This window comes from Aotus nancymaae, unplaced genomic scaffold, assembly GCF_030222135.1.
Source record: "Aotus nancymaae isolate 86718 unplaced genomic scaffold, 86718_ANA_hifiasm-v0.15.2.pri h1tg000062l, whole genome shotgun sequence".
Lineage (NCBI taxonomy): Eukaryota > Metazoa > Chordata > Mammalia > Primates > Aotidae > Aotus > Aotus nancymaae.
The window spans coordinates 44,379,253-44,501,148 of record NW_026988476.1 but is presented as its reverse complement, the minus strand read 5'-3'; the positions used below and the strand labels follow the sequence as shown (position 1 = coordinate 44,501,148).

Genomic DNA, 121,896 nt, shown 5'->3' with positions numbered 1-121,896 from the left:
GAGATAATTTGCACTTATTTTTCTCCCATGTCATTTCCAGGAATCCCGAACTTTCCCTGGCCCGGAAAGGCAGTGCCCAGGCCGACCTGAGCCAGGAGCCGCAGGGGCGGGAAGCCGGGGGCAGGGCAGGGCCGGGCCGGGGGCGCAGCCTCAGGAACCGCGCGACCTCGGGAACCCCGGGCGGGGCAGTCGTGCAGGCTCCCGGCACCTCCGGCTGCTACGGTGGCGACCGCGATCTGATGCCCTGGAAAACAACTTTAGAACAGGGTTTTTTGGGGAGGAGAATTGGAGAGAGTCCCCAAACGACACTTCGCCGTGCAGCGGTCCTTGGAGCAGTTTGTAAACGTCCCTCCTGTGTCTCAAAACGAAAACACCCCTTTATCGTCTCGCGCCTTCCAGAACGGGGCAGTGGAGACTAGTTTGGGGACAAAGGAGGCGAGCGGGGACTTTTCGGGGTTCACAGGAGGACCCCCTAGGAGGCGCGGCCACCGGGGAGCGCGCGACAGCCCCTCCCCCACGCCAGCCGGGCGGGGGCCGCTCCCGAGGTAACAGGAGGAGGCGGGAGGTGGAGAGAAGGTCCCGCCCCACCTCGCTCCCCTTTACGGGAAGTGATGTGGGGCCAGACGGAAAATACCCGCCGACGACCCAAAAAGGCCGGCGGCGGGTGGACGCGGCGCGCGGGGACCGGAGCCGGGCGGGGACAGGACGGCGGGGCGAGCCAGGTGAGGGGCCTGAGGAGCGGGAGGCGCGCGGCGGGTCTGGTCCCTCCGGGAGGGCTGAGCGGGTGTCCCCGCGGGGCCGCCCTGGGGCTGGGGTCGTAGGCTGCGACGCCCTTTCTCTCCTCCTCCTGGCGCCCGGGCCCGCCGGAAAAGTGGCTTCTCTCCCAGTACCTCAGCTCAGACCCCGTGGATGACAACCTCCCGGTGCTGGTCAGGTGCGGTCCCAGCTTCTGCCAGGGTCTCAGGTCGCCTCGGGGTGGCATCCAGGTGCGAGGGTGCCCATCAGGGGTAGGACACGTCCCTGGAGGGAGAGGAGGAAGGGCGCCGACCTCCCGCACGCTCCCCAGTTCATTCCTCCCTCTTTTGCCTTCAGTTTAGCCATTTATCCTGATTGCTCTGCCGTTGGTGAGGGTCTGGACTGCAGACTAGCTGCGAGGGAGGGGCTCTCCCTTGTGTCAGTCAGACAGAAAGCTCTACCTGGCAGCCAGGCCCTCCGGTCGGACTGGTGCTGGGGCTGATGTGATGACAGGCTTTGTTAACTATTGTCAAAGCCTGTTTCTGTCCCAGTAGATCACCAGTTCATCAAAGTCAGGCCTGAAGTGAAGGGAATCTTGTGAGCCCTGGACTGAGGAGCCTTCACAGTCTTTTAGCTCCTGCTGGCCACCTGGGCACACATGGCCTCAGCGTCTTCTGCCACAGGGTCCTCTTCCTCACCCCTACAGCTAACAGCTGTTCTTTCCTTCTGGATGACTTCTCAGTTTCTATGGTTGGTTGATCAGTCGGATGTTAGGGTTGGGGGTGGAGGTATTACAGAGTTGTGCTGTGTAAGTTTTCTGTAATCATTGCTGATTAAATTTGTAGATTCTCCACTGTTCTTGTTCTTTTTTTTTTTTTTTCCCTTCAGCCTTCCAAAAGCTTTAGAGGGAAAACACAATCTGGAAAGCAGTTTCTGCAGATGGTTAGAAGTGAAGAAAGGTTAATGTAACACTGAAAGACCTTGACTGGGGATCATTTCGTTTCTGTATTTTATGTTAGTTTACGTTGTTTTAAGTTTTCTTTCCTACTTTTTTTCTTCCTTTTCTGCCCTTCACTCTCCCTCCCTTCCTCCTTCCTGTTTTTCCTTTCTTTCTTAATTTTCATGACCTGCCTTGATTTTTAATTTTATTGAAGTATATTTAATCTATTTTTCCTTTTTTTTTTGAGACTGAGTCTCACTCCGTTGTAGTGGCATGATCTCGGCTCACTGCAACCTCCTTCCCGGGTTCAAGTGATTCTTTTGCTTCAGCCTCCAGAGTAGCTGGATTTACAGGCATGCACCACCATACTTGGCTAATTTTTGTATTTTTAGTAGAGACAGGGTTTTGCTATGTTGGCCAGGCTGGTCTTGAACTCCTGAGCTCAAGTGATCCACCAGCCGTGGCCTCCCAAAGTGCTGGGATTACAGGCTTGAGCCATGGAACCCAGCCCATTTTTCCTTTTGTTGTTTGTGCTTTTGATGTCAAATTTAAGAAAACATTGCCAAATTCAAGGTTATGAAGATTTATACTTATGTTTTCTTCTAAAAGTTTTATAGTTTTTGCTCTCACATTTCATTCTTTGATTCATTTAAAGTTAATTTTTAAATATGATGTGAGACGGGAGGTCCAGCTTCAACCTTTTGCATGTGGATATCCAGTTCTTTTAGCAGCGTTTGTTGAAAAGACTGTTCCCCTTTTAATGATTTTAGCACTTCTGTTGAAATAAATGGACCAGAATGTAAAGGTTTGTTTCTGGACTCTCATTTCTATTCCATTGATCTATATGTGTCTCCTCAGGACAGTATCATCCTACTACCTCGATTATCATAGCTACATAGTAAGTTTTGAAATCAGGATATGTGAGTCCTCCAGTTTTGTTCTTTTTCAAGATCGTTTTGACTCTGCAAGCCCCTTGAATTTCCATATGAAATTTAAAGTCAGCTTCTCAATTTCTGTTGCTTTGGTTCTAGAATAGATATGAGGGTTTTGAAGTGGGCAACAATCTCTAGGAACCAGACTTTTGAGTTTTCTCTCCCAAAGCTGCTTTCCCTAGTCTTCTCCATCTTAGTGAATGGCAACTTCACTCTTCCAGATGCTCACACCAGACACCCTGAAATCAACTTTGATTCTTTCTCTTATACCTCACATTAAATTCCTCAGCAGGCCAGGCATGGTGGCTCACGCCTGTAATCCCAGCACTTTGGGAGGCTGAGGTGGGTGGATCAGGAGGTCAGGAGATCGAGACCATCCTGGCCAACACAGTGAAACCCTGTCTCTACTAAAAATACAAAAAATTAGCCTGGCATGGTGGCACATGCCTGTAGTTCCAGCTACTCGGGAGGCTGGATTTTGTCTTTTTAGTAGAGGTGGGGTTTCGCTATGTTGGCCAGGCTGGTCAGGAGGCTGAGGCAGGAGAATCGCTTGAACCTGGGAGGTGGAGGTTGCAGTGAGCCAAGATTGCATCCCTGCACTCTAGCCTTGGCGACAAAGTGAGACTCTGTTAAAAAAAAAAAATTTCCTCAGCAAATCTCACTGATTCTACTTTAAGAATACATCTGGCTGGGTGCAGTGGCTCACGCCTATAATTCCAGCACTTTGGGAGGTAGAGGCAGGTGGATCACCTGAGGTCAGGAGTTCAAGACCAGCCTGGCCAACATGGTGAAACCCCATCTCTACTAAAAATGCAAAAATTAGCTGGGCGTGGTGGTGGGCGCCTGTAATCCCAGCTACTCAGGAGTAGCTTATACATACATACATACATATATATAAAGAATACCATCTAGGATGATAACCATTTCTCACCACTTTTGCTGCTCCCCTCAAGTTCCTATCATCTCTGTCATCTGGATTACAGCAAAAACCTCCTAAAGGGCTTCCCTGCTTTCACCCTCACTGCTCCACACTCTATTCTTAACACAGCAGCCGGAATCTATTATGGCAGTCTGCTTGAAACTCTCCAATGGCTTTTTATGTCAGAAGAAGAGATCGAGTCCTCACCATGATCTGTAGCGCCCTTGCATGGTGTGTGGCTTCATCTGCTATCACTCTTTACTTTGTTGACTCTGCTCCATACCTCAGGACCTTTGCACTTGTTTCTCTGCCTAGAATGCTCTTCCCCTCGGATGTCTGCATGGCTTTCTTATTTATTTCATTCAGGTGAAAAGTCATTTTTCTAGAGAGGCCGTCTTTGATCACCTCACCTAAAATAGTGCCCCTCATCCATCCCATCATTTTCTGCCCTGTTACCTTGCCTTATTTTCTTTAGGGTATTTATAGAACTGTCATACACACACGGGCGCGCGCACGCACACACACACACACAATATTTGTCTTTCACTGGTAGAAGAAGAGCTCCATGATGGTCAGGAATCTGCCTTGTTCACTGTGATGTCCATAGTACATAGAATGGTTTCTGACATATATTAAGCACTCAAAAAAATACATGTTGAACTGGTGAAAAAGGGAAGGAAGACGGAGCAATAGGGACCATTCCGCTATTTCTCCCATCCAGGTACTAACCAGGCCCAACTCTGCTTAGCTTCAAAGATCAGAGGAGATCAGGCACGTTCAGGATGGTATGGGTGTAGACCATTCTGCTATTTCTTTCCCACAATTTCATCCATTTTTTCTTGAGAGAAGCAATGTCTACAGATACACCAACATCTCCTAAGTCTCTCCTCTCCTGTCCTACTTTCCCAAAGATAATAGTCTTATCTTCCTTAAAAAGGGAAAGGGGTCAAATAAGTAGAAACGTGAGGCTTCTGGTCCTTCCCACAGTGGCAGATGGGAGCCCTCTGCTCTGTATCCTGGGCAAACTGGGCAGGACCACTCAGCGCCTCTCTCCAGGGTGTTGGCCTCCTGTGCTGATTTAGCAAAAGTGAGGTTTCTTGGAAATTTAAGAAAATGGAAGTTCATTTCTTGTTTATTTCATCATTTATTTATTTAATAGAAACGGGGTTTCACAATGTTGACCAGGCCCCTAAGAGGCAAAATTGTCTTGCCATTACTAAAACGAGATTGGTTCTCGAAGTAATTTTTCCCTTCTATAACCTTCCCTTTTTATGCCACATGCAGATTTTTGCTTGGGCCGTATTTGTTCGTCTGCCTCTTGGACAGGAAGTTTGAGTTTATGATTTGGTTTGCCTTAAGCTGATTACCTTGGGTGTGGACGTGAGCACTGCACTGGAGGGAGAGATAAAGGGTTTGTAATTTACGTATATTGGTAGGGTAAGTTGTGTGAAGTAGAGAGCATTCAGCTCCTTTGGGACTCTCTGTGCAGGTACTTACATGATTGAGGTCTAGTAACACTCGTATTGTATTTACTGTCAAGTAAGATCAGATGCCTCTCTTACTCAAGAGGAATGCTGAAAGTTTTGTTCCTCCTTTCCTGTTGTTTTTTTCCTCTCCTCTGTATATGCTGCCCTTAAACGGGTTTACCGTTTAGTGGTTTAGTCAGCCAACCTCCCATGTGTGTGGAGTGAGACTTTTGATTTTAATGTGGGGATGGAGGTGGGGTGCCAGATTTAGCAAACTCAAAAAAAGTTAAATTTGTATTTCAGATAAACACTGACTAATTTTTTCCCTATATCTTATGCATTATTTGGGACATACTTTTACTAAAAAATTGTTGTTTATCCAAAATGCAAACTGGGTGTCTTGTTTTGTATCTGGCAGCCCTGGTTGGAGGTTATGTTTATGCATGGGAAATACATCGATTGTGAAAACGTTCAAAGAATCCAGCCGTGGCTCATTTTGGTGACTGTGCACGTGTCCATCTAAAAGAAAGAGAGGATTTGTAAACCTAAGGAGTATTAGAATTAGAAGGAAGTTAGAGAACATTTCATTTTGCTCTAGTCTTTTATAGTTAAGGGAATTTACTCCAGAGAGGTAAGTCACTTTGTCAAAGTCACATAGAATTAGTGGCAGAGCTGGGATTCGGGGACCAGTGATTGTTCTGCTGCATAATCCCTTCCTTAAGAGGTCATGAAAAAGTTGCTTATGTTTTCATGTTGACCTTTAATCACATTTCTAGTCATCCTCTCAGGATCACCTCATTATCATTCTGTCCTTCAGTCCCCAGATCCAACATGTGGCAGCCAAAGCCATTGTCATGAGACACCTTGACTTTTCTGAGAGCCCCATGACTATGGAAAGCCCCATATGGGTCTCTTCCCAGCTATTATGCCAGAAAGCCTGTAGTTTAATATTTTTATTTATTCCTTTTGTGGTTTTGTTGACCCTTTTGACCTTCTTGAGTATTTATTGTAAAGTGCTTTAAGGTGGTCTTACTAAGTATAATTCCACAACAACTAAGTGTTATCTTCTGGAAAGCCTGCTTGCTTCGAGTGACCTATTCCCACAAACTCCTCACCCCTTTGTATTTTGGTAGAATAAATATGGAAGATATACATATGACAAGGAGCAAGGCAGACAGACAGGTATATGTGACTTGTTCATTAGAGATCTTTTTAAACAGGATTTCATTATTATTCTTTTACAATAATTTGTACCTATTTAAGAAAGCAGCCTTGAAAATGAACATGCTTCCTCTAACTGCTAGTTGAATACCATATTTCAGAACCACTAATCTTGTTTTTTTGTAGCCTCATTGGTTAATTCATATAAAGTCTTCCCAGCTGCCAGGTCAAAGCATAATAATACAATTAGTTGCCAAGAGACTGAAAAATCTGTTCACTCTTATTTGCTACAGTTTATCTACCTCGGCCTGATCCCACCACATGTGTGGCCGGTCACGTCCTATCAGGGTATGGCTGAATGCTAATCTCCTGTGTATTTGTGTCATTAAAAGCAAAGACAAGGTCCCAATCAGCAAATTAAACTTGATAATAGGGTACTTTTTTCCTTGCTGTACCAGCCCTAATAAAGGCGGAAATGAAACATACAGAAATGGGTCACAACTTAAATGTTTATTTGCAATAGCAAAGAATTTTAAACTATAACCCATGATTGTGGTCAGGATTTCTTTGTTTCTTGCTAAGAAATCATTATGAATATAGTGATTTTCACAACGAATCTCGTCATTACAAGGAAACCACTTCAAGAATGAGTGAAGAGGTCTAGCAGTCCTTGAAAAGATAAGGTATTGTCCTCACAGTCAAATACTGAAGACCTAATGTGGCTTTTCTCATTAGGGACAAGGTCAGCTCTCCCAGGCCCCACCTCTGCTCTAGGCACAGAGGGCCGTGTAGTGAAGTGGGTTGTGGTATTTCCTCAGGCAGTGAGTGGCTCATTCCTGTGTTCCAGAGTTCCTGCTTGAATGTGGAAGAATCAACACAGTCAGGAATCAGTAGGCTGGTTTTTAGTCTCCATACTGCTGATTATTAACTATGTGATATCACACCAGTGGCTCTCAGTTGGGGGTGATTTTCTCCCCTGCCCCACCCCACATGGGACATTTAGCAATGCCTGGAGACATTTTTGACTGTCAGAACTGGGGAGTTCCTACTGGCATTTAGTGGGTAGAGGCCAGGGATGCCACAAAACATTCTCAGTTCATAGGACAGCCCCCAACAAAGGATTATCCTGCCTAAAACGTCAACAGTGGCCAACGCTAAGAAACCCTGCATTAGACAACTCATTGAACTTCTTTCTCTTGCAATTTCCCAAGCTACACATTCTTTCCATCGTATAAAGCTAAGTAAGCCTAATTCTACCACTGCTGTCTTTCTAACCTCTCCCTTACCCCAATTCTAAGTCAGTAAATGTGGGGAAGGGCTCAGGCTGTTATTGATTGATTGTCCCCACAATGGATTCTGATCAGCAGTTGCAGTTGAGGCTGAGAACCACTGCCCCCAGGGATCATGCGAAATGGGCTTCTCATGGAGGTGCCAGGTTGGCCATAGGAGAGGAGTGGACCCTGTGGGAACAGCCTATGAGCAGGAGGAAGTGAGAGGCTGGTCTCAGTGCCTGCCTATTGTGTGCTTCCACACAAGCAGAGGACCACAGAGAACATGTACCTGAAGGGTTACACAGGGATTTGGGCTCTCGGCCTCTGCACGATAAGCTCTCAGCTGCTAGGAATGTCTACTTCCCAGATTTCCAGCTGACCACCATACCCTGGAAAGAAGATAATAAAACTGGACAGTTTGTTTATTAACACCCTGATTCTAGCTTAACTAGAGCTTTGAGAGATTGAAAATCAGTAACGAAAAACCTCACCCTGAGTCATCAGCCCATTTTGCCACCCAGATAAGGAAACCACATTTGTTACACTTACAGAATTGTATAATTTAAGAGCTATTAGGGACCTTGGAAATTATAGCCCAGGCTCCCCTCCCAGAAGTCCAGAGCTGTGCCTCAGGTCACAACTGATGGCAGGGATGGTTCCAGAAGCCTAATCTGCTGGCTCCCTGGTGTGTTCTTTTTATGCTCTTACTTTAAAACTTCTTGATTGGAGTCAGTTGTACTGTGACAATCCAAAATTGTGTGTGTTGTTCAAAGGAAGTGACTTCTAGATAGAACTTTGCTAACACCCAGAGTCTCTTCCTTGAACTCTTCTGAAATAGGATAAGAAGTGAAACAAATGTATTACGATTTCCCTATTAAAGCAGTGCAGGAATTTCCAAGTGCCTGCCCTGTGCCAGCTGCTAGTTAAAGGCCTGTACTGCTGCTTTTCTGTTCCAATTCTTGCCCCTCCCTGCCATAGCCCATTCTTCACACATAGCCAGTGATGTCCAAAAAAAGGAATTCACACTCTTGAGGGAGCTGAAATAATTTTTTTTTTTTGAGTCTTGCTCGGTCACCAGGCTGGAGTGCAGTGGTGCGATCTCTGCTCACTGCAACCTCCGCCTCCTGAGTTCAAGCGATTTCCCAGCCTCAGCCTCCCAAGTAGGTGGGACTACGGGCAATGCACCACCACGCCCGGCTAACTTTTTGAATTTACTGGAGAGAGGGTTTCACCATGTTGGCCAGGATGGTCTTGATTTCCTGACCTTGTGATCTGCTTGCCTCGGCTTCCCAAAGTGCTGGGATTATAGGCGTGAGCTACCGCACACAGCCTAATTTTTAAAAAATTAAAGGAATTCTGGTCATATCCTTCTGCTTATAATCCCCTAGTTGCTTTCATTGTAGTAAGTATAAGATCCAAATATGTAGCTGTGGTCTGTAAGGGCCTCTGGTTTCTTTTTTTTTTTTCTTTTCCCTTCCTTTCCTACCTTTCCTTCTCCCTTGTGTTCCCCCTTCCCTTCTCCCTTCCTTTCCTTCCATTCTCTTCTTCCTTCCCTTCCCTTCTTTCTTGTCTTTGTCATCCGGCTCACTGCAGCCTCGACATCCTGGGCTCATGTGGATCCTCCCACCTCAGCCTCCCAAGTAACTAGGACCAAGGAAGTGTGTCACCGTGCTGTGCTAACTTTTGTATTTTTAGTAGAGATGGGGTTTTACTGTGTTGGCCAGGGTGGTCTCAAACTCCTGACCTCAAGTGATCTGCCTGCCTTGGCCTTCCAAAGTGTTGGGATTACAGGCATGAGCCACTATGCCCATCCTGGACTTTGTCTTTTAAATGAAACCAGAATGCCAGTTTATTGGTAGATGAGAAATGGAACTGCTAAGCAGATTATTTTCTTTGAGGAAAGTGTATGCTTCCTGTAGGAAGAATATCCATGTGAAGCAAATGTAAAAGAAGAAGGCTACTTGGTAAGCATAGGCTCAGAACCCAGTGAACTGGAAATCAAAAAGACCCAAGAACTTCAATGCTGGAGAAAGATTACCATGATAATGGTTCCTCAAAACTGACTATACATGAAAATTGCACAGGGAGCTTTTGTTTAAAACATACCCACAAAATCAACAACACATTTTTCACTCTCTCCTTTGGAGATTCTAATTTATTAGGTTTGTGGCTAAGGCTGGGGAATCCATGTTTTCTTTAAAATACTGCCCTAGTGATTGATGGTGGACAACCTGGTTTGGGAACCAGTGCCTAGCTCACCTTTACTCCCAGCCTGAGTATACTCAGGCCCAAAGAGATCATATGTTTCATGCAGAGTGGCACAGCAAGTGAGTTGGAAGGTGGAACTCAGATCTCCCTGTCCTCTCTATGCATTGTTCAAAAAACATAGTAAGATTCTCAGCGACAGAGGCGGCACAGCCTCGGAAATTGTTGGTTTCTTAGTTTTTCTCTATTTACATGTAACTAACCAGTCTGGTGTCAAACAGGAAATATACACAGCATAGTTTTTTTTTTTTATTTTTATTTTTTATCACCAAGTGTCAGATTAGGACCAGTAACATCAGCACCACCTGGGAAATTAGAAATGCAGAATTTCAGCCCCACTCCAGACCTACTGAATCTGAAACTCTGGTGGGGCCTAGAGTCTGTGTTTTAAAGCCATCTAGGTGACTGATGCACACTGAAGTTTGAGAACCACTGTCTACAGCTACGTTTCATGACTCAACCACTGGTTAAAGCTGCTGACCTTGGCCTTTGTAGCTGATGAGTCATTAGCATTGAGGCCTTAACTTAAGCTAGCCATCTGCTTTCCTTGGAGATATTTATTCAAAACAGGAACGATTGTTGTAAATCTTCATTAGAATGCCATAGACAAGTGAGGGAATGGACTAGTATTTATTGAGCACCTGCTGTATGTGAGGCACTGTGTGTGAGGCTGCTATTTATTTCATTTAATTCTCACAACCACATTGCTAGGTCATCAGTGTTATTATCCCTATTTTACAGATTTGGTATCTGAGGCTGGTAGAGGTTAATATGATCTTGACCTGCAGGTTATTTGCATAACTATAGTTGCGCATTTTTGCCATCTGTTTATCTCTCTAGAACAGGGACTTACAAACTTTATTATGTATAACCAGATAGCCCCTGGGAAGCTTGTTACAAATGCAAATTCCCTTGGCCTCCCTCACAGAGATCCTAATTCAGAGGCCTGGATGGAACCCAAAATTTTGGATTCTCATCAAATACCCTAGGTGATTCTGCTGCCAGTCCTGGGTCCATTTTCACTTGCCCTAATTGGTTGACCAGTTGCCCCTCAAGGCTTCTCTGAGGTTCTGTGTTCTCCTGTGTTTTGTGCTCACAGGCCTTAGACACTGGATGGAGAAGAAATTTGAGTATGGGAGGAGAGGCTTTCGGAGCCTTCATTAAGAGTCTTACCTGCCTGGCTCTTTCTGCTCTCTCTACTGCCTCGTAGAGGGTTCCTAGGCCATATTTTGGCTTTGCGTAACTTGTGATCCTTTTCATTATCTATCCCAAAGTTTGTAACTGTTCTCATAGCAACTTTGCCCTTGTGTGTGTGGGGTGCATAGATGTGAGCAATTTCCTTCAGGCTGTGATTAGTAACTGTGGAGTAGTGAGTTGCTTCAGGTTTTGAGGTCAGAAACGGTATTTCATCTGTTTGGTGATAAAAGGCCTTATTTTTCCGGAGATAGAATTGACATATTTAAAAGTGAATCAGAAGACTGAATAATTTGGTGCCATTATGAAGGAAAAAAGGGAAATGAAAATTAAAAACAAATTTCAGATATAATGCCTGATGTCCTTCTTTCTGAGGTGACAGGCTGATTTCTGCCCACAAGTTTAGAAGTGGCCACTCCCATAGTGTAAGAGTCATGTCTGTGAGAAGATAGTGGAAACCTGCCAGGCTTTTGTCCAGGAGAGAACTCAGAAATGTTGAACTATTAAATTTCTTCAATATGTCTTAGTCCCTGAAACAAAATGTGTATTACAACATGGGAAGGAAATTCACAAAAGCAAACATTGCAGCTTCCTGAAGTCCACTATATATAAAGCAAATTACAGGTTACGTTTCTAAGACTACTTTCTTTCTCTACCTGATATTAGAGTTGATAATAACAATATGCAGTGAGTGTAATAGCTACAGCCACCATATGTGTCAAGAATCATACAAACGTTTTCTCACTTAATCCTCAACAGTCTTTCAAAGCAGATATTACCCTTCATTTTACAGATGATGAAACAAGTTCAAGAGGATTAAGTAATTTGCCCGATGCTGGGATGTGGTCTTCAGGGATGCAGGACTTTGAGTGCTATAACTCAGACAGTCCCCACTAAACGATGATGGTTGGTTCCACTGTCACCCAGCCTACTGATCCACAATCGATAGTGAGGCCAAAGGGTTCTGAGTTGGTCAGATGGTTAATATATTGAAAATTGCCAACCTTCCTTACAAGGCAACTTTCAGAACATTTTTTGGTGCCAATTTTCCTTCATTTTACACACAGTTCTAATAACCTTGGTTATTTGGTTTCCAGGTGCCTTGTCAATTAAAAATAGCACATCGGAAAGGCTAGGGGTTGTCCCAGGAAGGTATTACTGTGGTGAAGGGTAGCTGCCTGATTGACAGCAAAGGTGAGCGGGGGGAAGAAGGAAATACAAATTAACAGAAGACACGAAATCAATACAGTTGTCAGGAGCCATTTATTGTGGGGACAAACATACCTTAAAAAGAATAGCTATTATTGAAAATTTTCTTTGTGTCAAACACAGTTTTAGGTACTTTATAGGTATACATAATTCAATCCATACAAAACAATCTTTTTTTCTTTTTTTTTGAGATGGAGTTTCGCTCTTATTGCCCAGGTTGGAATGCAGTGGTGCGATCTCAGCTCACTGCATCCTCTGCTTCCTGGGTTCAAGCGATTCTCCTGCCTCAGGCTGCCGAGTAGCTGGGATTATAAGCACCCGCCACTATGACCAGCTAATTATTTAGTATTTTTAGTAGAGATGGGGTTTTACCCTGTTGGCCAGACTGGTCTCAAACTCCTGGCCTCAAGCAATCTGCCCACCTCGGCCTCCCAAAGTGCTGGGATTACGGGTGTGAGCCACCGCGCCTGGCCAAATTTAACAAGGTTGTACGTGGACATTGTTCTACAAGGCCTGTTACAAAAACCCAGTAGACGCCTCTCCTGCAGCCCATTTCCTGCTCCCCAGAGTTAACCACTGAACTCTTGCAGTTAGCTGACTTTGCTAATAGTTTACACACCTAGTGTTTAAATGACACATTTATATTTCTATGGTCAATTTTTCAGTAATTTTTTTAGCTGCATTATCTATTGATACTTTATTACAGAAGAAGAGAATTTAGCTTATTCTTCCATCTACCCCTGCCACAAGTGTACCATTTTCATCTCCTCTTTCTCCCCAAATAATTATAATTTTAGTTAAATCAATATGTCATGGGGCTGGGCGTGGTGGCTCACGCCTGTAATCCCAGCACTTTGGGAGGCCGAGGGGAGTGGATCACATGAGGTCAGGAGTTCAAGACCAGCCTGGCCAACAAGGTGAAACCCCATCTCCACCAAAAACACAAAAATTAGCCGAGTGTGTTGGTGGGTGCCTGTAATCCCAGGTGAGGCTGAGGCAGGAGAATCACTTGAACCAGGGGCTGGAGGTTGCAGTAAGCTGAGATTGTGCCACTACACTCCAGCCTGGGTGACAGAGCAAGACTCCTTCTCAAAAAAATAAGAGTATGTCATGGGCTCATCATTTTTATTTTTAAGCCTTCCCTCATGGGTTGGGCCGAATCCCCAGAGAAGACCACTTTAGCCACCTGCCTGTGGAGTATGCCTGCATTTTGGGAGTCCAGTTACGCTGGTGAGAAGTTGGGGGTAGTGGGGTGTCTCAGTATTTACTATGTGATGTCTCACTGCCTACCCCTGTCTCCACCGAAGTTGGTGTGCCTCAGAGACCCTCTGAGGGTTTTGCCCTCTTCAGAGGATAAATTTTTGACTTCAGGCAGAGATAGAGAAGTCACAAGGCTGGCAAGGGTGGGGACTGGGATCTAGGGGCTGAGTTTGTTCATTTGTTCCTTTGCTTTCTCGTTCGTTCTTTCCTCCCCCTACTTAATAATTTATCTTTAAAAAACTACTTTATGGAGGTATTATAGACATATAAAAGGCTGTACATATTTAATATGTACATCTTGATGAATTTGGGGATAATTATTCACCCCTAAAACCATAAGGTCATAACATATCCATCACCCCAAAGTTTTCTCCTGCCTCCTTTATTATTATTGGATTTTTGTGTGTGTGGTAAGAACAGTTAACATGGGATATATCTTCTTAACAGATTTTCAGTTTATAATACAGTGTTATTAGCTATAGACACTATACTATATTAATAGTTTTTCAGAACTTATTTATTTTGCATAACTGAAACTTGTTTTCCTAACTATGACCTTCCCATTTTCCCCTCCTCCCAGTCCCTGGCAACCATCATTCTGCTCTCTGCTTCTGTGACTTTGAGTACTTTCTTTTAATTAAAAAAAGATTCCTTTTTAAGAAACAAGATCTTGTTCTGCTGCCCAGGCTGGACTGTAGTGACGTGATCATAGCTCACTGCAGCGTCGAAATCATGGGGTCAAGCAACTGTCACACCTCAGCCTCTTGAGTAGCTGGGGCTATAGGAGCAGCCACCGTGCTTGGAGAGTTTGACATTTTAGAAGAAGAAATGAAATAATAAAGATCAAAATGAAATCCCAACTACTCGGGAGCCTGAGGCAGGAGAATTGCTTGAAGCTGGGAGGTGGAGGTTGCAGTGAGCTGAGATCATGCCACTGCACTCCAGCCTGGGAGACAGAGTAAGACTCCATCTCAAAAAAAAAAAAAAAAAAAAAAAAATTAGCCATTCTGGCAAATGTGAAGTAATCAAAATCAATGTGGTTTTGATTTGCATTTCTCTGATGATTAGTGATGTTGAGCACTTTTTCACTCACTTGTTGGCCATATTTTATGTCTTCTTTGAAAAAATGTCTATTCAGGTCTTTTGCCCATTAACATTTTTATTTTCTTTTGGGGGATATTTTTTTGATATTAAGTTGTATGAGTTTCTTGTATATTTTGGATATTAACCCCTTATCAGATGTACATTTTTCCCCCCTTCTATAGGTTGCCTTTTCTTTTCTGTTTTTGGTTTTTTGTATTTTTTTTGAGGTGGAGTGTCACTCTGTCACCTGGCTGGAGTTCAGTGGCATGACTTCTGCTCATTGTAGCCTCTGCCTCAGCCTCCTGAGTAGCTGGGATTACAGGTGCCTACCACCGTGCCTGGCTAATTTTTGTATTTTGAATAGAGACAGGGTTTTGCCGTGTTTATCAGTCTGGTCTCGAACTCCTGACCTCAGGTGATCCACCTGCTTCGGCCTCCCAAAGCGCTGGGATTACAGGCCTGAGCCACCATGCTCAGCCAGTTTTGTCAATTTTATTTTTTCAAAAAACAGCCTCAGTTTTATTGATCTTTTCCATTTTTTTAAAGTCTCTATTTCATTTTGATCTTTATTATTTCATTCCTTCTTCTAACTTTGGGCTTAGTTTGCTCCCTTTCTTCTAGTTTGTTGCGGTATAAACTTAGGTTGTTTACTTGAGATCTTTCTTTTTTCTTAATGTAGGCATTTATCACTATGAAATTCTCTCTTAAAACTACTTTTGCTGAATCCCATGAAATTTTAATGTGTGGTATTCTATTTTCATGTATCTCAAGATTTAAAAAAGTTCCTTTTGATTTTATTTGGCCCGTTGGCTGTTCAGGAGTGTGTTACTGAATTTCCATATATTTGTGAAATTTTCAATTCTCCTCTTGTTATTGATTTCCAGTTGCATATCATTGTGGTCAGAAAAGATATTTAATATGACTTCAGTCTCTTAAATTTGTTGAGACTTGTTTTGTGGCCTACTGAATACTCCATGTACACTTGAGAAGAATGTATATTCTCCTATAGTTGGATAGAAAGTTCTGTATATGTCTGTTAAATCCATTTGTTCTCTAATATTGTTCAGACTGCTGTTTCCTTATTGATTTTCTGTCAGGATGATCTGTTCATTGTTGAAATCAGGGTATTCAAATCCCCTACTATTATTATATGGTTATCTATTTCTCCTTTCAGTTTGGTGAATATTTGCTTTATATATTTGGGTACTTTGATGTTGGGTGCCTACATGTTTACAACTGTTACATCTGCTTGATGAATTCACTCCCTTGTCACCACACAACTAGCTTCTTGGTCTCTTGTGACTGTTTTTCACTGGAAACCTGTTCTGAAAGAAGTATAATCACCCCTGCTCTCTTTTGGTTTACATTTGCATGAAATATTTTTTTCCATCCCTTCACTTCCAGTCTGTCTGCCCTTAAATCTAAAGTGACTCTCTTTCAGGCAGCAAATAATTGTATCTTATTTTTTTATATAGATTCTGTCATTCTATGTCTTTTATTTATTTTTATTTTTGAGATGGAGTCTTGCTCTGTCGCTCAGGCTGGAGTGCAGTGGCGCCATCTCGGCTCACTGCAACCTCCGCCTCCGGGGTTTAAGCAATTCTTATGCTTCAGCCTCCTGAGTAGCTGTGGTTACAGGTGTCTGCCACCTTGCCCAGCTAATTTTTTTTTTTTTTTTTTTTTTTTTGTATTTTCAGTAGAGACAGGGCTTCACCATGTTGGCTAGGCCTGACCTCAAGTGATTTACCTGCCTTGGCTTCCCAAAGTGCCAGGATTACAGGTGTGAGCCACTGTGCCCAGCCTCTATGTCTTTTAATTGAAGAATTTAATACATTTACATTTAAAGTAATTATTGATAGATAGAGACTATGCCATTTTGTTCATTATTTTCTATTTGGTAATTCTTTTATTCTTTTCTACTTCTCTTGGTGTGCTGAGCTGCTTTTTAAGCAGATGACCACCATTGAGTCTGTTTTGAGTCTGAAATTTTCTGTCCCCCAAATTCCAGAAGTTTGGGGTTCTGAATACTTGAGACTTTCTGGAGCTTCTGTGATGAGTTGCTTCTTAGATTTCCCTACTGGCAGATAAAGAATCAGCTTTCTCGGTCTGTTAAGCCGTTACCTCTAGTCCATCTACTTTCTAGCTTCTACCTTTTTGTTGATTCCATTACCTAATCTTTGTCCTTGTGAGTTTATGTCTAAAAGAAATAAAACATTCTTTGTTATTAGTGAGATTTTGGGAGGCAGCAGAACTGCATGTACACGTTGGGCATGCCATCTTTATTCTGCGGCGGAAAGACATTTTAGAAAGCTTTCAATGCAAAAGCATCCAAAAAAGGTTTTGTTGCTTTAAGCAGACTGTGAAAAATGGTATTGTCCTAATTTCACTTGCTATTCAAAGTGTAGTTCCAGAATTAGGAATGTCAGTATTACCTGGGTGCTTACTAGAAATGTAGACTCCTGGTCCCCCCCTACAGGAATATTGAATCAGAACTGGCATTTTGAAAGATCCCCAGGAGATTCCTATGTATGCTAAGGGTTGAGAATTGCTAATATGAACTTGTAATTAAAGGAAGTTAAGTCTAATGAATTTTAATCTAGGATTTAAAAATCTTGGTACATTTTCTTACTAAATTATTCTCAAAATTCTAGAGGTTGCTGTGAGATATAAAAGAGAAAGGGGTGCATTTTCGTGAGTTTTCATCAGGTATGAAACAAAAATTCCATTTTGTTCAGCGTGAGAAGAGGTATCAGACTGGTTGTGCTCAGACTTTTCTTAGTTGCCCACTGTTCTTGAGGCTGGTGGTGGTATTTTTAGATTGAACAGATTGAGTCTTCAGTCACACTTTGAGCTTCCAGAATGAAAGTGTAGCTTCTCTTAGAGGCAAGGGATAGATTGATTAGTTATATGTCCAACATTTTACCTAATAATTAGTAAGTGCTCAATAAGTGATTGTGGGGTGAATGAATAAAAAACAAGATACAACCCCTGTCTTCAAGATTGTCACATACCAACAATAAAGATCAAGAAATAAAATGAATAATTAGCATACAAGGGTGACCAGTTCTAGAAATAGGAAGCATAGGGAAGGTGCATTTGGTTCTGCATTGCTGGCACAAGGAGCCAAGGAGCTGAGTCTCTTGGTGAACAGAGCCTGGTGGATTTAGAGCAGCAGCTCTCACACTTTAGTGTGTAGCAGAATCACCTGGAGTGCTTGTTGAACCAGAGACAGCTGTGCCCTATCCTCAGAATTTCTGATTCAATGGGGTGGGCCCAAGAATGTGCAATTCTAATAAGTTCCTAGAAGATGCTGATAATACTGGTCTTGGAACCACAGTTTGAGAACCACTTAACTTAGAGAATTACAATGTGTTCTGGTGGCTGCACTCTAGCAGCTTATAGGCAGGAGGCAGGTGATACTGAAGGCAGAAGCCTAAGAAGTAGGGATTTTATTGTGGAGATTGTGGGGATCCATTGACAGGAGAGTGATGGACTCTCATTTGCCTTTTGGAAAGATCACTTTGGGTGTCGCGTGGAGGAGAGATCAGAGGCAAGAATACGTGGGGACCAGAAAACCAAATAAGTAGTTTAATTACAGCCATCCAAGAAATAATACAAACTTGGAGTGAGGGCGAGACGATGAATATCCTTAGGACTTGTTGGCCAATTAGAAGTGGGAGGGGCAGAGAGGGAGGAGTTAATGAGAACCATCGGATTTCTGGCTGTGTGTTTTGGGATTGTGTGATTCAAGACAAAGGAAGAGAAGTGGGTTTGAAGCAAGGTTATGGAGAAAAGCAAAGTAGGTAAGTTGAGTATAGGACATGTTGAATTTGAGGTGCCAGCAAGATATCTGGGTGGACTCCATTTTAGGCAGTTTTACTTACGGAATTGGAGGCCAGCTGCAAGGTCTGGTAAGTAATCTAACCCCATCCCTCCTGCCACTTCCATTTGATCTTCCATATTGTTTGTTTGGATCAGGCATTGGATTTGTAAGCAACAATGTGAATATAACCTTTAAGGGCCTTGAGAACACAATACTTTTCAAAATGTTTTCTCAAGAAAACAGGTGTTCTACTTTTTTGATTCATGGCATAAGTGGGAGGAAGAAAGAGTTGAAGTACTGGTCTTCTAACACCAGAAGTTAATAAAGCCTCCCTCTGTCTGAGAGGCCAGGCGAATTGGAACCTGGTAAGCTTGAAAGGGGCAAAAATCACTTGACTGGTCTGCAGTGCCATATGACGAACAGCTGAGACTAATTAGCTGGATTGTGGGTTTTTACAGCGATGCCTGTTTCGAAAGTTGATGGAGCGAACCGCTTTTCAAAAGGCTCTTTTGAAAAACTTTTGTAAGTAGGCCATTCTGACTTTAATGTTTTTCTTTGTCTTAACGTTAGATAAAAAGTAACCTTCCTGAAGAGGACATGTGATTGGAAGTTGTCGATTGTTGAAGTCTTGGTAACTCCAGTCTCTAACATTTTAGAAAATCACAACAAGCGTTTCTCTACCCTCTCAAGGTATGGTTTTGTAGTTATCTTTTTTTTTCTTTTGGTAGTGGTTTTGAGCTCTGTCATGTCAATTTTCATGTGCTTAAATTACGTGCAATGTAACATAAAATACCATTGCATATATTATTTTTAAACTAAAGACTTCACGATGTCTGCTGAATTTCTTGGGATTAGTTTGAAAAGTGCATTTTCGGTGACCAACAAGTGAGTATGCATACTGACTGCATTCTTCCTTTCTTTTCTGTACTTGAATAAAGTAACATAAGTTTTTACTTTCAGGTAATACGTTGAATATGAGAGCTAATTAAGACATTGAATTATTTCTGAGTCTTGCTTATCCTCTGAGGGTTGTTTGACAAAAATTCAAGCTTATTGGTGTTTTGTTTTTGATGGTGTTAATAGCTTTTTTTTTTTTTTTGAGACAGAGTCTCACTCTGTCACCCAGGCTGGAGTGCAGTGGCACAATCTCGGGTTACTGCAACCTCTGCCTCCCAGGATCAAGAGATTCTCCTTCTTCAGCGTCCTGAGTAGCTAGGACCCCGCGCTATCATGCCTGGCTGAATTTTGTATTTTTAGTAGAGACAAGGTTTCACCATGTTGGCCAGGGTGGTCTAGAACTCCTGACTTCAAGTGATTCACCTGCCTTGGCCTCCCAAAGTGCTGGGATTACAGGCATGAGCCACTGCACCTGGCCTAATAGTGTTAATAGTTTTAGTGGAGGACTGTAAGTGTGTATTTTAGTATAAGGTTTATTTCTTCTAGAAATTAAATCTGCTTTAAAATTAGTGTTAATTCTGTTAGGTTTGATAAGGGTATTGTTGTTATGCAAGGACATGTCCGTATATTTTAGAGATGCAAAGTGAAGTATGCCGGAGTGAAAGATCTGGTTGGTGAGTGTGATGGGAGGTTTCATTATAGAATTCTCTCTACTTCTGAATATTGTATTAGTTTACTAGAGATACCATAACAAAGTACCGTAAACTGGATGGCTTTAAAACTATGTGATTTTAAAACCAGAAATTTATTGCCTCACAGTTCTGGAGCCTGAAATTCCAAGGTTAAGATGTCATTGGGTTTGGTTCCTTTTGAGGACTGTGAGGGAGAATCTGTTCCAGGCCTTTCTGCTTAGCTGCGGATGTCTGTCTTTTCATGTCATTCTCCTTGTGTTCATCCTCCTTGACTTTTCATGTCATCCTCAACTGTGTTCACAGTTCCTCTGCTTGTAAAGAGACCATTGGGATGGATTAGGACCTACCCTAATGAACTCTTTTTAACTTGATCACCTTTATAAAGGTCCTAGCTCCAAAAAACATTGTATTCTGAGGTAGTGGGAATTAGGGCTTCAACATGTGAATTTTAGGGGAATACAATTCAATCCATAACTGGCATGTTTGAAAAGTTTCATAATACGACGTTTTAAAGATTTGACTCAAAATGCATGCAGTAAACATTTGTTAAGCCCAGTGCCTGGACTGTGCTGGATATTGAGTGTGTGAAGATGCATAAGACATGATTCCTGCCCACTAACCCATGGTTTAATCAAATACAGGGATCTAACTTTGTGAATGTGCATGTATTTACATATTGCTTCCATTGAGTTGTGTGTCCCTGGAGGCACAATCAGGGTCCTGACACATGGACAGCTTAATGTCCTACAAGAGACACCTGGAGGCTGGGCACGGTGGCTCAAGCCTGTAATCCTAGCACTTTGGGAGGTGGAGGGGCTTGGATCACGGAGGTGAAGAGTTCAAGACCAGCCTGGCCAACACAGTGAAACCCCGACTCTACTGAAAACAGAAAACTTAGCTGGGCATGGTGGCGTGCACCTCTAATCACAGTGACTCAGGAGGCTGAGGCTGGAGAATTGCTTGAACCCGGGATGCAGAGGTTGCAGAGCTTAGATCGTGCCACTGCATTCCAGCCTGGGTGACAGAGTAAGACCTTGTCTTAAAAAAAAAAAAAAAGACATGTGGAAGGGCTCCCTTCCCCTGAGCTCCCATAAGCATAGGTTAAGAGAATGGAAGGACTTAATGTTCACCTAGTCCATTCTCCTCATTTCCCAGATGAAGCAACTGAGGCTCAGAAGTGCCAAAGTCATTTGCTGATTTGTATTAGTGCCAAGACATCCTTCAGGGTGGCTTCCATTCCAGCCTGCTGACCAAACAGTACATTATTTTGTGTTCTTTGCCACAGACTCATGCTTTTCACCTGGGAAGGAACCCCCAAGCCCCATTATCAGAAGTCACTGTGGGAAAGAGCCTTGATAAAAAACTGACATTCTCTGTCAAGATACTTGGATCATAAATACAAAAAAAAAAAAAGGATGTTTTGGGGATGAGTGTTTACTCATGAGGACATTTATCCATAGAATGAAGTTGGATTTAATACATTCCAAAGGAGTTTATCCTCTTCTTGGCTGCTCTCTCTGTCTCGTACCACTTTCTCTTTGTCCCTTCTAGAAATAGAGTTAGGTCGTAGAGATATGACCCTGCAGCCATAAGAATACAAACAACCATTTTTTCTTTCTCGGTGCTTCTGCTGCCCACAAGACAGGAACTGTAGCAGAAAGGGACGCTCTGATGAAACCTTGCTGGCTGGCAGGTTGGCGCCATGGCAACTAGGCTGCCTCTCTCTGCGGCTGTTTCCACTTCCTCTCTCTCTGGACCCGTTGTACCTACGTGCTCAAACTGGAAACTGTCTTCTCCCTGCCTCCATTTCTGTTTTTACTCCTTAGAACTAAGGCTTCTTGAGATATCTGTTCATCTTTTGCTATTATTCCTTTCTTCCTCCCTTTGAACCTGTTTGATTTAGAGCCAGAGCTCAGGCTATGGCATACATGATAGCTGATGAGTCATATGAAGCCCATTAAAAACAAAAGCTGATTATCTCAGGAGGGGAGCCATTATTTATTTGCACTGTCTATGCAACAGCACGTTTTCTTGTACACTTCTGGTGTTACTGCAGCGTGGCTGGGGCCCTGACCTCTTAGCAGAGGACCCATGGTGTAGGCTGGGGGGCAGGTAGGGGAAATGGGTGATGAACGACATGGGGCACTGCTTGAGAGATGAGCTAGCTTTGCTGCTGCTTCTCTGGAGGCAGAAGCTGCTTTGCTCAAACACGGGTATAAATCATCCTTTCAACAGCTGAGAGCATCCATTTTTTTGGTTGTTTTTCTTGTTTTTCCTGTTTTATACTCTATCTGGCTTCCTTTCTTGATGACATAATCTAAGCTGGAGTCCTTTAGCTATCCTTTAGCTAGATGGTAAATCCAGCAAATAGCTAGATGGTAAATCTTTTCATCCAGCAAATAGTGAATGGATCCACCATTTTCATACGCAGAAGGTCCAGACCACTTCAAGTGTGACCTCTGTGCTGTGGCAACTGAGCCAGCTTGTGGACCATCACTGCTTGAAAAAACTCCTTCCTAGTGTTTTTCTTGGATCTCTTGCTGCTGCTTATATTTTTGCTCTCTCTTCACTCTAAATGCCCATCTCTTTTTTCCCATGGCCTCAGGAAATACAATCATGTTGATGACACTAGAATTCATAGCTATCTTCTTCTTAACTATCATTCTAGTGTCGTCAACATGGTCTGTTTTCCAAATGCCAGTTAAACACAACTTACTTGATGTCCCTCAGACATGAGAGACATTTAACTGGTTGTGTACCATACAGTGTAATGTGATCGTTGAGAGTGTGTCTGAGTTCAGATCTCGGTTCTGCCACTTCTGGCTATCTGACCTTGGGCAAACTTATTAACCTTTCTGTGCATTGTTTTTTTTCATCTGTATATTAGGGACCTTATATGGTTGTCGTGAAGAGTAAATGAGTTGGTACTTGAAAGGATTTAAAAAAGTGCTCAGTGGTAGTCACGATAATTATCATCTTCTCAAACCATCTTTTTCTTTTTCAGTTAATGACACACCATTTATTTACCAAACCAAAAGTTTTGGTTATCTTTAATTTCTGTACTAGTCTGTTAAGAAGTTATGTTGATTTCCACCTCCTAAGTGTATCTCAAATTAATCCCTTCTTCTTCATCGCTACTGTCACTGACACAATTCAAACCCTCAAAATCTCTCTCCATATGTCCTAGCCAGTTCAAACTGTTATATCAAAGTACCATAGACTGGGTAGCTTACAAACAACAGAAACTTATTTCTCACTGTTCTAGAGGCTGAAAGTCTGAGATCAGGGTGGCAGCATGCTAGGATTTTGGTGAGAGCTCTCTTCCAGGTTGCAGACACTGGACTTTGCACTGTATTCTCACAAGGCAGAAAGACAGCTCGCTGGCCTCTTCTTAGAGGCGCAGTAATGCCCTTCATGAAGGATCTATCCTCCAAACCTAGTTACTTCCCACGGACCTACCTCCTTAAACCATCACATTGGGCATTAGATTTCAACATACAAGTTTTGGGAAGACACAAACATTCAGTTGGTAACATTAGAGCCTCCCGTTGCTCTATGTCCGTTCTCCATGTGGCTGCCATAGAGATCTTTCTAAGGCACACATCCCATGCTCCTCTCCTGCATAAAAAGCCTGTGGTGGCCTTCCCTTGCCCGGAGGGTAACACACAAACTTTTTAGTGCCATGTCACAGTCCTTTTAGGCCTAGGTCCCAAACACTTTCCCAGGTTTTCAGTCTGGGTTCTAGACACATTCTCCCTGACCTCCATGCACCCCTTCAGCCGTGTCCACTGCTGAGGTCCTTTAATGCATTGTAAGTAACCTTAGTCTCTTAAACCGTTGCAAGTGCAAACCCTCAAATCCTTACCCACTTGCATCAGTCAGCCCAAGACATGTTCCTTTCTGATGGATTTAAACCTGGTCTATTATTATTATTATTTTTGAGATGGAATCTTGCTCTCTCGTCAGGCTGGAGTGCAGTGGCGCAATCAGCTCACTGCAACCTCCGCCTCCCGGGTTCAAGTGATTCTCCTGCCTCAGCCTCCTGAGTAGCTGGGACTACAGATGCGTGCCACCATGCCCAGCTAATTTTTGTATTTTTTTTTTTTTCTTGAGATGGAGTTTCACTGTTGTTACCCAGACTGGAGTGCAATGGCACGATCTTGGCTCACCACAACCTCCGCCTCCTGGGTTCAAGCAATTCTCCTGCCTCAGCCTCCCGAGTAACTGGGATTACGGGCACGCACCACCATGCCCAGCTAATTTTTGTATTTTTAGTAGAGACGGGGTGTCACCTTGTTGACCAGGATGGTCTCGATCTCTTGACCTCGTGATCCACCCGCCTTGGCCTCCCAAAGTGCTGGGATTATAGGCGTGAGCCACCGTGCCCAGCCAATTTTTGTATTTTTAATAGAGACAAGATTTCACCATGTTGGCCGGGATGGTTTCGATCTCTTAAGCTCATGATTCACCCCTCTTGGCCTCCCAAAGTACTGGGATTACAGGTGTGAGCCATCGTGTCCAGCCATTTTTTTAAAAAAAAATTTGAACATCGGGTATTCCTTACCAAATTCCATCAAAAATCAGTTATGTGTTTTGGACTGGCATCAAGAATTATTTGCTTGTAGTTTCTGTTATCTTTAAAGGATAATGCTTATTTGGCTGACATGTGAGGTAAAGTCCTTCCCCACATTATCCTGTGCACTGTGTAATTTTAGTCCATTCACAGTTGTCACTTGTCCCTCTGTGTGCCTGGTCAGTCACACTCTGACTTGAGTCCTTGGCTCACATGCCCCTACGTGAAGTTTTTCTGATTCCCTCTTTAGGCATCGTGGGTTCCTTCTCCCTCTGGTGCTGTCTCCCCAGCCTCCCATCTCACTGACGGCTTGTGCATACTTCCGTCATAGTTCTCCTTTCACTGCATTTTCTTTGGGCATTTCCACAAACAGCTCACCTATTAGACTGTTGCTCTTTTAGAGCCACATTCTTGGTTCTTAATGTAGTGGCATATCCACAATGCTTGTTTGTTAGATGTTTAAGTGATATGCTCATAAACTGCTCCCCAAATTTCAGTCATTCAAACCAGGCTCTCACCCTCCTCAATGGCATGAAGCTTCACTAGTGTATCTTTGGATCATTGGTGGAGGCCAATTTACTTATCAAACCTCATTTAAAATTATTAACAGCCTTGGATAGGTATGTGTATGCTGTTGTGCATTTAACTTTGGTTATATTTGAAGGACATTTAATATATATTTTTTGGGAAAGACTGTCATATGTGTTGTGAACACTACAACCCTTTCCCACATCCTCCTATCCTTTGTAATTTAATTTCACATTTGTCATTTGAGCCAAGTTTATTTTTCTCTAAACAACTGAAAATTTCTGTTAAAAAACAGATGCCCATCTATTCTAGCTTGTAGAGGTTGGAAAATGTTTAAAATCTAAAAGTGATTAAACGTTTGTAGAAATCACCAAATAAAGATTTTTGTCTGGGTGTACTGACTCAAGCCTGTAATTCCAGTAGTTTGGGAGGCCGAGACAAGCCGATCACCTGAGGTCAGGAGTTTGAGACCAGCCTGGCCAACATGGCAAAACATGTCTCTACTGAAAATAGAAAAATTAGCTGGGTATGGTGGTGTATACCTGTACTTCCAGCTACTTGCGAGGCTGAGGCAGGAGAATCACTTGAATCCAGGAGACGGAGGTTGCAGTTGGCTGGGATTGTACCACTGCACTCTAGCCTAGGCAACAGAACGAGACTCCGTCTCAAAAAAAAAAAAAAAAAAAAAGAAACAAAAACAAATGCTGGCTATTGTTGAGGGACTCTTTAGAGTCAGGTGTGAACTAAATGTTGTATTCTCTTATGATGTTTAATGTGGTTTTTTGTAAGACTAAAGACTCCAGAATTCTGTTACAGAGTTGTTTTCTGATTTGTTTGTTTGAATAAGTGCTCCTTTTCATTTCTAGGTGATGGTTACTGTAACATCTTTCCTCAAATATATGCATTTCTTAGAGCTAAATAAAATACAGAGTTTAGGACAGTTCATTTTAGACTAATGAAAAAAGTTGGCAAAGTTTTTTTAAGTGGGTCCTAAATTATTTAAAGACTGATTTTGGGTAAGGTCACCTCAAGGACCTGGCACCTAGTAGGTATTTCACTTTTTAGCCATTCAAATATGTATATATTTATATTTTTGAGACGGAGTCTCGCTTTGTTGCTCGGGCTGGAGTGTAGTGGTGCGATCTCAGCTCACTGCAACCTCTGCCTCCCAGGTTCAAGCAATTCTCTTGTCTCAGCCTCCTCAGTAGCTGGGGCTACAGGCACACACCACCATACCTGGCTAATTTTTTGTATTTTTAGTAGGATGGGGTTTCATCGTATTGGTCAAGCTGGTCTTGAACTCCTGACCTCAGGTGATCCACCCACCTTGGCCTCCCAAACTGCTGGGATTATAGGCGTGGGCTACCACACCCAGCCTCAAATATTTATTAATTACCCTGAGAACTACCTCCCTTCCCTCTCTCCTACCCTCTGGTGAATGCAAAAGGAAGAAACAGAATGACTTTGAAAAAGAAATTCTAGGTAGAAAGTATGAGAAAAGAGAAGAAACCAGGAAAGTGAGAGAAGAAACTAGAAATAAAAATATCAAAGGCAGAATAAATATAAAAGCTGGTAAATTAACAGATTAAGGGAAAAAGTAGCAATCTCCTTGATACATGCAGAAACAAAATGTGATAAAGTTGACACCCATTCATAATGCTCATACTTAGCAAACTAGGATAGATGAACTTCCTTGACCTGATAAAAATACGTACCAAAAATCTACAGCAAATGTTATTTATTCTTAACAGTGTAACATTAGAATCGAGACAAGACTGGGCTGGGTGCAGTGGCTCACACCTGTAATCCTAGCACTTTGGTCGGCTGAGGCGGGTGTGTCAGTTGATGTTAGGAGTTCCAGACCAGCCTGGGCAAGGGAGGCTGGGGCAGGACAATCCCCTGAGCCTGGGAGGTCGAGGCTGCAGTGAGCTGATTGTGCTATTGCACTCCAGCCTGGACAACAGAGTGAGATCTTATCTCTCAAAAAAAAAAAATTAAGATGTTTTTTGTATTTTTAGTAGAGATGGAGTTTCACAATGTTGGCCAGCCTGGTCTCAAATTCCTGACCTCATAATCTGCCCACCTCGGCCTCCCAAAGTGCTAGGATTACAGATGTGAGCCACCGTACACAAAAGATTATTTTTTCAGAGTTTATTTTTTAGAGTAGTGTTAGGTTCACAGTAATACTGAATGGAAAGTACAGTTTCCATATATTCCCTTCCTCCCTAACACCCCACATACATGCACAGCCTTCCCCGTTATCAACATCGCATACCAGCATGGTACGTGTGTTACACGTAATGAACCTGCATTGACACATTGTCATCCGAAGTCCATAGTTTAGATTTGAGTTCACTGTTGGTGTCATAGTATTTTCTATGGTTATGTATACAAATATATAATGACATCTATCTATGTTATAGTACCACACAAAATAGTTTCACTGCCCCAGAAATTCTCTGTTCCCCGCTTATTCATCTCTCTCACTTCCTTCACTCCAACCCCTAGTAACCATGGATCTTTGTACTATCTCCATAGTTTTGCCTTTTCTAGAATGCCACGTAGTTGGAATCATACAGATTGGCTTTTTTCCCATAGCAGTATGCATTTAAGATTCTTCCATGTTTTTTCATGGTTTGATAGCTCATTTCTTTTTAGCGCTAAATAATTTGACTTGTCTGAATGTGCCACAGTTTATTTATTTATTCACCTACTGAAGAACATCTCGTTGCTTCTGAGTTCTGGGAATTGGGAATAAGGCTGCTATCATACATATCTGTGTGCAGCTTTTTGTGTGGACGTGAGTTCTCCCTTCATTTGGGTAAGCGCCACAGAGTGTGATTGGATTATATGGTGAGAGTAAGTTTAGCTTTGTAAACAACTGCTTATAACTGTCTATAACAAAGGGGTTGTACCATTTTGCATTCCTACCAGCAGTGAAGGCGAGTTCCTGTTCTTCCACATCGTCACCAGCATTTGATGTTATCAGTATTTTGGATTTTGGTCATTCTGATAGGTATATAGAAATATCTCATTCTTATTTTAATTGGCATTTCTCTAATAGCATATGATGTTGAACACCTTCTCATATGCTTATTTGGCATTTGTATATCTTCTTTTGTGATATTTGAGAATATTTTTGAAGGCACTAAAAATACATAAATAGATGGTGAAATATACATGTACATGGGTAGGTAAATTAAACATCATAAACATGTCAATCTTCTCAATTTGATCTATAGATTTAAGCAATCCCAGTAAAAATCCCCGTATGGTTTTTGAGGAACTCAGATGGAAGTGTGAAGGGGCAAGTATGCCCATGGTAAGGTGGCTGCCAGTCCTACCAGATATGAAGTTACATGTTAGTGTCATAGTAATTAAGGCATTGATGGCATTGGCCCAGGGATGGTCAAAATGACCAGTGGAACCAAATGGAAAGCCCTGAAACAGGTCCATTCATTTATTGCGTATCACTGGGGAAAGGATAATTTTACTCAATAAATGGTAAATAAATGCATACCAGCCTGGGCAATGGAACGAGACTCTGTCTTAAAGAAAAGGAACCCAGTAGAAAAATAGAAAGAATACAAATGTGCCATTTTAATAAGAGGAAACTAAATGGCCAAGAAATTAATGAAAGATGCTCACAGGCATTAGCACTCAGAGAAATGTGAATTTAGATCACAATGTGTTACCATTTTGAGACGTCTGACAACAAACACCACATGTTGGTGAAGATATGAAGTTGGGAGTATAAAACAACTATATTGGACAGCAATTTGACATTATCTTGTATACTGAGCATGTGTGCATAGATATAGCCAGGAATTTCATGCTGTGACACCTGCCCTAGAGGAGATGATCTCCCCCTGGTGTGCAATGAATTGGTTCAGATGTGTTGAGATGTTGAACTGCTCGTCCCTCAGGGTGCCTGGGCAGGGCCTGGCCTTTCTGGGGCCCTCAGACCTGTTGCCTTTGATCAAAAGCGTGTGCCCTAGTAGGGCATACAAATATAATGAACAAGGTTGGAAAGCAATTTTCTAGAGAAACTCTTGCTGGTGTGCATTAGGAGACATGCATATACATATAGCAGTGTGAAGTGAGAACAAAAACACTGTAGACTTGGTATAGTTAGTGAATTCTCCTTCTCAGAAAACCCAGATACATTATGTACAGAAGGGTTCTAACCTATTATTTCTTAGTGTCAGTGAAACATTAACAGTGAAACATTAGAATGAGTGAATCATTAGAAACATTAGAGGGCCAGAGAAGGAGCAGAGGAAAATGATACTACTATTCCTCTCAACTGTGTGTTTTCTTTTCTTTTCTTTTTTTTTTTTTTGAGACTGAATCTCACTGTATCGCCCAGGCTGGAGTGCAGTGGCATGATCTTAGCTCACTGCAACCTCCGCCTCCCCAGTTCAAGTGATTCTCGTGCCTCAGTCTCCTGAGTAGCTGGGATTACAGGCGCCCGCCTGCACGCCTGGCTAATCTTTGTATTTTTAGTAGACAGGGTTTCACCACGTTGGCCAGGCTGGTCTTGATCTCCTGACCTCAAGTGATCTACTGCTCTTGGCCCCCGCAAAATGCGGGGATTACAGGCATGAGCCACCACGCCTGGCCAGTGTGTGTTTTCAATGACATACACGCAGATGGGTGGTAGATGATGATGGGCAAGGCCTAAGTTTCAAATCTGAGGTGGTGACTATTGCAGGCTCCTAAGAGGAGTGAATGCCGTGTGGGTACAGGACATCTAGCTGTCTTCCCTGACATTTCCTTTTTACTCACTGCCAGATAAAGAACTTTACAACAGAGAGATAGTATCTGGAAACCAAGTTTAATCAGAACAGCAGGGACTGCCCATCATGTCCTGTGTAATTTAGTTTGGCTGAGAGCGTCCTGCTGTTATCCTTGGTTTTGTTCATCCTGAATTAACAGCGTGTTCCCTCTTCTGTGGCTTGTACAGTCATGGCCTTGTTTTTGGAACTTTCACTGTTGGTACTCTGCATCTGTCTCAAGGACAGAGGTAAATGTGGGCCACAGGAAATGGGGATGATTTTCAGGCATTTCTCAGTGATGCGGCTTTGAGGATCTCTCACACTGAACCTGCCCTAATCCAATCTCATCATCTTTGTCTTCCAAAGATCTGATACCACTCACAAACAGCTTATGCCCACTCCAACTCTTTCCTTCCCCCACTTCAAATGTCCTGCTTCTGTCTGCAACATTATTTTGGTCTCCTGGCCACTTAGATTGTATTCTTTGGTGTTGTCTTTGCTGTGTCCTTTTCCACCCACTGTGGAACTCTGTTCCTTAAAATTAGTGTCTCTTGGATCCCCGTCTTCCCATTCCTATGCGGCTGTCTTCATCTAGGCTCTCATCTGCAAGGAGTGAGAGGGACAAGGGACAGCTGTCACCATGACCCCACTTAAATTTTCTCATGACTAAGTTTTGAACTTTGAATGTAGAATCATACAGCATAGAATGTCTCTGTTGGAGAGAGACCATTGAGGTCAAACCTCTTATTTCATGTTTGAGAAAACAAGGCCTGCAGAGGGATGGTGACCTATGCTGGGTCTACGCAGATGGTGGCAGAGGAACCCCATATACCAATGGATTAGTTGTCCTGCTCTCCTCAACTTGCCACATTACCTCATGAGCATTCTTTTGAGTTTACAGCCAGTTTTCTCCTTAGAGGATTACGTCTTACTCACATTGTATCCTTCGAAATGATTAGCAAGCCACCTCATTACTTGTTAAATTGAAGTCAAAACATGCCCTTGCATGAAACATGCTGTGTATCCTAGTCCTCATTATCTAGGTGAATCCTGCCTGGCTAAGGTGCTTAGCTCAGGTCCTGGCTCTTGCTTTGAGTCATGGTCATATTGCTCCCTCTTTCTTTCTTTTTTTGAGACAGGGTCTCACTCTCACCAGACTGGAGTTCAGTGACACAATCATGGCTCACTGCAGCCTTGAACTCTTGGGCTCAAGTGATCCTCCTACCTCAGCCTTCTGAGTAGCTGGGACTGCTGGCACAGGCCACCTCAACTTGCTAATTAAAAAAATTTTGGTGGGAGGGACAGAGTCTCGCTTTGTCACCCAGGCTGGAGTGCAGTGGCGTGATCTAACAGCCTCTCATTATGTTGGCCAGGTTGGTTTGGATCTCTTGGGCTCAAGGGATCCTCCCACCTCAATCTCTTGAATAGGTGGGATTACAGGTGTGAGCCTCCATGCTGGACAGATTGCTCCCCTTTTCTGACCTCCCAGGCTGTACTTGACTTGTAAAACAACCATCTTACATGTACCAAGGAGTTTACAGTTTACAAAATGCATTTCATGTAATGTACCCTTTAATCCTTCCAATAATCTTGTTAGATAAATATTCCCATATTGAGGAAACGGTTGGGGGAAGCTGTCTGGCTCACCACAGTTGACATAGCTAGGAAGGAAGTAAGCAGAGTTCAGGTCTTTTGACTTCAGGCCCCTTTCACTTTTGATACCTTGTGCTGGCCGATCTACGTGGTGTACCAGATGTTTTTCTCCCTGATAATACTGTCTTATCTGTCCTTTTTTGTAAATGAGTACATCATTCTACCTCACCCTGGTTACCAACTTCTCGAAGAGAGTGGCTGGATCGTATGTTTCTTGGCCATTCATAGTTGCTAGTGAGGGAATGTGTTCTCTTCTCAGGTCCATGAGGGGGCGTAGTTTTAAGGGCAAGAATTTCCCAGCGGCATGCTCCCCTCCCATCTCTCTCCATCCAGGAGATTTAACGGTTTATGTTTGAATTTCGTGGACGCAGGAAGAAACTAAAAGTCAGTCACCCCAGCGGAAGTTTAAAGGAACTCCTTTCATTGGCCAGAGGAACTTGGGAAGGTGGGAATTTCTCCCAGGATAAATTCCCCTGCTCCTTCACCCACGCAGAATTTCCAGCTTTCTGAAATCCCCTCCCACACGGTGGGAGCGCCCTTTCCCATTTGGGATTTTCCCCTCTGGAATCCCCTTCCACACTCTGTTGAAGTCTTTATCTTCTTCTCCTTTCCTTCTCTTTTCTCTACCTAAATAAAATCATCGTTCTACAACACTTCTTGGGTCCAATATTTACTTTTACAAGCATAACGGTGAACCTGCAGTGGTCCCATCGCTTATTATTTTAAAAATTGAAGACCAAGAACCCACAGCATTCTCTTGGGGAAACTGTGCCTCATCAGCACCCCCCAAAAAACCCGGTTACACTAGTACAGTACTGGATAGGTAGTAATTGCTTACCAAATACTGTTGAATTGGATGCAAATATGGTTTAATTATCAAAAAAACACAGCTATCATTGGAGTCCTCAAACACTTTTTGAGTGACTCCTAAATAAAATTGGCAGGAAACAGAGGGAACCAGTGAAAGGAAAAGGCTATTAGAGGAAGCAGATGGTAGAAAAAAATGAGCATTTGAGTGACAGCTGGCCAGTTGTCTGTCCAGTGGTAAGGGATAGTGGACAAGCAATACACAAAATGAGACTCTTCAGGAAATATGCAACTGGACCTGAGAGATGAGACACACCCATGAGGTGGGAATGGGGTAGTTAAAAGTGGCATATGATATGTACAAGTTAGCCAAAGCATTCGTTCAAATGAAGAAACACTGATTAAAGGAATACCCCGAGGAGGCTGGATGTATGAGAACAGGCTTCCAGGGTGAGAGTGAAGTGGATAGATACGTAGTTTGGTTTCAGTTTTTGATTGTTCTGTTAATTACTGGAGCCATGAGGAAAGGGATACAAGTAGGTGAGGATGTTGCTGTTGAAGCAACTTCTCTTCCCTTTCTTCTACTATGCACCATCAGTAGGACCTCAGCCCTGAGCCAGGGCAGTCAGAAGTGAAGGAAAGAAAAATAATTACTCATGTCATCTGTGCACGGAGGTGTATAGTGATGAGCAACTCGCCGGATTTTCTGGTACTCCTTCCTTTAGCATATTCTTGTGCATTTTCCCCGTCAATCAAAGAGATGCTTTAGAAGTTCTAATACTTGGACAGCTAAATTGTTCCAACTCTGCCTTTTCCCAAAAGGGTCCCCAAAATCCATAGACATAAGCCCCAGATTCTGGTTTGAAAAGTCATGCTGCATTTTATCTTTATGTTTGGGCTGCTCCTGGGTTCATAAATATTTTATGCCTGAATGAAATGTAAAACCTCTTCCACTACAATACATGTGAAAAATGTCCAATTTCCTAATAGTAGAAGCCAACACATTTTGTTTTGTGAGTTTCTGTCTCCTAAAGAGAACATACAATAGGGGCCTTTTAGATTAGAAGTAACAGAGTATTAATATCTGTACCTTTCTGTGTCAGAATTTTTCAATTTAGAACTATAGTATAAGACCTAAAGGAATGTATATCTAAAATGCTTGCAAGCATCAGAAATTAATGGAAATTATTTCAAACTAATTAAAAATTATAATTTCTATACAGAATAATTTTCTCTATCATGTGCTGTGCTGTAGATTCTAAAAGAAAAATAAAAAACTTTTATTTCTTGGACATTAATATATAGTTGTAGAGTGATGCATCTAGGAAAGCAGATTAGTACCATGGAGGCTCACTGTTAGATGTGTTGGTTTATTTTCAATGCTTGATGGCTATATAGCAACTATATTTTTATGTGATAAGCAAATATATATAGGAAAGTAATAAAAGGCATATCATTATAATATTGCCTTCTTTAAAAAATAGGAAGGTATTTCTCAAGGTCAAAACTCTACTTACAAACCTTTGCAGCCAAATTTGTTGGTATGTAAAGGCTAACTTCATGCTTTAAAATGTGGACATACTAAAACGTGATTGTAGAGTTAAGACAGTGATTTTCATGTGTTGCTTTTGGATCATTTTTTTTTCTCCTTTATAGTTCTCTCTCTCTCATGCAGAATCTCATTTCACTCTCATTTAAAACATTAAGTGTAATATTACTTGTTTTTGCAATTTCCTCTGAACACTCAAACATAGTTTCTAAAGATTTAGTTAGTGCTTATCAATTATCCATGTTATAAACATGTGGATACTTACATTGTCATGGTTTATGCTCCTCTTGTCTACAATGTCCTTTATCCTCTTGGCTTGTTCTCTTCTGATTCATAGTCTCTTTGCTAACACAAAGTCTTTACTTCTGTGTTAGTAAATCTGTATTGAGGTTTATTCCGCCGCTCTTTTTTTTTTTAAACAAGGCTCTTGTTCTTTCTGAGTGGCCTGCTTATTTTAGCCCTTAAATTCTTAAACTCTAGGCTTCAAATATCTTTCTCAGAGGTATGTTAAGAAAATAGGAGCTTTTGGCTGGGTGCAGTGGCTCATGCCTGTAATCCCAGCACTTTGGGGGGCCGAGGCGGGTGGGTCATGAGGTCAAGAGATCAAGACCATCCTGGCCAACATGGTGAAATCCCATCTCTACTAAAAATACAAAAAATTAGCTGGTCACGGTGGCGTGTGCCTGTACTCCCAGCTACTCAGGAGGCTGAGGCAGGAGAATTGCCTGAACCCAGGAGGCAGAGGTTGCGGTGAGCTGAGATCGCGCCATTGCACTCCAACCTGGGTAACAACAGCGAAACTCTGTCTCAATAAAATAAAATAAAATAAAATAAAAAATTAGCTAGGTGTGTTGGCATATGCCTGTAGTCTCAGCTGCTTGGGAGGCTGAGGCAGGAGAATTGCTTGAACCTGGGAGGTGGAGGTTGCAGTGAGCCAAGATTGCGCCACTGCACTCCAGCCTGGGTGACAGAGTGAGACTCTGTCTCAAGAAAAAAGAAAAGAAAAATAAAATAGGAGCTTTATTTTCATAGATGGCCTTATCCCAGGCTTAGCTGAGGACAGAGACAAGGTATGGCCTTGGGGGACTAAGTTCTAACCTGGATGCTTGGCTTTCCATCTTCTTAGGGCAAGAAGAGGTAACTTAGTGAAGGAAACTGGTTGGAGCCTTTCTCTCTCTCTCTCTTTTTTTTTTTTTTCTGAGACAGAGTGTTTCTCTGTCACCTAGACTGGAGTACAGTTGCATGATCTTGGCTCACTACAACCTCTGCTTCCCTGGTTCAAGCGATTCTTCTGCCTTAGCCTCCTGAGTAGCTGGGATTACAGGTGCCCACCTCCATGCCTGGCTAATTTTTGTATTTTCAGTAGAGATGGGGTTTCACCATGTTGACCAGGCTGGTCTCGAATCCCTGACCTCAGGTAATCTGACTTGGCCTTCCAAAGTGTTGGGATTACAGGTGTGAGCCACCACATCCAGCCAGTTAGGGAGCCTTTCAAACTGGATGGGCAGAATAGGGGAAAGCAAGTTGATTGAATAAATTGCTGTAACTTAGAAGGTTAGAATTTCTCTGACTTTTGATAAAGCAACAACTACTATGGGTCTTTTTTTTTTGTGTGTGTGTGTGTGTGTGTATATATATATATATATTTCAACAGCTTTTGGGGTTTTTCATTGCATGAATGAATTATTATTTTATTTTACACATATTTTTTGAGATGTCATCTCGCTCTGTCACCCCGGCTTGAGTGCAGTGGCGCATTCTGTGTCAGTGCAACCTCTGCCTCCTGGGTTCAAGCCATTCTCATGCCTCAGCCTCCAGAGTAGCTGGGATTATAGGCACGCGTCACCCCACCTGGCTAATTTTTATTTATTTGTTTATTTATTTATTTTAGTAGAGACGGGGTTTCACCATGTTGGCCAGGCTGGTCTCAAACTCGTGGCCTCAAGTGATCCGCCTGCCTTGGCCTCCCAAAGTGCTGGGATTACAGGTGTGAGCCACTGTGCCGTGCCACTTGGATGAATTATATAGCAGCCAATTCTGAGATTTTAGTGCAGCCGTCACCTGAATAGTGTACATTGTACCAATATGTAGTTTTTATATCCCTCGCCACCCTCCCCTGGATCTTTTCTAGCTACTGTTACCGTGAGCACTAATGAACTGGGTTGTCTGACCTGGTGTCCTCTTGAATTCTTGCAATGCCCTCCCCGTGAGACTCCCAGATCCATAAACCAGTCTCCCCTTTGTAGACCTGCTCCTGAGTCTCTTGTTGTTAGACCTTGATGTGACTTTGAATACTTGTCTGGAACCTTCCTTTGTACTTAATCCCTGTGGGTTGGAGTTGATTTTGTGCCCTAACATGAAGCCAGGTAGGGAATGCCAGGGGTTTCTCTGTCCCATCTTCCCCATTCCGCTTTCTCCTTCCTTGGAACTTTCTAATGGTTTTAAGCAAGAGTACTTTCATATAAAACAGTCCTCATGACACAGCCATTAGCTGAGCATAATATTATAAATTTCTTCTGAATTCATAAAAATCAAGTTGGTAGAGAAAATCTGAAGTTTTACTTTGATCAGTATTAAAAAATTTTTGTACCTCTTTATGCTCTTTTGTGCTATAATTTAGTATGAAGTGGCTTCTGATACAGCACAAAATAATATATTCTCATTTGTCTTAAGGTTGCTATACCAATATTTCATTGTGTTCTTCAAACCATATTTTGACTTTTGAGGGTTCCATCCATACCTAGATTTTTGAGCCCATCAGGATTAATCTGGTCATATTTTCTGATGGCCTCAAGGTGTCCATGTAGATAGATATAAGAAAGGATCATCAATGTAGCTGGTTACAAACATCCTCCCAGCACTTTTCTCTCTTATTCCTTTAAGGACACCAGTTTCCTATCCCATGGTTGATGCTGCTTCTTTGTTTCCCTTTTAGGCAATTTGGCCTAGGTTTTTCCAGGACTCATTAGCCCAAAGCTCTTCTTTCCCCAAGAATGACCCAATGATGGTTGTTCTCAAGACTCTTCCTACAGCCTCATTTCATTCTCTCAAGCTTCAGATAGCTCCTCTTGCAGTTCTCACCAGGGATACCCAAAGCATTTCAGATTTTTCCTCCCAGATACAAAGTGTGTTAAGGTGGTGTCTGAGAGGCGGCATCTTTAGGAGACACTGAATAGAGTGTGGCAGACCTTACTAATGAGCTGTCGACTGAAGTGGTTAGGCAGAGAGGATGTATTTAGGGACAAAGCCAAAGGCAAATGGGATGATTCGGAGCTGCAATGTAGGCAGACCTTTCTGCAATGATTTTCCAAATGTGTACAATGAAGTTCTTCTTGTGTCCTTGGTGGATCTGTGAGAGTTGGGGTCTTAACCTTCACTCCTTTCATTAGAATCATTCTGCTGACATCTATTTTATATGTTGGGGTGCCATGTAAGATTTTATTTGAAGAAACAGTTTTATTGCTAAAGAAAGTTTGCAACCAGCTGGCCCAGAGCAGTTTTTTTCTGAGGCAATGAAAGGTTTGCAATGACATTATGTAGGTTTGCTCTGTAGGAACTGGCTGTGAAGACACTGATCTGCTATGGAAAGGAGGTAGCCCAAACCTGGAATAGCCCTATCACACTTATGCAAGTCCGACAAGAAGATTCCCAAAGAATAATCTCTACAGTGATCTGTAATAGAATGTTATGCTGCAATGTATTGCGTTCATTCTTTATTGCTCAACTGGCTGTTGTAACAGGATGAAAGCAAACATGTGCTGAAACATGTGCCTGAGGCTTGACTGCCATTTATTAAATGTAGTTCATATGTGCTTCCTTAAATAATTTCACAACAATAGACAAGTGAATCCATTCTGATGAAGAAAAGAAGAGAACTCTAGTGTAAATTACAGTCTTCTCAACTAGTAATTATAGGAATTTCAGGTAACATGTATGCACTAAAGGCAGATGTAAATAACTTCACCAAGTAGCATAAGTAAACAACTTGGAGGCCTCTAAATTTGGTATATAACTTATTTGACTGTATGCTTTTTTAATTCCATAATAAAAAACATAATAGAAAATGTACAGGCATGGTCGCTTGTGTCTGTAATCCCAGCACTTTGGAAGGCTGAGGTGGGCATATTACTTGAGGTCAGGAGTTCAAGTCCAGCTTGGCCAACATGACAAAACCTCATTGCTACTAAAAAATACAAAAATTAGTCAGGTGTGGTGGCACAGGCCTTTAGTCTCAGCCACTCAGGAGGCTGAAGTATGAAAATCACTTGAACCTGGAAGGTGGAGATTACCTGGTGCACTCCAGCTTGGGTGACAGAGTAAGACTCCGTCTAAAAAAAAAAAAACAAAAAACAAACAATAGAAAAATAAAATTTTAATAAGTTTACAGAACTCTTAAAATATTTTCATGGATCCCAGAGTTTCACAGAATACAAACTGAAAAGCATAGATTTAATGCTTATCAGAATAAGGACTGCAATGTTTATTTTTTATTAGGATTTATATTCATCCTCTTTAAGACATTATCTTGGTCTTATTTTCTGAAAATGAATATGATCTAGGAGTTTCAACATACCTTTCTTAGAAACAGATGAAGTAGCAAAAAGATAAATAAGGATATATCAGATCAAAAACCACAACTAACTAGCTTGACTCGTATGTGTGTAATTTTGCATCCAGCTAACAGGGTATACAGATTGCTTTCGCATAATCATGGAACATTTATAAAACTTAATTCAGGCCAGGTATGGTGGCTTATGCCTGAAATTTCACCACTTTGGGAGGCTGAGATAGGAGGATCACTTGAGCCCAGGAGTTAAAGACCAGCCTGGGCAACATAGTAACACCTTGTTTCTACCAAAAAAGTTAAAAAGAATTATCCATTTTTGGTGGTGTGTACCTGTGATCCCAGCTACTTAGGAGGCTGAGGTGGGAGGATCACTTTAACTGGAGAAGTCAAGACTAGTGAGACATAATTGCGCCAGTGCACTCCAGCCTAGGTGACAGAGTGAGACCCTGTCTCTAAATAAATAAATAAATAATTCCTCTTAAATTCCCCAAAATTTGCTGTTATGCAGACCACATTTAGTGATCACAATGTAATAAAATTAGAGATTGACAACAATAATAGCAAAAAAGCCAGCTGTAATCTGACAGGCTGATTTAGAAACTGGCCTGATGGCTGCGCATCGAGGTTCCTCAGTCCTTTTGCATAAGCAAACACGAGTCACGCCCCATTCTATAAACAGCTGCTGATAGAAATGCAAGCAGTCAGTTCTGAGACTCTGCATACCGAATAATAGGTGAAATAAGGAAAGCCTTTGAGAGGCAGTAACAAGTGTATCTAATTTGACCTTGCCCATCAGGTGAGTTTCCTTTGTGTGTATGCTTTTTTTTTTTTTTTTTTAGTTCAGTTACTAAAGAATATGATATTTAGGGAGCAGTTAAACATCTGTTGTAAATATATTAATGGAGACAGACTTGACAGAGACCAAAAAGACCTATAGCTGACTGTCTACAGCTTATTGATACCAAATGGAAGAAGCTAAGAATCCTAGCATCATCGGTTTAGTGATGTTAAAACATCAGGAAAAGCTTTGATTTTTCTGAGCCTAGTTTACTGTTTTTAAAAGAACTAATTGGCATATAATAAACATATTTATAGATAGTAATATTTTAAACCCATGACCTATTTGTATCAGAATGCTACCTTTCCCTTAACATTATGGTGAAACCCAAACTGGCACGGTATTAAGAAGCACTTGGGTTTCCAGAATGGCTCTTTTCCCAGGCTCTGCAGTGGAAAAACTCTTCCTGATTGGAAAAGTGGGAGTCTCTGAAGACACAGCAGCTTTATGAATTTATTGAGGAGGGTTGAACACCTTGAAGTTGACATAGCAACTCATTGTGTTACAAGAAAAGCACTGGCGTTGTTAGTTCAATGTCAGTTTATGCACATGGAAACTGGAATTTGGCAACAGCACCTGGAGATGAGGGACAGAAAAGCCGGAAGAAGAAAAAGACAGAGAGAGGCTGTGGCACCCAGATGATGGTTGGAAGTGAGGCTGTTGGAACACAGCATGGGGTGTGGTAGGGCGGATGTTTGACTATGGAAATGAAAATCAGCTGTGAAGAGATGGAAGTCCTGTGTGCTTTAGTATGCCACCATGGACTTAAAGAACATATTCCTGTGGGCAGAGGATGTATCTGCTTGAATGTGATTAGTGTGTATGAAGGTGTGAGGTAGGCAGGAGAAGGGAGGTGTGAAGCCACATCTGATGCATCTTAGTAGTCTTTGTAAGTATCTCTGTGCCAAACTGATGGTTCAGCTTAGCTTTTGGAGTAGGAGCCCTCACCATTCACGAGCCTGCATGCATGCAGTTTCAGCATATCTCATTACAGAAAAGTTACAGTATGATTTGTGCCCTTCCTTTATGAAGTCGGGAGAATGTTTATAGTATGCTGTAAAAGTCACTCTTGTAAAACAAGGAAAATAACATCTTAGCATGTACGTGATTCGGTCTGGAAAGGCAGGGTGTTATATATTCTGGAAACCATTTCTTTCTGGGGTAAATAAATATAGAGTACTCCTATGCTCATTTTTTAAAAAGTCAGTGATAAATGAACTCCTCTCTTCTCCAGTTACTGCCAACTCAGGGATATTTGTCTAATTGTTTTTGTTATTCGGACAGTCATCCTTAACAGGTCTGGCTTCTTCTAATTTGTCGTTTTTCTTGGAAGGAAGGAAGGATCATTGTTCCTCAGAAAGCAAAGAGTTTGCTTTTTGAATTGGTGTGTTTCCCTGACAGATTAACGTCTTTCCTGTGTTGCAGCAAACAAAAACTTGAGGCAGGTGAGATGCAAGAGGGGAGTCAGGCTGCGTTGGTCAAAGGCTTTCCATGCATGTTTCAAGTTTAGGAAGATGAGTCTTGGCAGATGCCTTGACACACACTGTTTTTAGGTCAGAAGGGGAAGATGTTCTGTCTTTTGCAACTTGGAAATTCTCTTTGCAATGTGAAGTCCTTTGAGATTTTTTTTTTTTAAGTGTTATCTGACTTGTAGCAGTGCCGTCATTTCTATTTTTTTCTGCCTTTGAGCCTTGGGCCTGCGAGTTTCGTGGCACTCTGACATAACCAAAGCTCTTCATTTCACCTCTTCAGAGCTTCTTAATGCCAGAATCCCTGTACTTACCAGCTGGACTTGCAGATATTCCACCTTCCAGGTATTTAAGTTGTTCCTCTTTTTCATTTTCAGAAAGTATTTCCACTTCATTCTTTGAGAGTGTTATAAAGTCTCAGTGTCTTCTTGAAGGTAGAGAGGAAAAAGCAGCAGGCTCAAGGCTGGTTCAAGCCTTAATCTATCGTAATCATAAGAATAGCTATGATTTATTGATCTTCATCAAGCATTTTGCTGCTTACTTTGTGCAGGTAGGAGGTGGTGTACTATTATTTGAGTTTAGGAAAACTTGACTCTGAAGTCTGTGATTCCTTGTCTTCTATGTGCTCACAAAAAGCAACCGCTGAGTGGGAGCATACTTTACAGACTTTGCACTTGTACCAAATTCTTGGAGACTGCTCAGCTGCTTAGTGGTGGTAAGAGGCATATTCGGCTGGCTGTGGGTTGGGCATACTATTGCAGTGTGGTGTGTCCATTCAGCGCCTGCTTTCACATTATTTGAGCAAACCAAACAGCCACACCTGTTTCCACTGTATTGGCCATGTTTTACAAATAACATATAGTCTATGCGTGCTTTTTTTCTTTTTCTGTTACCCTATATCTAGAAAGCAAGAGGTACTTGTCACAATCTATAAGACCCAGGGTTTTGGTGAGTTTACTTTCCATAAATCTCTATAAACATTCATATTCTGATCCTGAAAGAGCCTTGGGCAACACATCATGTCTTTTGGGTAAATGAGCCAATAGTTTCCATGAATTAAAAAAAAAAAGCTGATATCTCATTTGAGTTATTGACAGTGGTCTTGCAGAACCTTTTCTACTTTCAGGAATCATTTCAATGCCCTCTTGTGTCCTAACATATAGTTGCTTTTATTATTTGCTTACTGGGTTATGTTGGTCACCCACTGAGGTGATGGTAACATTTCAGAAATAGTAATTGGGTTTATGGGCTATGACTGCTTATTTTTTTCTTCATCCTGGTCTTTCTCTTAAGAAAAATTATGAACATCTGGAAGATGCTGCTAAAAATAAGATACATTTTAGAAGCATTTAGAAATGTGTTTATATTTATATGTATGTGTATATGTATATTTTATATATATACATATATATATTTAGACAAAGTATATTCATACATATATATATTTAGACGAAGTATATTCATACATATTCAGACGAAGTATATTCATATATATACACATATGAAGTCTCACTCTGTTGCTCAGGCTGGACTGCAGTGGCGTTATCTCCCATGAACCTCCCTGGTTCAAGCAATTCTCCGACCTCAGCCTCCCAAGTAGCTGGGACTACAGGCTAATTTTTTTTTGTATTGTTAGTAGAGTCAGGGTTTCACCATGCTGGTTTTGAACTCCTGACCTCAAGTGATCTGCCTGCCTTGGCCCCCCAAAGTGCTGGGATTACAGGCATGAGCCACCGTGCTTGACCTAGAAATGTATATTTAATTCAACAGTACTTGCAGATAATTTAATTTTTTGTCTGAAGAACTTACTATGTTGGAATAGTACCATCTGCTAGAAGTTGGTCTAGCAGTTTTCTAGCAGTTGGTGAAAAAGTTTTTTTTTTTTTTTTTGAGACGGAGTTTCGCTCTTGTTTCCCAGGCTGGAGTGCAATGGCGCGATCTCGGCTCACCACAACCTCTGCCTCCTGGGTTCAGGCAATTCTCCTGCCTCAGCCTCCTCAGTAGCTGGGATTACAGGCACGTGCCACCGTGCCCAGCTAATTTGTTGTATTTTTTTAGTAGAGACGGGGTTTCACCATGTTGACCAGGATGGTCTCGATCTCTTGACCTCATGATCCACCCGCCTCGGCCTCCCAAAGTGTTGGGATTACAGGCGTAAGCCACCGCGCCAGGCCAGTCTAAAAGCACCATGCTAATAGGAATGCACTTATGAATCTTAGGTTATAGGTGCATATGAAATGCAGTTATCGAATATTCTGAATTTAGATAAAATCAAACTCATCTTTCCGTAAGAAACAAGGAAGAACTATATTCCTGTTTCCTTCTACTTTTCAAAGCTGTTAGATTTCCACTTCTCTCCACCAGACGTTTTGCACAAACAAGACAAGCTCTTTGTTTATAACGTCATTTTTTCTGCTTTTGATATATTAGAGAGGGAGAACCATATCTACACATGTCTAGACCAGAAGTTGAGATGAGTAAACTGCACAGAAGACACAGGCTGTCTCCACTTATGGAAATGGGGTCCCTGCTGCTGGGCAGTATGCATCTTGCTTCTGTAGTGAAAGTGGCTGTGTTTTACCTCAGGGTGTAGGATTGTAATGGTCTGAGAGAGTTGTGGCCAGGGCTCATTTGGTAAATACAAGTTGTCACTACTGAAATATCTTTGTACATTATAAAATGCCTCTTCTATCCTGCCTCATGCCGTGTGACTTCTCTTCCTTACTTTTGGTGTCTGCTATGTGTTTCCTTCCAGAATGCCAGGTATGGGTCCACAATGGCATCATAAAAAAAAAAAAAAAGACTACTGCTTTTTAACATTAAACATAAAAGTACTGATAAGCTTTATACTTCTATGCCAGTCATTTGTATATGGAAACTTTTCAAAATGAATCCCTGGACAAGGGGATGTTAAATTATAAGAAAGAACATGTGGTGTTGTAATTCACATAAATGCTGATGTTCTGTGCTATCTGAAAAGTGATAGTTATATTTACCTGCTCCTGTTTCTCTGCAAAAAATCATTTTGCACTCCAAGAAGTGAAGTCCATGAGCTACATAGGAACACTCAAATATTTTATTAACCATTCTAAAAAATTCAAAAGATTTTCAGATAAAAAATTATTTATAATATGCCTTATGTTTCTTTTCTCCTCTTGAGCTCAGGAGTTTGAGATCAGCCTGGGTAACATAGGGAGACCTTGTCTCTCCAAAAATAAAAAAGCAGGGTATTGTGTATGGTGGATCACATGAGCCCGGGAGGTTGAGACTGTCTCTTTATTCTATACTGAGCTTCACCTGTTTTTTTTTCCCCGTCTCCCAGGCTGGAATGCAGTCGCGCCATCTCTGCTCACTGCAACTTCTGCCTCCCAGGTTCAAGTGATTCTTCTACCTTAGTCCCCCTGAGTAGCTGGGATTACAGGTGCCCATCACCATGCCTGGCTAATTTTTGTATTTTTAGTAGAGGCAAGGCTTCACCATGTTGGCCAGGCTGGTCTCGAACTCCTGACCTCAAGTGATCTGCCCGCCTCAGCCTCCCAAAGTGCTAGGAGTGAGTCACTGTGCCCGCCCAGGCTTCATGTTTTTATTCCTTTTGCATGTTTATTCCTTTTGCATCTTTGTCAAACATGTGACTGGGGATGTGAATTTTGATGTCATGTTGTGTTATGTTTATGAGAGAAGCTTAAAATGTTAACACAGATTGGCTTGTTTGAAAACCCAAATGCAGGTATAGTTGTTGGGAGAACTGAGACTGGGAAATGACTAAAACCATAAGGTCTAAGGTAGTCAAGGAGTAAGAGATGCATTTTCCACTTTGTGTATAACTGAGTTGGATCCCCATTGTACCCTGGCACCCAGCATATAATAAATATTCAATCAGCATTTATTGAATGAAGGAGAAAGAGAGGAGGCCAGTAGTATCCTTATAGAGACATGATGTCATAGAAAATAATCTTTTTTTTTTTTTTTTGAGATGGAGTCTCTCTGTGTTGCCCAGGCTGGTGTGCAATGGTGTGATCTCCGCGTGATTCTCCTGCCTCAGCTTCCCAAGAAGCTGGGATTACAGGCGCCCACCACCACGCCCGACTAATTTTTTGTATTTTTAGTAAAGACAGAGTTTCACCATGTTGGCCAGGCTGGTCTCGAACACCTGACCTCAGGTGATCTACCCGCCTCAGCCTCCCAAAGTGCTGGGAATACAGGCATGAGCCACTGTGCCAAGCCTAAAATAATCTTATTTGAGAGGAAAATACTAAAGGGTTGAGCAGTTCTACAGGGAAATGAAAAATTTCATGATTCCTTTGCTTGCTTTTCATTTTGAAACCATAGAAAAGAAAGACAATTTATGGGATGTGGTATAAGTATCAAGAAGAGTTATTTTTTTTTCTTGGATTTGCAATGACCAACAAGAAGCAGACAAGCTCCCAATTTATGACTTCTCTCCTTGGTAGAACCCATCAGAAGGGAGCGCTTCTTGATAGAGGGGCTCTGAGGACAGAAGTACAGACCCTTTAGGCAACCTCTAAGAGCCCAAACCCTTACTTGTAAAGCAGTTTATCACTGCTATAACTGCTGGCACTGAAGAAAACTTCCGATTCTTGAATTCAAGCAGCTATAGCTGAGGTGTCTAGCTCTGTAGGAAGAAATACAGACAGAACAAAAATATGGATATGTGACTGGAATTTAGGAGACTTGAGATCTAGCCTAGCCCCATATCTAACTAGCTGGTTTATTTCAGACTATTCATTTGCCTTCTCTGGGTTTCAGTTTCCTCTTCTGGACATTAGAGCGTAGCAATGCCAAGGTAGATTTTGTGATGGATAGTGCACCCCAAAGTCGTTGCGCTTAAATTGAATTTCCTTTTTTTTCTTGAGATGGATCCCACTCTGTCGCCAGGCTGGAGTGCAGTGATGCGATCTTGGCTCACTGGAACCTCCGACTCCCTGGTTCAAGTGATTCTCCTGCCTCAGCCTCCAGAGTAGCTGGGATTATAGGCACATGCCACCATGCCTAGCTAATTTTTGTATTTTTAGTAGAGATGGGGTTTCACCACGTTGGCCAGGATGGTCTCAATCTCCTGACCTGTAATTCGCCCGCCTTGGCCTCCGAAAGTGCTGGGATTACAGCCGTGAGCCACCACACCGGGCCCAGTTGAATTTCTGTGATTTTTCTGAATGGGCCCAGTTGAATTTCTTACTGTGATTTTTCTGAACGTTCAGGTACTGGTTACATTAGGAATAGATTATAAAATTACATGCTTTGTTAATGAAGAACTTGGTGATGCTATTAATAATAGTATTGTTAATAAGTTTCAATTACTGAACACTTAGCACAGAGCAGACAAAGTGCTGAGCTTTCTGTGGATTATCTCACTTAGTCCTTAAAAGAACCCAATGAAATTAGTACTGTTATTGTCTCCATTTCACAGTTGAAAGAATAAGGCTTAGTTTAAAAAACTTGAATCAGGTCATACAAAGTAGGAAAGTCAGAATTTGAACCCAAGCCTATTTGCCAACACACTGAGGAAACGTTCCTCTCTTTATGGTATGAGGCTTGTTCCAGACATTAAGTGATTTTTAAGGATGATGAGCAGATAAAGTAAAATCAAGTGTATTTGTTACATGGTGGCTGCTCAGTTAATGTTATTCTTCCCCTTTCTTTTACTCTATACTAAATATGAATAATAGAGGGAAAATTTGGCTTTCAAAAAATGACTGACCTATCTAGAGTAGTTTCAGAATGATTCTGCCTTACAGTAGGGGATCCTAAGGTTAGAGTCTATGATTGACTTCATGGAAAATACGGGCTGTGATATGTCTGTGTGTGTGTAGGAGAGAGAGAGAGAAATAGAACTAGATCTTTTCCCTTTCCTCTTAACTAAATCTACTCTATCTTATTTCCTAAAAAATAATTTAAAAAAATTTTAAGTGTTTTTTTTCCTTCAACTTTTATTTTAAGTTCAGGGGTACATGGGCAGTTATTTTTATTTATTAAAAAATTTATTTAGAGATGAGATGTTACCCTGTTGCCCAGACTGCAGTGTAGTGGTGTGATCATATCTTACTGCAGACTTGAACTCCTGGGCTTAAGCAATCCTCCTGCCTCAGCCTTTCAAACAGCTAGGACTACAGGCTAACGCTATCACATCTGGCTAATTCAGAAAAAAATAAAATAAAATAAAATATATATATGATATATGTGTGTTTTTTAAGAGGTAAGTCTGACTAGTTGCCTGAGCTAGTATTGAACTCCTGACCTTAGGCCATCCTCAGCCTCCCCAGTCACTGGTTTTCCAGATGAAAATATGTTTTATTTTAAAAATAAGGAAGATGATTGACTTTTTCTCACCAGGCAATTAACACCACATAGTACATGTTGAGGAAGTGGGTGTTTCTTGCTTTCTATTGTTAATCTGATGATAGTGAGGGTGGAGAGCACTTTGAAAAAATATTTGTAGAAGGAGGAGAGATAGAAGTGAGCTGAATTAGAAAGTCTTTTGCGTATCCCGAATTAAGGGCATTCTTGAATTTTTAGAAGACATTTCCTTGAGGTAGACAGTAGTTTCTCAAGGAGGTACAGGATTTAAATATGTAACCTTGGCTTCAAATACTCTTAGGAGATCCTTATTTTTTAAAATTAATTTTTACTTTAGGGGCTCAGTGTACTTTCTTATACTTGTAGGAAAGAAAAGGGCATTGCCTGCATATTGACCCTTGGAAGCTAGATTGCCAGATGCTGCTGCTAATAGCAGCTAACACTTACATAGGACTTACTATGTCCTGTGCACTGTTCCAAATTTTGTGTGTATACACTAGCTCAGTCCTCACAATAGCCATCAGAAATAGCTTTATTATTGTGCTTCATCAAGTCTAAAATATATTGATGATGCTTTCTTGCTCTTGCTAGAAGATGCTAACGAAAGGCTTTCTCACAACTCTATCTCTAGTGACACCTGATTTATAGTAGCAATTGCAAGATGTCTTGTTAGACTGAAATGTAAGATGCACCCCAATTTTAAAGAAGTTAAAATAAGAAAGCATGTTAGAATTGATGAAATAGAATCTCATTCCTATTTTACAGGTGAGGATCCCAAGGCAAAAAAGATTAAATACGTTTTCCAAAGTTACGGTTAAGTTCTCAGTATGTGCCACCCATTGTGCGGGGCACTCCATAAACAGTATCTCACTGAATCCTCAGAACAATAGTGTGAGGTAGTGTATATTCCTTTTTATAGAACAGAAACCTGGACATCAAAGGCCCGGAGACATCAAAGTAATTAGTGTCTGGGAGACTTGGGATTCAAACCCAGCTCTGCTTGACTTTGTGAGTTTCCTATCAGGTTACCTTGTAAGATACCATACTACGGGTCACTTTAAAGCCCAATATATGAGTAATGGATATGAAGCTTGAGGTAGAATAGACATTGGACTTGGAGCTAGGAGATCTCGATTCTAGATCGTGCAAATCACTCTACCTCTCTGGGATCTGTGTTGTCCTTAAGAAAACTGAACCCAGAGAGTGGAAGGTCTGAATATTTATTTTCAGATCAAGAAAGCAGATAATTGTCTTAAAGATACAATTTGAAAAGTACAAATTATGATTAATATTGGTGGTGGTATCAATACCTTCAGTTTGTGGCATTTGGTTTGTTAACAGTCCCTTTATGATTACTTGGTCCGTATTGCTATCCTGAATAGAAAACAGAACTCACGAAGATCATTTGTAGACTTACACATGTGATTACCTATGAAAATGAGACACATTAGAGATAGTTTCATTTAAGTCTTTGAATTCCACTTAAGTCTTTGTAGAATATAATTCCATTGGTGACAGCGTTTTTTCCTGTACTTTAAGTGATATAAAAAGCAAAGTTATACCACCTTTTTTTTAAATTAAAAATAAAGAGGAAATAAGGTAGTCACAGTGTCTTCTTGCATCATTCTCACTGCAGGATTGATATTGTTTGCTGCTGCTCTATTCAGTTTGAGGGGAAGCCCCCAAATGAGTCAACATTATTTGGACTTGCTTTTCAATTCTTAGCTCTTATTTCCAATTCTTAGCTCTTATTTCCAATAACTTAGAGCCAAGTGTGATGCTGTGATACAACAAGCTATAATGTTGATGTCCAAGTTTTCATTTTTTGGAAAGGAATTCTGTTATATGTCATTAATACGGGTGACCTACACCTGCAAATACCCAAGCTATAAAGATAGGTAAGGCATCATCTGTAAAGTGTCTCTGTTTATAGTGTGCAAATAGAATTTTGAATGTTTGTAGAGGCTCTGCCCTCATCCATGGGCTCGCCATACTTGCAACGTGAGGTTGCAGATCTGCACCGGAGCACTCTGAGGAAGCACTGCAGTGGCTCCTGGGGCTTAGCATTCAGGAGTTTTCAGCATAAGGTAAGTCACCAAGTTCAGGATGGGGTGAGGGAGGCAACATTGAAAACCGTTAAATAGTCTTGTCTGAGTTTTTATTAATTTTGTGGATTTATGGAAATAATCCTATAGGAAGCCCTGAGTATGACAGCTAAGTTTCTGGATATGGGGTTGGGTAAAAAGGGGATAATGCCGGGAGTCAGTAGCATGTAACATAGGGCATCTGGCATGTGCATATATAGGTGAGTATGTATGTTTGACTAGTCTTGTAGAATTGTCAGTGTTAATGGGATAGCTAGTTATTTTCATGATTTTCAGAAGAGTTTATTGGCATTGGGGGAATAGAGAGAGGTTGGTTAATGCGTACAAGCATATAGTTAGATGGAAGGAATAAGTTCCAATGTTCAACAGTAGGCAAGGGTGACTATACTTAAGAACAATGTATTGTGTATCTCAAAATAGCTAGAAAAGAGGACTTGAAATGTTCTCAATGCATAAAAATGCATTCTATTCTGTGCATGTAACAAAATATTACACGCATCCCATTAAAATGTACAAATATTATGTATCAATAAAATTTTAATAAAAAAGAAGTAAACCTTCCCCAATAAAATTTTAATAAAAAAGCAGTAAAAAAAGAGAGATTCTGTTTCTAATTGGACTGATATTTTGGGTTTTAATCTATTTAGAGGGTAAAAACAAACCATGAAAAGTGCTGATTGCAAAAACCCAAAAATAGCCAAGGTTGGGTATTGCTGATATAAATGAATTTTTCCTCTTTAAGGTGGACTTTTGTTTTAGTCAGTGTTGAAGAACTGAATTTTCAGCAATTCTTGATAGAATACCCAGGTAAATATAGGTAAGTGAGTCCTTAGCTGTGGAGCTGTGGTCTCTGAGCAGTGACTGCTCAAATCTGGAACTCAGTTCCCAAGTGAGCAGTGATATTCCAGAGAAATCTGACTTAATATGTAGTACATATTAATAGTAATATGTAAGGAAGCAGGGACTAAATTTATTTGTGAAATAACAGTGTCTTGGCTGGGTGTGGTGGCTCACTCCTGTAAATCCCAGCACTTTGGGAGGCCGAGGCGGGCAGATCACGAGGTCAAGAGATTGAGACCATTCTGGCCGATATGGTGAAACCCCTGTCTCTACTAAAAATATAAAAATTAGGTGTGGGTGTGGTGACACACGCCTATAGTCCCAGCTATGTGGGAGGCTGAGGCAGGATAATCACTTGATCCTGAAAGGTGGAGGTTCTAGTGAGCCGAGATCATGCCACTGCACTCCAGCCTGGTGACAGAGTGAGATTCTGTCTCAAAAAAAAAAAAAAAAAAAAGAAAGAAAAGAAATAACAGTGTATTTGAAGGAACTGTAATAACGTGAAAATAAACAGAATAAATGAAATTGCCTAGGTGTCTATGTAAAAAAAAAAAAAGGCAAGATTCTAGCACTAGGAGACTTTGTTTCTTTTTTAAAATTTCCATAGGTTTTTTGAGGAGCAGGTGGTGTTTGGTTATATGTGTAAGTTATTTAGTGGTGATTTCTGAGATATTGGTGCAGCCATCACCCAAGCAGTATACACTGTATTCAATCTGTAGTCTTTTATCCCTCACCCTCCCACCCTCTCTGTCCCTAAAGTCCATTGTATCATTCTTATGCCTTTGCATCCTGGTAGTTTCACTCCCACTTGTAAGTGAGAATATTTGATGTTTGGTTTTCCATTCCTGAGTTACTTCACTTAGAATAATGGTCTTCAGTTCCATCTAGATTGCTGCAAATGCTGTTATTTCATTCCTTTTTGTGGCTGAGTAGTATTTCATGGTATATATATATATACTACAATTCCTTTATCTACTTGTTGATTGGTGGGCATTTGGACTGGTTCCTTATTTTGCAATTGCGAAGTTTAGCACTAGGAGACTTTGAAAAATAAGGGGAAATTGGAAACCCTTGAACTCTAACAACTACTATTGTTCCTCATAACATTCTCCTTCCTTTATTTTTCTTTTATTAGTTTTTGCTCTATATGGTCTGCAGATAAGACTTAGTGACTATTACCTTCTTGTTGATTATCATTCTCACTTGGAATTTTTGTCCTAATGGTACTGTAATGTGTATGTTAAATTAAAACTACACTGTTAATTATTATTGCAATAGCTTCTCATCTAGCTAGTTATTAGGTCTTCAAGGATGGTGAACAATAGGTAGGTAACCCTCTTTTCATACAACCCGTAGACATATGTGTTAAACTGAGTGTTGTTATTACTTTATTAGTGGATAATTTATGTTTTCTAATGGATTTTAATGAAAAAAAATTGTGTGTATTTTACAGGTGAACCACTGAGTTCTTCATTATGTCTGATGGAGATTATGATTACCTCATCAAGTTTTTAGCTTTGGGAGACTCTGGCGTAGGGAAGACCAGTGTACTTTACCAATACACAGATGGTAAATTTAACTCCAAATTTATCACAACAGTGGGCATTGATTTCAGGGAAAAGAGAGTGGTAAGTTCTATATCCTTCTATGTAAAAATGTAATCTTTGAGTCAACATTCGCTGGTCTGTTTAGTTTACTTTGTAGGAATTAGGACAAAGGTTGGGATGTGAATTTAAAGGGTACATGTGAAAGTGAGTATGTTCAATCCAGGCAGCAGAATTGAAAAGGCTGTGCTGACGACACTTCATATGAAACCAGGCAGACAAAGTGAAAGTGGACAGTTCTTTAAAATGTCAGCTTGCTACTCTTTTGGCTTGTATCTTCCCTTCTGAACTCCAAAAGTTATTTGTATACCTTTGTCTCGAAGCCTGCAACCACCTTGCTCCTCATGCTGGGCTGTGTTTTCCACCTTTGGTATCTTACTATTTTTAATGGCATTTCTCCTAATAACATCTTAGCAATTCCACATGGAACACGAACTGGCAGATCTCACCACTGCTGCCAGGAGGGTGAGGCTGGAGTAGGAGTGGGGAATGCCAGTAGTGGATGTGATATTCTGCGGAATGTTGAAGGGAGAAGATTTACTTATTTATTTTTTTAAGGACTTTAAGACTGAAAGTTATTGTAGTGTTGGAGGGGAAGGCAGAAGGTCATTGTGTCACAGTTGGAGATGAGGAAAGATGGCCTTCTCCTTAGACTACATGTCTTACTGAAAAATTCACTGTTACCACGAAGCAGGTAAACAAGCAGTCAGGAAATTAATGACAGAGGTCCTTTAATGGATCATATGCTGTCAGAGGGAAAGGTCCCTGGCTTCTAGGACAGAACATTCCCCTTTGCCCATTCTAAGAGATTAAGACCCACTGAATAACAATAGGGTCCTAATGAAATTTTTAGTATTGACGTATAATTGATAGAATCTATGTATATGTATGTGGTTATTATTGTTGGTTAATTATTTTATAACTTAAAAAAATAGGTTTATTGAGATATAATTCACAAAAAAAGGAAATCCATCCATCTAAAGTAAAACATTCAGTGGTTTTTAGTATATTCGGAGTTGTGTAGCCATCACAGCTATTAAATTTTAGAATAGTTGCATCACTTTAAAAAGAAACCCCATACCTATACCTATTGACAGTCATTCCTCTTTCTACCTCCCCTTAGCCACCATGAATTTTTTATCAATGTCTTCTGCACACATCATATAAATGGAATAATATATGGCCTTTTGTGTCCGGCTTCTTAAACTTAGCATGATGTTTTCAAGGATCTTCCATGTTGTAGCATGTAACAGGACTTCATTACGTATTATGGGTACATAATATTTGATTGTATCGATACACCATTTTGTTTACCCATTCATCTGTTGATAGACATTGTGTTTTTTTTTTTTTCAGTTTTCTAGTGTATCATTTTAATTCTCGTTTAATTTTTTTAACTATATAATTTTGAGTTCTTTTTTAATAGTTCCCTTGGGGGTTACAATTATCTTAATTTTTAACAATCTAACTTTGATTAATAGCATCCTAATTTTAATACTGCATAAAACTTTGCTCTTATATGGCTCTGTTTTCTCTCGTTTTTGTGTTGCTGTTGCTATACAAATGACATCTTTGGACATTGTGCGCCCATCATCAACACAGCTTTACAGTTATTGCTGTATGCGGTTAAATTTTTTTTCTTTATTCTTTTTTTTGAGACAGGGTCTCTCCCTGTTGCCCAGGCTGGAGTGTAGGGGTGAGATCTTGGCTCACTGCAACCTCTGCCTCCTGGGTTCAAATGATTCTCTTGCGTCAGTCTCCCAGGTAGCTGGAATTACAGGCACCTGCCATCATGCCCTGCTAATTTTTTGTATTTTTAGTAGTGATGGGGTTTTGCCATGTTGGCCAGGCTGGTCTTGAACTCCTGGCCTCAAGTAATCGACCGACCTCAGCCTTCTAAAGTGCTGGGATTACAGGCGTCAGCCACCACATCCTGCCTTCATTAAATTTTAATCAGGTGGAGGAAAAGGGTTACAATGAAAAATATATTTATACTGTCTTTTATATTTACTATGCAATCCTGGTGCTCTTTATTTCTTTGTGTGCATTTAAGTTACTGTCTAGTGTCTTTTCAGCTCAGTCTTCAGAGTTATCTTTAGTATTTCTTGTAGGGCAGGTCTGCTAGAGAAGACTTTTCTCAGTTTTTTCTTAATTTATTCTTTAATTTTAGAAGATAGCTATGTTACTGATTTCTAAGTTCTTTGTCTATATTTATAATACCTGATATAAAGTCTTCGTCTAATAAGTTTAACATCTGGGCTTCCTCAGAAATAATTTCTATTAGTTGCTTTTTTATTGCATATGAACTATACTTTCCCCTACCTAAGTTTCTTGTTTTTACTGCATTTATTTATTTTTTTGTTGTTGCCGTTTGTTTGTTTAATAATATTTCTGGGATAATTTTGCGAAGTCTGTATTCTTTGTATGTAGCTGTCAGTCAACTTAGTGGACAGCTAATGAGTGGACAGAGTTTATTAAATTCCTTGAAGCGGCAAGTCTCTTAGGTTTTTCTGAGAATCTGTGTGTGTTTGTTGGGGTATGTGTTTAATACTACAGCAGGCAGTTTACAACTCTGCCTTAGCTTTTATTTTCTGCCTGAGAAGAACCTCAAAGTCAGTCAGAAGTAAGAGATTAGGACCTTTTTAGATCTTTCCTGGGCGTTTATAGAGCCCTGCACATGAACATGGCCTTGTACCTTCCAGGGAATATTTGGGAGCATTGTAGACGTTTCCTTTCCTATTTTTTTCTTTAATTCTTTTTGTTAGACTTTTGTTAGCCCTAACTGGTATTGCTGCCTTTGGTAGCTGTGATGTTAAATAATCACTGCTGATACAGTTTTAAAGAAATGCCCTAGGGATAGGGCTGTTTTCAAAGAGCAAGCTTTGAGTGAGGTCAAGTAAAGACAAAGCTGGGGCATGGAGCTTTTCAAGGGGCTTCCTGACAGTTTTTCTCAGTATGGGACTTTTAGGGAGCTCCGAACCTTTGTGCCTCGGCTCTCCACAGTGGTGGCTAGGCTGGTGTTTTCACAACTACCACATTTGTGCACTTGCTGGTTTTTAAGGCTAGTAAAAGCTGGAGTGAGGGGGATGGGAATAGGGCAAGATAAAAAAACACCTCAAAGCTTACTGGTTTTACTGATATTCACCAGTTTTTCTTGAATAAATGCTCCTTGGCATGTTGCAAGTCTTTGTTAGTTTCTAGAGTACTGAAAAAGTTGATTTGGACAATTTTCACCAGTGTTTTTGTTGCTATCAATAAGGAAGAAATTTTTGATGGTACTTTCTCTGCTGTTCTAGGTGTTTTCTATAAAATCATTTTAAGAGCACTTTTAAAATGTGCGATGGGACAAAGAAAAATTGTTCTACCATAAATACCCCTGCACTCAAACATTTATTGCAGCACTATTCACAGTAGCAAAGTCATGGAACTAACCTAGGTGCTCATCAGTGGTGGATTGGATAAAGGAAATGTGTTACATATACATCAGAGAATACTATGCAGCCATTAAAAAGTGAAATGATGTCTTTTGCAGCAGCATGGATTGGGCCAGGGGCCATTATCCTAAGTGAATTAGTGCAGAAACAGAAAATCAGGTGTCATAGGCATTCTCACTTACACGTGGGAGCTAAACTATAGGTACACATGGGCATAAAGACAGAAACAGTAGATACCAGGGTCTCCAAAATGGGAATGGGAGCAGAACAGGGGCTGAAAACCTACTTACTGAATACTACATTCGCTGTTTAGGTGATGGGTTCAACAGATGCCCAAACCCAGCATTACACAGTATGTCTGTGTAACAAACTTGTGCGTGTACCCCCTGGTTAAACAAGCAAACAAAAAAGATGAGATTGGGAAAAGCCATAGAAATGTAACATTTCCTGGAACTAGTGACCCAAGAGAACTTTGAGGAAAGGCAAGCTAATTACTATATTTTATACAAGTTATTTTGCATACATATTTTATAATATATTTATAAAATATATGTATATATTTCAATATAACTTATTACATTACCTGGGTATAATTATTTGACCAAAAATACAAACATGGTTGTATTCCAGATGGGATTCTCTTTAGAAATGTAGATGCCTTAGGGTTTGTACTGAATAAAAAGGTGAGAATGGTTCACTGGTTTCAGAAGTTCTCTTTTGTTTTCTCTTTCACTTTGCTGTTTTAGGTGTACAGAGCCAATGGGCCGGATGGAGCCAGTGGCAGAGGCCAGAGAATCCACCTGCAGTTATGGGACACAGCAGGGCAGGAGAGGTATGAGATCTTCAGTTACGTGCTTTTTACTGAAGGAAAGAGAAAAACAGTTACATTCTGAAAACAGTGACCTGAGCAGGAAAAAGCCAGCCAGTTCACTGATTTGCACTTGGATAAGATATACTGCCAAATTAGCAGGAAATTTGTCAGTCTGAGATGAGAAAGGTGGCTTTATTTCATACAAGATCCAAGGAAAGGTTAGGATTCTTAGTTGCGGACTTTCTTTTTCATCTTTTAATTTTTTGACTTACACACTTTGCTCCATTTCCTTTTGACATTTACTCAACCACAAGAAAGTGGCCAAGTTACGTGGATTATTCTTACCTGATTGTTGAAAACTAGTGGGAAATCTGGTTGGAATTAATTCGTATGACCAGAGTTTACTTGACCAAAATAAATCACATGAAATCTTAATTATAAAGTTGCTTTTATAAAACTTCTGTTTTCTCTCATAGCCACCTTGAAGGATTTTGTTTTTTGACTTTTTATTATGGAAAACTTCAAGGATATTCAAAAGTGGAAGGATTATATGATAAACCCATGTACCCATTACTCAACTTCAACAATTATGAAATTGTGGCCAATAGTATTTCATTTATACACTTTACCTCTTCTCACCCCTAGCCCCTTACCATATAATTTGGAAGCAAATTCCAGGCATTATATTATTTCATTGTAATACTTGTGGTATGTAGGTAAGAATTGGTTTTTTTTTTTTTTTTGAGATAGAGTCTCACTCTTTTTCCCCAGGCTGGAGTGCAGTGGCGCCATCTTGGCTCACCACAACCTCTGCCTCCCAGGTTCAAGTGATTCTCCTGCCTCAGCTTCCTGAGTAGCTGGGACTACAGGCATGTGCCACCACACCTGGATTTGTTTTATTTTTTATTTTTTCGTAGAGGTGGGGTTTCACCATATTGGCCAGTCTGGTCTTGAACTCCAGACCTCGTGATCTGCCCATCTCAGCCTCCCAAAGTGCTGGGATTACAGGCGTGAGCTGCTGCGCCCGGCTAAGAACTCTTTTTAATAAAAACATTGATTAAAAGTATTTGAGAAAAAAAAATATTGCTGATTAGATGACAAAGTCATACCAATATTTTCTTCCCTGGAGCCTGCCTGTCAGTTACAGACTTTACATATAGGCAAAGATGAGAGGAAACTGACTCAGGGTGGAGTGGGGTTAGGGGTGGGGAGAGAGAGAGAGAGAGAGAGAGAAGACAGAGAAAACAGGAGGATAAAGGCTTGGAAGGCAGAGTACCAAGACAGAATAGGGTCTGAGTCAAGAGATTCTTACCTTAAAGCCAAACAAATGGCTATCAGAGATAAGAGATCTCTGCATATTCTGAAATTAAAAGATCATGGAACACATTGTAATGTTAAGTTAAGAAGGAAAACATACACTATTGCTTTTGGCCAAATTAACTCATAAGTGTACAACAAATTCTTGACTGAGACTAAGATCACAAGCTGGCTCTTGTCATCCCTTATCCAGCAGGCTGGGTTTTCAAATCATGTGGTCTGTTAACACTTAAACTGATATAAGTGATTAATAACTATCCTATATACTTTTAAAATATCACCATGTAGCTTGTTATTGGTAAATTTTGCAAGAGGCTGAAGGTATTGCTTGTAGCTTTATATTTCAGGAGTGGGGCCCTGGTTTAAGTGACCATTCTGCTTTTATGTTCCTAGGTTTCGTAGCTTAACGACAGCGTTCTTCAGAGATGCTATGGGTTTTCTTCTGCTTTTTGATCTGACGAATGAGCAAAGTTTCCTCAATGTCAGGAACTGGATAAGTAAGTGTTATTGTTTCCCAGTATCCTGCTACACGCTCCCCTCTTATTTATAAAATGCCTTTCTTATGCTCTACTTCTGTTATACATTGTTGTGGAGGAGCTCTTAGTGCCAATACTCCTTTAAGGAGCAAGGATTTTAGTTTAGGGACAAAGATAATTGAAATACCCTGCTTTTCCTGGTACTGATGACTTTGTTGAGTGCTTCCTGTGCTCCAGGTAGCAAGCAGCACTTTATGTGTGCTCTCCTTCTCAGTCTATCCCACAGAAGAGACTCTTATTCCCGTTTACAGATGAGGGAGTAGTAGCCTAGACAAGTTAAATCAGTAAGTGTCCCCTTGTCTACTGTGTGCAATCAGTTCTTCTATGATCTCTGGGCATTACATATATATTACATAGATACAGATAGCTTTTGAAGGCTTATTGGATCATACCTCTGGCTTCATGTCTTTTCTTTGCTTAGAGTCCCCTTCTAGCTTTTAGGGTTAGAGCATTTTTCAGGAGGATTCTGCCATGGAAAACTCTACTGCATTGGTAAAAGTGGTCCCCAGCTCAATGTATGTCAACCTTTATTTTGGAGAGATTTTAACCTCCGAAATGATTGGTTAATAGCCATTTAGAATCTTGCCACTCGACTGCATAACAGCTTTCAAATGTATATTTTCCTTCTTTGGTCATATTAATATAACCTTAGAGAATTTATTAGAGAAACCTGTAATATTAAATTCTTTTTTTTTTTTTTTTTTTTGAGACGGAGTTTCGCTCTTGTTACCCAGGCTGGAGTGCAATGGCGCGATCTCGGCTCACCGCAACCTCCGCCTCCTGGGTTCAGGCAATTCTCCTGCCTCAGCCTCCTGAGTAGCTGGGAATACAGGCACGTGCCACTATGCCCAGCTAATTTTTTTTTTTTTTTGTATTTTTAGTAGAGACGGGGTTTCACCATGTTGACCAGGATGGTCTCGATCTCTTGACTTCATGATCCACCCGCCTTGGCCTCCCAAAGTGCTGGGATTACAGGCTTGAGCCACCGTGCCCGGCCAATATTAAATTCTTAAAATCTAAATCTTTAAAACACTGATTAAAAAATATATTACTTAAAAATTACTTGCTGTTTGGGGATTATGAAAGGGTAATTGGCTGTAGTTTTGATAGTAGAAAACCTTATTTTAAAAATGAGTTTAAAAATAATTTATCTAGTGCACTGTGGTTTTCACATACTTTGTATCTGATCCTCACAATTATCCTGTGCAGAGGTTCGGGTCAATGTTGTGTCCTTATTTCAGGGGGAGGATATTGAGCCTTAAAAAGTAATAGACTTATCCAAGGATATGAAGCTTTGAATTTCAGTTCAATGGACTTTTATGCCTGTTCTGAAGTCATTTGGCCACTAAGAGTTGAAGAGCTATTAATTACTTTAAATATGAGTTCCCCAAATACAGTAATGCTTACTGGGGCTTCACTTCATTAGATGCCTGGCTGAGTTGCATACCTCATTATTTCCCTTGTAGATGAATGACAGTGGCTATTTATGGTCTCTTGCTCTCAGCCCATCCTCATCATCCCTCCTTTGCATCATCAGAACACGTTCTGGGGCTTTTAAAAACCAACCATTTTATAAGGATCACTAGCGAGTGCTCACAGAATCTCTAAGTTTTAGATTAACATTGAAAAGTAAACAACTCATCTGTTTTTCATAGGTAGACACTAAAAGTTTGAGACATTAGATAAATATTGCCCATCTAGACTAACTAGTTGGATAAAGAACAAAATTATGTGAAAAGATGTTTACATATCTATGTATTTTGTTTTGTTTTCTTTAGAGAGTGAAAGAGTCCTTATTGCTCAGTTAGGTAAAGAACACTTATACATACTGAAGATTTTATATCTTTAATAGAAAGCATTTTCCACCCCCTACCATTTAAACAAAAAGGTATAATGTTCAGTGTCAGAAGTGGTAATATAAAATCTTAATTAGGAACAAAAATTTGTTAGTTATCTGTAGTTTTAATTTTTATTCTTTCTGTCAGCATTTTGAATACTAAAAGGATCATTCATTTCTTGTCTCTTAAAATAATAGCTTAATACACACACACACACACACACACACACACACACACACACACACACACATCAGTGGTGAGTGCCAGAACACATTGCTACATTAAACAAGTAGCTGGCTCATGGGCCTTGACTGGCCGAGGGGAGAGGAGAACAGGTCTATACTCTTCCTTTTCCCTCTGCTCCTTGCAGACCCTTCCCTCTCACTCAGTCTCTCCATGTCCTCTTAGGAAGGGTGAGAAGAGTCTAAAGTAAGCCCCACTTAGTTGAGGAGACAGACAGAGGCTGAGTCCTCTGGGGCTAGATTGAAATCTGAAAGGAATTTGGTAGTGTAGTGGTCACTGCCCTGTCTTCCTAGAGTTCAGAAGAGTAGGCAAATCATGCCCAGAGTCACTCTTCATTCAGTGCTAGTGTGTTTCGCAAGGAAACTTTAAAGTAGCCTACATTTCTAAACTTTCTTCTGTAGACTCACATGAGGAGTGCAAGAACTGAGCAGTATATATTTTCATATTTTTGCCTCTCTAATTTTTATTCCCATTATTCTATGTCTGAAAAACCCTTTCACACCCACCCCAATTCTTTAGCCAACTGGAATTGTGCTTATTCTTTGAAACCGAGCAAAGATGGCCTCTGTGATATATTCTGTGATAAACTTAGTTGTGTTGGATGTTTTCCGTCCTCTTAACCCCTGTTACATTTTATACTGTTTATAGGGTTCTTATTATATCCAGTATCAGATTGTAGTTATTTATGTATATGACTTTTATCTAAGTGAAGTTTTTAAAATCATTGACTAATTTACTTTTTATAAGCACAGTCTTAGTAGAAAAAGTAGGAAAATACAAGAAAAAGAAACCATCAATCATTGCGCTTCCTAGACTGCCCAAAATAAATACTGTTAACCATAATTACTTGTGATACATGCTCCTCTAAATGCTTTAATAAATTAGTTAGTAGTTTTCAAATGCTAATGTGCATCTCAGTTGCCTGGAGGACTTTTTAAAACACAGATTTCTAGCCCCATTTCTAGCATTCCTGATTCAGTAGATCTGGGGTGGGGCCTAAGACTGGCATGCCAACAAATTCTTAGGTTATGCTAGGGCTGGTGGTTCAAAGTCTTTACCTGCAGAATCACTGAATTAATTCATTTTAATCCTTACCTTGACTATATAGAGTAAGTAGTATCATTATCGCCATTTACAGATGGTGAAACTGAAGCAGTCAAATAACTTTATCAGGGACACAGAACTAGTAACTGGCAGAGCCAGGATTCAACCCTAGGTACACTGGATCCTGAGTCCATGCTCATAGCCATGACACTGGGCATGGGCTCGTAACACCTTAGAAGGTGTTAATAGAGCACAGAGCCACTCTGGAGACCCGAAAAAGAATGAGGTAACCATGAAGCAAGTCTTGAAGGAAGGTTGTGGTTAAGTATTCAACAATGTGGGAACAGCATGTGTAACAACCTGGAGGAAAGAAAGGGCATGGTTTTTCATGAAATGATACAGTTTGGTCTCTCCTCTGTAGGTCTTATTACCCCAGTTGCCCCGACGCCAAAGAACTGTTGTGAAAAACCATGCAGAGTATCAGGCCTGTGCTAATGCTCAGTAAACACCTGCCTACTTGACTTCTTCATGATAAGATATAATAAACCCAACTTCTTAATGAGGAACTAAAATGTCCACACTTTTCTGGTTAACCATGATGAAAAATAAATTAGGCTTAAACTTTGAAGTGTGTCTTATTGTGAAAGTCTAGGCCCTTAATTTTGTTCTGGGCTGTAATGAGTAAGAAATGAGGCGTTATTTTCCTACTTTGAAAGATTGAACTATTTAGCTTAGTGAAGTTCTTTTGTTTGTCAATAGCTTTTTATAATTGTGCCTATTTTCAGGTGAAATAAATGCTGTGGATAAGAGTTATAGTGCTCGGCTTCCACTTGGTTTTGGTGACAGAATTATTTACTGTTTGTTCTGGACATTTTCTCCTCATTGAAGTCTGTATCTTGTTTGCTTTAAATGAATTGATTCTGCCCTAGGATAATAGAAAAATGTGAAAAACATTTTGGATAGAAATAGGTTAGTTTGGAGAAAAGTAATTCTTTTAGAAATGTCATTGCTATGGAGAAAAAAACCACATAGAAACAGTTTTAAGATTAGCAATAAACCCTAGGAACGCCTCCAAGTTTCTTTTCAAATAGCCTTCCATAAAAAAGAAAGGTGTTTTGTGTGTGTGTGTGTGTGTGTGTGTGCATGCATGTGCATGTGCACATGTGGGCCCTCACGCTTGAGAGTTAGCACATTCTTTTATAAACTCTCTGATAGCAATAAACTGGGGTATGTGCTTAAGAACAGGAAAGGTTTTATATTTCTGCCCCAACTATTCAGCTTTCGGATAAGATTACTGATACTTTGAAAGTATTATGTCAATTCCCAGTATCTACATGTACACAGTTTTCAAAGCACTTTTGCATGTATTGCTCATTGATCATACACTTACATTATTATTTATGTATAATAAACTTTTCTATATGAATAGGCCAGCTACAGATGCATGCATATTGTGAAAACCCAGATATAGTGCTATGTGGAAACAAGAGTGATCTGGAGGACCAGAGAGTAGTGAAAGAGGAGGAAGCCAGAGCACTTGCAGAGAAATATGGGTGAGTATTTTTGTGGAGAAGTCTAGAGAAAACATTTTCAATGTAAACATTAGCAGGTGAATGGTAATGAAAGAGACGAAATTGGAAAATTAAAGCAAAACTTCAGCCATAGGCCTTGGGACGTGTTGAATATCTCCTTTTTATATTATATGATAATAGGCCCATCAAAAATGCATGTGGCAAGGGCTTCCTTCAGTGCTTTGGTTCCATTTTCTCAAGGTCTTGGCATTTGCAGAGAGACAATTCTTTTGTTTTTTTTTTTTTGAGACAGGGTCTCGCTGTGTCACCACACTGCAGTGTAGTGGTGCAATCTTGGCTCACTGCAACCTCTGCCTCCTGAGTTCAGGCGCTTTTCCTGTCTCAGCCTCCTGAGTAGCTGGGACTATAGGTGCACGCCCCCATGCCCAGCTAATTTTTGTATTTTTAGTAGAGATGGGGTTTCATCATGTTGACCAGGATGGTCTCAATCTCTTGACCTTGTGATCCACCCCGCTTGGCCTCCCAAAGTGCTGGGATTACAGTTGTAAGCCATTGTGCCAGCCCAGAGAGACTTTGGCAACTGTGAGTGCAAATGCATTAAGTGTGTAAAGCCTTCTTTCCAAGAAGCAAATAGGAGACTCCTGGGGTAAGGAAGTCCTCTATGTTGAGCAAGGAAATTTCAAAGCGAGTTCATATATTATTGTAGAGAACGCTAGCATATAAGAAGGGCTTATTGGGTATTGCAGACTAGGTGCTGGTTTTGAAATTTCTATGCTGGTGTAATGTTGGGGTTTAGGGGTTCAGGATGCCCTCAGCCCCCCTCAGGGGATGTTTCTCCAGGTTCTCGGTCTCCTGCCCTCCCAAGAATGAGAGAGGGGACCATGGCGCAGTGCGTGGTAAATGCCGGACTCAAGTATTTGTAGAAAGTGATTTTATTTAAAGAGAGAGAAATAGGAGGAGAGAGAAAGAAACAGCTAACTCTCACACTGAATGAGAGAATCCAGAAAGATTCTCTCCCAGGAGAGAAAAGCAGCTTCCACACTGTATGGAAGGGAATAGAGAGAGAGATGGAGTTTCAGAGGGGAAGACAGTTTTCCACGAGAGTGGGGAAGGGCACCCCAGAGGGGAAATCCAGGAGAGGGAAAGATGGCTTCCACGAAGGGAGTGCTCCTGGAAGGGGACTCAAACATGGAGTCCGAAGGGGTGTGGAAGAAGGGGACTTTTAACCTGGGAGGAACCCCTACTTCTCTAAGACCCCAGGCCAGTGAAAGGAGTTCCTTAGAACTTCTGGAGTGATTGACTCTTAGTTTCTTCCGGAGCTCTAACAGAAACCATTAAATCTCCTGGATGGAGAGAGATGGGAGGGGAGCATGGTGCTGGGATATTCTTGCCCTTAAAACTATGCCCCCTTGTGGACCCGGAAGAGAACACATTCCCTCACTGGGCGAGGAGTGTGAGATCTCCTTTGGTTTAGTCTTTGGTTTTGTGATGGAGAGTGGGGAAGATACTCTCTTTGTCCTTCAGTTCTGGGAATAGGATCATAGCAGCAGCAGCAGCATGAATTGGACATGAAAGAAGTGGTCAGCAGCTACATTAAAGTATTAAAGTGTTAAGGGTGCCTCTAAAAGGAGTTTGTAGTTTACTTTCTTTCTACCTCTCATACAATGAGAACCCATAAGTAAATTCTAACCCTGACTGGTATTAAAAGAGGAAGGCAGCAAGTGGACTGAGAAGAGATGTTGTAGAGGTTGCAATGGGTGTTACCCGGCCTGTGGCCTTGGTGGTTAGCAGAATCCAAGGAGGCCAAGGAAAGACGTTTTCCTTTTCATTGTGCAATCACTATTTGATTCTTTCTTTGGTTGATGGAAGTTCAGAAAGCTGGTAGGGTTTATACCGAGAAGGAAGAGGGAAGATAGGTTGGCCAGGTAGGAAGAAGGCAGACTCTGGAGAGCATTGAATATCAGATAAGGAGATTAGATTTGATCCCTGGGGGACAGGGAGTTGCTGAAAGCCTTTGAGCATGGAAGGATGTTATGTTTACTTTTCCAGATCATTCTAGAGGCTGTAGGTGGGGAGGGAGGAAAGACTGAGAGGTTGCAGTGGGCTGTGAGGTGGGCAGAGGCTGGATTTGTGAAAAAGGAAAAGGAAGAATAAATCAGGAAAAACACATAGGGCAAGGGCAGGATTTTAGATTTTTCACAAGTCTAGCTCAGCTGAAGGATTCCCCTCCACTGTAGGCTTACTCTGGCAAGGATTTGCAATTGGATGTAGAGGTTTTTAACTTAGGGCAGATGCTGTCTAACCATGTTAGAAACATCCAGAGGGCTTTTAATACATGCTCATGTCTGGGCTTCACCTCTAACCATCAGACATGATTCGTCTGGAGGAGTTTCTCAGGCAGGGTTCAATTGAAGAAGCATACCTATACATGAAGGGGTCTGTTACAGGAATTTGAGCATATGCAATTGTGGGAGCTGGGTAAGGAATCTCTGTAAGGTGTTGTGTTTGTGTTTGATGCTGAACCTTGAAGGACAGGACAGGCAGACCGGAAGAGAAGGAGGGTGTGAAGTGGGGGATGGATGGAAAATGTAAGAACCATCTGGGGCCCATGATGATGGACTAAAATCCACGTAAATTCCTGTTGCCTCTGACCTAGATGGTGTGGGTGTCCTGCAGAAACTGGGCCCCTCTGTCACAAGGCTAACAACATTCACATGGCCCAGGTACAGGTCTGGTTGCTGGTTTATGCCAACATGATGAGCCAGCAGATAAGCGACAATGTATGAGGGCTACGAAATGGATGTTGCTTTACTTCTCACCCCCAAAATTGCCCCCAAATGTCTTTCTTGGTCCACCCTAACCAGAAAGGGAATTCTGGGAAACATTGTTTAGCCTAGCCAAGTTTACTTGTTACAAAGCCTGAGCGTGATCTTCATGTGCAATGCTTGAGAACCAGTAACTTAGGTGATTCTGAGGTGGAGGTTGACAGAGCCTTACCAGCCATTCTGAAATGCACCCCTGTTCCCTTGAGAGGCACTCACGTACTGTAGTGGAAAAGAAACAGGGAGAGATCAAATACCACGGAGAATGCTGAAGCGTTGAACTGTGAGGTATGTTGCAATGGGTAAGGAGGAAGTAAGTGATGAAGCAGTGGAAACCATGGATCTAGAGCATGCTTTTGAGAAGTATTTCAGTAAATGCAAAGAAAAACACAAAACAAAAAGGCAGTTAGAGAAATTAGCTAGATCAAACAAGCACATTCAAGTTTATTCTCAAGTTTGGGGGAAGAGTCAGGCTTGACTTCTTGTCCCTGTGGGCTTTTTCAGCCCTTTGCTTGTTTCTTGTGCCCTGGTTCTCAGGATTCCACAGCCTGTCTGGTATCACAGAGCCTAACCTTGCCTTCTGCCATATGGGGTAACTGAGAAACGTAGGGACCATCTTGCACTTGTCCTAAGGTCACGATCGTTATGGAGTATTTCATAGAGTGGAGCTCAATCTGTAGTTTTTGAATTGAGTTAAAATGAGAAGAGAGGATTTAGCAGATAATGATTGAAACTCTTGAAGAAAGGAAAGGGCTGGAAACAGAGTCCCTTAGGATACAGAAAGCATAACGTGTACTTCAGTAGGCTGTTTGGCACTTTCAGAGGAAAATATATTGGAGCAATTTGGTTCACATGCATTTCACAAATTTGGCATATAAATTTAATGATTATTTTCACAGATGTTTTGTTTTAGTCTTATTATAACATTTACACTGGTTTCACATGCACTAGAGGACTACATTGTTTATCCATGTGCTAACAGTCAGAAAAGAGGATAAAGTTTATGGCATATCTTCATATAATTTGTTTGTTGTCTGATAAATTTACATTTTTTTGTTATTATTATGCTTGGTATGGTGGCTCACGCCTGTAATCCCACTACTCTCGGAAGCCAAGGCGGGTGGATCACCTGAGGTCAGGAGTTAGAGACCAGCCTGGCCAACATGGTGAAATCCTGTCTCTACTAAAAATACAGAAAATTACCTGGATGTGGTGGCAGGTACCTGTAATCCCAGCTACTCGGGAGGCTAAGGTAGGAGAATCGCTTGAACCCTGGTGGGGCAGAGGTTGCAGTGAGCTGAGATTGCAGCATTGCACTCCAGCCTGGGCAAAAACAGCAAAACTCTGTTTCAAAAAAACAACACCAAAACCAGATCACTGACTCTGGAATAGACATACATTCCGAGAATGAAACACCATGTCTCAGAAGAACGTTGGAAGCCTAATAACTCTACAGTGCGAATATGGAATATTAATCTATATATGCTGGGACAAGTAAATTTGAAAATGAGGACTTCATGCAACAGACAAAAATGTAAAGGCAAATGTATGCCTGATGATGAATAGCAGCAAAAAATTTGTAGTGGCCTAAGAGTCTGTTTACCCCTAATTTTCCATGGTTTTTTTGTTTGTTTGTTTTTGCTGTGAAACTTGGTTAAATTGTGATATAAAGCTCTTAGGATGCCTCCTAACAAATCAAAGTGATCTCTCTGGTAAACCAATTGAATTTTCCTGGAACAAGTGCGACATAATGGTTTCCAATGTATTATATTGAGTGATATTGTAAAGGAAGTTAGAGAAGAGAGCGAAACAGAAAGTCGTTCAACCTTGTACTCCTGCCAGCCGAATGATTACAGTTCACACTGTTGCTGAAACACTTAAAAAAGACCGCTATGAAGTCAGAGACAAATAGACGAGAAAGCAGAATGAAATACTGCAGCATTCCTCTTGTAGAAGACACTATTAGATCTTAAGCTTCAGTGTCCATCAGAATCACCTGAACACTGCGTGCCACAGTTTCTGATTCAATAGGTCTGTGTTGGAGCCCACAAATTTATATTGATAATCAGTTTCTACACGTTGCTGCTGCTGGTTCAGGACAACACTTTGAGAACACCAGTGTAAATTCTCAGTTCCTATCAAATGTGGATGTTAGCAGACATTTTACTTGACAGGTGAACATGGTAGCAGATACTTTCTTTGGACAAAGTCATTCTTGTACAGGATATGAACCAGTTATCTACTTGTGCTGTGCATGAGTGAGTGAAATATGCTGAATGACTTCTCATTGGAAAATCTATGCTAAAGAGAGGAAGATTTTTTTTCTCACGCAGTTAGTCACATCACCTATGATCTAGGCTGGGAAGGGACACTGGGATTGGTACTAAGGGAGCACCAACCACAAGGGAGCAGACAAGAGCTTCACTCTGTGACTAAATATGGTTGCATTGAAATGTCTGTGCACACTTTATTCACAGAGGATAGTTGGTGGTCATAACAAGCATTAGTTATTGATTCAGAATTGAGGGAAATGGAGAAAAATGTGAATATTATCTAAAGCCGGGCATTGTGGCTCATACCTGTAATCCCAGCACTTTGGGAGGCCGGAGGCCAAGGTGGGTGGATCACCTGAGCTCAGGAGTTTGAGACCAGCCTGGCCCACATGGTGAAACCCTCATCTCTACAAAAATACAAAAATTAGCCAGGCATGATGGTGGTTGCCTGTAATCCCAGCTACTTGGGAGGCTGAGGTGGGAGAATTGCTTGAACCTAGGAGACGGAGGTTGCAGTGAGCCAAGATCACACCATTGCACTCCAGCCTGGGTGACAGAGCGAGACTCTGTCAAAAAAAAATATATGAACTAAGAATGACAACTGAATGTACATATTTCACGTGCTGTGCAAAGAAATGGGCAGCAAATTTACAATGCTTTTCTCCCTGCTGAAGCCTGCTGGTTATTTCTGAGGAGGATGCTCAAGAGATCTGGACTGAAAGAGGAATTAAAAATATTTATTTACAACATTAATATCAATATGGATCATTTCAGGGGTTTCAAGTAGCTTAGTTCAACAGCATGCACAGTGTCTTCCGTAGTTTGAACTAGATGAAATGTGGTATAAGTAGCTTGATCTCTAATAGTTTCATTCTTTACAAACTTGATTACATCTTTTCTTGATTTGAGAAATAACTTAGTCTTGTATCCTTGGACATATTTGAAAAGTACTGAATAAGCCATAGCCAACCATATAGGACTGATTCGCAGAGCTCCACTTAATAGGATCTGGGTTTCATCTGCTGCATCCTCCTAGGTTCAAACAGTCAGCATACCAGCCGTTTCCTGAAAATGTTGCTAAATTAGCATCCAACAGACTATGAAAAGTAGCGTGAAACTCATTTCTCACTTTAGTGAGACGTTTCTTCATAATTTCTAGATCTACGTGTGAGCCAAATAGCTAGAACCATTTGACAGAACCACCAAACATATTTGCTGTCACTTCTAGTTTTGTGAGAATAAATAACGGAAAAGAAATCAGGATGCTGACCTATGTCACGAGCAAGATCTTGGTGAAAAACTGCAAATGATCTGCCCCTCTCATTGATTTGAATCTGTTTACTTAAATTTTTTACTTAAAAATTTATGATTAATCTGTTTTTGAAAAATACACTCTAATAATTAATGGTCTGCATGTACTCCAGATGGCCTTTAAGTGGCCGCTTAGACTGCTGTCACGATTAGCAGCCCTGAATGTTTTTGTCTTTGGCAATACGGCTCCATGGTGGTGCTGCATTAGCACCACCGTGTGGAGAGAAGGAACAATAGCAGTCTTTCTATGGTTAAAACAGGGGCAATACATTCTCTTGAAAAATTTTTTTTTTAGAGGAGTCTTGCTCTGTCACCCAGGCTGGAGTGCAGTGGCGTGATATCGGCTCACTGTAACCTCTGCTTCCCAGGTTCAAGTGATTCTCCTGCCACAGCCTCCCGAGTAGCTGGGATTACAGGCACACGCCACCATGCCCGACTAATTTTTGTATTTTTAGTAGAGACTGGGTTTTGCCATGTTGGCCAGGCTGATCAGGAATCCATAACCTCAGATGATCCGCCCGCCTCGGCCTCCCAAACTGCTGGGATTACAGGCATGAGCCACTGCACCTGGCCCCTTGAATTTAAGCTTAGGATACTAAATTTTTGTGTAAATGTAGGAAAAGCAGAATATTTTTGAGAGAAGAAAAAATCCCAGTAACTTAACACTTTTTGAGAACTTGCTGGTTGCTAGGTTTTTGCTAAGCACGTTCTATTTATTATCTTTTTCCTCCTCACCATCCTTCATGAACCACTGCTAGTTGTTAAACCTCTAGGTCAGAGGCAGAGGCGAAGGTCCCAGAGCTGGAAGTGGAGATGGGGTGGCTGGCCCTAGAACCCAGAATCTTAACATCCTTCTTTCTTTATCCTCAGTTTCCTCTCCAGCTCCAGAATTTGAGATACCTTTATATTGCTTTTAAAAATGTAAAATACTTAATAAAAGTGTTCAGATAAAATAATTTAAACTTCTTCTAAAAGTGAACATTAAGAATACGTGGAAAAAAAAAGGAAGAAAGAGGAAACTGTCTCAAAAAAAAAAAAATACGTGGAAAAGACTGGGTGCCATGGTGGGTGCCCCAAATTAAAAAATATATATATATATGGACATAAAAATGTTTCTGATTGTATCCACTAGACTTTCAATGCCCTTGGGCAAGCTGTGTGGATGTAAACACGAGGCACACTTCTGTCTCTGGGACATAATTTTTTTTTTTTTTTTTTTTGAGTTGGCGTCTTCCTCTGTTGCCCAGGTTGGAGTATAGTGGTGTGATCTTGGCTCGCTGTAGCCTCCACCTCTGGGAGTCAAGCGATTCTGCTGCCTCAACCTCCCTGGTAGCTGGGACTATAGGCATGCACACCATGCCTGGCCAATTTTTATTTTTTTTTAGTAGAAACAGGGTTTCACCATGTTAGCCAGGCTGATCTCAAACTTTTGGCCTCAAGTGATCCACCTGCCTTGGCCTCTCAAAGTGCTGGGATTACTGGTAAGCCACCGTGTCCAGCCTGGGATATCATTTTCTTATGGAAAGAAAGTCTTAATTCAGGGTCTTTTCTATGGTTCTCATCTAGTTTCCTAGATGAGACTACAGCTCAGTATTCCGCTGGCACAGAGCTGAGAGTGGAGTGGACTCTAGCGTTCACTTATTTCTGTAGAAATGAAAATCTTACTACCTCAAATTACTCAGAAAACTCTGAATGATTAAAGATTTTTAAGTTGTTAACCTGACTTGTGGTTCTATGACCTACAGGTTTACAAATGGCAAGAAAATATACTTTTAATTGAAAGAAGTTTGTTACTTGAATTTGGAGTTGCAAATCTAAACTATGTCATGTTGATATCATACATGTTTTAGCATGAGTAACTTAAAAAATTAGAACTCATGCTTTGAAATTATACTAAATATTTGCTTAATTAATAAACTGGACAGTAGCCCACAGCTCTGCTAGAAGCATCAATCGTTTATACCTCAGTTTTAATCAGTAGATTGAGATCTGTTATCTTCCAGCATTTAATGAAGATTGCTTGGGAAGTGAGGGGTTTGATGAGGAGTGAGGGAGGCAAATGCTTTTTGGCATGAAGCACTTTGGCTAGGACAGGTCTGAGTGCAGCATCTCTGATGTAGGGAAGCATGGTCCCAGGAACCAGAATTAGAGCAGTATTATCAATCAGCTACATTGTGTATTAAACCAATGTTCGTGGGTTAGAGTGTGAATTTACTTTTATTTTTTATTCTTTTTTTTTGCATACAATACAGATTTTTTTTTTGAGATGGAGTCTCGTTTTGTCACTCAGGCTGGAGTGCAGTGGCACAATCTTGGCTCACTGCAACCTTAGCTTCCCGGTTTCAAGTGATTCTCCAGCCTGAGCCTCCTGAGTAGCTGGGATTATAAGCCTGCACAACCACGCCCAGCTAATCTTTGTATTTTTAGTAGAAACAGGGTTTCACTATGTTGGTCAGGCTCGTCTCTAACTCCTGACCTCGTGATCCACCTCGGCTTCCCAAAGTGCTGGAATTATAGGTGTGAGCCACCACGCCCAGCCTACACACAGATTGTTTGAGAGTTTAATGTTTACCATTTGCTGGTGACATTGGTTTTTTGTGATGATGTATTCTGAGTTTTTGTTTTTCTTTCCTGAGACAGTCTCCCTCTATTGCCCAGGCTGGAATGCAGTGGCACTATCTCGACTCATTGCAACCTCTGCCTCCCAGGTTCAAGAGATCCTCCTGCCTTAGCCTCCCTAGTAGCTGGGACTGCAGGCGCATCCCACCATGCCTGGCTAATTTTTGTAATTTTTAGTAGAGACAGGGTTTCACCTTGTTAGCCTGGCTGGTCTTGAACTCCTGACCTCAGGTGATCTGCCTGCCTCCGCCTCTCAAGGTGGTGGGATTACAGGTGCGAGCCACTGCACCTGGCTGTGTTCTTAGTTTTAAATGACAAAATTGCAAACGTTTATAACCTAACCCATTTCTGTGTCGGAAATAGGAAACATTTATTGTTTTTACTGTGTGTCGGGTTCTGATCTAACTGCTTTAAATCTTAACTCATTTAATCTTTACAAGAAGATACTGATATTATTTGGTATTACAGATGAAGCAACGGAGGCACAGAGGTTAATCTTTTGTTAGAATCACAGTTGGCAAGATGTGGTACTAGGATTTGAATCCAAGCAGCATGACTCCAGAAGTTATGACTTTGTTTTGGAGATGGAGTCTCACTCTGTTGCCCAGGCTGGAGTGTATTGGCATGATCTCAGCTCACTGCCACCTCTGCCTCCCAGGTTCAAGTGATTCTCCTGCCTCAGCCTTTCTAGTAGCTGGGATTACAGGTGCCTGCCACTGCCTGGCTAACTTTTGTATTTTTAGTAGAGATGGAGTTTCTGGTCTTGAGCTCCTCACCTCAGGTGATCCACATGCCTTGGCCTCCCAAAGTGCTCAGATTACAGGTGTGAGCCACCATGCCCAGTCTGAGGTTATGACTCTTAACCACTGATCCATGCTGTCAGTAACTTCCATGCATAGGTTTTATACTTTTCAAAATACTTTCAATTATGTTTTCTGATTTATTCCTGAAAAATGATGGTGAAGTAATTTTCAAGATCTGCGAAGGAAAATTAAGGAATCAAATGAGGCTGGAGACTCGAGTTTTAAAGATATTTATAACTGATTTTGAGAGAATTTTCAAAATGACATAGACATCATTGTGATTTAGTATTTTTAAAAAACTTACTGCTCAATTACTTTAAAAAAATTCCAATTTATTCTGTTGGGGGAGATCTGAGTTTTTCAACTGCTTTTTCATGTAATATATTTCTGAAAGGTGATAGAATGGTCAAGCCCTCTCCTTAAGTATAAGAAATGTTCTGTGGACATTAACTGATTTTTAATGGATATAATTGAGAAAGATCATAATGAAGAAAAGGTAACTATTTACATTTTGAAAAATCTCATTCTGAAATTCTATTCTTGTAACAATGGCAGCATCACAAACTATCCCCAGGATTTTAGCTCAATAATATTACAGATTCTTGATAAGTAAATACTTATTGATTCTAATCACAAAGGATTGACCCTTCAAGTTGTTGATCAAATATTGCATGTGACTAGTGGGGGACGCGTTATCTTCATTTCGTGGGCAAGGTGATTGATGAAGATGGAGGAAAAAAGATTGACAATAACTAAGAGGCAAGCAGAAGGTTTAAAAACTGCTAGGACGGTATCATTTTTCCCAACAAACTTTTTTCTTATTAAGATATTTTAGAGTCAGCAAACAAAGGATGATAGAACATGAGCATGATAGAGTAAGTGGAGCACCTATGCCTTACAGAACTCACAGGTGGGTGGATAAACACTCAAATGAGGTGATAGTTTCTCAACCAGTTTTTAATACCTGTGCTAAAACAGAGAATGCAGAGATTCAGTTGTAAGGCCTTATCACCTCCTGGAGGAAGTTATCAGATAATAAGACAGCATTACCAGCATTACTGACGAATCATAATGGAAAAATAGCCTTATGTCCCTACACATATATCCTCTAAACCAGCAGTCCCCAGCCCTTTTGGCTCCAGGGACTAATTACATGGAAGATATTTTTCCATGGATCAGTAAGAGTGGATGTGGTTTGCGAATGATTTAAGCATATTACATGTACTGTGCACTTTATTTCTATTATTGTAACATTGCAATATATAATGAAATAATCATACAGCTCACCATAATGTAGAGTCAATGGGAGCCCTGAGCTTGTTTTCCTGAAACTAGACAGTCCTATCTGGGGTGATAAGAGACAGTGACAGATCATCAGGCATTAGATTCTCATAGGAGAGTGCAACCTAGATCCTTCACATGTGCAGTTCACAATATGGCTTGTGCTCCTATGAGAAGCTAATGCCGCTGCTGATCTGACAGGAGAGAGTTCAGGTGGGAATGCGAGTGATGGGGAGCAGCCATAGGAAACTTTGTAGGCTCGGTGCGGTGGCTGACGCCTGTAATCCCATCACTTTGGGAGGCTGAGGTGGGCAGATCACGAGGTCAGGAGTTTAAGACCAGCCTGACCAACATGGTGAAACCCTGCCTCTACTAAAAATACAAAAATAGCAGGGTGTGGTGGTATGCATTTGTAATCCCAGTTACTCAAAGGTTGAGGCAGGACAAGTTCTTGAACCCAGGAGGTGGAGGTTGCAGTGAGCAGAGATCATGCCACTGTGCTCCAGTCTAGGCAACAGAGCAAGACTCCGTCTCAGAAAAAAAAAAGAAAAAGAAGCTTTGCTTGCTCGCTGGCCCCTTGCTTACCTCCTGCTGTGTGGCCTGGTTCCTAACAGGCCACAGACTGGTACCAATCTGCCAGTCTGTGCTTCTTAGTAACATCAGAAGTGAAAGAGTTGTGAAAAGATCTGTAAATGCATTAAGAAGTTAAAAAAGAAAACTTTAAACAACTCTCATATGGAAGCTGTTACTAGCCAAGAAAGAATAAAAGAAGGTAAATTGTAATCAGAGTCACTGATGTAGTGTTAACATGCTATGAGAATACAGAACAAAAACCTTTTTCAAGGAAAGTAATCATGGAGAACTTTAAATTTCTAATAAATGTAAGAAATACTTTGCTGAATTCAATTGCAGTACTCCCTGAAATGATAAAACTTTGTTTTCTTGTTTTTTTTTTTTTTGAGACAGAATTTCACTTTTGTTACCCAGGCGGGAGTGCAATAGCGCGATCTCGGCTCACCGCAACCTCCGCCTCCTGGGTTCAGGCAATTCTCCTGTCTCAGCCTCCTGAGTAGCTGGGATTACAGGCATGCGCCACCGTGCCCAGCTAATTTTTTGTATTTTTAGTAGATACGGGGTTTCACCATGTTGACCAGGATGGTCTCGATCTCTTGACCTCGTGATCCACCCGCCTCGGCCTCCCAAAGTGCTGGGATTACAGGAGTGAGCCACTGCGCCCGGCCTTGTTTTCTTGTTTTTATATTTAAGAGCATTTTGGTTAGATTCATCACAAATAGCAGCAATGAAGTCAATAGTTGAAGGGACTTTCATGGCTTTGTTGAAAAGCAAGATGAATTTGTCAGTTGATTAATCCTGTTGCAAAGACCATCTCTAATGTATAAAGGATGACTTCGACAAAAAGACTGATTTCTCAAGATCATGTGAAAAATAGCAATACAGCTTTGAAGCAATGCTTTATGAGTTATTTAAAAATTCCACCTGTACCACGGGACTTTGGATAATAAAACAAATGTATACTTAAGATTTGATGATCTTGAGGTACTTGACGCTGTAGAATTCAGAATATCTCCAAGTGTATGGTCCAGAAATATAGTCTAGAGTTTGTAAATGGCAAAGCTGCTGACAAACATGGCCTGTGACCTCTGATTACTTTCCAGAGCCAGCATTTTTTTCTTGTGCAGTGCATGAGATTTATTTATTTTGGAAATCCTCATACTAGTTTGGAACTAGTAGAGCCTATGGTTAAGCTGGCTGCATTGGAATTGGCTGTGGATCCAAATCCTAACTTCACTACTTTCTAGCATTGTGAAATGCTTTCATCTTTCTCAGCCTCAGTTTAATCATTTGTGAAATGGGAATATTGTGTACCTGAATACAAAAGTGTTTATATTTAGTGAATCATGCAGGTAAAACATACAGTATTGGGTAGCTGAAGAAATAATATTTGTTATTTTTTCATTCAATTTTACATGATTTATTTACCAGCTTGTTTCAATTCAGGCAAGCCAGAACACTCTAAAGAGAATATAAAAGAAATTCCTGAAGTAAAAAAAGGGGGAAAAGCTAAAAAAAAAAAAAAAAAAAAAAGAAAAAGAAAAAGAAAAAGAAAAAGAAAAAAAGTTACAGTCCAGAAAACCTCATTTGATAAAATAGTATGTTGCAAAGGTTGAATTTAACCCATCTTTTTTTCTAGTTAGTAGTTTGGAAATCAGTATTCGTGAACTAAACACTGAGAAGACACTTTCTATTTTGTTTTACAAGAGGTATGAGGACGTGTATAGGAAAACAGGAAGAGCCTGCTTGCTTCTCTCTCATTTATTAGCTGAATGACATTGATCAGACCACCTAACTTTTCTGGGCCTTCCTTGCCACAGGCCTGCTTTAAGAATTTTTTTTAACCTAATGATTCCACCAAAAAATGGTTAGAACTGATAAATGAATTCAGCAAAGTTGCAGGATAGAAAATCAACATACAAAAATCATTAGCATTTATATACACCAACAGGGAACAATTTGAAAAAGAAACCAAGAAGGCAATCTCATTTACAATAGCTACAAAGAATGTAAAATACCTAGGAATCAATTTAACCAAGAAAGTGAAGCATCCATATAAGGAAAACTATAAAACACAGATAAGAGAAATTGAAGAGGACACCAAAAATAAAAATATTTCATGCTTACAGATTGGAAGAATTGATATTGTTAAAACACTTCCCAAAGCAGTGTACTGACTCAATGCAATCCCTATCAAAATATCAATAATATTCTTCAAAAATATAGGAAAAAAAACCCTAAAGTTTATATGGAACCACAAAAGACCCTCAATACCTGACACATTCCTGAGGGAAAAAGCAAAGCTGGAGATATCACACTACTTGACTGCAAAATTTTCTACAAAGCTATAGTAACCAAATTAGCTTGGTACTGGCATGAAACAGACACATAGATCAATGTAACGGACCAGAGAACGCAGATATCAATCCATGCATCTACAGACAACTCATCTTTGATGAAGGGGCTAAGAACAATGGGGAAAGGATATTCTCTTCAATAAATGATGCTGGGAAAACTAGACCTCTGTCTCTCACCATATATAAAAATCAACTCCAAATGAATAAAAAATGTCAGAGTTGAAACTATAAAACTACTAGAAGAAAACATTTGGGAAACACTCCAAGACATTGGTCTGGACAAAAACTTTTTGTATAAAACCACAAAACATGGGCAATCAACACAAGAATAGGCATATGATATTACATCAAGCTAAAAAGCTGCTACACAGCAAAGGAAACGACAAAATGAAGAGACACCCCACAGAATGGGAGAAAATATTTGCAAAATACCCATCTGATGAGGATAAATAACCAGAATATGTAAGGAGCTCAAATAACTCAGTAGCAAAAACAAATAATCTGTTTTATAAATAGGCAAAAGATCTGAATAGACATTTCTCAAAAGAAGACCTGCAAATGGCAAACAAGTGTATGAAAAACATGCTCAATATCAGTACTGAGAGAAAGGCAAATAAAAACTACAGTGAGATTACATCTCATCCAGTTAATGATTTTATCCAAAATATAGGCAGTAACTACCGCCCCCCCCCCCAAAAAAATACAGGCAATAGTAGATGCTGGTGAGGATGCACAGAAAGGGGAACGCTTGTACATTGTTGCTGGGAAAGTAAGTTAGTGTAACCACTATAGAGAACAGTATGGATGTTCTTAAAAAAAACTAAAAATAGAACTACCATATGATCCAGCAATTCCACTAATATGTATGTGTGTGTGTATATATATACACACACACACACATATATACTAGTTGAAGTTTTCTTATAAGTTTTATATTAGTTTTCTTTCTTTGGGATATAGATAGATAGGTAGATAGATAGATCTCTATCTCTCTCTATATAAAAGATACTTGCTATCTGTATTTCATGTTTATTGCCGCAATAGTCACAATTGCTGAGATCTGCAATCAATCAAAGTACCAATCAATGGATGAAAGGATAAATAGAATACGGTTTATATATACAACGGAATTTTATTCCACCATAAAAAGAATCAAATCCTGTCATTTGCAGGAGCTTGGTGGAACTGGAGATCATTATGTTAAGCGAAAGAAGCCAGACACAGAAAGACAAATGTTGCACGTTTTTACTCATACATGGGAGCTGCAGAGATGGATCTCATGAAGATAGGGAGTGGATTGGTGAATACCAGAGGCCAGAAAGGGTAGGAGGGAGTGGAGGATGAAGAGAGGTTAATAGGTACAAATATGTGGTTCGATAGAATAAATAAGACATAGCGTTAGATGGATCAGTGGGGTGACTATAGTTTGCAACAATCTATTGTATATTTTGAAGTAGCTAGGATAGAAGAATTCAAATGGTTCTAGTATAAAGAAGAGACAAATATTTAAGATTATGGCTATCCCAAGTACACTAATCTTTACAAATTATATCATTGTATTAAAGGATATTTACTGTGAAACTATATTATGCATAAATAAAAAAATAAAATTTCTTACAGATACAGTTGAAGCCCCTTTTAAAGTTCCTTGTTGATTCCATTATCCTTCCTACTTCCTCAGAGAAAACCACACTATGTCTACTTCCTATAGCAGATGTTAGTGGTTGCCTAGACAATATCCATGCCTTTCTTCATAGAATCCCAACTTCCTTTAGCTATTTACTCTTGCTTCTGGAGGACATGCTACTTAAGAGAGGCAGGTGCCAGACCCCAGCTAAGGCAGACTGATTGCTTTAAGCCAGTGATGGTGGTGTACCATTCCTCTTCCCAGAATTTGGTTTAGGCATTGGCAAGTGATACAGTTTTGATCAATGAGACACGAGGGAAAGTCTGCCAGGGACTTCTGGGCAAGATTTCCTCTCTCCTGAGGGAGGCACCGAGGAAGAAAGAGTCCTTTTTTTCTTGTAACTTTGGCATGTTGAGATGTGATGCCTGTAATGTTTTAGCTTCTGGGGTCATGACAAGAGTCAGACTGTGGGCAAAGCTGACATGTGGAGGCTGGCAGAACAGAAAGACGGGATGAATCTAGGTTCTTTGTTTCTACTGTTTGGTAACCAAATTAACACTGGAAACTCCGTAGTTCTGTGCTCACTATGCATGACAATAAATTCCTACTTGTGATTCATGCCAATTTGAGCCATAATTTTCTGTTACTTTGAGCTAGAACAGTAAAACTTATATATTTCTAGTCCAAAAAGTTATATTTTTACTACATAGATATCTTTTTTATAACGATGTGTAATTATTTTGTGTTCTTTATATAAGTGATCTTGTATCATACAAGCTGTTTTTGAAATTCAACGTTTAATTTTTGCCATATCAATACAGTTTAAACCTTGTATAATTTACTGTATAAAAATATCACTATTTATCCATGTACTCACTGATGGACATTTAGGTTAATTTTTTCCCTATTACAAATAGTACTGAAATATCTATTCCATTAGATGATGCCATGTGTACATATATGAGAGCTTTTCTAGGGCTGCACTATCCAGTATGATAGCCACTAGTCAGATGTAACTATTTAAGTTAAAATTAAAAGTTCAGGTTTTTTGGCTGGGTGTGTTGGCTTCTGCCTGTTATCCCAGCACTTTGAGAGGTGAGGCAGACAGATCTCTTCAGGTCAGGAGTTTGTGATCAGGCTGGCCAACATAGTAAAATTAGCTGGGAGTGGTGGCACATGCCTGTAGTCCGCTACTTGGGAGGCTTAGGCACGAGAATCACTAGAACCTGGGACGCAGAGTTTGCTTTGAGCTGAGATCGCACCACTGCACTCCAGCCTGGGTGACAGAATGAGACCTGTCTCAAAAAAAGAGTCAGGTTTTTGGTTGCATTAGCCACAATTCAAGGGCTCAATAGCTACATGTGGCTAGTAGTTTTTATAATGAAAGGCATAGATATGGAAAGTTCCTGTTATCATGGGAAGTTCTATTGCATAGTGCTGCTCCAGGACACGGCTTCTCAATATTTTTCATAGCATGCCACCTGCAGAAAATGATAATATTTGTACAGCTCACTAGGATAAATAGATAAGGCTGCTCAACGTTGGAGGAGACTTGTTCAGGGACTCTTGCTGCCTTAAGACATTCTCAGTTGTCCTAAGGACTGAAGGAGTGGTGATATCTCAGGTATCCCTATAACTCACTTCTTGCCTATCAACATGCCTTGGCTCTGCTTTAGATGTATACCCAGAAGTGCTGTTGCTGGGTCGTAGCACATGCATGTTTCAATTTTACACCCAGATATTACTATCCTATTTTCCAAAGTAGTTATGACAGTTTATACTTACATAAGCAGTAAACACAAGTTCCTCTTTTCTTTTCTGCGGCAATACTTGATATTGAGAGGTTTTAATACTTTTGCCAATCTGATGGGTGTGAATTAATACACCATTATTTTAATTTGCATTTCCCTTATTTTGGGTGAGGTTGAAGATTTTTTCATAAATGTGCTTATTACTTTAATTCATTTGAGGAATTATTTTTTTGGACGCTAACCCATTTGCAAGTTACATGAAACACCATGTATTTTGGCCTGTAGCTCATCTTTAAACTTTGCTTATGATATATGCTGTGGGACCAAAGTTTTAAATTTTCACATTGTCAAGATTATCAAACTTATTCTCTGTGGTCTGAGCTTTGTAGCTATATTAGGAAGTCCTTTTTTATCCCAATGTCAAAAATATAGTCTCTTACATTTTCTTCTAAAAGTTTTCAAGTTTTAGTTTTCACATAGAGGAATTTAAACAGCTTTGATACCAACATCAATTTTTTTAAAATTGTACTTTAGGTTCTGGGGTATATGTGTAGATCACGCAGAATTATTGCATAGGTACATACATGGCAAGGTGGTTTGCTGCCTCCATCCCCGTCACCCACATCTGGCATCTCTCCCTATGTTATCCCTCCCCAACCTGACCACCCGTGCTGTCCCTCCCCTAACCCCACCAACAGACCCCAGTGTGTGATGCTCCCTTCCCTTTGTCCATGTGTTCTCATTGTTCAACACTCACCTATAAGTGAGAACATGCAGTGTTGGATTTTCTGTTCTCGTGTCAGTTTGCTGAGAATGATGGTTTCCAGATTCATCCGTGTGCGTACAAAGGACACAAACTCATCATTTTTTATGGCTGCGTGTATTTCATGGTATATATGTGCCACATTTTCCTTGTTCAGTCTATCATTGATGGGCATTTGGGTTGGTTCCAGATCTTTGCTATTGTAAACAGTGCCGGAATGGACATACATGTGCATGTGTCTTTATAATAGAACCATTTATAATCCTTTGGCTATATACCCAGTAATGGGATTGCTAGGTCAAATGGAATTTCTGTTTCTAGGTCCTTAAGGAATCTCCACACTGTCTTCCACAATGGTTGAACTAATTTACACTCCCACCAACAGTGTAAAAGTGTTCCTATTTCTCCACATCCTCTCCAGCATCTGTTGTCTCCAGACTTTTTGATGATTGCCATTCTAACTGGCATGAGATGGTATCTCAATGTGGTTTTGATTGTCATTTCTCCAATGACCAGTGATGATGAGCATTTTTTCATATGTTTGTTGTCCTCATATCTGTCTTCTTTTGAAAAGTGTTTATGTCCTTTGCCCAGTTTTGAATGAGTTTTTTTTCTTGTAAATGTTTTAGTTCTTTGTACATTCTGTATATTAGCCCTTTGTCAGATGAGTAGACTGCAAAAATTTGTTCCCATTTTGTTGGTTGCTTGTTCACTCTAATGATAGTTTCTTTTGCTGTATAAAAGCTCTGGAGTTTAATTAGATCTCACTTGCCTATTCTGGCTTTTGTTGCCGATGGTTGTGGTGTTTTTGTCATGAAGTCCTTGCCTATGCCTATGGCCTGAATGGTTTTGCCTAGGTTTTCTTCTAGGGTGTTTATGGTGTTAGGTCTTATGTTTAAGCCTTTAATCCATCTGGAGTTAATTTTAGTGTAAGGTGTCAGGAAGGGGTCCAGTTTCTGCTTTCTGCACATGGCTAGCCAGTTTCCAACATCAAATTTTAAGTTCTTAAAACTAGGCCAGGCACAGTGGCTCATACCTGAATTCCCAGCATTTTGGAGGCCAAGGCAGGCATGTAGCTTGAGCTCAGGGGTTTGAAACCAGCCTGGGCAACAAGATAAAACCCCGTCTCTACAAAAAAATACGATAATTAGCTGGGTGTGGTCCCAGCTACTCAGGAATCTGAGGTGGGAGGTTAGATGCCTGGGAGGTCACCTGGGAGCTGAGATCATGCCATTGCACTCCAGCCTGTGTGACAGAGGCTCTGTCTCAAAACAAACAAAAAAACCCTCCAAAACCTAAACGAAAACAGATTTAGTTCTCTGAATTAAACCTTTTTATATCTTTTTAAGTTCTTTTTAAAGTAAATCAATATATATTACTAAAATATATGTTGCATAGATATAGTCCTTTAAGAAAATGAAAGTTGATTTTTGTTTTTGAGATAGTCTCACTCTGTTGCCGAGGCTGGGGTGCAGTCTTGGCTCACTGCAACCTCCACCTCCTGGGTTCAAGTGATTCTTGAGCTTCAGCCTCCCGAGTAGCAGGGATTACAGACATATGCCACCATTCCTGGCTAATTTTTGTATTTTTTATGGAGATGGGGTTTCCACATGTTGACCAGGCTGGTCTCAAACTCCTGACCTCAGGTGATCTGCCCACTTCAGCCTACCAGAGTACTGGGAGGCATAAGCCCTCCGAAAATTATTTTGGAGAGTCTAAAATTTCCAGTTTTGCATATCTACTAGGAATGCAGTATGTTTTATTTTATTGTCTTTTTCACTTTTTTAATGTACTCTGGGGTGGTAAAATGTTTATCATCTTGTGTATTTGTATTCTATCCTCTAATTTGAATTATCAAGAGCAAAGGTCACTGTCCTTTCCCTTCACATGTTGTTACCTTCATTGTCTCTGTCTTCCAGAATCCCCTACTTTGAAACTAGTGCTGCCAATGGGACAAACATAAGCCAAGCAATTGAGAGGCTTCTGGACCTGATAATGAAGCGAATGGAACGGTGTGTGGACAAGTCCTGGATTCCTGAAGGAGTGGTGCGATCAAATGGTCATGCCTCTGCGGATCAGTTAAGTGAAGAAAAGGAGAAAGGGGGTTGTGGCTGTTGAGAAGTCGAGTAAGCGACATAGCAGTTCAGGTGGCCCATGCCTGGCATCCTTCTCTATGATCGATAGGTGGCACAGCGAGAGATTAATGGGCATTGTGTACAAACTGCTTCTTGCCATCCCCATTAGACCTACCAGTAAAGCGTCTGGTTTTAGAATTAATTTGTTGCAGCTTTGTAAATATTTCTTTAAGATTCAGCCTGAGAGTTAGGAGAAATATTTCAGAGCCAAAAGTGCCTTGTAAAACCTCAGCCTGTTATAGTAAATCATTAAAGGATTTAGAATTTTGCAGTCACAGAAGAGTTTATTTATTCCATAGAATGAATGAGGGTACTGTCACCTCCTTTAATGTAAGTAGGCCAGTGTCTTAAACATTTAAGATCTTACATGCAGTTATAAAACGGCCACAGTCTTGGATCAAGATTTAAAGACTCAGGGCATAGGTGAGCTTCTAAAATGCCATTAAAGCCACTTGCATGTTAAATAAGAATACACATGCACATCAGCCCAATGTCTTTGAGTATTAATTTTATGTAAGCATTCTATTTAACATGAACATAGGACAAATTATGGCCGTATCTATAGACCTTGGATAAACTGCATTGACCAGTTGTACACTCATGGTGACTTTTTTGTTGGTGGAAAAGGGATTGGGATGGGGCGGGGTTGCTTAATGTAATATGAGCAACTGAAGTGGGACTTCTGGCTCCCACTATATTCCCATTGCTGTGAAGGGTTGATTGAAGGTTCAGGGGACTAGATTTTGTGGCTTTAATGCACTGTGATTGTACATTTATACTTGGCCTATGTGCTGGCCACATCTGAACATAGCTGGTGCTTATGCTGAGTTATTCGTGATGAGTAAATATTTAGTTTTTCTTCATGTTTATAATTTTGATCCGGCATTCTCTGGCTGCAGCTTAATTAGCTTGTAAATTACTCATCTCTGTCTTTACCAGCAGGCTCTGTGTTGTTGATATTTGCAACTTGTTTTGCTTTTCCGTTGTTGTAATTGAAGGAATTAGTTTTCAATTACATAAAATGCCTGTTTGCTATTTGGTGGAAGATAGATGTACATATTGAAGCGTTATATTTGTACTGTAGTTCAATAAAAGAAAAATGAAAAGTATTCTGTAGCCTATAATTTTCATTGAGCTCGTGAGCATTTACTGTACTTGCTGGGTCTTGCCAAGATCATGTATTCTGCTACGTTGCCAAAGTGTCTTCATACCAAATTAAAGGTGGTTTTAATATATGTTTCATGAAAGTCTTTATAAAATTCAAAGGTATTTCATTTAGGTGAAAAGTCTTATTTATTAAAGTGGTTTGAATAAAGTAGATCAAAATTTCCAGAGATCTTAATGACTGTTTAGGAAGAAATATCACTCATTATAATTTAAATAAAGAATAAAAATAAATGTATTTTGTGGTGGCAAATATTTGGCAGAACTGTAATTAGAAAAATACAAGTATATTTGAGTGATGGTTACATTAGAAGCCCAGACTTGACCACTACACAATATATTCATGTATCTAAACTGCACTTGTATCCCCTAAATTTATTTTTAAACAAGGAAAAATACAAGTATAATGAAAAAACCTATTGTGTTTTTTACCACTGTCCTTCTACTACTCTGATAGCAAAGTTAGCCATGGTGAGTAAAATTTTACATATTTCTATCCTTGAAATGAAGGCTTCTTTTGAATTCTAGAGAAGTCACTGAGACCTGTGCATTTGAATTGTATATGCTAGTGAGGAATAGATTTAGATATTTGAAGAACAGGGTCATAATCACACAGCAGTGCCTTCTATAGTTGCCATAAGACTTCAGTGGAGTACAACATAATTTTACAGCTATATATCAGGGCATATTTTGTATGGTGTATTTGTGTTTGTTAGAATAACACATTAAATGTCTTTAAACATAAAAATAAGAATGTTTGCGTGTTTCAGTTTTCAAGAACCAAATGAGTAGTTAGCTATAGATTCCATTGGCCTTAAACGTATCATACAATGAAGTGTATACATGATACTGTGCACACACAAGAGCCACCTTTACTTATTGAAATAACCTGTATTCTTTTTGGAAATCATTTAAGTTTGTTATTGAAATACTATATTTTTTGTGCATCATTGTATTTTTCTATTTACAAGCCTATGTACAAGTAAAGTGTATCTTCAGTGAACCATATGCCAATTAAGCTATAATAAAAAAGTGGTCTAGTCTGTCAAATTTGTGTGTGAATGTAACTTTATTTCTCATCACAAAGTTTCATACCAGAGGTTGTAATGCTACCGAAAATGAAATTCATGGGCACATGTTCCATTAGGTGCTCACTGAGGGGCCAGCCAGGACAACATATTCTGGAAAGGTAACTAAAAATGCTATCAGACATGTATTGAGCACATCTATTTGGGAAGTGTCGTAGTAGACAATCTCAGACAAACAAAACAAGGATGGTTAAGGCCTGAACTAAGATCAGGCAGGGCTGAGAGACAATGCAAGAGACACTGGGGAGGGTACAGTCATGGTTTGGTTGAGGAGAGAATACGTGGAGAGATGGCTTCTCTGACCTTCTTCTTTCTTTTTTTCTTTCTTTTCTTTCCTTTTTTTTTTTTTTTTCTGAGACAGAATCTTGCTTTGTCCCCTAGGCTGGAGTGCAGTGGCACAATCTCAGCTCACTGCAACCTTCGCCTCCTGGGTTCAAGCAATTCTTCTTCCTTAGCCTCCTGAGTAGGTGGGATTATAGGTGTGCATCACCATGCCTGGCTAATTTTTTTGTATTTTTAGTAAAGATGGGGTTTCATCATGTTGGCCAGGCTGGTCTTGAACTCCTGACCTTGTGATCCACACACCTTGGCCTCCCAAAGTGCGGGATTACAGGCGTGAGTCCCTGCACCCGGCCCCCAACCTTCTTACCACTGTCCACCTCGCTTGTTCTTCTCAGGCACTCTGGCTTCCTTGGAGCAGGCAAGCATGTTCCTGCCTCAGAGCTCTTGCATGTGCAGTTCCCTCTGTCTGGAATGTACACCTCTCCTATCCTTTAAGACTATTCAAATGCCATCTTGTCCAAAGGACTTTACTGACCACCTTATTTAAAAGAGCAGTGACTTCCCTTCATGGCCCCAACCAGATTGTCACTCCTTCATGACCTGTTGTTCTGCTTTGCATTTCTTCATATCACTCATATTTCTTCATATTTCACCACTTGATGTATTTACATTTATTCTTAGCCAAGAGGCTGACAAGTGATTCATTTGACATATTTATATATTTGTCTACATCCACTAAGATATAAGCACCACAAACAAGGACAGGGATTTAGGTAGTTTTCTTCAAAACTGTCACCATCACCCAGAAAAGGACCTGGTACACAATAGGTATGCAAATGTTTGTTGATTGACTGAGTAAAGGACTTAAAGAGGCAGCAGGGTCAAGTGAAAGAGTTTTCAAAAAGGGCTCACTGTTAATGTTCAAAGACAGAATAATACAATTTGAAAATAAAAACAGTGTTAAAAATGTCTAAAATGGTTCACATATAAGTCCATACTAATTCATTATAAGAAATTAAGAAATCTAGGCCAGGTGCAGTGGCTCATGCCTGTAATCCCAGCTCTTTGGGAGGCTGAGGCAGGTGGATCACCTGAGGCCAGGAGTTTGAGACCAACCTGGTCAACACAGTGAAACCCCATCTCCACTAAAAATAAAAATTAGTTGGGTGTGATGGAGCATACCTGTAATCCCAGCTACTCAGGAGGTTGAGGCAGGAGAATCTCTTGAACTCGGGAGGCAGAGTTTGCAGTGAGCCGAGATCACGCCACTGCACTCCAACATGGGTGATGAAGCAAGACTCCATCTCAAAAAAAAAAAAGAAATCTGAGAAATACATTCTGATCTTTTGAAGTTGATGTGAGATGGCTAACAATCTATTTAAGAAATGTTTCACTTGGTATTTTTACAAACTGAAAATCTCTACGGTGGTGTTTCCAGGTCTTCTGTCTTTGGCAATATAGGTATTTATATAACTAATAAGTTCTTCCATTATAAAATATTTAGATAATGCTGGATAAAATATGATGAACATATTTTTTAAAATGTACTGCTGATTTCTCAAAAGTATATGGGCCATACCCTAAGATAACCTCCTTCCCCTTAAAAACAGACAACAGAGGGAACTTAAAACAACCTGATGCTGAATGTGGTTTGCTTTTGGTTTGGTTTTGCCAGTATCAGTAATCAGGATGCTTTGTTATAATGGCCAGAAAGCGTGAGTAGAGAGAACCTTGGGTTTGTTGAGAATAGGTTGTTGAAGACCTCTGTTCCCAAACCCACAGAAATCCAGGACCTGGTCTATGTCTTTAATCTCTTGTGAAAATTTATAACCACAGGTCTGCTTGAACACAGGTTTGAGATTCAACTGTATACTACCTAAGTTTTCCGGGTATGTTAAATCAAGAAATTAACAAAAATTAACATTTTAAAGAAGTGATTAGTTATGGATTACTTGGTAGAAGCAAAGCATAAATGTTTGCAGATGGAACATTTTTGCATAGACCAGAAAACACCCAACTATGGATGACATTACAATGAAAAATTACAATCTATTTCTTCTTCATCCTTCAATCATTAGCAAGGGCCAGTAGACCAAACAAACAGCAGGATTTGGCATTTAAGAACCTCAAATAATATGCTTATCAGACAGAGTCCATAAAGTTAAAATGTTTAAAGTAATCACAAACATTAAAGGAACTGAAAAATCCAGAAAAGAAGACAATATTAAAGACAGCAGACTGGTTTGAATTAAAAAAAAAAAAAACTTTCAACAATGAAAAACATAGCCACTGATATTCAAAACTTAATGGTTAGAGGTTAAATGACAGGTTTGGTAGAGTTGAAGAGAAAATTCTAGAAGGCAGGTCAGAGGAAATTACCCATAATTCTGCAGACAGAGATAAGGAGAAAGTCCTGGAGGGGTTAAAAGACATCGAGGGAAGAAAGAAACCTCTAACTTATATTTAGTAAAAATTCTAGAAAATTAGAGAAACTGAAGGAAGAGGCACTATATGAAAAGATAATAGCTGAGAATTTTCCAGTAATGATACAAGACATATACTGTCTGTTTTAGGAATCATAAGCCCCAAACAGAATAAATGAAATCATATTTCCAACATTTCAGTTCAATCTGTATTCCATTAAAATAGGTGGAAATAAAAGAATAGTTTCTAAGGCTGGCTATACACCCACTCAGTCTAAAGTGAAGCACCAATTATGTTCATAGGCTGAAGGGAACAAAGTCTTGGATGAAGCCTTAAGGTATGGAATTAAGAACACATAAAGGATGTGGTCTCTGACATCAAAGGTTAACAGGCAAACTTGGGTTTTCATGTAAGTGGAAAGGGTATAACATTTCTTGGTGAAGTAGAAGGAACAAACAGAGTTAGGTAGGAATTGTGTAAAGGTTGCAAAGACTGGTGAGTCTCTTCCACAATTGTTGAGGAGGATAGGAGAGAAGAATAAAGAAAAGTAAAATAATTTTCAATCTCTTAGTTGACAATAAAGTTTTGGACAGATGTTTATTACTAAAATTTCTGGTATGTGCCTTTATTATTTAACATTACTCTGGAATTACTGGTTGAATGACTAGATAAGAAAGATTAAATATCCAATAAAAGGAAAATTGTGTGTATTTGAAGATTATAATTATACAAACTGATTCTAGATTAAAATGAAGATGTAAATGTCAAAGAATAGCCAGATAAATAATGAATAAGAAGGACAAGGAAGGAGGAGTGATATGGTTTGGCTGTGTCCCCTCCCAAATCTCATCTTGAATTGTAACTCCCATAATTCCTACATGTTGTAGTAGGGACCTGCTGGGATATAATTAAATCATGTGCCAGTTTCCCCTACACTGTTCTTGTGATAGTGCATAAGTCTCATGAGATCTGATTGTTTTAAAGGGGTTTCCACTTTCCTTTGACTTTCATTCCTTTTGCCTGCTGCCATCCATGTAAGATGTGACTTGCTCCTCCTTGCCTTCTGCCACGATTGTGAAGCTTCCCCAGTCATGTGGAACTGTGAGTCCATTAAACCTCTTTCCTGTATAAATTACCCAGTCTCAGGTATGTCTTTATCAGCAACATGAAAACTAATACAAACGGAGAAGAGGTAAACCCAGTTATTTAAAAAATTACAATAATTTAGATATTTGGGAACACATATATTAACAAACAAAACGATGGAACAGAGTCCAGAAATGGAGCCATAGGTAAGTGATATCTTGAGTGAGTCGGGGGGAAGGATCCTTTTTCCACCAGTAGCACTGAGGGAAAAATAAATCCTGGAGTCCTATGTCATTTATACTTAAATCCCAGACAAGTCGAAAATCGAGATGCAAAAAAAATGACACTATACGACATAAGAGAAAACATTTTGAAAAACAATTTTGGAGTGAGAAGTGCAGTTTAAAGGAAAGTGCCAAATCCAAAATCATAAAAAATTGGATAAATCTGAATATACAAACAACATATTTCTGCATGGAAAAATACTATGAGTAAAGCTTACAATATTGATAGGGAAATAATTTCTAAATGCATGTCAGCAAAGGACTAACTTTAACGTGTAAAGTGCTGTTGAAAATCAACAACAATAGACAACTGTATAGGACCTGAAGAGGCAATTCACAGAAAAAAGTTGGAAAACGTTATGAAAGATTCTTAACCTCGTTTGTAATTAAATTCAAGTTGAAATAATAAGATAAATTTTCATCTCAGGTTGGCAGAGATCACTTTTTACAGGGGTGTGGTGAAACAGGCATCTTATTTATTGATGCTGAGTGTTAATTGGTAAAAACTTTTGGAAGGCAATTTAGTATTACCTACCAAAATTTAAAACTTTCTATATGTATATCCATCTTCTCTGCTCCAGCAGTTCTACAACTCTCGCTTGAAAAAAAGTGTACCAGTAAAGATGCTTATTATACCAAAAGATAAGAATGTCCATCGATTAGCAACCAATTAAAATGATACTTTCATACAATGGCGCATATATATATACATATATACACACACACACACACACACACACACACACACGAAAAAGAATGTTAAATACCCTTTTACAATAAAATAGGTATCAAATGCCTATTATGTGCCAGGGACTATTCTAGATACTGGGGATGTAGTTGTAAACAAAACTAACTGAAATCCCTGCCTCTCATGGAGCTCACATTCCAGTGAATGGAGACAAGGTAACAGCAAGATGCAGAAAAAGTAAATATCATATTCATCAGTGTCATAAAGAAGAGGAAGTAGAGCCAGGCAAACACACAAATATCCATGTTTGCCTATGCACAGAAAAGCTCTGGTAGGTAATAAATGGAACTGTTTTGCCCATGGGGAGGAAGCCTGCAAGTCTGGGGCGGGAACGGTAGCTTCCTGAGAAAATGTTTGTCTACTGCATATGTATATTAATTAAAATGGCGGGGGGGGGGGTGGTGGGGAAGGCGGAGAACACCACTTTATATTAAAAAAAAATTGTTGGTTAAGTCCTTGGAGCCTCAGCGACTCAACCGTTTTCACTGCAATGTTTGACGCAACGCTGGATTGCAGGTTCTTCGCGGCTTACACCCTGCAAACCACCATGGGACGAGAATCGAGAGCTGTCTAGGGCAGGCAGTGGACAAATAAAGAGAGTGCTCTCGAGAGCACTCGGGACAAAGCACAAACCAAAGATACATAAGACATGTGTAAATGCGACTTATAGAGAGGAAAGACTAGGCGCCGTGTCAGCGAGTTCAGAAGGTGGCGCAGGACCGTATTCCCCCAAAAAGCGGTCTAGTCTGCAGCTCTGCGCCTGCGCCAAACGGCAGCGCTTTTTGACCGCGCGGCCGCCAAAGGCACAGTCGTGTTCACATCTCGTCTAAGTGACCCGCGAGAAATAAGGACGCTAGCTTTTTTCGGGTCGGGGAAGAGAAAGAAGGTCACTTCCGGCGACAGGGCTACGTCACTTCCTCCGAAGCTTGGCGTTTGGTCAGTGGGGACCCACGCGGGTTCAACATGCGTATCGAGAAGTGTTATTTCTGTTCCGGGCCCATCTACCCTGGCCACGGGATGATGTTCGTACGCAACGATTGCAAGGTGAGGGGTTAGGCGGCCGAGGCCAGCCCGCGCTTCAGCGGCTCTCCCGCTGTTCCTGGGTGCGCCGGCTCGGTGCCGGGTGCTTCTGCGTCTGCCGGGTTTGGCCCGGGTTCTTCCCGCTGTTCCTGTGGGAGGGTGGCTTAACTGGGGCTCCGGCCTCAACGCTCCGCTTCGGAAGTTTCTCCTTGCCGGTGTCCCGAGCGACGCTGGCCACCAGGCCACCTTTGGGTGGCGTTGGCAGTAAGGAGCTTCAGGAGAGATCCCAGCAACGGCCTCCTGGGAATCTTGAATGTCTGTGACGGCTGTTTGGCCACTTATGTACGTGGCCAAGTTCTTGAATCCAGCAAACTTGGTTGAGTGTATGCCCTGCCAGGCATTATACTCAGATCCGTACTAAAGTGTAGAGGTTGATGGGAGTGTTCCATATTGCTGAATGGCAGAGTTATGTATTAAGTTACTGCATGTGAGTTGGGGAGGGTCCTGTATGGAAAGACTCACAATGGAGGTGACATTTATCCTGGACCCTGAATTTTGCAGAAGAAAGAGCGGAGGGGGCCTTCTAAGTGGAAGGCAGAGAGAACGGAGCAAATACATTTGTTTGAGGAAGTGACTGGATTGTAAATGATGATAGAGCCTTGGGGGTTGGGCTACAAGTATAAATATAATAAGCCTATAAACGTAAATAAATATAAGTCCTAGTTGTGAAAGACGTTTTGAATGGTACTTGAAATTCCTGTGATATCAGAATGAATCCCATTCCTCTCTTTGTCAGAAAAACACGTTGTTTCTCAGAATTGGACCTCTTACATTTGCTTCTGAATTACTGGGCGTTTACAGATTCATGGTTTCCACCAGATCTATTGAGTGGGAATTTTTGCGGGAGGGGAAGAGTGTTTAAGAATCTGCATATTAAAGTGAATTTGACATGCTAAAGAATTAGAAGTCTGACTTCATCACCTTAGAGCTCTGTAATAGATCAAAGATATTGACCTCATTAATTATGAGCAAGGGATTCAGTTGAAAGAGAGACGAAAGCTATGTTTGGAAACATAAAAGAACGTAGAAGATTTTGAATACTTGCTCTCAGGAACGTGATAAGAAGTTTATAAAAATGAGTCAAAAGATTGCCAGGTTGGGGTCTAATTCAGAGTAGGCAGTATGGTTCTATAGATGATCTAGTTATGCTTTTGTGATTTTTGTCCAGGATGCTTGTCAGCTGAGTATTGGAAGTAGAACAGCAGATCGTGGGAGCTGTCAAGACCTGGGTATTACTGATTTGGTGGACACAGTGGAAGTTAAGTTGATGAAGTCTAGCAGGGACAGTGTTGAGTTGGTTGGGCGTCACCTTGGCCTAAGGAAGACCAGTGGATCCAGAAGAAAGCTGATGGGGGAAATAAAAGATAGAAGGCCTGAAGCACTAACAAAGAACAAGTATCTTATCTTTTCTGTGTTCTTGATTTCGAAGTCTAAATTTCCTGAGCTCCAAATCTGAATTTTCCAGTGGGCCTACTGAAAGAGAGTTCTTTAGTACCTCAGGTCTTTTTGCTGTATGAATTAATACCACTCTTAAGTGCCGGGATAGTTCTAGAAACGTGGGAGTCATCTTTGGATCTTTCACCTTTTGTATCTAGTTATCAAGTGTTACCTATTCTGCTTCTGCAAAGATAGTGCTGTCTTTGCCTTCTTTCTCCTTTCCTGCCCTAGTTCAGTTAAGGCACTTGCCACTTTTATAGCCTCTTACCTAGTCATTTTTTCTTTTTTTTGAGACAGGGTCTCACTGTCTAATGTCCAGGCTGGCGTGTAGTGGTGTGGTCATGGCTCACTGCAGTCTCAATCTCCAGGGTTTAAGCAATCCTCCCTCCTCAGCATCCTGAGTAGCTGGTACTACAGGTGTGCACCACCATGCCCAATATTAAATAAACATTTTTGTAGAGACAGGTACATTAAGTATTTTTTTTTTGTAGAGACAGGGACTTGCTATGTTGCCTAGGTTTTAACTAGTCTTTCTACCTTTATTCTCAGTTTCTGCGAGTTTTTTTTTTTTTTTTTTTTTTTTTTTTTGAGATGGAGTCTCCCTCTGTCACCAGGCTGGAGTGCAGTGGAACAATCTTGGCTCACTGCAGCCTCCACCTCCCGGGTTCAAGCGATTCTCCTGCCTCAGCTCCTGAGTAGCTGGGACTACAGGCGCATGCCGCCAAGCCCAGCTAAATTTTGTATTTTAGTAGAGATGGGTTTCACCATGTTGACCAGGGTGGTCTCAATCTCTTGATCTTGTGAACCGCCTGCTTTGGCCTCCCAAAGTGCTGGGATTATAGGCATGAGCCACCGTGCCTGGCCAAGACTGTTTTTAATAGAAGCTTCACCTTTTACTCTTCTTAGGCATAAATGGGTTAAGGGTAGTATTAATGCTAATGCTCCATATTTGCACATACTTTGCAAATAGGAAAAATACATACAGTCTTAACGAGGGCTTAATAAATGTTGAATTAGTGGAGTAAGAAAGGTTTCAAGAACTTTGAGTCCAAGGTATGGTGGATCATTTGTTAGCATGTTAGCATTTAGAGGACTAAATTAAAAGAGAAACTTGAGCCTGTAAAGCTTTGCCTGACAGGTGAGCCATCCACCTCTTACCCCACCAGATTTAACCACTTCCTCATGTGTGTTTACATATTACATCATGCCTGATTATAGCTTTATCCCGTTGTTTATATCCTAGTCAGATTGTGGATCTTACTTGATCACAGAGTGAGACTATCACATTGCTAGACTAAGCTTCTTAAGGTAGAGTACCAAGTTTTAATTGTTCTTTTTTTTAAATTTAATTAATTTATTTATTTGTTTTTTGAGACACAGCCTCTCTGTCTGCTGCCCAGGCTGGAGTGCAGTGGTGCAATTTCAGCTCACTGCAACCTCTGCCTCCCAGGTTCAAGTGATTCTCCTGCCTCAGCCTCCCTTGTAGCTGAGACTACAGGTGCACACCACCACACCCAGCTAATTTATTTTTTGTATTTTCTTTTTTTTGAGACAGAGTTTCGCTCTTGTTACCCAGGCTGGAGTGCAATGGTGCGATCTCGGCTCACCGCAACCTCCGCCTCCTGGGTTCAGGCAATTCTCTTGCCTCAGCCTCCTGAGTAGCTGGGATTACAGGCATGTGCCACCATGCCCAGCTAATTTTTTGTATTTTTAGTAGAGACGGGGTTTCACCATGTTGACCAGGATGGTCGTGATCTCTTGACCTCGGGATCCACCTGCCTCAGCCTCCCAAAGTGCTGGGATTACAGGCGTGAGCCACCGCGCCCGGCTACTTGTTCCTGTATCTTTAGCACTAGTACAACATCAGGCACTTAGATGCTCCTTATTTGCTGATTGAATCCCTTTGGCACCTCCTGTGGTTACAGTTCTCTTTAGATCCTTCATTGTGCCTTTCAGGTAATACCTATTAGATAAGGAGCCAAGTAGATTCCTCATTGGATCTTTTTGGAATTGAGAAGAGCCAGAACAAGTTTAGTCCTCCCATTAGCTAAATATTAGAAGAAGGAGTTTACCTAGGGACCATCTAGTAGTTATTAAATATGGAAGGCTTTTACTTAAAAAAGTAATCGTATTTTGGGCTGAAAATACTCAAATGAAGTATGATAATTCATTTCACAATGATTTTCATATATTCATTTTTCATTCATGATTTCATAGTAGGTTATATTTTCTAGTCTATTTGACATTAACTCAAGGATATAGACATATGTTCACTTTAGTGTCTTAGGAGAAGGCTGTCTAGGAGGTATGCATCTGGATCAGATTAAACTAATAGCAACAGTTTCTTTAAAAAAAAAATTTTTTTTTAAATTTTTATTAAAAAAATTTTAAAAAATTAAAAAAAATTTTTATTAAAAAAATTAAAAAAATTTTTTTTTGATTTGCTTTTTTTAAAATTTAAAACGTATCACAAAACCATTTAAACAGTTTCTAAGAAAACTGTCCTACACTGTGTGTAGTGACCTACTTGAAGTTCCGCAAAGGGCGGTGTATATAAAAGCTGAAAAGTATTATGATTTGTGACACATACACAGGCTTATTTAGTTTGAAGTGTTTTTACTGTTTATTTTGACCTATTTAATTATCTGTCATACCTTCTAGGTATGATAATTCAACTTAATTTTCTTTACCAAGATCCACAAATCCCAAAAAATTACTTTTCCTCTCCCCATTTCCTCCAGTGGCATATACAAATTGCAGTGTGTTGTAAGGCATTACAGAGTAACAAAACAATACTGTTAGATTTATGAAATGAGTCCTGATAAGCCATTTCAGGAGCATGTTGAAGCATCATTAAGTTGTAAGTTAGCATTATTAAAGGGTTCTGTCTTTTGGGGTGAAGGTGGAGAATTAAAGTAGTAAAGAATCTTGCTAGTAGATCTATGAATAAGTAGAAAAAAGTCTGTTATATTACCAGTTTTAGTTGCTTTTGAAATTATTTTGTGCTTTCAACAAGAAAGAGGGAAAGACTCAAAGATTTCAGAATGGTGGTTTGAAATTTTTATCCCCATTGAGGTATAGAGACAGTAAATTTTGAAAATTATCCTGAATTAAGAAACAAATAAGTGACTTTACTTAAAACTATTCCCTTTATTTTAGATAATTTACTGTTATTCTATAATGATTAGTGATTTTAAATCATATTTTCAGGGCCTTTAACCTTTGGTTGGGATGATGTTTGATAGTTAAAAAATAGTTGTTTCCATTTAATCTGATATATCTTACACATTTCTAAAAGGCAGTGTAAGTAGAAGGAAAAGTGGTTTTTGTCCAGCCACGGTAATGTCTTATGATAGAAAGTTTTAAATGTTGACTTCTCCATATTTTAACTTTTCTTCTAGGTGTTCAGATTTTGTAAATCTAAATGTCATAAAAACTTTAAAAAGAAGCGCAATCCTCGCAAACTTAGGTGGACCAAAGCATTCCGGAAAGCAGCTGGTAAAGAGCTTACAGTGGTGAGTACAGTTAGCTATCAATACAGTGTTTACACATTTCACAGTTTTAGTATTTGGAGGGTGTATTTTATTTAATCAGTCATAACAAGCCTTCCTATAACTTGATTAATAAGTGCCTTATTTGTATTTGGCTGTGGAAATAATCTCATTCTCACATGATCCTGAAAGCTGTAATTCTGTGAAGCTACTATTTTTAACTCTTGCAGACAAGGAGGAAAATTACTTAAATGGCTTGGGGTGAAGTTGGGAATTGCTACTCAAAGATTTTGAGATGCAGTTAGAAGATAAAGGTTTTCTGAACAGCAGTCAAAGCTCAGGTGAAGTTTATAATAGACTCATTTATCAGTTTCTGAATTTCCTTAGCAGGAGTTTGTATCTGAGAGCAGAGGAATTAGTAGTGTTGGTGTGAGGACTAGAGAGAAGTCCGGGGGAAGAGGATTTAATAGAATGAGCACCCATCATTAAATTGTTATATTGATTTGATAAAAGGATATTTTGAAGCTGTTCACATTCAGTCCCTGTAAAGGACGGGGATGAAATGCAGTACAGGCTACCTTTGAGGGAGGAAGATCTTTTAAACTGTCCCCTCCCTCCATGGCCTCCTTTCCCCACCAAACCTATGACTCCTTTCTGCTACTAAAGGGCAGTGTCTACAATCAATTTCCATGAAGCCCTTTCCTGGCCTCCTTAATACCAGAGCTTTGCAATGAATATAAAGAGTATTATTTGACAAGATGCAAGGCCAAATCATAATTACTATCACAAAAATAATTTTCATTCTGGGCAAGAAGAAGCATAACAGCCCGAATGCAACTGCTTGAGAAGAAACTGCCAGTCACAGCCATTTATTGGTTACCATTCACCTTGTGGCTGAGGTTATATGATCTGAATAAAGGTGTATGTAGAAAAGAAATAGCTAAATACAGAGGTAGTGCTGTTTTATATGCCTACCAGATAGATTTGAAAACCAAGATATACCTGTAGCTTTTCCAAAATTGTTTTGTGTGTTTTAAGATTAAAAAGATCATTAACTAAAAATACCAGCCGCTAGCTAGCAATGGTAACAATGTTTGGAGGGGATCTGAAGAAATGCAGGGTCTGACTTACATTCTGCACTTTAGCACCTCATTTATTTGAAGATATATTTATATAGTTTTCATACCTTTTTGCTATAATGAATAGATATTTAGGTTGAACCATATGAAATTATTTCCTTTCTCTCTCTCTCTTTTTTCTATCTCCTACAGGAAAGACATGCAATTCTTGATGTTGACTTTTTTGATCTGTGAAAAATGGCAGTTTCATATGTTTCAACATAATTCAAAGTTTTCTGGCTTTGAATCTTATCTGGGAATGGGAAATTGGGGAGGTTTTGTAGTTTGTAATCCTGATCATTGTTATATGCCCTTCTGAGGTATGGGGGTTTTAGTGTCCCCTCCTCTCCCTTTGAGAATCACTGGTATGTAGAGAGATGTTTTCAGTAGGCTGTCTTGTACATGGAGGTGTGTAAAGAGAAAAAGTTTGAAAACCTATATTCTCTGAGATCTCCCTGAGAGGTGTATCTTGATGTATGTTCACTCAGAACACTTATGAAAAGGAAGATGTTTTAAGAAATGTTTCCTTTCTACCTTTCTTAAAACCTTATTTTTATCTCCTCTGTTCCCTCTTACAGGATAATTCATTTGAATTTGAAAAGCGTAGAAATGAACCTATCAAATACCAGCGAGAGCTATGGAATAAAACTAGTAAGTCACAAAGAAATACCAGTAATTTTGAGGAGAGACTGGTTTTGGAATATTACCTTAACTTTAAGTGTCATTTTGTTGTTTAAATATTGAATTTTCCATTTTTCATTTCTTGGCTTTTATTATTTTAACCTCATTTTAATGGTTCTGTTGTAGTCATTTATCAAATTTTTTTTTAGAATTGGTCAGTGTGTTCACTTTGCAATAATGTAGTTATTAACATTGATACTAGTTTAAGTGTCCACACAGAGATGTAAAAACATACATAAGGCTGAAAAGAGTAGAGATGGAAAATACTGTTTTAGGGTGAGCATGAGACAGTTAAAATACACATAAACCTAACACACTTTACATGTTTAGACCACATAGTTTAGGATATAAACTTGTACTCTGTATACCTTGTAAAGGTCAGTGCTTCTTTAAAATTAAAAAGTATGGCACTTAACGTCATCATTACAAGTGTTCTGAGATAATTTCTAAGTGTTTGACTTAGGTAAAAAATGAAGTTACAATCTACTGAAATTAAAAGCAATAATACCTAGTTCTTGTCTTTTTTTTTTTTTTTCCGAAGTAGGCAGAGACTTTAATGAAAAACGTCCCATGTGTAGAAAAAGTTAATCCCTTGAGCTAGCTTGTAGATTCCACCACGTTTGTGTATGTTTGGGACCCTTGGCCCTGCTTTTTTTTTTTTTGAGACAGAAAGTCTTGCTGTGTCCCCCAGGCTGGAGTGCAGTGATGTGATCTCGGCTCACTGCAATCTCTGCCTCCTAGGTTCAAGCAGTTCTCCTGTCTCAGCCTCCCAGGTAGCTGGGATTACAGGCACCTGCTACAACACCTGGCTAATTTTTGTATTTTTAGTAGAGGCTGGATTTCGCCATGTTGGCCAGGGTGGCCTTGGAACTCCTGACCTCAAGTGATCCACCTGTCTTGGCCTCCCAAAGTGCTGGGATTACAGGCGTGAGTCACTGCACTCAGCCCAGCCCTGCCTTCTTTTCTTCCTTTGGCTACCTTCATGCATCCTATGGCCCTTTCTAGTATTGGGTGTGGGGGTGATGTGGTTTGTTAACCAGAGTCTGTAAGGCTAAGAATTCCACGAACTTTATTACTCTCCTAATGGATCATGGGCAGGGCATCCGTTTCTGTATTCCGGTTAGTCATGAGACTTCAGGAGAAGAATTGAAAATTTGTGGACCTTTGTAGTAGTATTCAACACCTTCTAAAGCAGGGGCATCCAATCTTTTGGCTTCCCTGGGCCACATTGGAAGAAGAATTGTCTTGGGGCACACATAAAATACACTAACACTAATGACAGCTGGTGAGCTAAGGGGGAAAAAAAAAAAAGAAAGAACTCTTTATATTTTTTTTTTTTTTTTTTTTTTTTGAGACGGAGTTTCGCTCGTTACCCAGGCTGGAGTGCAATGGCGCGATCTCGGCTCACCGCAACCTCCGCCTCCTGGGTTCAGGCAATTCTCCTGCCTCAGCCTCCTGAGTAGCTGGGATTACAGGCACGCGCCACCGTGCCCAGCTAATTTTTTGTATTAGTAGAGACGGGGTTTCACCATGTTGACCAGGATGGTCTCGATCTCTTGACCTCGTGATCCACCCGCCTCGGCCTCCCAAAGTGCTGGGATTACAGGCTTGAGCCACCGCGCCCGGCCAGAACTCTTTATATTTTAAGAAAGTTTACGAATTTATGTTGGACTGTGGGTTGGACAAGCTTGTTCTAAAGCTTTGTTTATGCTGAACCATGTGGAGAATATATTTTTAAAAAATTTTTATTTTTTCCTTTCTTTTTTTCTTTTTCTTTCTTTCTTTTTCATTTTAGAGATGGAGTCTCGCTCTGTTGCCCAGGCTGGAGTGCAGTGGCTCAATCTCAGCTCACTGCAACCTCCACCTCTCAGGTTCAAGCGATTCTCCTGCCTCAGCCTCCTGAGTAGCTGGGACTACAGGTGCATGCCACCACACCTGTATTTTTTTGTATTTTTAGTAGTGACAGGGTTTCACCGTGTTAGCCAGGATGGTCTTGATCTCCTGATCTTGTGATCTACCCACTTTGGCCTCCCAAAGTGCTGGGATTACAGGCGTGAGCCACCATGCCCGGCCTGCAATTGCCTTTTCTATAGATAGACCTAATTATTGTGCCCTTTGGGTCTCCCCCACCCCCTTTTTAAAAAATAAGGTCTTTTCCTTCTGCTTTATAATTAGAAGAAGAGTTAATATCTGAAAAGCAGTTGATTTTATTGGGTTTATTTGGTAAGGAAATAACACTGATTCAAACTCAAAGATTTCTAAAGAGATTAACTTACAAGATTCTTAAATTAATTTCAAAAGGCACCCTTGTCAAGGACATTGGAAAGTCCTGAAGCATTTCTTTCTTTCTTTTTTTTTTTTTTTGAGACAAAATCTTACTCTGACACCCAGGCTGGAGGCAGTGGCCTGATCTTGGCTCACTGCAACCTCCGCCTCCTGGGTTCAAGCAGTTTTCCTGCCTCAGCCTCCTGAGGAGCTGGGATTAGAGGCACATGCTGCCCTGCCTGGCTAATTTTTTTTATATTTTAGTAGAGATGGGTTTTCGCCATGTTGCCCAGGCTGGTTGTGAACTCCTGAGCTCGGGCAGTCTGCCTGCCTTGGTCTCCAAAAGTGCTAGGGTTACAGGTGTGAGCCATCACACCCGGCCAGTCCTGAAGCATTTTCTGGACTAAATTCAGTTTTATTTCATTTGACCTTTGTTTTTGTTGTTGTTGTTATTACATGAAGACAGCAGCTCCAGATCATTTTTACATATTTTATAACTACTTTTACTTAGTAGGTATTTAGTTTGTTGTTAAAATTGAGGTGCATGTCCTATTTTAGTGATACATGAATAATCAGTTCTGTGGTCCTTCATGCTGGTTTCGTGTTATTTACATTACTTGAGAGAAATACTGCTGTGTTCTGTAAGACTTCACATACTGTAATGGTAATATTCTCTGCATTTCTTAATTTACTTTAATTCAGTGCACATTTATTAAGCACTACCTGGGTCATACAGAGATGAACAGGTCACACACAGCCTCCGCCCTCTAAGTGCATTTACCAAGTACTCCTATTTTATTGTTTCTGTTGGGTTTTATTACAGAGTCTCATTCTCCTGCCCCCCTCATTTATACCTAGTGGTAGCTGATGAGCTCAGGGTAAAAAAAACTGCGGTAAATCTGTAAATGCTGTAAGAAGCAGTGCTCTATTGATTTTTTCTTTTTTTCCCCCTGCACTGATTCTGCTTTCCTTTTTACTGGGGTCCTAAAAATAGATTTTTCTAAGAAGATTTGCTAGGTGCACAGTATGAGTGAGTGCTGGGTGCATATTATGAGGGTCTTTGGAATTTAAGATTGTTTCCTAGTGTTTTACACAATAAAAGTTGTCAGTAGGGTTCCAGAAAAATACTCACTAAGAGATTCATTGATTCCCTACACCTCTCATATTTCAACATCATTTTGTCATAAACTGATCTGTTGACAAGAGTTTTATATCCATTGCTTACTTACATTGTCAAATTGTGTGAGGATATGGATTGAACAACCTTTGTTAAGGTGCTGATTTTTATTTTAACTTTTTACATATTTTATTTTTGTTTAAAAAATTTTTTTTAATCTCAATAGCTTTTGGGGTACAAGTGTTTATTCTGTTTACATGGATTAATTGTAGAGTGGTGAAATCTGAGATTTTAGTGCATCCATCTCCTGAGTGTGCATTGTACCCAATATATAGTTTTTACCTTTTACCCTGCCCCACTCCCCTTTCATTATATCACTCTGTATGCCTTTGTTTGCCCATAGCTTAGCTCCCACTTACAAGTGAGAATATACAGTATTAAGGTTTTTGTTCCTGGGTTACTTCACTTAGAAGAATGGCCTCCAGCTCCATCCAAGTTGTTGCAAAAGACATTATTTTGTTCTTTTTTTTGGCTGAGTACTATTCCATGGTGTATAAATACCACATTTTCTTTACCCACTCATTGGTTGATGGGCACTTAGGTTGGTTCCATATCTTTGCAGTTGTGAATTGTGCTGTCAGATGCTTCTTAGGTTCAAAATGTTTCAATCTTCTGGAATTTTTGGAAATAACGATGGAATATTCTTTGGAAAGGATCTTCCTGCCCCTTGTGTTTATTTCCCTTCTAAGTAACTTTAAAATGTGGAAATGCTTCTGAATACTAGACCTTGTCCTTATTTTTGCTGAAAGACAAAGAAAAAAGTTGTATATCCAGCGTATTACTAATTCTGAGCTACAGCATATGCAGATTTATAGTTGACATTTTCTTACAGTTATTTATAGAAACATTGTTTTAATATTAGAGGTCTCAAAGATTGTCCTGGGGGTTTTGGTTAAAATGTAGATTCAGATATAGTAGGTTTGTGTGGGCCTGAAATCCTTTATTTCTAACAAGCTCCAAAATGATGCCACTGTTACTGGTCCCAGACTACATTTTTTTAAAAAGTTTTTTTTTTTTTTTGACCTAATTTCAGAGTACAGAAAAGTTGCAGGAGTTCTCTAATCTCCTTCATCCAGATTCCCTGAATGCTAACGTTTTTTTGAATTAATTTTTTCTCTTTGTGTCTCTTTCTCTAGTATATGATATTTTTCTGAGCTGTTTAAACATACATAATGCTTCTTTATCCCTAGTTTAATATGCATTTCCAGAAATAAGAGCATTCTCTCACATAACCACACTGCAATTATTAATATCAAGATTAACATTGGTAGAATATTATTACCTAATCTTAGACCTATTCATATTTCTCCTATTGTCCCAGTAATAGCCTTTATTGCAAAATTTTTAAGAATAGTATATGTCATGTCTCTTTAATCTCTTTTAATCTGGAACATTGCCTGAGTTTGTCTTTATATTTCATAATATTGACAGTTTTGAAGAATATGTATGGGCCAAGTGTTTGGTATAAAATTCCTTAATTGCATTTTGTTTGATGTTTCCTTAAGATTAGGTTTAGATAATGCACATTTGGTAAGAGCACCAGAGATTTGATGCTGAGTTTTTTCAGTGTTTTGTCAGGAGGCATAAGCTGTCTGTTAGTTCCATTACTAGCAGTGTTAACCTTGATCATTAGGTTAAGGTGGTGTCTGCCAGGTTTTTCCACTGGAGAGTTACTGTTTTACTCTTTTTAATTTGTAAGTATACTTTTGGGAGATGCTTTAAGATTTTGTTGGCCAGGAGTGGTGGCCCACGCCTGTAATCCCAGCACTTTGGGAGGCTGAGGCGGGAGGATCATGAGGTCAGGAGATCGAGACCATCCTGGCCAACATGGTGAAACCCTGTCTCTACTAAAAATACAAAAATTAGCGGGGCGTGGTGGCATGTGCCTGTAATCCCAGCTACTTGGGAGGCTGAGGCAGGAGAACCACTTGAACCAGGGAGATTGCAGTGAGCCGGGATCATGCCACTGTTCTCCAGCCTGGCAACAGAGTGAGACTCAGTCTCAAAAAAAAAAATACTCTATAAATATCTTATTTAGATCTACAGGCTACACTTTAAGGAGCTAGATTAGAAGTGGTGGTGTCTAAGCTATGGAGCACTTAAAATGTGACTAAATTGTGGTGTGCTGTAAATGTAAAATGAATGATGAATTTTAAGACAATATGAAAACAGGAATACAGTATTTCACTAATAATTTTATATATATTACATGCTAAATGACAGTATTTTGGAAATTTGGGTTAAACAAAGTATATCATTAAATTTCTACCTGTTCCTTTTTACTTTAAAAAATATGGCTACTGAAAAATTTAAAATTTCATATGTGGTTTGTTTTTTATTGGATAGAGCTGATAGTAATTTTAGAGCGTGGTTGGACTCAGCCCCCTTTTAGCCAGTGCTCCTGCAGACATTTTCCAAAACAGTTGGATTTTTGTGGTTGAGAACATTTTAGTATTGATTGTTTGGTTCATTCTGCCAATGTCATGTGGTGACCATATCCCAGGCACTGTAAGTGTTCATAACCAGAAAGGTGCTGTCTTTCTTTATTCATGGAAATTACAAGTTATGAATGGGATTAGTTGTCAGCAGTCCAAGTTATCTTTATAAAAAAACATTTGAAAAGCATTGGATTGGTTTAAAGTGAAGGAAAATTTAACAGCAATAGAGACTTTTTTCCAAATAAAAATTAAAGAAGTGATAATTGTGAAAGAGAATGTTGACAGTGATGATAGCCATGAGTATATACCTTCTTCAGCTTTTTGAGTAGGGATTGTTTTTGTAAGGATTTTTTTTCATGTAAATTCATTTCTAAATCAGAATAATAAAGAAGTGTTTGTTAATGTAGTTGTTGATCTTACTGCTTGAATGTGCATACATTTGTTAATAACTTGTGAATTTTTTTGTAGTTGATGCAATGAAGAGAGTTGAAGAGATCAAACAGAAACGCCAAGCTAAATTTATAATGAACAGGTATGAATATTTGTATGGAGTAACTTTTGGAAAATAATGACTAGTAGATATTTAGAGGCATTAGTATTTTTTTTTTAACTTTTTATTTTGACATAACTTCAGACTTACCAAAAACTTCCAGGAATAATATGAAGGACTCTTGTATATTCTGCTAGCGTTTTACATTTACTTTATCCTTGTCACAATGTATGGAAGTCATAGTGCTTTTTCCTTCTAAGTTTACTTAAGTGTATATAACCTAAAAATAAGAACATTCTCTTAAACACAGTGTGGTTATCTATCAGTCAGGAAATTAACATTGATGTAATACTAACCTTGTTTAGACCTCACCAGTTATTCTGATTACATCCATGGCAACAGAAAGTCCTTCATATTTCTTCAGCCTCTTTTAATTTGGACAGTTTCTCATCTTTCTTTATTTTACATGACATTGATAGTTTTGAAGAATATAGGTCAGGTTATTGTGTAGAATGTTCTTCAATTTGGGTTTATCTGATATCTTCCTCATTAGATTTAGGCTAGGTACCTTTTGCCGGGGTGTCACAGAAATGATGGCGTATCCTTCTCATGCATCGTATCAGGAAGCACATGATGTCACTTTGCTGATGATGTTAACTTTGATCACTTGATTAAGGTGATGTCTGTCAGGTTTCTCCACTGCAAGATTACTACTTTGTTTTCCTTATAAACAGTACATGTCTTGTGGGAGATACAAAGAGATTCAATAAAGAGCCTGTTACTTCTCACACTTGTACCTACTGGTTTTAGCTTTCCTTAGAGTCTTGTCTGAATCAGTTACTATTATTGTGATTGTTGCCAAATGGTGGTTTTTCTAATTTCATCATTTCTTCTACATTTTGTAGTTGACTTTCTCATGTGAGAAAGAGCTTTTCCTTTTCTATCAATTTCAAGATTTATTCCTTTATTCATATTACATCTGTGTGTATTTATGGATTCTTATTGGGTTATAATTCTTTATTGTCATTATTTATTTCGATGTTCTAAGTGGCCCAAGTTTGGCCTGTGGGAATTCCTTTGACTGACTCTCATGTCATTTTGACAATTCTCATCATTCTTTGAGTGCATTCATGTTTTACAGCTAACAAGATGTTTCAAGACTCATCTTTTGCTTCCTTTTCCCCAGCCTGGAATCAGCCTTTTTTTCAGAGCAGGGTCATTAGCTTTTAAACTAATTGCTGTGGAATACATCATGGAGAAGAAGCATGTGCTAGCATCTTTCTGGCTTAAAAATGTTAAAGCATTTTAGAAAAATGTTTGAGAACTAGTTTGTTAGCATTTCTGTTGAATATCATGTGTTTTGTGCTCTTGTAATTACCAAATAGTTTTTAAAAAATTATATAACAGAGACTTATGTATATGAGGAGAAAAGATCTAGGCACTTCAACAGTAGAGGTTGTTTTATGTAGTACAGCACTACTTCTTTTCATGAGTCACATCCTTCATTTACTCAGCAAATATATATTGAGCCTCCATTTTGTGCCAGACTAGGTACAAAGGGATACAGTGATTGAATGAACAAATTTTGTGGTAGGATAAGAATCCTATTTTAAGCTAATTATGAACTAAAAAGCCACTTTGATTTTGAGTTGTTAGGGAAGTAAGTGTACATTTGTGAGGGCTTAATAGGTGACCTTACCTTAGATTTGGGAATAACTGTAAGGTATGTATCTCTTTTATATTAACTTATACCTGTTAAGTTCACCGCTTGCCATTTGGGAATAATTTGAGAGAACTGAGAGGCTCTTTGTTGACTTGGGGTTGATGTTCCTGCTGGACGGGGGGCATTGTGGGGAGAAGAAAGGGGAATGAACAGAAGGGCAGCCATGATGTTTCGATTCCCCATCTGTGTGGTTAACTTAAGTGCAGAATTTAGAAGCTGTATTGTGAATTGATGCCTCTTAAAGAAGTGTTAGTAACTGAAATTTTGGCTTTAATGTGTTTTATTAAAGACTGAAGAAAAATAAAGAGCTACAGAAAGTTCAGGATATCAAAGAAGTCAAGCAAAACATCCATCTGATCCGAGCCCCTCTTGCTGGTGAGTATTACATTACACTACACAGGAGTTCTCTGCTTTAAGAAGAAAACTGAAAACATCTAGATTTTTGAGGTCTGTGTATTTGGGTACCAACTAACTGGGTATTTTTTCCTTTAAATATCATCTTAGTAAATTTATGATATGATTTGTAAAAAGGTAATTTATTCAGTATATTTTCCAGTTGCAGTCAATCTATTGATATGGTGTTTCCTTTTTCCCTTCATTGAATTCTATGTTCTGTATCTCCCCAAGTTAAGCAAAATGATTTGAGTAATAATTTTATAGATGATTTTTGTCTCATACTTGTTTTGATTAAAGAACTATTTTATATTAGTGGTTCTCAACCTTTGGTTGGTACAGGAATTACCAACTTGGGGAACTTAAATACATAGGCCCAGGCTCTTTGAGTCTGGGCTGCTGGTAGTAGCATTCCAGGTGATTCTGATTCTAAAATTTGGACTACTGTTTCTTTTACTCAGCTGACACCAAGTACAGCTAGATCACTTAAAGGGAAAGAAATCTTGTCTAAACCTTAGTAAAGGTCAAATTCTGTAACCACATGTTGAGTACATTTGTGTAAATCTACTTGTATTATTTTTGTACCAAATTTTATTAAAACAAAATAGACAAAATTCTGGAGCATTTGTTTTACATATACATAACAAATTGATAGCCAAAAAGCACCAGAAATGAACGATCGTTATCTAATTTTTTAGTTAATTCTCTTTGAGGTAGATAGGACAGTGTTAAGAGCAGGGACCGTGGATCCAGGTGGCTGAGGTTCACATACCAGTGGTTTGACTTAGATGACTTTGTAGTTGAGTGACCTTCAGCAAGTTAATCTGTCTTGGAGCCTAAGTTTTCTCATATTTAAAATGGGGATTGTTATGAGGGTGAAATGAGCAAATGTATGTAGAATGTCTATTTGATGCATGGCTAGCTATTATTAAATTTCTTACGAATGACTAATATTACTTTAAAACACACAGGATCCTCTATAAAGTTTTGATGTGTTGATGTAAGGTCACATTGAATTAAGTTTTTTATTTTTTACTTATTTTTCTTAAAGGCAAAGGGAAACATTTGGAAGAGAAAATGGTACAGCAGTTGCAAGAGGATGTGGATATGGAAGACGCTTCTTAAAAATCTCTGTAACCATTTCTTTTATGTGCATTTGAAAATACCCTTTGGACACTTGGAACTGCTAAATTATTAGTTTATTTTTTACATAAGGTCACTTAAATGAAAAGTGATTAAAATATATCTTTTCTACATTGCCATCTATAAAACATCAGATATTACTGATGTTACATTGCATCTCAGTGTTAAATCTTCACTGACAGATGTACTTACGTAAATCATGAAAATTCTGCTTATAACTGTAGAAGTGAATTGTGGATGTAAAATGCTGATTCCATTTGGATAATGGCACAGGGCAGCCTTTGTATAGTAAGTAATGGCAAAAATTCATGGTTAGTGATGTATAAAATAAAATATTCTTTGCATTAAAATACTCCCTTTATTAATGTTATAGAAGAGGGGATATGACAAGGAAATAACAATTTGTTTGACAGTGTCAAATACTATTTTGATTTTAGTATTTCCTGTTTTGGTTTATTTGCATCTCAGAAGAGCATAATGATATTGTTTGATGAAGCCAAATTGTGCTGGACTGTTTTGACCTGGTTTAACCCTTCTCATAGGTAGTTTTGGATGTTGGGGATGAGAACTTAATAATCTTTGCCTGGAGTGACACTACACTCTAGAATTTCCACTTTGGAGAATACTCAGTTCCAACTTGTGATTCTAGTAGAACAAACTTTATTTTTCTAGCCTACCAATGATCTAGAAGCAGAGAAATCCCAATGCCTTTTAAAAGTTACGTGGTTTTCTTTTAAAAAGCTCCCGTTTTTGGAAAGTAGAATTTATGGGTACAACATCTGTTCATTATTTGCACATAAAATAAAACCATTCAAAAAGTAATGCTGGTATTTATTATTTAAAAGTACTAAACAAAGATATGAAGTATTGATTACGTAGAAGAAAACGTCCTCCAAAGATACTGCTTATGTAAGAGATACATTTAAAGAGAAATAGATACTTAATGTTTAATGTTTCAGTGTTTTTACATTGTTTACAATTTTAAGTATGTTTCTTTTTCTTTTTTTTTTTCTTACTGCATTTTAGGTTTTGGGGTACATGTGAAGGACATGCAAGATTGTTGCATAGGTACACACATGGCAGTGTGATTTGCTGCCTTCCTCCCCATCACCTATATCTGGCATTTCCCCCCATGCTATCTCTCCCCAACTCCCCAGCCTCTGCTGTCCTTCCCCTGTTTCCCCCCGACAGACCCCAGTGTGTGATGCTCCCCTCCCTGTGTCCATGTATTCTCATTGTTCAACACCCATTTATGAGTGAGAACATGTGGTATTTGATTTTCTGTTCTTGTGTCAATTTGCTGAGAATGAGGGTTTCCAGGTTCATCCATGTCCCTACAAAGGACACGAACTCATCGTTTTTGATGGCTGCATAATATTCCATGGTGTGTATATGCCACATTTTCCCTGTCCAGTCTATCATCGATGGGCATTTGGGTTGGTTCCAGGTCTTTGCTATTGTAAACAGTGCTGCAATGAACATTCGTGTGCATGTGTCCTTATAGTAGAACGATTATAATCCTTTGGATATATGCCCAGTAATGGGATTGCTGGGTCAAATGGAATTTCTATTTCTAGGTCCTTGAGGAATGGCCACACTGTCTTCCACAATGGTTGAACTAATTCACACTCCCACCAGCGGTGTAAAAGCGTTCTCATTTCTCCATATCCTCTCCAGCATCTATTGTTTCCAGATTTTTTAATGATCGCCATTCTAACTGGCATGAGATGGTATCTCAATGTGGTTTTGATTTGCATTTCTCTAATGACCAGTGATGATGAGCATTTTTTCATATGTTCGTTGGCCTCATGTTTGTCTTCTTTTGTAAAGTGTCTGTTCGTATTGTTCGCTCACTTTTGAATGGGCTTGTTTGTTTTTTTCTTGTAAATCTGTTTTAGTTCTTTGTAAATTCTGGATATCAGCCCTTTGTCAGATGAGTAGACTGCAAAAATTTTTTCCCACTCTGTTGGTTGCCGATTAACTCCAATGATTGTTTCTTTTGCTGTGCAGAAGCTGTGGAGTTTGATTAGGTCCCATTTATCTATTTTGGCTTTTGTTGCCAATGCTTTTGGTGTTTTGGTCGTGAAGTCCTTGCCTACGCCTATGTCCTGAATGGTTTTGCCTAGATTTTCTTCTAGGGTTTTTATGGTGTTAGGTCTTATGTTTAAGTCTTTAATCCATCTGGAGTTAATTTTAGTGTAAAGTGTCAGGAAGGGGTCCAGTTTCTGCTTTCTGCACATGGCTAGCCAGTTTTCCCAACACCATTTGTTAAACAGGGACTCCTTTCCCCATTGCTTGTTTTTGTCAGGTTTGTCAAAGATCAGATGGTTGTAGATGTGTGGCATTGCCTCCGAGGCCTCTGTTCTGTTCCATTGGTCTATATCTCTGTTTTGGTACCAGTACCATGCTGTTTTGATTACTATAGGCTTGTAGTATAGTTTGAAATCCGGTAGTATGATGCCTTCCCCTTTGTTCTTTTTGTTTAGAATTGACTTGGCTATGTGGACTCTCATTTGGTTCCATATGAAGTTTAAGGTGGTTTTTTCCAGTTCTGTGAAGAAGGCCATTGGTAGCTTAATGGGGATAGCATTGAATCTGTAAATTACTTGGGGCAGTATAGCCATTTTCACAATATTGATTCTTCCTAACCATGAACATGGAATGTTTCTCCATCTGTTTGTGTCCTCTTATTTCGTTGAGCAGTGGTTTGTAGTTCTCCTTTAAGAGGTCCTTTGCGTTCCTTGTTAGTTGTATTCCTAGGTATTTTATTCTCTTTGTAGTAGTTGTGAATGGCAGTTCGTTCTTGATTTGGCTCTCTTTAAGTCTGTTATTGGTGTATAGGAATGCTTGTGATTTTTGCACATTGATTTTGTATCCTGAGACTTTGCTGAAGTTGCTTATCAGTTTCAGGAGATTTTGGGCTGAGATGATGGGGTCTTCTAGATATACAATCATGTTGTCTGCAAATAGAGACAATTTGACTTCCTCCTTTCCTAATTGAATACCCTTTATTTCTTTTTCTTGCCTGATTGCTCTGGCTAGAACTTCCAATACTATATTGAATAGGAGTGGTGAGAGAGGGCATCCTTGTCTAGTGCCAGATTTCAAAGGGAATGCTTCCAGTTTTTACCCATTCAGTTTGATATTGGCTGTTGGTTTGTCGTAAATAGCTTTTATTATTTTGAGATACATTCTGTCAATACCTAGTTTATTGAGGGTTTTTAGCATAAAGGGCTGTTGAATTTTGTCAAAGGCCTTCTCTGCATCAATTGAGTTAATCATGTGGTTTTTGTTTTTGGTTCTGTTTATGTGGTGAATTACGTTTATAGACTTGTGTATGTTGAACCAGCCTTGCATCCCTGGGATGATGCCTACTTGATCATGGTGGATAAGCTTTTTGATGTGCTGTGCAATCGGTTTGCCAGTATTTTATTGAAGATTTTTGCATCTATGTTCATCATGGATATTGGCCTGAAGTTTTCTTTTCTTGCTGTGTCTCTCCCGGGTTTTGGTATTAGGATGATGTTGGTCTCATAAAATGATTTGGGAAGGATTCTCTCATTTTGGATTGTTTGGAATAGTTTCAGAAGGAATGGTACCAGCTCCTCTTTGTATGTCTTTTAGAATTCTGCTGTGAACCCATCTGGACCTGGGCTTTTTTTGGGTGGTAGGCTCTTAATTGCTGCCTCAACTTCAGACCTTGTTATTGGTCTATTCAAGGTTTCGACTTCTTCCTGGTTTAGGCTTGGGAGGATGCAAGTATCCAGGAATTTATCAATTTCTTTCAGGTTTACTAGTTTATTGCATAGAGTTGTTTGTAATAATCTCTGATGATGGTTTGTATTTCTGTGGAATCTGTGGTGATATCCCCTTTATCATTTTTTATTGCATCTATTTGGTTATTCTCTCTTTTCTTTTTTATTAATCTGGCTAGTGGTCTGTCTATTTTGTTGATCTTTTTGAAAAACCAGCTCCTGGATTTATTGATTTTTTTGAAGGGTTTTTCACGTCTCTATCTCCTTCAGTTCTGCTTTGACTTTAGTTATTTCTTGTCTTCTGCTAGGTTTTGAGTTTTTTGGATCTTGCTCCTCTAGCTCTTTCAATTTTGGTGATAGGGTGTGGATTTTAGATCTCTCCTTACTTCTCATGTTTTTTTTTGCTATATATGTATATTTATTGCTATATATTTTATTGCTATATATTTATATTTATTTGTATTTATTGCTATACATTTTCCCCTAGAGACTGCTTTAAATGTGTCCCAGAGATTCTGGTATGTGGTGTCTTCATTCTCATTGGTTTCGAAGAACATCTTTATCTCTGCCTTCATTTCATTGTTTATCCAGTCAACTTCAAGAACCAGTTGTTCAGTTTCCATGAAGCTGTGTGGTTCTGAGTTAGTTTCTGAATTCTGAGTTCTAACTTGATTGCACTGTGGTCTGAGAGACTGTTTGTTATGATTTCCATTCTTTTGCGTTTGCTGAATAGTAATTTACTTCCAATTATGTGGTCAATGTTAGAGTAGGTGCGATGGATGTGGTGCTGAGAAGAATGTATATTCTGTGGATTTGGGGTGGAGCGTTCTGTAAATGTCTATTAGGTTTGCTTGGTCCAGGTCTGAGTTCAAGTCCTGGATATCTTTGTTAATTTTCTGTCTCATTGATCTGTCTAATATTGACAATGGTGTGTTAAAGTCTCCCACTATTATTGTGTGGGAGTCTAAGTCTCTTTGTAAGTCATTAAGAACTTGCTTTATGTATCTGGGTGCTCCTGTATTGGGTGCATATATATTTAGGATCGTTAGCTCTTCTTGTTGCATTGATCCTTTTACCATTACGTAATGTCCTTCTTTGTCTCTTTTGATCTTTGTTGCTTTAAAGTCTATTTTATCGGGATGAAAATTGCAACTCCTGCTTTTTTTGCTCTCCATTTGCTTGGTAAATCTTCCTCCATCCCTTTATTTTGAGCCTTTGTGTATCCTTGCATGTGAGATGGGTTTCCTGGATACGGCACACTGATGGGTTTTGGCTTTTTATCCAATTTGCCAGTCTGTGTCTTTTGATTGGGGCATTTAGCCCATTTATACTTAGGGTTAATAATGTTATGTATGAATTTGATCCTGCCATTTTGATGCTAGCTGGCTGTTTTGCCTGTTAGTTGATGCAGATTCTTCATTGTGTTGATGTTCTTTACGATTTGGTATGTTTTTGGAGTGGCTGGTACTGGTTGTTCCTTTCTATGTGTAGTGCCTCTTTCAGGAGCTCTTGTAAAGCAGGCCTGGTGGTGATGAAATCTCTGAGTACTTGCTGGTTCGCAAAGGATTTTATTTTTCCTTCACTTATGAAGCTTAGTTTGGCTGGATATGAAATTCTGGGTTGTAAGTTCTTTTCTTTAAGGATGTTGAATATTGGCCCTCACTCTCTTCTGGCTTGTAGGGTTTCTGCTGAGAGATCTGCTGTGAGTCTGATGGGCTTCCCTTTGTGGGTAACCCAACCTTTCTCTCTGGCTGCCCTTAGCATTTTCTCCTTCATTTCAACACTGGTGAGTCTGATGATTATGTGCCTTGGGGTTGCTCTTCTTGAGGAAGATCTTTGTGGTGTTCTCTGTATTTCCTGGACTTGAATATTGGCCTGCCTTGCTAGGTTGGGGAAGTTTTCCTGGATAATATCTTGAAGAGTATTTTCCAGCTTGGATTCATTCTCTACGTCACATTCAGGTACACCTATCAAACGTAGATTAGGTCTTTTCACATAGTCCCATATTTCTTGGAGACTTTGTTCTTTCCTTTTTACCCTTTTTCTCTAATCTTGCCTTCTCGTTTTATTTCATTGAGTTGATCTTTGACCTCTGATATCCTTTCTATTGCTTGGTCAATTTGGCTGTTGAAACTTGTATATGCTTCGCGAAGTTCTCGTGTTATGTTTTTCAGCTCCATCGATTCACTTATATTCCTCTCTAAGTTGTGTATTCGCGTTAGTATTTTGTCAAATCTTTTTTCAAGGTTCTTAGTTTCTTTGCATTGGGTTAGAACATGTTCTTTTAGCTCACAGAAGTTTCTTATTACCCACCTTCTGAAGCCTGATTCTGTCAATTCATCACACTCATTCTCCATCCAGCCTTGTTCCCTTGCTGGTGAGGAGTTGTGATCCCTTGTAGGAGGAGAGGTGTTCTGGTTTTGGGTGTTTTCATCCTTTTTTCGCTGGTTTCTTCCCATCTTTGTGGATTTATCCACCTGTCATCTTTGTAGTTGTTGACTTTCAGATTGGGTCTCTGAGTGGATGTCCAGTTTGTTGATGATGAAGTTATTTGTTTCTGTTTCTTAGTTTTCCTTCTAACAGTCTGGCTCCTCTGCTGTAGGACTGCTGAGGTCCACTCAGGCCCTGCTTGCCTGGGGATCACCTGCAGTGGCTGCAGAACAGTAAGGGTTGCTGCCAGTTTGTTCTTCTGCTACCTTTGTCCCAGAAGGATACCCACCAGATGTCAGTCTGAGCTCTCCTTTATGAGGTGACTCTTTGGATATATGGGGGTCAGGGAGCTGCTTCAGGAGACAGTCTTTCCTTTATAGGAGCTCAAGTGCTGAGCTGTGAGCTTCATTGTTCATTCAGAGCTGCTGGGCAGGTACATTTAAGTCTGGTGCAGCAGAATTCATAAACCCCCTTTTTTTCCCCAGGTGCTCTGTCCTGGGGAGTCAGGGCTTTATATCAGTTTCTGTTGTGCTGCTGGCTTTTTTCAGGGCTGCACTGGCCAGCAAGGAGGCCACTGAGCTGCCGTGGGCTCCGCCCAGCTGTCATGTGAACTTCCCTGCAGTCCTGTTTATACAGGTGTAGTTAGAACTGCCTTGGCACTGGTGGCCCACCTTTATAATGGCGGACTCTCTCTGTAATGGCGGGCTGCCTCAGCAACGGCGGGCTGCCTCAGTAATGGCAAATTACCTCCATAGTGGTGGAGTGCCTTGGTAATGGCAGACGCCCCTCCCCCACAGAGCTGGACCGTCCCGGGTTCAGCTGTGTTTGCTGTGAAACTTTCAATCTAGAGTGTTTCCGATTGCTGTTCTTTTGTGGGGGTGGGACCAGCCGAGCCTGATCACCTGGCTCCCTGCCTCAGAGCCCTTTTTTTTTTTTTGGTTGAACGGTCGACTCTTGTCTACCAGGTGTTCCAGTTGCCTGTTGAAAAGGCACCGGGATCTGTGTGATTTCCCGTGCAGTGACCCACTGCGCCTGTGCCGGCTGAAACAGCCACGCTGAGATTCATGGTGCTTTTTTGCCCAGGAATCTCCTGGCCTGGCTCCCTGTTTCAGTCCCCTTTTTAATCAGTTGAATGGGCACCTCTGTCTGCCAGGAGCTCCTGTTGTCAGCTAAAACGGCACCCAGACCGTGTATTTTGTACGGAGAACCGCCGGTAAAACAGCCGTGCTGGCCAAACAGTTGCACCGGCCAAACCAGCCGTGCTGGTGACCCGTGGGGCTCCTCTGCCTGGGAATCTCCTGGTCTGTGGGCAATAAAAATCCGTCTGGAAATGCAGCATCCCCTCACCCTCCGCGCTTTCGCTGGGAGCTGCAATCCTGAGGTGCTCCTAATCGGCCATCTTGGATCCCTCCTTAAGTATGTTAAAGATATTAAGTAACTATCAGTTTGCATAATGGTTTTTTAGGGTAGAATTTAGAATAAATTACCAATTCTTAGGCTTATATAATGATAAACAATGATAAACTGTGATAAACATTTAGAATGATAAACTGATTTTAAATTTTAGTATTAGATAGTAAAACTAAAGCTGTAGACTATCCCTGGACCAAGTGTTAGGAGACCTGAATTCCAGTGTGGTTTTGCCTGTGTATTCTTATTTATAAACAATTATTATTGATTGACGATTGGGGAAAATGGTACATGTGAGGAAAGACATTTGCAAAATTTGAGAAGTTTTTTACTATATACCATATTCATTTTTTAAAGATATATAAAATTTTTACAGTTCTATTTTATTAGGAAACAAGTGTTCTACCTTGCTAGCTAAGGAGCAAGTTGCTTTTGCCTTGCGACCATCAATTTGCGCTGAATTGAAAGCTGATGTTGCATCTTAAGTTTAGCATCCATCCACACAGTTGTCTTCCTTGTCATGATTTCATAGAACGTTGAGAACCTAGATCTCATTCTAAACTATATGGATACAAATGCTGTAATTTTTTTTTAAATCCCATCATAACTCTCTAAGCTTGTTTTGATCACTTCTCACTAAAATGTTGCCTGATAGGTTGTTATGGTATAATACTTCTAGGCTACTTTGTTTCAGCTTGTTTGGTAGAGGCCTATGCTGAGTAGCAGTAAAACAAAGCATAATGTTTACTACATGGAACTTTTTTTTTTTTTTTGAGACAGTGTCTGGCTGTGTTGTACAGGCTGGAGTGCAGTGGCATGATCTTGGCTTACTGCAAGTTCAGCTTTCCTAGCTCAAGCCATCCTCCCCCCTCAGCCTCCCAAGTAGCTGGGACTAAGGCTTGCGCCACCTTTACTGCTCACTTTTGTATTTTTGTGTTACTGTTTTTTTGTCATAGAGACAGGGTTTCACTATGTTGCCCAGATTGGAACAATATAGGATTAGAAATCATGGGAAGGAATATCCTTAACTCATATACCTTACAATACCTTGTAGGAATATACAAAAACTATTTTTAAAAATTCTTATTTCTTAAAAATAGAAACCTTAGGAAGAAGTTTATCTATAAGATAAACTTAATGCATCTATGAGTCTGAAAAGAGTTTAGAAGAGTGTAAGTTTTAGAAGAGTTTGAGAAGATTGAGATATTTCATAATATCTCATGAAGTAGATAGCATTATTCTCATTTAAATATATAGGTAGAAAAATTTCAGGTCTAGGTAACTTGTTTCTTTACTACACAACTACAATATCAAGGTGTAAAGATTTGTGTTTATACAAGTCTATTTCCCTGCATTTACGTAGAAGGATTTTATCCAGAGCCTCATATATCAAGTCAGGTAAGAGACTGACACTCAACTATGACTTGGTTTTTTCATCTGAAAAATGAAGATAATAATAGGACCTACCCTGGAATTCTTTGCAAGGATTCATTCAGTTAAGACATGTAAAATACTTCAAGGCCACCACCATAGTATGCTAGTGTTAAAATGTTAGCTTCTAGGATTGGTTGTATGGCCACACAAAACAACAGCAATGGGACTGGACTTGGGAGAAAGGTGGACAGTGTTAAGGTTTGGGGATAGCTGTGGCTAAATTGAATGAAGTCCACTTAGTGCCCAAAAACAGAGACATGAATGGTTAAAAATATCAATTTTAGCCTTTAAGTCAGCCAGAAAGTTGTTATTAAGCAGAGCATCTCCTTCCGTCAGCATCTTCTGTTGTGAAGAGTGGGAAGGGGAAAGACATTTTTGGTTCCTCTTAGTTTAAAAAAATGAATAGTTTCCCATAATCTTAAGGGATAATTTAAATGACATAAGGGAAATTATTTTTCTGTCTGTCCTTTAATTTACATTTTAGATGGAGATCTGGAAAAAGACATCACACTTTAATTACTCACAGCTTAATGTAAATTCTAATATCCAATGAAGAGTTTCGTGTAAAAGTTAACATGGCAGCTTGCTGAATTGTGTTGAAAAAAGGGGAAAAACAACATTGAAAACTTAAAAACTAAATAAGAAATAAATTTCAAGGACTCTAGAAGCATTTCCCAGTCTATGTTCCTTTATTAATATATTATAGAATTGAATGGGAGAGCCACAGATTTTACCTTGCATGTCTTCTTGTTGATTTGAATTGTTTCTACAAAAGGAGAAATTACCTCTTCTGAAGAACGCATTCCTTATATGCTGATTGTAAATAAGAGTCTTCCTTCTGGTGCCATAGGATGACCTGTGATTTAAGCTGTCCCTTGGTTTTAATCGTAATCAATTGAAGCTAGCATGTGGGAGAGGTGATTCTTCTGCTACATGATCTTCCCTGGGGTACCAGTTACCTGATCTCTTTATCCTGTGATTGAGTCTATGTCTCTCTGTGATCCTGCTAATAAGTTCCTTTCTGTCAAAGATGGCAACCAAAAATCTTAACTGGAAGGCATCCTCTGACATATCCAGGTAACATATTCCTATCATCATTTCCAAGAGAGTGGGGACTGTTACTTTCTTATCCCAGGCACATATTGGGTACCAGGACCATGGAAGGTGCTCAGTAAATGTCGAGTAAATGGAAAATGAGTGTGTAGCCATATGCTAGGTTTACATTAGTCTGTTTTAAAAATAACCAGTAATTCGAAAGATAATAAATTACCAACAGGTATACCAAGGACAGAAGCAGCCTGTGTGATTCTGACATTAATGAAATCTGTGCTGTTGGGAAGGCTTGCTGGCTTTAGGTTACATACCTGATTTTGCTGCTTAGATCATTATGGAATGGTAGTAAAACAAAGCTGCATTTCTGGGTCTGGCTGGAGCATTCACATGTCAAGGAATCCCAGGAAAGACAGCATGAGCTGTTTTTTTTAGCAAGTTTCTTAAAGAACTTTTATCTGGAACTTGCTTTGTTGATGGAAATAGTCCCTTACTTCAATAGCCAGAGTATAAAATTAGAAATAAGGAGAACTAATTAGGGAGAATCAGTTGAAACAAAGATAAATTTTTTTCAAGACAGAAAAATCTAGGACATTGGCTCCTTAGTATTCTAAGAAACTCTTTGTTTTCAGAATGCCAACTGTTACATACTTGTTTTGTTTAGTATAATATATTCTAGAAAGTGTCTGTACATTTGGTTTGACACCAAGCTGTGGAGTCTTAAGAGGAACACCAGTGAGAATGCTGTTCTAATCAGTTGCCCCATACAGTTTCTTAGTCTGTACTTCATGATTTTGTCACGTATTTCCTTTTCTGGTATCAGAGAATGCTATATAGGCAGCAAGCAACTATTAAACGCAGTTCACCTGATTAAAAGGATACACCATCCCAAAGCAGATGAGGATACAAAAGGCTTGTTCATGCTGTGTTAAGCTACAGTTGCATACAATCAATATTGCCTGTCCCCTGAGTTTTTCTTCACTATTCTTAGATTCTTCATGCTGCCAGAACACCAGAGCTAGAAGGTTTTTGACTCTGTAGAGATATAATTTCTCTATTTCTTTTTTCTTTTTTTTTTTTAAATTATACTTTAAGTTCTGGGGTACATGTGCAGATCTTGCAGGACTGTTACATAAGTATACATATGCTACAGTGGTTTGCTGCCTCCAACCCCCTGTCAACTACATTATGCATTTCTCCCAACATGATCCCACCCCAACCTCCCCACCCCCTGCTATTGCTCCCCTAGCCCCCACCCCCCAATAGACCCCAGTGTATGATGTTCCCCTCACTGTGTCCATGTGTTCTTATTGTGCAACACCCCCTTTGAGTGAGAACATGTGGTGGTTGGTTTTCTGTTCTTGTGTCAGTTTGCTGAGAATGGTTTCCAGCTTCATCCATGTCATTGCAAAGACATGAATCATCCTTTTTTATGGCTGCATAGTATTCCATGGTCTTTATGTGCCACATTTTCTTTTCTTTTTCTTTCTTTTTTTTTAAAGATTGGGTTTCACCATGATGGCCAGGCTGGTCTTGAACTCCTGACCTCAGGTGATCCACCCACCTCGGCCTCCCAAAGTGCTAGGATTACAGGCGTGAGCCACCGCGCCTGGCCATGCCACATTTTCTTTATCCAGTCTAGCCTTGATGAGCATTTGGGTTGATTCCAAATCTTTGCTATTGTAAACAGTGCTGCAAGGAACATACGTGTGCATGTGTCTTTATAATAGAACAATTTCTTGGGTATATTTACAGCTTCATCCATGTCACTGCAAAGGACACAAACTCATCCTTTTTTATGGCTGCATAGTATTCCATGGTGTTTATGTGCCACATTTTCTTTATCCAGTCTATCCTTGATGAGCTTTGGGTTGATTCCAAGTCTTTGCTTTGTAAACAGTGCCTCAATGAACATATGTGTGCATGTGTCTTTATAATAGAACAATTTCTTGGGTATATACCCAGTGATGGGATTGCTGGGTCAAATTGTATTTCCATTCCTAGATCCTTGAGGAATCTCCACACTGTCTTCCATAATGGTTGAACTAATTCACACTCCCACCAACAATGTAAAAGCGTTCCTATTTCTCCATATCCTCTCCAGCATCTATTGTTTCCAGATTTTTTAATGATCACCATTCTAACTGGCATGAGATGGTATCTCAATGTGGTTTTGATTTGCATTTCTCTAATGACCATTGATGATAAGCATTTTTTCATATGTTTGTTAGCTGCATAAATGTCTTCTTTTGAAAAGTGCCTGTTCAGATCCTTTGGCCCACTTTTTGATGGGGTTGTTTGTTTTTTCCTTGTAAATTTGTTTTAGTTCTTTGTAGATTCTGTATATTGGCCCTTTGTCAGATGGGTAGCTTGCAAAAGTTTTTTCCCATTCTGTTGGTTGCCAGTTCACTCTAGTGATTGTTTCTTTTGCTGTGCAGAAGCTCTTAGCCAGAGCAATCAGGCAAGAAAAAGAAATAAGGGGTATTCAGTTAGGAAAAGAGGAAGTCAAATTGTCTCTATTCGCAGATGACATGATTGTATATCTTCAAAACCCCATCGTCTCAGCCCAAAATCTCAAGATGATAAGCAACTTCACTAAAGTCTCAGGATACAAAATCAATGTGTAGAAATCACAAGCATTCCTATATACCAATAACAGACAAAGAGCCAAATCATGAGTGACCTCCCATTTACAATTGCTACAAAGAGAATAAAATATCTAGGAATACAAGTAACAAAGGATGTGAAGGACCTCTTCAAGGAGAACTACAAACCACTGCTCAAGGTCATAAGAGAGGACACAAACATTTGGAAAAAAACAATCAATATTGTGAAAATGGCCATACTGCCCAAAGTAATTTATAGATTCAATGCCATCCCCATCAAGTTACCATTGACCTTCACAGAACTGGAATAAAACACCGCAAACTTCATATGGAACCAAAAAAGAACTTGCATAGCTAAGACAATCTTAAGCAAAAAGAACAAAGCTGGAGGCATCACACACCTGACTTCAAACTACACCATAAGGCTACAGTAATCAAAACAGCATAGCATGGTACTGGTACCAAAACAGAGATATAGACCAATGGAACAGAACAGAGGCCTCGGAACTAATGCCACACACCTACAACCATCTGATCTTTGACAAACTGACAAAAACAAGCCATGGGGAAAGGATTCCCCGTTTAATAAATGGTGTTGGGAAAACTGGCTAACCATGTGCAGAAAGCAAAAACTGGACCTGTTCCTTACACCTTATACAAAAATTAAAGATTTAAACATAAGATCTAACACCATAAAAACCCTAGAAAAAAACATAGGCAATACCATTCAGGACATAGGCATAGGCAAGGTCCTCATAACTAAAACACCAAAAGCAATGGCAACAAAAGCCAAAATAGACAAATGGGATCCAATTTCTCCTTTCTAGAAGACACAAGAATTACCAGAAGATACATTAGAAGAATATACAATGGAGGTAGCACGGTGGCTCACATCTGTAATCCCAGGGCTTCGAGAGGCAAAGGTGGAAGGGCCACTTGAGGCCAGGAGTTCAAGGCCAGCTTGGGCAACATAGTGAGACCCTGACTCTTCAAACAAACAAACAACAAAAAAAACTAGGCACTGCAGCACATGCTTGTAGTCCTAGCTACTTAGGAGCCTGAGGCAGGAGAATTGCTTGAGCCCAGGAAATCAAGACTACAATGAGCTATGACTGTGCCACTGCACTCCAGCCTGGGTAACAACAGAGAGACATTGTCTGCCCCCTAACCCTCCCCCAAAAAAGTAGGAGGAAAACATCTCAAAAGATAAAGTATCTAGGTCACAACCTCTCAGTGCCTTTGATTACACATTTGCAAACAGGATGTAGCACCCTCTAGTTTCAGAGTTGTGAGAATCCAGTGATAGAGCAATAATTAAGGCCAGGTACATTGCATATATTATCTTCCGGTATCAACAACCCCTCCAGTTAGTCCTTCTTATTGTACAGATGAGAAATAGGAAAGTAAGAGAAATTAAGTAACTTGATTCATGTCACTAACAACTAGCAGAGCTTAGATTCAAACACAGTCTGTCCTCGTCACCAGCCGATATCCTAAACATGGGTTCTGCCTGGCATGTGGTTGGTCCTCAATATACGTTTATTTGCTGGAGGAAAATAATCTAGCAGTAAAAGAAAATGTCTTGGGGAAAATAATAGATTTTATGGAGTAGTTTAATTTTTCTTGTGACAAGAATGGATACTTTTTTTTTTTTTTTTTACCAGTTCTTTCAGGACTGACAGGGTATCAATAAGATAGAAAGTTTAATAAAATGAAGATTTTTGAAATTTACTGTTCTTAAAAAAATTAATACAGCAATGCCATTAATTCTAGTATAATTGTTGGAGGAGCTGTCTTATAGTTAGCGCTGAAATGCATGCTGATCTTGTTATCCAAATAAGAATTTTAAATTGTATCAGTACCCACTTTATGAGCAATTTCAGTATTCATTAATGAGGTTTTAAAATGTTTATTGTGTGTCTGCTATGTGTGAGGCATTGCTTGTCTCATTTAGCAACAAAATAATTAGTTTATATTATGTTTGAGAATTTTGAATTGTAGGGAAGTGTATTCTAGTTATAGTTCATACCTTTTAGGACCGTTTAAAGCTGTTAGCTGTTTGCACTTGTGCCGGTTTTCAAGTTCTCCAAATTGTTGGGATTACAGCCAAAAAGAATACTGTCTTTGTTCCAGAGGATGAAAGTTTGAATGCTGAG

At 39.9% G+C, this 121,896-nt stretch overlaps 2 protein-coding genes across 6 annotated transcripts; both read left to right on the top strand.

Annotated features, from left to right (window-relative positions):
• The first annotated feature begins 678 nt into the window (after nt 1-678).
• Nucleotides 679-84,757, top strand: RAB27A (RAB27A, member RAS oncogene family). 4 transcript variants are annotated; one of them, XM_012469805.2, is made up of 7 exons: nt 679-722; nt 18,829-18,948; nt 51,323-51,497; nt 55,654-55,739; nt 57,429-57,532; nt 62,126-62,249; nt 82,328-84,757. In XM_012469805.2, exons 3-7 carry the CDS (start codon nt 51,345-51,347, stop codon nt 82,524-82,526), a joined length of 666 nt encoding a protein of 221 aa, XP_012325228.2. In that variant the 5' UTR covers nt 679-722; nt 18,829-18,948; nt 51,323-51,344; the 3' UTR covers nt 82,527-84,757. The 4 variants fall into 4 exon arrangements, with proteins under 4 accessions (XP_012325228.2, XP_012325231.2, XP_012325229.2 ...); XM_012469808.3 differs by lacking the exons at nt 679-722; nt 18,829-18,948 and adding an exon at nt 19,055-19,143; XM_012469806.2 differs by lacking the exons at nt 679-722; nt 18,829-18,948 and adding an exon at nt 39,012-39,098.
• A 5,078-nt stretch (nt 84,758-89,835) lies between these two features.
• On the top strand, nt 89,836-107,877 carry RSL24D1 (ribosomal L24 domain containing 1). Of its 2 annotated transcripts, none has more exons than XM_064365699.1 (6): nt 89,836-89,890; nt 95,538-95,651; nt 97,324-97,396; nt 103,775-103,838; nt 105,809-105,894; nt 106,964-107,877. In XM_064365699.1, exons 1-6 carry the CDS (start codon nt 89,873-89,875, stop codon nt 107,035-107,037), a joined length of 429 nt encoding a protein of 142 aa, XP_064221769.1. In that variant the 5' UTR covers nt 89,836-89,872; the 3' UTR covers nt 107,038-107,877. The 2 variants fall into 2 exon arrangements, with proteins under 2 accessions (XP_064221769.1, XP_012325227.1); XM_012469804.3 differs by lacking the exon at nt 89,836-89,890 and adding an exon at nt 90,513-90,663.
• Nucleotides 107,878-121,896: the final 14,019 nt, after the last annotated feature.

What these genes read in the sequence shown, in the direction of transcription:
- RAB27A (XM_012469805.2), top strand. Translation starts at nt 51,345, where the DNA reads ATGTCTGATGGAGATTATGATTACCTCATCAAGTTTTTAGCTTTGGGA. An exon ending in CAATGTCAGGAACTGGATAA is followed by an intron (nt 57,533 to 62,125) that starts GTAAGTGTTATT and finishes CTATATGAATAG; the next exon opens with GCCAGCTACAGATGCATGCA. An exon ending in GCACTTGCAGAGAAATATGG is followed by an intron (nt 62,250 to 82,327) that starts GTGAGTATTTTT and finishes TCTGTCTTCCAG; the next exon opens with AATCCCCTACTTTGAAACTA.
- RSL24D1 (XM_012469804.3), top strand. Translation starts at nt 90,583, where the DNA reads ATGCGTATCGAGAAGTGTTATTTCTGTTCCGGGCCCATCTACCCTGGC. An exon ending in CTGGTAAAGAGCTTACAGTG is followed by an intron (nt 95,652 to 97,323) that starts GTGAGTACAGTT and finishes TCCCTCTTACAG; the next exon opens with GATAATTCATTTGAATTTGA. An exon ending in AGAGCTATGGAATAAAACTA is followed by an intron (nt 97,397 to 103,774) that starts GTAAGTCACAAA and finishes ATTTTTTTGTAG; the next exon opens with TTGATGCAATGAAGAGAGTT.